Source organism: Solanum dulcamara, chromosome 11 (genome assembly GCF_947179165.1).
Source record: "Solanum dulcamara chromosome 11, daSolDulc1.2, whole genome shotgun sequence".
Taxonomy (NCBI): domain Eukaryota; kingdom Viridiplantae; phylum Streptophyta; class Magnoliopsida; order Solanales; family Solanaceae; genus Solanum; species Solanum dulcamara.
This window is the reverse complement of record NC_077247.1, coordinates 55,881,593-56,024,444: the sequence shown is the minus strand read 5'-3', so window position 1 is coordinate 56,024,444 and position 142,852 is coordinate 55,881,593. Positions and strand designations below refer to the sequence as shown.

At 33.0% G+C, this 142,852-nt stretch overlaps 12 protein-coding genes and 1 long non-coding RNA gene across 42 annotated transcripts; 11 read left to right on the top strand and 2 right to left on the bottom strand.

The window, feature by feature from the left end:
- Positions 1-1,019: 1,019 nt before the first annotated feature.
- On the bottom strand, positions 1,020-4,124 carry LOC129874761 (E3 ubiquitin-protein ligase WAV3-like). 2 transcript variants are annotated; one of them, XM_055950109.1, is made up of 2 exons: positions 3,278-4,124; positions 1,020-3,144 (listed from the first exon to the last, which is right to left on the bottom strand). In XM_055950109.1, exons 1-2 carry the CDS (start codon positions 3,626-3,628, stop codon positions 1,336-1,338), a joined length of 2,160 nt encoding a protein of 719 aa, XP_055806084.1. In that variant the 5' UTR covers positions 3,629-4,124; the 3' UTR covers positions 1,020-1,335. The 2 variants fall into 2 exon arrangements, with proteins under 2 accessions (XP_055806084.1, XP_055806085.1); XM_055950110.1 differs by having other exon boundaries at positions 1,020-3,141.
- Positions 4,125-30,904: 26,780 nt separating this feature from the next.
- On the top strand, positions 30,905-32,340 carry LOC129873642 (uncharacterized protein At5g65660-like). Its single transcript, XM_055948770.1, has 2 exons — positions 30,905-31,308; positions 31,911-32,340. Exons 1-2 carry the CDS (start codon positions 31,081-31,083, stop codon positions 32,142-32,144), a joined length of 462 nt encoding a protein of 153 aa, XP_055804745.1. The 5' UTR covers positions 30,905-31,080; the 3' UTR covers positions 32,145-32,340.
- Positions 32,341-40,064: 7,724 nt separating this feature from the next.
- LOC129873688 (transcription factor bHLH93-like) lies at positions 40,065-41,917 on the bottom strand. 2 transcript variants are annotated; one of them, XM_055948826.1, is made up of 4 exons: positions 41,339-41,917; positions 41,098-41,262; positions 40,630-40,797; positions 40,065-40,261 (listed from the first exon to the last, which is right to left on the bottom strand). In XM_055948826.1, the coding sequence occupies exons 1-4, from the start codon at positions 41,894-41,896 to the stop codon at positions 40,175-40,177; spliced, it is 978 nt and encodes a 325-aa protein (XP_055804801.1). In that variant the 5' UTR covers positions 41,897-41,917; the 3' UTR covers positions 40,065-40,174. The 2 variants fall into 2 exon arrangements, with proteins under 2 accessions (XP_055804801.1, XP_055804802.1); XM_055948827.1 differs by having other exon boundaries at positions 41,098-41,259.
- Positions 41,918-52,689: 10,772 nt separating this feature from the next.
- Positions 52,690-53,865, top strand: LOC129872735 (uncharacterized). Its single transcript, XM_055947652.1, has 4 exons — positions 52,690-52,988; positions 53,215-53,262; positions 53,638-53,695; positions 53,791-53,865. Exons 1-4 carry the CDS (start codon positions 52,840-52,842, stop codon positions 53,863-53,865), a joined length of 330 nt encoding a protein of 109 aa, XP_055803627.1. The 5' UTR covers positions 52,690-52,839.
- A 721-nt stretch (positions 53,866-54,586) lies between these two features.
- Positions 54,587-54,904, top strand: LOC129872734 (NADH-ubiquinone oxidoreductase chain 1). The gene has a single exon (XM_055947651.1). It carries the CDS (start codon positions 54,587-54,589, stop codon positions 54,902-54,904), a length of 318 nt encoding a protein of 105 aa, XP_055803626.1.
- A 5,589-nt stretch (positions 54,905-60,493) lies between these two features.
- Positions 60,494-61,403, top strand: LOC129872047 (uncharacterized). Its single transcript, XM_055946895.1, has 2 exons — positions 60,494-60,842; positions 60,920-61,403. The coding sequence occupies exons 1-2, from the start codon at positions 60,534-60,536 to the stop codon at positions 61,094-61,096; spliced, it is 486 nt and encodes a 161-aa protein (XP_055802870.1). The 5' UTR covers positions 60,494-60,533; the 3' UTR covers positions 61,097-61,403.
- Positions 61,404-62,462: 1,059 nt separating this feature from the next.
- On the top strand, positions 62,463-74,348 carry LOC129872052 (uncharacterized). The gene is made up of 21 exons (XR_008762403.1): positions 62,463-62,727; positions 64,506-64,610; positions 64,700-64,828; positions 64,924-65,018; positions 66,426-66,601; positions 66,729-66,803; positions 66,962-67,009; positions 67,870-67,945; positions 68,035-68,228; positions 68,544-68,578; positions 68,702-68,776; positions 68,855-68,961; positions 69,121-69,169; positions 70,381-70,466; positions 70,965-71,118; positions 71,208-71,265; positions 71,506-71,610; positions 71,685-72,273; positions 73,035-73,812; positions 73,978-74,039; positions 74,147-74,348. It is a non-coding gene; the product is annotated as an uncharacterized LOC129872052 (long non-coding RNA).
- A 3,404-nt stretch (positions 74,349-77,752) lies between these two features.
- On the top strand, positions 77,753-80,955 carry LOC129872050 (DNA mismatch repair protein MLH3-like). Of its 11 annotated transcripts, none has more exons than XR_008762398.1 (10): positions 77,753-78,026; positions 78,574-78,676; positions 79,427-79,478; positions 79,586-79,633; positions 79,758-79,795; positions 80,084-80,219; positions 80,322-80,379; positions 80,472-80,560; positions 80,647-80,721; positions 80,797-80,955. XR_008762398.1 is itself a non-coding variant. In XM_055946898.1 (7 exons), coding segments are annotated over exons 1-5 (336 nt in total). In that variant the 5' UTR covers positions 77,753-78,232; the 3' UTR covers positions 80,215-80,219; positions 80,322-80,379; positions 80,797-80,955. The 11 variants fall into 11 exon arrangements, 4 of the variants coding, with proteins under 4 accessions (XP_055802873.1, XP_055802875.1, XP_055802874.1 ...); XR_008762402.1 differs by having other exon boundaries at positions 79,586-79,651; XR_008762397.1 differs by lacking the exon at positions 79,758-79,795.
- A 1-nt stretch (position 80,956) lies between these two features.
- On the top strand, positions 80,957-92,779 carry LOC129872048 (uncharacterized). Of its 9 annotated transcripts, XM_055946896.1 has the most exons (14): positions 80,962-81,372; positions 82,295-82,594; positions 82,684-82,812; positions 82,908-83,012; positions 83,913-84,071; positions 84,159-84,230; positions 85,031-85,099; positions 86,898-86,986; positions 87,169-87,246; positions 91,364-91,447; positions 92,167-92,218; positions 92,395-92,452; positions 92,570-92,649; positions 92,725-92,779. In XM_055946896.1, exons 7-13 carry the CDS (start codon positions 85,031-85,033, stop codon positions 92,596-92,598), a joined length of 459 nt encoding a protein of 152 aa, XP_055802871.1. In that variant the 5' UTR covers positions 80,962-81,372; positions 82,295-82,594; positions 82,684-82,812; positions 82,908-83,012; positions 83,913-84,071; positions 84,159-84,230; the 3' UTR covers positions 92,599-92,649; positions 92,725-92,779. The 9 variants fall into 9 exon arrangements, 1 of the variants encoding a protein (XP_055802871.1); XR_008762380.1 differs by lacking the exons at positions 84,159-84,230; positions 86,898-86,986; positions 91,364-91,447; ... (2 more) ...; positions 92,570-92,649; positions 92,725-92,779 and adding exons at positions 83,442-83,629; positions 87,321-88,750; positions 88,843-89,324 and having other exon boundaries at positions 80,957-81,372; positions 83,913-84,093; XR_008762383.1 differs by lacking the exons at positions 84,159-84,230; positions 86,898-86,986; positions 92,167-92,218; ... (1 more) ...; positions 92,570-92,649; positions 92,725-92,779 and adding exons at positions 87,321-88,750; positions 88,843-88,968 and having other exon boundaries at positions 80,958-81,372; positions 83,913-84,093; positions 91,364-91,450.
- A 38-nt stretch (positions 92,780-92,817) lies between these two features.
- Positions 92,818-104,428, top strand: LOC129872049 (DNA mismatch repair protein MLH3-like). Of its 10 annotated transcripts, XM_055946897.1 has the most exons (12): positions 92,818-92,919; positions 93,120-93,171; positions 93,734-93,800; positions 94,102-94,582; positions 94,672-94,736; positions 94,836-94,930; positions 95,199-95,546; positions 96,278-96,322; positions 96,392-96,445; positions 96,619-96,637; positions 97,669-97,823; positions 97,913-98,308. In XM_055946897.1, the coding sequence occupies exons 7-12, from the start codon at positions 95,496-95,498 to the stop codon at positions 97,991-97,993; spliced, it is 405 nt and encodes a 134-aa protein (XP_055802872.1). In that variant the 5' UTR covers positions 92,818-92,919; positions 93,120-93,171; positions 93,734-93,800; positions 94,102-94,582; positions 94,672-94,736; positions 94,836-94,930; positions 95,199-95,495; the 3' UTR covers positions 97,994-98,308. The 10 variants fall into 10 exon arrangements, 1 of the variants encoding a protein (XP_055802872.1); XR_008762393.1 differs by lacking the exons at positions 97,669-97,823; positions 97,913-98,308 and adding an exon at positions 104,413-104,428 and having other exon boundaries at positions 96,288-96,445; XR_008762394.1 differs by lacking the exon at positions 97,913-98,308 and having other exon boundaries at positions 96,288-96,445; positions 97,669-97,678.
- Positions 104,429-105,630: 1,202 nt separating this feature from the next.
- Positions 105,631-118,941, top strand: LOC129872051 (probable beta-D-xylosidase 6). The gene is made up of 20 exons (XM_055946902.1): positions 105,631-106,645; positions 106,972-107,038; positions 107,147-107,861; positions 108,178-108,268; positions 108,576-108,730; positions 108,820-108,878; positions 108,972-109,059; positions 109,304-109,456; positions 111,234-111,338; positions 111,428-111,556; positions 111,652-111,746; positions 113,154-113,329; positions 113,457-113,531; positions 113,690-113,737; positions 115,836-116,002; positions 116,095-116,192; positions 116,271-116,618; positions 117,223-117,558; positions 117,781-117,861; positions 118,040-118,941. The coding sequence occupies exons 13-20, from the start codon at positions 113,460-113,462 to the stop codon at positions 118,630-118,632; spliced, it is 1,743 nt and encodes a 580-aa protein (XP_055802877.1). The 5' UTR covers positions 105,631-106,645; positions 106,972-107,038; positions 107,147-107,861; positions 108,178-108,268; positions 108,576-108,730; positions 108,820-108,878; positions 108,972-109,059; positions 109,304-109,456; positions 111,234-111,338; positions 111,428-111,556; positions 111,652-111,746; positions 113,154-113,329; positions 113,457-113,459; the 3' UTR covers positions 118,633-118,941.
- An 8,910-nt stretch (positions 118,942-127,851) lies between these two features.
- LOC129872046 (probable beta-D-xylosidase 6) lies at positions 127,852-133,634 on the top strand. The gene is made up of 6 exons (XM_055946894.1): positions 127,852-128,689; positions 130,655-130,821; positions 130,915-131,012; positions 131,094-131,441; positions 131,929-132,345; positions 132,524-133,634. Exons 1-6 carry the CDS (start codon positions 127,931-127,933, stop codon positions 133,114-133,116), a joined length of 2,382 nt encoding a protein of 793 aa, XP_055802869.1. The 5' UTR covers positions 127,852-127,930; the 3' UTR covers positions 133,117-133,634.
- Positions 133,635-138,224: 4,590 nt separating this feature from the next.
- Positions 138,225-139,674, top strand: LOC129874765 (uncharacterized). The gene is made up of 2 exons (XM_055950115.1): positions 138,225-139,208; positions 139,520-139,674. Exon 1 carries the CDS (start codon positions 138,380-138,382, stop codon positions 139,190-139,192), a length of 813 nt encoding a protein of 270 aa, XP_055806090.1. The 5' UTR covers positions 138,225-138,379; the 3' UTR covers positions 139,193-139,208; positions 139,520-139,674.
- The last annotated feature ends 3,178 nt before the right edge of the window (positions 139,675-142,852 follow it).

Below are 142,852 nucleotides of genomic sequence, written 5' to 3'. Positions count from 1 at the left end.
AGATCACTTTTTTCTTGCTAATTTTCTCGGGATTTTCAAGAACAGAAGATTTATCTGGAAACTAAATGGAGTTGATGATGATTATGTGTGGTCCATCACTCTAACCATGTGATTAAGCCTCCCCACATTTGCCTTTTCCTATTGGGATTAGAGAGTGCATATTAAAATAACCCCTCCCCCCCCCAACCCACCTCTGTTGTGTCAGTATCTTTCAAATATTTTTTTTTTGAATCAATTGATAATGACTCTAAAATAGAGATGTATATCATGTCAAGTGATTTCCTATTTGGCAACAATGTAGAATTCTCTTGTCTCGTTCCACTTCTCCCAAATTATGATCAATTATACTAGTTGATAAATTTACAGTACTCCTTTCATTTTTATTTATGTGACATAGTTTTTATAGACTCAAATTTATAATTTCAAACTTGACATAATATTTGTGAGGCGACCTATCTTTAACGTTGAAGTATTTTTTAAATATAAGATTATATCATTCTTTGGATAATAATTTGCAGTTGGCATTATGTGTGAGGGGGAAATTGTATTTATTTGGTGCATTAAATTAGGCCTGGATTTTTGTGCAATGATTCATCAGAGGTGACCCCAAGATCATTAGAGAATCGTTGTGATTTGGGTATTCTGTAGAATTATTTGATGAGGAACCAGGCTCGTGCTGTGTACTTCAATCAATACATATTGTCCTTCAGCAGAACTAAAGTACAACAACAGTTGTTTTGCATTTAACGTATACTAGTAAAATTATATTGAATTTAATATATAACACCTACCTTTCCAGTCTCTATTCTTGACTAATTCCATCAGCTATTTTGTTTCATTCATCTAAAAATAAATTAAATATTCCATGTAGAATTGAAGTGCATAGGATTGTTTTTCCTGCACAGTAAGCAATAAACAAACATATCCTGCATTAATTAACCTTTTGAATTTCCAAAACCAATAAACATTATGAGAAGCAAACAAAAGAAAGAGAGAGAATTACTGACAACAAATTGAATAAAGATTATTCTGTTCATTTCCATTTAAACATCATTAAAATCTCTACATTAAGAAAGGATTATAAAAAAAGTTTTGGGAGATAATAAAAGACAAAAGCACATTAGCTCATCTAAACCCCACCCCCTCGCACTGCCTTAATCAATCAATCACCCAATGTGGGGTACCCACTTTACCCTTTCACTAACTGTTGTTTTCCTCTGCAGAAAGCGCCGAGCCGTCGGGTACCCCCTTCCTCGTTTTTTTAGTATTTTCTTTTTTCATATGGATAAGCACTATATTTTTACTAATCTATTTCTACAATAGAAAAATAAAAAACTAAAATCTTGCATCTTCGAAGCCGTGTAAATCACTGACTCTATTCAACGATTTTCTCATGATAGCCACTTTAGCTAGCCTTTCAGCGGCTCTCCAAGCCGATGTAGGTGTAAGCGGCTCAGCTTTATCCTCTTCTCTTTGTTGTACGTTTATTCTGCGTCTGTGTGGCTGCTGAGACTGAACCTGAGCTTGATTTTGCCTTCTGTAATGAACCTCAGACAGCTCGGTTTCCAAGCCATGAACGAATTCACCAGCTGAGCTAGAATTTGATTGAACTAATAAAGCACGAGCAGATGACAACATGTGGTGCGCGCCGGTTAAGTCGTTTCGTTCAATCATTCGCTTAGACTCAGCCATGGCTCGAGTGGAAATGAAAAGATCTCTGAGCCGTTGGATATTAGGGGTTGATGATCGAAAGGCGTGGGGTCTTGGGACCAAAAGAGCTTGTTCTTTACAGTATACGAGCTCTTGAGTTGATGGGTCTTTGTAAGAGCATCGAACGGACAATACATGGTGGGTCCCAATTGCTGATGTGGGAACTTTTAGTTCCACCAACAATTCCCTTTCTTCCTCGGCGTAGAAATCGCCGAGACGAAGTGAACCGGAACCGAGAGCAGCCGGACGGTTTGTATAGGAATAAACCGCCGCTACTTCTGCCGGCGCCGAACCGGAGACGAATCCTAGTTGAAATCGGAGATCCTGAACGACGACGTTTAATATGCCTCCAATGAATTTTGTGAATACTTCGTCGTTGGATTGGTTCAGTCCGATGGAATGTACCGGAATCTCCAAGTTGTTGAAGCGCGTGCAGGTGGAAACGATGGAAGATTGATGCCGTTGATTGGTGGAGATGGTGGTGGTGGAACGATCATTTGGACTGTCTGATAAGAGCATGATGGTAGCGACGGGGTTACGCTCTCTGCGATCTTCTAGAACCTTCGCAGCCTTTTTGAGAGCGTCGCTTGCACTAGTTCCTGTTCCATCTAGAGCAATAATGGCATCTACAATGCGACGTGCCGATCGTTTTCCGCTTGTTGTCATTCTCCTTAGTGGTAAAAGCCGTTTGGAGGTTGTGGAGAAGGCCACAATTGAAAGCCGATCGGATGACGATAGCGATGATATAACTAACCTCATGGCACGTTTCATCATTTGGATATTCTGAGTTTTCATTTTTCCGCTAACATCAAGCACCATAACAAGATCAATAGGTGCTCTTCGAGCTGTCCTTGCCAACGCCGGTGGAGCTTTCAGTTTCAATATTATTACATACGTTTCATAACTCCGGCCAACAGATACAACGGCAGCTTCAGGCAATAACCTCGCCTCGAGGTTGGTAAAATTTACCAAACTCTCCTTCACCGGCTTCACGTTTGCGTCGACAAAAAATCCTTGAAATTCTTCCACTACATTATCATTCTCTTCATCGTACTCATCGGATTCCGGTATCGGATTGAACCGAGCACCAGATGTAGGAGACATCAGTGGCTCATCATCATTATACACTTTCAAAATAGGCCTTCCCTGAAAGTTGCTTTCATTTGTAAATTTGACATCTCCTTTTGCTTTGGGTGATGGAGATACTTCTCTAATTGTTTTCTCTTCAACTTTTACTGGCTTGTGAGTATCCTGTATCGACAATAGAGGCAGCTCCTTCCATTCAAAATGGCAAACAGGACATACAAGGGCTGTTTGTTTCCTTAACAAAGCTGCGATACATGGGAAATGAAAACTGTGAGAGCACTCAGCCGTGAAAATGGCAGTTCCTTGCCCAGTCTTCACCGCCTGTAAGCATGTGCCGCACTTTGTCTGCTAAACATGAAAAAGAGCAAGTTAGGAAAAAAATACTGTAATAATTTTTTGCATACATAATTGTATTCCACTGTACAGAATTGTGTATGATGACAGAACAGATCAGTGAACAGTATTAATCAGTTATTGTTACCTTAGGAAAGCGTAAGCTGGATTTGAGAAGCGAAAAAGTAGAAGGTGAACGTGGGGAAGATGGCGTAGAGCGGTTGAAAAACCGGGGGCTGTTTTTGGTTTTACATTGAAGCTTTGGACTTCCAGGGGCTGACGCCGCCTGAACAGTAGCGGTTGGTGGCGGAGCAGCAGTGGTCCGGCAACGGAGTATTGAACTTGAAACTGGCGGAGACTGAAAGCGTGGAGTTGAAGGGTTAGAGAAAAACCCAAATTTGGAACTGAGCCTGGGACTGGGAGTTGGGTTTGTGTTCTCTTTAGTATCTCGATCTCTGGGGATCGATGTACAAAAAGCTCTTCGCCATCCCAAAACCATTGTGAGTGCTCTGATTCTTGTCTTCTTTTTCTTTTTCTGCTTTTTGTTGTTTTCGCTGTTGTGATGATGATGGTAATGGAGAAACAAAAAAGAAGAGAGTTGGGTCTATTAAATGGGATTTGGTATTAATAAACCAAACGGAGGAAAAAACATAATAAAGGAGAAGACAAAAACAAATAAACTTATGTTTGCTCCCTTTCTTTGAATATAAATCCTTTCTTGTTCCTTTTTGCTGTGTAGATGCAACGTTGCTTTCTCTTTCCTTTTCTCTCTTTTTGTTAATCAGTAAACACAAAAAAGATCACTGCAAATGCTACCAAGAATACTTTAATGTGAAACTGAAATCCCAGTGAGTCTCTTTTATTGGATTGCAGAAGCTTTTTCCGAGGTGGGAATATCTTTTAAAAAAATAATAGGGGGACCAAGTTTTTTTTTTTTTTACCAAGGTGGGATTTTACCGGCAAATGGAGGTTTTGCCTGAATGTGGGTTTTGGCAAGTCAACGTATTGGCTTTTACACTTATCTGCTGACTATTTCTATTTTTCTCGATTAAATAGGGACTGAAACCATCACTGCCATGAAATCTCTCTCTCCTTACTATTAGCCAACTTGCATATTTTTAATTCTTTCTATTATTAGCTTTATTTTTCCTACCTTTTCCCCTACAATCTTTTTTACTCTTTAACCCACGTGACTTGTTTGAGTACATTTACAACCTCCTTTTCATGTTACTACTCTATTATTAACTAGCATAATAATTAAATACTCCATCTGTCTCAAAGACTTGGGTATGAACTTTGGAATGCGATGGTGACAATATTACATAGTATTTTTCAAATTATTTGAAGTATAATACTAATAAGAATCATAGCTAAAACATGTTAAAACATAATCATATATAATAATAATAATAATAATGTAGACGGAGTGAATGCACATTGTACCACGGCCATCCGTAATTATTTTCTCTAGACCATGTAACTTTAGAGGTAGACGGAGTAATGGCCATAAGCCCATAAAAATAATTTACGGTACATCAATAAAGATGAAATAGTGGAATTTCCATTGTAATTATTCTTCATATATATTCTAGATAGATGTTTGAGTTCTCAATAGTTACTAGTTATACTACTAATAAATTACTTAAAGGTAATCACTCTGGTGCTTGTTGTTCCGTTAATATTTAGTTCCTGTAATTCATATTAAGCGGATTATTTAGATATTTATTATAGTTCAAAATAAGCGAATTGTCAAGATCTTTTTCATAATTCAAAATAAGTGAATTGTTTAAAGTTCAAGATAATTGTTATGGCATTTTTCATATTTATCCTTCATTTAATGAAGATCTTAAACTAGTTTGCAAAATAATACAAAAGGCAGTAGTGGAAAATGATCTTTAATTTATGTCCTTAAATATTTTTCTTATGCGGTGTTATACTCCAATAATTTACTTAATATGAACTAGAGGAAATATTTAGGTATAATTGGATTAGGATATCAGATCATTTCGTCATTTAAAATCTAGCTACTCTATTAGTCCACAAAATTAAATACAAATACATGGCTGATGGCTCTATGGGTGGTTTGGAAGCGTTTTTTTGCTTTGCTTTGAGAAATGAGATTATTTTTTTGACAACCTTGAGAAATGGAGATTTGCCCTACAATTTTTTCAGGTCTCATCTGAAGGTGATTTGCACAAATAGGATCTCTTTCAAGCCACCGTTTGAATTGTCCTTGTTTTTTAAAAAATATATGAATAAATTTGCCACTATACTAAAATCGCCATAAACTAACGTTCCCCGGGTTGTCTTGTCGTAAATAATTGCAAGAAATTAACCCCCAATCTCGACGTGTCTAATTGTTCACCATATAAATTGTTAGATTGTATTCATAAATCTTAACGATCACGAAAAATTGATAACAAGATCCTAATAAATCATTTCTTGTGGGTCCTCATAAGCTTGTTGTGCAAAATTTTAGCAACACGTTTTGTTTCATTTATTCATGTTGTTCTAAAATGATCTCAAATTTGATATCCAACATTCTAATACTAGTTCTAGTCTAGAAAATTTTCAGTTGATAATTCAACTCAAAGCATTTTATCCTTTTCAACAATCAAGCTAGTTAAAATCCAACAATAGTGTTCGTCAAGTTTCTTCAATCAAATTAATTCAAACATAACCACAAATAAACAAAAATGAATTTAAGGGGTGAACACGTTTTGGTGAAAAACATATCCAGACCAAAAATTGAGCCAAACCAATTAAAGAAACCAATATCTTTTTTTAGGTTTGTTGTGGATTTATTTTAAATATAAAGAGCGATAATATTTAGTAAACAAATTATGGTAAAATTATAAATAAATTTATAAAATACTACACAATATTATGATAAAAGTTTACTCATTAAAAGAAAATATATCAATTCCATATTTTATTTGTGTCAAATTAAAATTAAAAAAATATATATATTGAGTGTGTGATAGCTAATATTCTATAGGTATGACAAAGGAAGGATAGGTAAGAAGGGATTTAGAGGGTGAGGCCTATAAGAAAATGTTCTTATTTTAAATATTAAATTATTCAAAAGTGTGAAATTCTTCAAAGAATGTAGTTGTCCATGCATATATATATATATTTTCAACATTTTGCATGTACTTTTTTTGTCTTCGTTAATGGCATGTTGTACTGAATATAGTATGGTTTAAATAAAGCTTAAATCTGTTTTAAAAATGCTTATTTTTACAAAAAAAAATAAGGATCTATAGAAAATAATTTTCTATCTCACTTAAAATAGAAGAATCAGATAGACCTACCCGCTATCATTTCTATATTTCACTTATGTGGTTGTACTGATTTAATCTAGCCATCTCAATTTATGTGTCTATTAAAATTTTGAGAGTCAATCAACTTTTTATTTGATTAACTTTTCTATAAATGTTTCAAAATATTAGAAAATATTAGTTATTGTGATACTTTTAACCTAATTTTTAAATATATAAATTTTATTTCAAAAAATATATATTCTAATTGATGATAAATCTTAAAATTTTAACCACATTACATAAATAAATTGAGATGGAAAAAACAAGTATTTTTTAATATTTTTTTTGGTGTTTGTTATATATATATATATAGGGAGGGAAGATGCTTCCCAAAATGTAAAAAGAATGAGGGATAGTGTGATTGATGGATTTGACGATTAAGCAATAAGCAGTGGCTAGCTAGCCACAGTATATATACAGTATTTTGGACCATATATATGTCAGTGACAGTACTTCTCTTACTGCAATCACGTGTTCTTCTTCCGTCCCACTGTCCTCTTCTCCCGTCCTTTCCAAAGTTTCATTTTTTAACACCGTTAGCTCCGATGGACGGTCGGTTTGTCCATCAATTTCCCTTCACATGCATGGAAAATTGCACCATCACTATGGCCACTGGCCACCCAACACACCGGCCACCACCGCATAAATAAATAAAATCAACTTCTAATTATTTTTATGCTCAATTTAATCCCCCCATTGAAGAATATTTGCATTCCAGTGTTGGAGTTTTCAAAGTAAATGAGAACCCAGCGTTGTTATTTTAAAAAATATATTTTCGGTCCATAATAGGTGAATTATTGGTTATAACATACTCCTCTGTCCATGTTTTACAGTTGGAATTAAATACTAGTTTACAAATCATTTTTTCAAAGACTCAATATCAATTAATAGAAATAGTCTAGTGAAATATCTACTATATCAATAGTAATTTCTTAATGAGTGTCAAATTGATAGGAACCAGCCTAGGAAGGCAAGAATAAAACAGAAAATCAAAACACAACAACAACAACCCAGTAAAATCTCACAACGTGGAGTCTGGAGAGGGTAAAGTGTACGCAGACCTTACTCCTACCAAAGTAGGACGGCTATTTTCGAGAGACCCTCGGCTCAAAAGAAGCATAAAAAGAGGTCAGATAAGGCTAAGAAGTTCAAAGCGATACAGGAAAGCAAATAACGAATAACACAAATAATGAAAGCGACACAGATAAAGTAGAGTAATCAAATCACAGAAAGTATTAGAGAGATAATAACAGAAGTCAGAGCACAAAAAATTATAGTGCGCTAATGCGCCTACTAATATGGAAGAATAACGAGACTATGTACTAGTCTTCTACCCTAATATGGGTCCTCCACACCCTCCTATCTAAGGTCATGTCCTCGTTAAGCTGTAACTGTGTCATGTCATGTCTAATCACCTCTCCCTAATATTTCTTCGGCCTACCCCTACCTCTTCTAAAACCATTCATGGCATCTGTGTCTCTCCTGGGGCATCTGTGTCTCTCCTCTTCACATGCTCAAACCATCTCAGTTGTATTTCCCGCATTTTGTCTTCCACCGAGGCCACTCCTACCTTGTCCCAAATAGCCTTATTTCTAATCCTGTCACTCCTGGTAGATATCTATACAAGAAAATAAAAATGCATAGATAGAAACAAAATAGGAAATTGAAAGCAATTAAAGGGTATATTAAACCCTAAAACCTCAATTGTATTAATCCTAAGAAGCACCTAACTCTTACGAAGATTCGAGGAAATTCAATTCACCTTGTAACTCACGTCTCTAAGCAATGTTCAACCCAAGCTTGTAACAATCTCGCAACACACTTTCAAGAGTTTCATCATATCAATATTCAAAACAATCTCTCTAAGAATAAAGATTAAGCTAGCTATTTATAGTGTTTGGCTAGGTATTACAAAAATGAATTAAAAGTGACCCAAAAGCTTTACGAAAATGACCAAATCTGGCCGATGCTCAAGTGACGCCCATGTTGACGGGCCGTCACCCCTTTGACGTCCAAGTTGACGGTCGTCACGCCTAGACAGTGAAAAACTTGCCTTCTCCTCCACCTCTAATCCTTTGTGTGGTCTCAAAATGGGCTCAAAGACGTTCAACACGACCATCTTCACAAATATGCTTTGAAGAACTTGTAGCCCTCGCACGTGGCTCTGTGTAAATCAATTAGAGGCGACTTGGATCGCATCATACTCCTTCTCTTGAAAAGGATTTGTCCTCGAATCCAAGCCTAGCAAAATCATAAGAAAAAGAAGCAACAACAACATCTTCGGGGCATGAGGGTTAGCTTTAGAAACAACAACTTTATCACCATGCCAAGGTGGTACACACTTAACATATATCCAAACATCAAACGTTTGAAGCATGAGGTTTGTAACCCCACAATAAAAAAGATACTTGGCTACTAAAAATATTCTGACATAGGGGAAAATCATAAAAATCACATTGGAAAGTAAGACACCATAGCTAAGTACAAGGTAATAAACAATATTCACCCAAGTTAAGACTTCACCCAACGTACTAGCTAATTTTAGGAATGGAATTACTCTTAATCCACCACTGGGGTTAAATACCCATGTAATGCTCACACAAATTGACAAAAACATCTTCTTTAAGCAAATATGATCAAATAGTAACATCAAGTAAGAATCATATGAAAAGAAACAAATGATACTACTATACTCATCACTATTTAGGCCAACACCAGGGTCAAATGGAAAGGAATAACATAGCATCAAATCAAGGAGACTCTCATTTGCCATATTGATACTACTATTAATATGAAATATACTCCCCAAACAAACATTAGTATCATCATATGCAAATAGATAGTAGAGAAAGCTGTCTCGCAAAACAACTTCATACAAGGTGTTCACATAGGTATAGTTACTATTAGACTCAAAATTATTAGTCATACCATAAACAATTGGAACACACCAAGAAGAAGAGGTAATGAAAAAATAAATACCACCTTCCTTCTCATCATAATCCTTTCCCATAAGAGTACTCTCATCTTCTAAGAAGAGATTTCTTGGGAGGAAAGTCTTCACACCATAATGGGTTACTATAAAAAGTATAGCTCTCACGAACTACACTATTATCATGATTCACACCACTAGAAACCTCACTAGGAGTGATCTCATCATTTTAAAACAAGATATTATACTTGAAAAGAGAATAATCAATCATCATGGGAGAATTAAAACATGTAAGTTCAGTTTCAAAAAGACACATATTATTTTCTGAAGTATTTTCAAGCACATGATCTCTATCAGTAAAACAAATTATAGGATCTTCAACCAAAGATATGCTCAAAGAGTCACTCCTATCCAAATGATCAACATTATCACCAAATTGGGATTCATTAATCACATCACAAGATTTATCAAAGTAAACCAAACTCACAAGCAAGTTGATCAACACAACCACAAAGTGTTAATAAGCTATCATTCAAAGCACGAGTTTGAACACTAGGTGGACACAAATCAATCTTACTAGAAGAATCAATCCGATAATAAATAGGATCAACTAGTGTATCCACACCTTCAACATGTATATCAGTACTTGGTAAAAAGTCATTGGGCTCACATAAAGACAAACTATCACTCATACTTTGTTCATTTGTAATTGTAAAAGTGTTAAGTTTAGCTATTATACCTTGACGTTCACAAGAAAGATCTTCTTTACCTTGGAAGGGCAATCCCTTAGGAATGTTGGAACACCCCTAAGGCTCATTCATCACGCCTTCGATGGTAGGTTCTTTGTTGGGAACTTGTGTCCCTTCATTCATCATGCTTGTACCTACACAAGAATACTTACAAAGAAAAGGATGAGCAAGAAGATTCGATTGAGATTATAGCAACCTCCTCACTTCACTCCACTCAACCTCTCCTTTTTCAACTCTTAGGTTGCCACCTTGCTCTCCCTCACTTTTGTCAATCTTTTATCTATCATATTTCACCTTGGGAAGAGGAAATAGATGTGTTCCCCATTGATTCATAACATGGTTGGACCATATTTCGTCATTTGGAACCCTGTGTTTGTTAAACCACTTTGCTCCCAAACATAAGTCACAAAAGGCCGTCACCCCTTTGATTCCCAAGTTGACGATCGTCACGCCTAGGTAGCGAACAATTTACCTTCTTTTCCATCGCTAATCCAACCATCATATTGTGGAACGCTTTGTGTGGTTTCAAAATGGGCTCAAAGACGTCTAACACAGCCATCTTCACAAATATGCTTTGAAGAACTTGTAGCCCTTGCACGTGGCTCTTTGTAGAGGGGACTTGGGTTTGAGTTGCATCACAAATAGTGACAAAAAAATAATAAACGGAATGAGTATGAAAGTGTCCCTTGACAAAGAAACTACTCCCAACAGTAGTATAATAATATTCCAAGTACTCCCTCCTTTTAAACAAATAATAATAAATTATTAATATTTTTTCTAATACTACATATCCTTATCATTAAATAACTATAAATATTAGTTCTCAAATTTAAATTTCCAAACATAAGTCATAAGATTAATTAGTAAAATATTTTTTTTAATAAATATTTTTTTTAAAAAAGTATCAAATCAACATGAATTAAGATAAAATAAAAATAAAACGAAGAGAATAGTTGCTTTTCTGTGAAGCCTTTTAAAGTAAAAATTAAGGATTGAGGTGAGGGAGTAATTAGTGTCGAATAATTTACCTCAGTTATTTTTTCTTTCTAATTTTACTGCAAGGTTGACTAGGTGTATGTGCATGGGTTAATGGGAGTAGGGAATATAAACGCAGTTATACCATTTTCTCCCGGTTAAATTATGTCCCTCCCTGACTTCCTTCATAGCAGTAACTCTTTCGTGAATTCAGTGCTATGTTACCGGTTACCGGGATAACCCTCCCACATCGTCTGTTTTCCTTTAAAGAAGAATGGTTGTCGATGTGGCACGTGATTCGCTCCTTGTGGAAAGGCTAGTTAGTGCATTGGGAGATGTGGTTAGGGGCGAAGATGGGACACTAAATGCGCGTCAGACCCATCGTCGTGACTACCAATGTCATAAGGCCAAACTCGCCATACTATTATTTCTCTTTCATCTTTTTTTTTTTTTTAAAAAGGCTCAAATATAAAGATTCATTCTATTCGTTAAAAATTTGAATCTCCCATTATTTTTTAACTTCTTTTTTTTTTTTTTACGCGAAGGGACCCTACACGAGGCTCCCACCTCTCGTGCACAGTCAGGGGTTGAACAGCACCCCCAAGCCTTATCATACATAAAATATAAATACAAGGAGGGGGACATAACCTTACCTCCGAACTTAAGGTGGTTCATAAGTCTGCAAACCTACTAAGGTCGGCTAACTCATCCCCGATACTAGAAAGTGCTTCCTAAATACTAGAAAAGCAGTAAACCTATGAGAGGACTCCTCTCGATACAATGCGACTAGAAAAAACCATAAATGAGGGAGACTCTCCCCTTCTATGTGAATACAAGAAGATACCTACACTAGTCCTATTCAAATAATCTACATTTTATACATAGCTAAATAAAGAAGATCAAGTATACGAAGCTACATCTTTGTTTTTCCCAATTTCGTCATACCGATTTTGTCCAAGTTAGGAACATTAGAGATAAGAAATGTTCAAGGAGGTTGTTTGATCCTTTTTAATCTTCTTCTCCTGAAGCTTGCCATTCCTATCTTGTCTAGCTTTATGTAGCCCTTGGTTTCTTGTGGAAGTTGTTGAAGGTTGTAGAACTGTTGTGTATTATCAAGTGTATGGCTATACTTAGATAATGTATCAACTGGAAAATTTGCTTCTCGAAAAACATGTTTGCATTGAAAGAATTCTAGCAGTTGGACCAGTTGTTGGCGAAATCATCCATTCAATTTTTAATATTTTTCAATTAGAGTTTTAAATCAAATGTAATCTTTTTACTCCTTCTTTTTCAAGAACACATGAAAAACACCAAATTTTTAACTTCTTCAATTTTTTCACGAAATCATCTCAAATTTCAATATTAGTATCCCTCCGAATTAGATATCAAAATCCAATATCTTTTGAGCTTGAATTTAACCTAACCTAACAAGACACATTTAAAATTTCTTCAAAATTTAAAACTTTAACCTTTTTAATAATAAAATTTTCTCTACAATTTTAAATTACCTGTATGACATATTTAGGTTTTTTTTCTTTCTTTTATAACAATAAAATAATAAAACAATAGGTCTTCATCTCGTTGCGTTTGACGGGAAGAAAATTGTAGTAGTGATGGAATTTACGTACATGCTATATTACTGACTGTGGAAAAACGACAATAACGATTGAAAAGGCACGAGACGTTCAATTTATATAATATAGTAGTTATATAAAATTGGTATTGCATGGTTTATTGTCTGATATTATTTGTCAAATAATAAATACTACTCAATATTTTTTTATTAAGTCTAATTGCCTACTTTATGATTTTTTTTTAATTATACATAGTTTTCACAAAGTAACCTTTGAATTGATAGGTAGATATAACATTAGTAATACAAAAAAATTATTTTGGAAACCAAATATTTTTATGTTATACAGAATCGTATGCTGAAATTATTTTTTATGCAACAAATTAAATTGTTCTTTAGAGTGTGGTGCGAGGTGCAGCTTCTTTAGTCGATCAAAACACCAGTTGATTGAGCTCTTTTATTTTCTGCAGTTTTTGATATTTCAAGTGCAAGGAAATATATGATTATCTTCTTTTAGATATAGACTTGGGATCGTTTGGTAGCTGGTTTAAGCCATACCCAATATATGAATAATTTTGTTAATTAAGTTTAAAAAGACAAATATATTATAAATTGAGACATGTGAATCTTCGAGTAGTCACACAGTGTGGATTCATCTAAAATTCATAAATCTATAATCATATAATACGCGTAGAAATGCATCAATATTTATCTTTTGAAATTATATATTGCATGTGGAACTGTAGCCATCTCTTCACTTACATATACTTTGTGCTTTTGGGATTAAGCTGTTTCTTTTTGACACGGTAAACATACTCCAAGGAGATGCGCAACTGTAAGTTACTTCATTTCTTTAATTTTAGACATATTGCACCATGTGGAAGTTACTTTACCAAAATTAATTGAACAAACATGAAGCAACTTTCATTTTCAATGGCCAATTTTATATTCAAGATTCAAATTCGAAAAATCTCTGATTAAAATGAAGAGATTCTAACCATTCTATCACAATTTATATTTCCAAAAGGATAAGAAAAGAGCAACTAGCGTAAAAAGAAGAAATAGGTATAAACTATCTAAATTTGATCTATGTCCAAAATAATACTAGTAGTAAAATTGAAAAGCCTACAAAGAATATGCCTAAGCTTTTTCTTATTTTTCCATTAGAGAAATGCACATTCTAATAATAACAAAATCGACAAAGGAAGATGGGAGTGTAGAATCCTAGGAAAACAAACTATTTGTAAATCTTTATTAGTAACAAATTGCAGCGCTCCCCTCAACATATATTTGTTAAATCAGACAAACACATGGAGCTGCCTTTGACCATACTCCATTGATGAACAAGTTGAAAAAGTATTCTTGATCCAAAAATAAATAATATAATCCCCTCCTCTTCCTTAGAATCTCTTTCTTAATTGATGAGTCTATTGTATACTAATAAAATTAAATAGTGGTGAGTAATGTGACCTAACCCATTTTCTGTTGACTTAACCCCTAATTGAAAATTATAGACTGGTTTAGAATAAGATCAAGACATTACTTTATTTTATTCACTCTAAGAATATCCAAATGCACCTATTCTGGACACAAGGAAATTAAAATAAAGAGCATCTGATGATAGATAATTAATTTGACGATTTTTAATTATTTTGAGTATTTTCTAAAACGGCTTTATTTCTTTCTCCCCCCAATTATATCATGATAAAAAGTGCAAAGACAGATAGGATAAATCACTTTTGCTGGAGTCATGTATATTCATTCCATATATCAATTATTAGTGAAACTTTATGATACATACAAACAGAAAATCAGAGCATGTTATTGGTTGGGACATTTTTTATATAAAAAAAAACAAGACCGATATTTTCAACTCCAAAAAGATCTTTTGCTTCATAATTTAATGAAAATTTAAACTTTAGCTTCTCTCTACTCTTCGAATCATGAATTAAACCATCGAAATTTGAACCTTGTACAATTTAACGTAACGTCAATACCTACTATGAAAATGTTAATAAAGTAATCTAAATACGTACACATGACTTTGGTGTTTCTTCTGATTCGATTCAAAACTTGAAGTACTAGATATGTTTGGCTGAAAGTAGTAATAGAAATAGAAGATTAAGGGAAGAAGAGACATTATAATGGTAGTATTTGACATGTAAAATTATTAGGTCCTGAAAGGCAGAAACAAAATTATGGCTTACTTTTTTCCTGATAATAAAAAGAGACCAATTAATTCTCAACATTCATTTCATCCACCAGCGCCTATTTATTGGAAGCGCACAAAATTATATTGGAGGCGCCGATTATCAACACTTTAATCCACATCATTTATTGTAATTTTCCTTTGGGGACCTCTTAGCTTAAGTGCGTTAATTAATTAAATTAAAATTCAGACTCTTTAGAGCACTTTTAATCATTTGTAGCAAATACAAGAATACCTTTTTGGTTCGTGTCACTTCTTTTACCTTTTTTTTTCTTCTTAATATAAACAAAAAGAATTAGAAAAAGGAACAAACCATTGAGGGGGGGTCTCATTTTTTTGGGTGCAAATGTGACATGACATGCCCTTAATTCTGTGGAGAATTATAAAACAAGAGACATCCCACTCTCACCATTAATATGAATGTGCTCCCAAAAGTTCATTACATCTTGAAATGGAGATATATTACTATTTTTTTTGGTAGATATTTGATATTTTTATTGAAATTTGATTAAATTTATATTAGTGTCAAAAAATTTCATATCAAAAAATAAAATGCTCCCTTAAAAAAAATTACATCCAACGAGACTCTAGCTTGAAACTTCTGATTAAGTACTACTTCTATTACTGTATATTTCAATATTTTTACCTAATTATGGAGTTTGTTGGTGGGATAGTAGCAGTTAATGAGTTGATGACATGTGCCCCAATAATGACAACATTTCAACAACCACCCAACTAGGAAGACTCCCATTTTCATCACATTCTAGGATTATTATTGGCCTTCTCTTTAATTTTTTAAAAAATAATTATGGAGTACTTGCCATCCATCTTGCCTTCCTTATCCATGCGACTCCTCACCTTCCCCTAATGACCTAATGGTAGTACGAAACATATACTTTATTATCATAAACTTAGCAAATTATCACGACTACCACCCACCATTGGTACAACAAATTAACATGCACTACGAGAAAAATGTAAACAAAAATGAGCTTTATACAATGCCAAAAGGAACAATAGTGATGAAATTAGCAAGGAGCTAGGAACTACTTTTATTATATAAATTAGAAATTACTTTTGATTGCCAAGTCTATGACCATACATAGATTACTACTCTTAGGAGTTTTTGTAACACAACCCTTTTTGTTTACTTAATTATGTATAAATTATTTATATATATAACGGAAATGAAATTTCAATAGAAATACAGGATTTGATAAATTATCGGATTATGTTAAACTCGTAATTAAATATAACAGTGGTTCCGTCCTGATTTTGGCTAGTACTCGTTCAATAGGAAACTTTTCTATGCATGTTAGTTATTAGGCATAACACATAAATATGGTTTTTAACTTGATTTCAACTGATATCTATGCCCTCCCACTTTGGTGTACATAAATAGACACTTAAATTTGTATAAAATTGAACAAGTAGACACACATGTCTTCTGTGGCATAATACACGTAGGACGCCATGTAGGACACAAAATTGTCATATAGCATACTACGTAAGACAAATATATCTATTTGTTCAATTTTATACAAGTTTGGGTGCCTATTTGTGCACACCCAAAGTTAGAGAGAGTAGATGTCAATTGAGGCCAAATTAAAAGGCATATTTATGTATTATGCCTAGTTATTACTAATAATATTAACATCTTTCGTACTATAAAAAGAAGAAAAAGAGAAATTAGCTAGGAACTAAGGTTCTGGGGTCGTTATTTCTAATTTGCGCAATTGACTACTAGTCTTACACTACGGGAATTAAAGGGAGCCTAATTCTTGTATCAAGGAAAGTAAATTACTTGCTAATTAAGCACTTAGCTCTCGTATGGTGTATATTTTGCAATTGAAATTTAAAATTTGAAAATTTTGAGTTTTTGAACTGAAAAAAAAAGTTGAATTTTTGTGTATGAAAGTGAAATTTCTTCCAAGAACCAGTGGAACTTGAATTTTTTTTAAGACAACTTCTACATTTTTTTAATCCAAAATCTACATATAGCTAAACATATAGTTGAAAGTAAAATTTTAAAATTCACTAATTCAAAATCTATGACCAAAACTAGCTTTAACGGGTGATTTTGCATATTTATGGTTGATCAGATCTTGAGGATATTCATGAAACATTTTAAAGATATATTCATGAACATTTAGACCAAGTCTTATGGTCTCTTTCAAGCCTTCCTGTATTTCTTTTCAGAATGACTTCCACATTGCATATCTAGTTGTCATGCAAACACTCTAGCTATAATAATCATTTTGATACATTAATTTGAAAACTTGATGAATGAATATTTTTGAGACATGTAGGTACTCAAAAGGACCACTTTCCTGATGCATATTTACCCTACAACTCTAACTAATCTCTTAATGGTTTGTCTTGTATTAATGTTAAAATCAAGAGAAGACAAATTGAGGATGTGTCAAATGTCGCACGCAGTGAGAACTTCCTTGGATAAGAATGTGTAGTTAAATGTGGTGGAAGAAGAAATGTGTGGTGAACAGGAGTAATAATTCAGACTTCCAGAAACAGAAGTGGATCCAAAATTTTAAATATATATTTTCCAACGATCTCAATGAACTTGTTTTGTTATTGGGTTTCTAATAAATAAATTGTGTCTAAGTTTAAGTGATTTTTATATATTTTCATGAAATTCTGAATATAAATACAAAATTTATTCAAACGTTACTAAGTTCCCCAAAACCGGCCGCCCGATCTTTCACTAATGAGAGGAAAATGAAAGCGTTGAAAGGCATTGGTTGATTAGGATCAAGTTCAACAATCGGTATTGAAGCATGAAATGTGGCAGCATAGGGTGCATACATGATGCAATCTTGGCATTAATTTCTTGTCATAGTACTGACTGTAAATCCAGTGTGGGGATTGTTCTACAGTATTATTTAATTCCAATTATGAGGGTATACTGCTGTAATTTGTACCCATAAAATAACAATTATGAAGGGTATACTAGTACTAGATGAAGAGTCACATGAATGTCTCCAAATAAAATATCAGCAATTGGAGAAAATCTGCCCCCCCCCCCCCCCCCCTTTTTTTTTTCGTTTTAAAGATAGTCTTTTAAATTATACTAGGATTTACATTTATTTGTACCGGAATCTTTACACGAAATTAATATAGATGCATGATATTCTTAATTAACAATGATTCATTAATATATACTTCCATCTCAAAAAAATCACTTAATAATGATAAATTGATATAGTTTAGTATAAACTCTCTATGCATACAAATTTTTATCTTTATAAAGATAACACTACATGCGGTAGTTTTTATGTGTTAGATAGTTTGTTCCTAATCTATCTGTTCTGAAAATATCTAAAACAAACAGAGAAGGAATTTTTACCAAAAAGTTTCCAAATTACTTGCAAACTAGCCTCTTCTCATCTGAAGCCCATACTACGAATGTCTAATACTATTTGTATTTTGGTACGATCATATAGCTGATTCTAATCTTGAGTGTGATACCCTTGCATAAATTGGGACGGGAGGGAATAATAGTTTTGCCTCAGCCAAACATCACAAACTTATAATACTGGGAAAAAAAAGGAACTTAGAAATGGATAATTTGAATAAGTCCTCCTACTAATTAATTTCATCAAATAAAAGTCAGCCGACTAGACGCAGCACTAAGCTAAGATTTTCCTATTGCATTTCCAAATTAAATGGTTCAAATGACATTTTGATATTCAATTGTCAATGATTGAGCAGAAGAAAATCAGATATTCTGTAGATTCACAAGATTTGGGATAATTTTCTTTATAACTTAGGTATAGTTGGTAATGATTAGGCAGTGCACTAATTTGATAATGATTAATTAGCCGCAATAACTTTTAGTCTCTGTTTAATGAGAGATGAAAACAGAGTGCATATCCCAGGAGAGGGATTTCATTTCTTGCCAAAATACCATTAGTAGAAGCCAACTTTGCAAGAGTAATTAAGTCAAAAGGCACCATTATCAAGTATTTCTTAGCACATCCATAAATGATATTGTGCACTTTGGTTACTTTGCCCATTGAGTGGGAGGTGTAAGTGTGTAACATAACCATCAAAAACAGCTGGCAAAAGAATGAAACATCACTAATGTTGTAAATATGCTAGTCATGAAGTTGACGGAAGCACCAAATAATCTTAAGACTTTTTTAAACTCCAAGATCTTGGATTCATTTTTCGTTTAAGTAAGGTGACTTGGTGCCTTTCAATATGTAATATGACCCTTTTTTTTTTTTTGGTTGTTGTTGATAATCAGGATATTTAGATCAATTTGCATTGTGTGTAGCTCCATTAGTGCTACAGTGTATCTATAGCTTTCTTTAGCATACATATTGAATAACTCTGTCTATCAAAACTTGAATAGATGGAACATGTTTTGACAATTTCAGTATTAAAAAGATTCTTCATATGTTATTTTTGTTGGACATCAACCTATTGCAATCCTCCTAATTTTTTTGGACTTATATTTTGTGAAATTCACATAGGTGGGATTTTGGTCATGGCTAGTTTGGCTGATTAACAAACAAGAATTCAAGTAGAAAAAAAAGCAATGACAAAATTAGAAAAGAAAATAAAGTATCCCAATCCAAATAATCTTAATTATTGATCAAGACATCCAAACGGTAAGTGGTCAAGTCAAATCGCTTTCTAAAATGGGCTCCCTCCAGTTGGTTCCAAACTTGTTTAAATTTCCTAGTGCTCCCAGAATCTTCTTTTCCTAATTTAAGATTAAAAGCAGAGTGTACGGTAATGGAGAAATCATCCAACTTATATAGAAGATTCAGCCAGTTTAATTTGAAGTATATTGATTTACCGTGTTTACCAGATAAATTAAGGTGAGAATATGTATTAATTAACGATTAACTATTGTTTTGTAATTACGTACACAAATTATATTCTCACTAGGTTGGTACAACTAGTGGTGGTGAGAAAAAGTTTTCTAATTTAGAGGAATACAAACAATTTTAGTTGTAAAAGATGCACCGGGGAATCAGGAATATGTGGTAATTAAAGATTATTGATCTTAAGTTTTTCTTAGTTGCGCCATCATGCAGTAGATAATTGATTATTGATGTTTTAAAAACAAACCACTTGTCATTTTGAAATTAGTGGCAATTATTGACGAAGATGGTTTATTTGGAAATTTGATTATAAAATATATATTTTTCCACACAACTTAACATAATATACTACGACCACGAGTATTTATATTTATTTTTCCAAAAAATATGTCGCTGTATAGAACAATATCTTTAAGCATAAAATAGGAAGACGTCAAACTAGACCCATCAATCGTTGCTAAAAATCAAATTGAAGTATAACGATAAGATTAAAATATTATACATTAGTTATCATATACCAGAGGACTTTTTGAATAATACATTATATCCGCATGAAACACGCCTAGAAAACACCCTTAACCTTATCTAGCAAACAAGATTCCTTATTAAGGAGAAAATTTGATGGCTTAAATACAACAAACATAAGATGATACACCTATAACTATTATCAGAGTTCTTCGCTGGTCCCAATTGGGTACAAAATCGTTTTGTTAGGAAGTAATTTATCTTTCAATATGGACTTTTCGATCCAAATTTGAATGTAATTGGGCTACAATATAAGTATCAAACACGGAGTGAAAAACAAAAACAAAAAACAAAAAAAACTTCATGCATTGAAGCCAATCAATCCTATTTAAGTACGCTTAAACAGAAGATTTAAACATTAGAATGTTTTATACATTGAAGTTTCAATGGTTTAAGTATATCATTGGTTGCTCGTTGAACTTACGCAAACAGTTCAAAATGGACAAGTCTAATATTGAAGCCAAAGGGCACATGTATATACAATTCTTCAATAGGATTGACATGTTTTTAATTAAATATTTATTTGGCAAATGATGCCTAAAAGAAATGGCATTCACTAGCCATCTGCTTAAGTCTCTCGATTTTTTTCTTTCATTTCATCTATGTCTATCTTCACAATCTGTAACTCTCCTTTTTATTTCATATCTTTAAATCACTGTAACTAAAAATGATATTCTATGAAAATATATTTCATAGTTTTTCATATAGTTCCGTTGATTAATATGATAATGAATATCAATTTCAGCTCAAAGATAGACCCATAGACCTAATGATATACATGGTATGGTATGTATACTAGCATATGTATCTCAAATAAATGGGTTTTAGACACATTGATGCAAAAAGATTCGGGAGAAGATTTAAGAAATTTTAAGAAGAGAGGGATTTGAAAATATAAAATTATTTTAAAGGAAGAGTTTTTCGGTTATGAGATGCAAATTTTATAGCCCAAAACATGTGTAATGGTTATCGGGTGCCAATTTTTAAACTTGAATTATTTTGTGCCATTTAATGACCTCACTTATCATAAGGTGCCAAATTTTCAAGGAAAAATTAGCTAAATACACATCTTATTTTATCATAATTTTCAAAATTTTCAACTATTTAAAAAAAATTCAAAAATTCCATCTCGGATACATAACTCCTCACTCTCCTCCCCTCTCAGATACATCCTTCCCCTATGAATCCGGATGTCCTATCCCCTCTTTGATATATCTCTATCCCTTCTTTGATACATCCCTCCCATACATCTCTCTCCTATATTTTCGAATGTCTGTTGATGTATTTGAAAGTCCAATTACCTATCTAAAATCCATACATTTTAAGAATTTTTGAAATTTTAAAATAAATAGAGAAATAATGTAATTATGAGAGAGAGAGCCCAAATCTCTTTCCGTTTTCAAAGGCCTGAAAAATGTCGAGGTCCGTATTCGGCATTTTCCTGGATTAGTTCAGAAATTTGACGGGCCGGAGTCTATTTAGACCCATTTGATCAGCCTGAGAATATGGCAGATTAGCCTTGGGCAAATTTGGTTCGCATTCTTTCGGCTATTGGGAAAATAGAGCTGCTAGTTCACTAAGAGAAAACTTTCAAAAATAGCAATTATTTGAAAGATAATTAGGCACCTTAGCTCAAGTGTACCTAATTACATTTCATAGCTATAGTTTCAATTGTTATGTCAATTTTCGTTTGTAAATTTTGCTGCATTATACAAATTGGGCTTTCCTGTTTGTATATCTCGCTGCATTATACAAATTGAATTTTCAGAGAGAATGTATATACAAATACAAATTTGCTTTAGAGATTTGTATATGAATCCCTAAATTCACTTTGCATATAAATACAAATCTTTAGAGAATAGTATATATGCCTCCACGGATTTGTATATGAGCTCCGGAATATACAAATATCAAAGAAAATATAAATTTGCTTTAGAGATTTATCTATTTGTTTCTAGATTTGCATATGTGCCCCCCGATTTATATAATAACAGATTTCATTGAACTGTAGCCAATTTGCATAATTTTTTGAAACTATAGCTATATTAAATAATATACTAATAATATTTGTCAATTCACGTAATTTCCTATTCACTAAAACTAATTGATTATTGGGAAAACTACACAAATTGGACCTATTAGACAAAATATTTACCCACATTGGATTCAATCCAAATTATTTACGCGACTGCATCCTTCTTCAATTTGCTGAACCACTGCTTCTTCATCCTTGATACCATCGAAGTATGTATATATTCTGATGGCATCTATATACTTTGATGGTAGCAGTAATTGGATGGTCTTTTCACTGAAACATTACATGTTATATGTATACTCTAATGGTATCAAGGAGTAACTGAGTAGTGTCTTCACTATAACACTGTTTCTTCCTCTTTGATACCATCAGAATATATATATATATATATATATATATTCTGATGGTATCAAGCAGTAAACACGAATTAATAATTAAAAATAGGGGGTATGAAAGTAACGGGATAGTCACTTATAAATAATTTCCTTTTTTGGGAATACACATGTTATTTCCCCTTGATTATTGTTAATTTGTACTTTGTAATTTTGTAATATGTAAATTTGTAATCCATTTAGGCTCCAAGGTATTCCATTAGTATTAAAAAATTAAGAGATTTATCATTTAAAGGGAAACAGACTATTCAACAATTTTCTATTTTATTTGTTGGAAATTATTTTTACTATTATTGTTTATATAGATTTTTAGTGTATAAAAAGGTGATGCGTAAAATTAGGTTTGTTTCTTACTTAAATTCAATCCAATCCATCTATTTTAACATTTCCTAATTAACAGTGATAATCGCATTGAGTATTGCTTAAGTGTTTACCATCTTTAGCGACACAGAGAGAAAGTTGCTTACATTCTGTATAATTTAATCGAGGACATTATTACAATAGACCTTATTACTATTTAAAAAAACGATCATGGTGAATACTTAACCTCTATCAACAAGGTATGGTATAAAAATCAAACAAGATTCTTTGACCATTAATCAGTTCTTGAAAAGACTTGGTTTTTGTAAAATTGATTTCATTTTCACAAGTAATTAATATCTATCTCGGGTTTAGTATTGAGAGGAGAGAAATATCTACTCGATTTTTTCTGCTGTCCCATCTTGTCTAGTGTCTAGAAAAATATGTGCAAAAGTAAATACAAACTTCTCTTTTTGTTTCCTTCAGCTGGAGTCCAGACACTGACTACCTTTTCGTTTGCATGCACTATCACCGGTAGAAAATTGACACGCACAATATAATATGTAGCTAATTACATTATTATTTTTTTACTATTTTTCAAATTATAAAAATTTCTTAAAATTAAAAAATTTCGGATACATCAGCAACAGGCATGCGGATATATAAGGGAGATATATATCAAAAAAATGATATAAATATATCCGAAAGAAGAGAGATGTATCCGACATGGGATAGATATGTGTCAACTAGAGGGGAACGATGTATTCCAGAGTGGATTTTTGTAATTTTTTTAAATGGTAAAATATTTTAAAAATTCTGATAAAATAAGATGTATATTTAGTTAGTTTTTTCATAATATAATATGCCTAATTAAATATCCTGAGGTTCAATTTTTGGGATTTAATTTATTTATGTTGTGCTATATATTGTGTTTAAAATTTTAATCAGATAACGAAACTTAAGTGCGGTTCATACAAATCTTTATAATAATTTTAAGTTTGAAGTAGAACAGTTTCTTCTCATTGCCCAGCATTCTGCTCATCTCTCCTGTACTTTTTTTTGTCTTTTCAAAGTGGGAAAGATAGAACAGTTTACTATTGTCTCAGCACTGAATTGAAATTAGAGTCTAATTTTTATAATTACAATATTTAGGTATATGTCCTTAATTTTACTAAGGACTTTTTTGTCTTGTACTATTGGGCCCGTCACATCTAATAATAGTGTGAAAAGAACGTAAGAGTCGCCTTGAAAAGTAAAGCAGTTTCTCTTTATGTCTGCACTTTATATGGTATCATTCATTATTCCCCTCATACAAATCCCAACTTGTCCTCCGATTTGATTAAATAATTCTATCCTTAAATATGTGTCACGATAGGCCACTTCTAGTCTTCTATAATGTCTCTATTACACACAAAGGTGAGGCGGAGCTATGAATATAAATTTATAGGTTTTTAATTATAATTTTTATATTTATTACCTTTAGATCATTCACAAAATTTAAGCTTAAATTATTGAATATTATTATATTAATAATTGATGATAGACATAAAGATGATAGACAGGTTTAGAAAGCGGTCCTTAATATTAGGAAAAATTACTTTATTGAGTGCTTTTAAAAAATTAATTACTGATTTTAATGATATTTTTTATTTATTATCATTTATAGCAATACATAACAATATAATGATAAATATACACTTGTATTAAAAGTGAATTATGCATATAATATAAATGTATTATAAGTATTTTAAAATATATATTATCTTTGTATAGTAAGAAACTGACATAATGTATTATAAGTTTATTAAAGTATGTGATAAATGTATTATCAATCTATAAAACTTGTATTATATGTGTTTTATAAATAGTTTTCCGCAATATATATTAAAACTGTATTATAAGTGTTCAGTAAAAAAAAATATTGCTATAAATAATAAATATTTTCTTAATATTGTATATTTACGTAAGTTTCCTTAATATTATCCTATAATTATAGAATCTTGCCTTTTTAACTCTCCTTTTCTTCTATACTGTCACTTCAAACACTAAAAGTTGGCAAAACCTCTACAACTCTTGTTCCATCTGATTTTGAGAAAGTTTAAATTGAACTATCGTAAAATAGTTCCATGAGTTCATAAGTTGGATAAGGACAAATACTTGTAGGGATTATGATGGATTTGAAATATTATTAATCAAGCTAAATTGACTTTAATTTTCTTAACAAAAAGCTAAAACTTAGAATAAAATAAAGTTCCGCTTGATATTTATGTCGCTTGAGAAAGCCCTTCGAAGGGATACATAAAAACAAAGAGAAAAGAGAGAAAATTTGATCTTAGCCAGAAAAAGAAAAAGGATAATCTATACTCCCTTCAGTTCATTTTTTAATTGTCGTACTTACTAGAAATAGTTAATCCAAAATAATGATTTTCTCCATTTTAATTTTTGTGATGTTGTTTGATCGAATTCAAAATTTAAAAAAAATAAGAAAAGAATTTTAATAAATAAAATTATAATTAATTACACGTTTCTACTTTTATTTTAGGGTAGGCAGAGACATACGTCTCTTATTTATTTCTTTTTCCGGTTTCGTTTTGGGAATTTGGACTTTACGGTTTTGTCGTATTCTAATGTTTCAAAACTAGTTAAATACGTACGTGAATTGTCACGTACAGTTGTAAAGTTATGATAGCTGTAACGCCTGTAACTTGTAAGATAAAAAATTCCATTTTAGCTAGATACACTTTTATTAGGGTGGGCATAATTCGGACAAAATTGTAATCCAAATTAATTTTTGAGCTTTTTGTATTTTTTGATTTAGATTTTCGGATTAGATATTAAATTGGATTTAGATTTTTAAAATTTTTGATTTTCGAATTTGCTACTTTGAATCTGATTCAAAAGTATAAATTGAGATGCATTTACTATCGGTGTTTTTTATTGCCATTTGAGGAATTTATGGCAGTGACATTATGGAAACATATGCCAAAAGCATCAAAAGCTTCAAGCAGCGGATATGTAATTGATCATATATATATATTTATATCATGGTATGCAAGCAACTTTAATAGGTTGAAAACTTGACATGGATAAGACAAGGAATATGACTGATCAGAAAAATTCCTAACGTTTTACTCAACCTTTCTTGATTCAGTTGATTGTTTAATTCCATGAGTTGCGGCGGCGTATGTAACGGAGTTAAAATGCTCATTTTCAATGGTACCACTAGCATCAGCCAAAGCATATAGCTAGGACAATAGAGTAGATGATCAGTTGTGGACCTGTTATGCAAGTGCCATATGAATTCAGACTTTTGTATTACTGGATAATATAGTATAAAAGTCGAATCCAGCCAATACTCTTAGAACCGACTTTTGATTGTCAATTAATGTATATAGCAACAGAATTAGATTTTTCACTAAATGATCCGATAGAAAAATCAACTTAATAAATATAATTTTCATCAAAAGGATGTCAATTTAGACTTCTTAAATAAGATTGGATCCACCACTGACGGCAAATATCTTACTTTAGTTTATGAGTTTCTTTTTCCTTTTAGACATCGAACATTGAAATTAGAAAATACGTAGAACTTTTGTCACAGACGTTTCAAACTTGAATTCCTTAGTCTACCATATTCAAAGTTTTTCTCTCTCTTATGAATTGTGGAAACTTCACTGTTTCGTCTCGTGGAATACGTTTGTTAGTTAAGGATATCAGTGAGGTAATATGACAACACTGTTAGCTAGGCCACACTAGCTTAAATAAACACCTCATGCTAATTACTTATACGATGACTTTGATAAGTGTGCTAAATTATATTTAGTACTAATTTGGAGACAGCGGTACGTATCCTTATCTCATATAGCGGTTTGAGATAAGAACAGAAGAATTGGATATATATATGTAGGGAAAGCCGTGCACTTCTAAGAACGAACTCAAAGGGTCACACAACTCTTCCACCGGTGAGTACATACGAAAAGAATATTTTATTACTGATCTCTACTCTTTTACTTGTATGCTAACAAAATACTAGATTTCTTCATGACAAATGTAGTTGAATCCACCACTCAAAAATACACCTTAATTCTCTTTTTTTTTACGTTTCATATTTAGAGTCCGTTTGGATAGGCTTAAAAAAGTAATTTTTATGTATAAAGTGCTTTTAGAATTTTGAAGTACTGAAAGTTATTTTTATAAATAAGCAGTTGAGTGTTTGGATAAAAGTGCTTATGATGTGAATTTTAGGGTTAAAAGAATAAAAAAAGGTAGTTTGAGAATTTAGTTAAAATATAAAGGATATAAAAGTAATTTCCATGGTCAAAGAAAATGACTTTAAGCACTTTGGAAAAAAAGTTAGAAATCCTAACTTTTCAATTCTGACTGACTTTAAGAACTTTATGGCTTAAAGTCAGCATTAGGCAAACACGTCCAAAAGCTAAAAAGGGGCTTTAAGTTGGTTTTGACCAACTTAAAGCCAAACCAAACGGGCTCTTAAACTATTGAAGTGAAGTTTCATACTTAAACTATTATTTATTAATTTAAAAAACACACTCTCTCTTTTATTCTACTCTCATCATGGTATGTGTATTACACTCTTTCTTTTATTTAAAAAATTTATCAAATCACACTCCACATGGACAAAACATTCCATCTTAACAAGAATTAAATAAGTTATTAGAATTAATTAAAATTAAAGATTAAAGTATTGTTATCTCCTGTCCAAAAAAAATTATAAAATAAAATATAAAATATTTTTCTTACCCCACTCCACCACTTTCTCTCACCATACCTCCTTCCATTTTTAGTTTATTTTTATTTATTAAATTTCTTTTATAAAAGTTTTAAAAAAATTCTTACTTCATCTCCCCCTTCCAAATAATAATTTAAATATTTTTTTTAAAAAAACCCGCCCCACCTAACCCTTCACTTTCAATTTTTTTCTTATTTTGTGTTAGATATATACATATAATTTTAGGAAAGTAGCTTTTACTTGCGATAAGACTTTTCTTAAAATAAACTTTTATGTTATATTAGGTACGCAAGTAGAAAAAAATATTGTCCTAAAAATATATGTTCATTTCTAACACAACTGAGAAAAAAAAATATTAAAAAAAAATATAAATTAAGAGAGGAGGGTAAGATGAGGTGGGTATAATTTATTTATTTTTAAATAAAAATAATAACATTTTTTAGGAAGAAGTGAGGAAGGGGTCGAAGTATTTTAAAAAAGAAATTTTAAAAAAAAAAAAATAGACGAGGATTGTGGGGGAAGGTGGTGAAGTGTGTGAACAAAATATTTTAAATTTAATTTTTTTAAATAATTTCTTTTTAAAAAAAAGTAATTTCTTTTATAGAAAAATAATTTAAAATTGTATTTTGGGATATTTATTTTTTTAAAAATAATTATATATATATATATATATATATATATATATATCTTGAGATATTTTTTTCATCATGTTAATATGATAAAAATTGAAATTTATAATATTTTTATATAAATTTTAAATATTAAATTATTATTTAAATTTATCTAATTCAATTTAACTTTAAAAATCAGGTGTATTAACTTTCAAAGCGGAACAAGATTACTGTGTATAGTGGATTTAAGAGACTTGAAAGCAGTAAAAACGCATACCTTATCAAGGTGATAAGACGGGAAAGACGAACAGTTCATGTCTTATGATGTTTCTAGGAAGCCGCCCATGTGAATAGATCTTTGGAAAATTATTGGAGGACTAGAAAGCAAATTTATAATTTAAATTCTAAGCAATAGCAACAAATAGAGAAAATGACAAAAGTAAAAAGATGAGAAAAATATGAGTTAGATTTTCTAGTAAAGGGCAGTTCGTTGCACTAAAACTTTTCTTATGTGCAGGGTCTGGGGAAGAGTCTGACCATAAAGACCTATTGTACGCAGCCTTTCCTTGCATTTCTGCCAGAATCTGTTTTCAAGGCTTGAACCCGTGACCTCCTGGTCACATGACAATAACTTTATCAGTTAGATTTTCTAATATCTATAGATAAAAATAAATAGTGTGAAACGTCTATATATCTCCTCTAAAACTATTTTTCCTCTCCTAGGCTGATTGAGTAGCAACATGGGCACAGGAAGAACGAAACTTAAGAAAAGGCGTTATATAGTTTAAGAATATATTTGGATAGACTTATTTTAACTATTTTTCAATTTAAAATAGTTATTAATTTTTTTTTATGGTATTTGGGTAAAATAAAAAAGTGTTTTTGAAAACTCATTTTTAGTCAAAACAGCTTAAAAAAAACTTAAAGTGAAAAGTTGAGATTTCTAACTTAAAAAATACAGCTTGAAAAAAGTTTATTCAAATAGACTCTAAGTTCATATCATGTTAAATACTAAATTTAAGGAGTAAGAAAGAGGTAGATTATACGCTACTCAACGCATGGCAAGATCTAGGAGGACAGGAAAATGTTCACTTGAATCCTTTTGACAAAATAGGAACATATATAGAGATTGACTTAATGGTTTAAAAATTCATAATTCACCCAAACATTACAAATTTAAATCTTAATTATTATATTTTTGTTTTTCAATCCTTCTTAAAGAAAATTCCGAATCCTCCTATATTATCTCAAGTTTACGTCAATAAAATGATTCGGAGTCTCCGAATGCGGAACCGGCAATGGATCGAAAAGGACATTACAGAATTCCATTTGTCTGTTGCCAGCTCAGTGGCATTTCCCATTTTCCTGTTTCCACACTGCAGACTTAAAAGTTTGTTCAACTCACTTTCTAAAGTTTTCTTGGCGCAATTTTTTGTGGAGTTTCGTCTTGTTGTCACTCTTTAATCGAATTTTATGAAATTAGACGAAAGCTTGGCATATGTTTTGTTATACCGAACATAATTTTTGCTTTAACATGTGTACTGAGAAGTATATCAAAACATTGAGTAATCAGCAACCATGCCTGAAGCAGAGTTTTAATACCTTTTACCTCAAATTGTAAATGGCATGTGTAGCACAAGTGCTCCACCACAAAAATCGAAACAAATAGATTGGATCAGTGGTGGAATCAGAATTTTTAGTAAGGAGATTTAAAATTTAAAAAAGTAAATTAATGAATTAATCAAAGAAATTTGATATGTATTAAATATAACAAAAAATTATTTTAATTATATATAAATATATAATTTTTCGTCCAATAAATTCGAATGACATAAGATGGCTCTGTTCTTTGATTAGGTGTTTGACCATGACTTCAATTGCAAAATTAAAGTCATTATTTTCATAATTGAAGTTTTGGCCATCATTACTTGCAAATATTGGACTTTAGTACTACTTTTTCTTGATAATGCGTTGGAACTTTTTTATTTGAAGACGCTTAATTATAAACTATTCATAAATAAATAAGAGCCCGTTTGGATGAGTTTAAAAAAATTAATTTTTATGTATGAACTGTTTTTAGAATTTTAAAGTGCTGAAAGTTATTTTTATAAATAAGCAGTTGAGTGTTTGGATAAAAGTGCTTAAATGAGAAAAATTAAGTGAATTTTAGAGTTAAAAAAATAAAAATGGTAGTTTGGGAATTTAGTTAAAATATAAGGGATATAAAAGTAATTTCCATGGTAAAAAAAAATGACTTTAAGCACTTAGAAAAAAAAAGTTAGGAATCCTAACTTTTCATTTTTGACTGACTTTAAGAACTTTCTGGCTTAAAGTTAGTATTAGGCAAATACTTCCAAAAACTGAAAAGGGGCTTTAAGTTGATTTTGACCAATTTAAAGCCAATTCAAACGGCGTAATCTTTTACTTATGAGGAAAAAATCACTTCAAAAGGGACCCAGCACTTGCTCCGTACATTAGCCGGGACAGCGGACGTACCTTTATTGTGTACACATCTTTAGGCTTCTCAAATTTATAAATTCTTGCCTACTCTGCCTCACAACTCCTTTCAGTTCTCTCTATTTCCATTTCCATTTCTTTCTCAAATTAACCACAACTTATATTTTATTTTTAGCATCAGTTCCATTTTTTCCCCTCGAAACTAAAGTTGCTTCTTGAACTGTATGTTGGAAGGAGAACATTCGAAACATTATCGATAAAGAAAGAAGAATGGAGAATCAAAATTATCCACCGCCCCATTCGGACGCGTCGCGGCCTTCACTTGGTTTCCCTCTGGGAACTGCGCTTCTATTGCTAATAATTTTCAGCTTGAGTGGCATCTTTTCTTGCTGCTACCATTGGGACAAGCTTCGCTCTCTCCGTCGATCCTTCGCCGACGGTACAGATCTCGAAGCCGGCGGAGACCCTTCATCTTTGAAATCTAAACGAGCATACATGGTAAGATTTCAATATTTCCCCCTCTTCAATTTTTATAACTACACAACATAAATCAATTACTAACACTGGAAACTGTTGAAACAAATTAGTTGGATCCGCTATATGAATCAGTTCTATTTGAATTTATTGTTTCGGTAATGGATATATGTAACTTTTTTTCCGGAATTTTATTTCAAGAAATTATTTGGATAGGGAATTGTTTTAAATTTCAAAGAGTTATTTTCCCAATTTTCATTTTAATTCACTCATAAAAATTCGAAAACAATTTCAATTTGCATTAAGCGTATTTATTTACAAATTCAACCTAAGTATAAATGACTTTCCTTTTTTTTTTTTGTGGTTAATTTCACAATTTTTATGTGGAAACGCCCACTAAAATTGCCCTCAAAAGGAAGTTTCATACAAAATACATAAGGAAATATGGAATAGTGAGCTTATTTGAAGTAAATTTCACTTGATTGTTCTATTGCAATACTCTTTTTTCCTCTGGCTTGGAGTTAAGTGCTGGCAGAATTCATGTAGTAGCTATACACAATAAAGCCTAAATAGTATTTGTTATGTCATGGGCTATTGCTGATTATTTTGGTTGCTGTGTTTTATAGAATTGTAAGCAAAACCAAATCTCAGACATGCCAGCAGTGTTAATGCCTGGAGATCAAGTACCCAAGTTCATAGCATTGCCATGTCCATGTCAGCCTCTCCGACCAGACAAGGTACTTGCAGAGGTGAAGCAGCAGCCGTCGTCTCCTATAAAGCCACCTCCTCATATGCCAGTGCCAGTGCCAGTGTCAGTGGATGTACCTTTCAGTCAAATTCGTACTACTTTTTACTTGTAAATATCAATGAAATAAGAGTAATTTTCCAGTACATTTTTACTCTCGAGGCCGGGATGTCGTATATGAAATCTTTTAACGGTAATTTGTAGTAAACAGTGATGTGCTCGAACATAGTTTCATATTTGTATCTCAAAAGAAAGGTAAAAATATTCTTTAAAGGTACGAAACCTTTTGAAAAAATTATATGACTTTGATTCAACATGTGTTATATCACACCATGTTATGTTTGACTTTTTATTGTTACAGCTCAATAACTAATATCGACGCACATAAGAATGACAAGTGATGATATGGGTCCAATTTAATGCCTTTTGCCTGTAAAGAGTTGATTTAGTACCCTTTACCCGAGGCTTTGTAGATTTATACACAAAATTGAAGCTAATGAACTTTTGATCATGACCATAAATATTAGAATAATGTGAGTGTGACACAATAAATCTCTTGATTAGTTTATGAATCTCGGGGATGGATATATGTATATATATACATATACATATATATATATATGAAGAATAGTCAGAGGAAGAGATTGTTGGGTATAGAACAGTATCTTTAAACTATTTTAGTTCAATAAATTATTTACTTATTAAGAAGGTAAGAAATGAAAAAAGAGAAATGGAGAAACGTAGGGAACTAGCCAGGATGAATACTCGAAACAAAACAAATAAATTCAGGAAATGTCAGCTCTATCAACTCTTACATTATTTAAACAAAATCATAACCCTCCATTCCTTTTTAATTGTCACACTTTTTTTTTGAGAATATTAATATTTTAATATGTATTTTTAATCATATTAATTTCAAAAATTACAATTTATAGTATTTTTCACATAGTTTTTGAATAGATAAATTTTTATATTAAAACATCAAATTAATGTAATCTAATTTAATTTTAAATTTTTAATCAAATTAACTCTTGAAAAATGTAACTGTACAAAGAAAAGGAATGGAGGGAGTAACTCATACGAACGAAAAAGAAAAAAAAAAGATACTACATATGCACCTGAGATAATTCAATCTTCGCTGTAATACATTAGATCAAGATTTGGTACTAATGAAATTAATTTTTTGTATTGATAATGCATGTATAATTTTTTTGCATCATTTAATTAATATGATATACAATAATAGTAACTCTTATGAGCAAGTAAGATTTGTTACGTGAAATATAGAGTAATAATAATATGCTACTAATCATAATATGATTTTCTAAAACTACATATATAGTTTAGTTCTCTTAATTTAATACATATAGCATTCCTCTACATTATTGTCATAGTTTAATTGTTTGCTTTAAGATAATCAACTTGCATTACTATTTCAATACTTGCGGTTATGTTGTAAATAATTGCTACACTATTGCTATAGTTGAATCGATTGCTTTAAAATAATCAACTTACATTACTGTACTTGGGATTATTTTTAAAACAACTTTGATATAGCAAAAAAGTTACACTATCAATAAATATATATTATATTGTTAATTAAATTTACTCCATCAAAGAGTGAAAGCGACAACTACCAAATAAAGTTTTCATTTGTATTGACCAAAATGAGAAATCTCCAACCCCATAATTCCACTTTTACCACTCAAAGATTTCCTCTTCTAGCAGATTCGTACTGTCTTTATCATACCATTTATGCGAGATCTACGTAGTAATAAAAGATCGAACTTCGAACTTCGAACTTCTATTGGAGTAAAATTTGAACTTCAAGAATATGAAAATTTTAATTCATAATGAGTGACAGTGAAATTTGAACTTCGAACCTCGATCTTGTTTGATATCATATTAGAGTATGTTACTATCTCATTTAAAAAACTTAAAGTATCATAGAGAACACACATTTTTTTAATTAATTAATTATATCTTTAACAAATGACACATACTAAGGGTTATCAATTATCATGTCAAAAAATAACTGGCAAATGATCCATCCCAATCCCGGTCTCATCCAATCGATTCCCCCCTTCACAACCATTACACTTCAATATGATAGTAAAGTCATAATGTTCATATATTTTTCAATTACTCATCAATTGATTGAGCAATAGTAACAATCGACTAATGGACTGTGTGATCATTAACGCAAATATAGTAAACCGCACAAAAGAAGATGACTAGGAGCAAAAGTAGAAAGTAAAGGGAGATTAATAAGACAGGTGGAGTGTGTATTAACCACTTTTTTTTTAACCCTGACCTAATTTTTCTGTAGAATGAAAGTGGCCCTTTTGTTGTAATTTAGTTCCACCTTCCCCCACCACTTAACCATGTGCTTCCGTCATTCGTAATGATTTTGCACTTGTTTTTCTCGTCTCTTTTCTTTCACTACACTTTCGTTTTTTTCAACCTCTCACTATCAAGACCGAACTTGCTGCTCATTCTCTTATTTGACCTTTTTTGTTGGATAAATTTTTTTTATTAGCTAGTTTTTAGAATTAATTATATTTAATATTAATTTGTTTAATAATATTAAGTTTAGATTTATCCATATTCTTGATTTATCGGATAAATTCATAAATAATTACTTTTCAGATTTATAAGTGATGAAACTATTAAGTGTTAGGGTTTAGACCTGATTTTTCTATAATATTTGAGTTTTACTTTTCTTAAAAAAGGTCAAGTATTATCATAATTGCTTTTATTTATGTTTCCATATCTGGTTATTATTTTGAGGAAAAGTTTGGATCTTTATAGATTGAAGATCATTCTTCTCCTATGAAAAAAAATACAATATCATCCACAATATAGTCATTAAACAATTTCTTTTTAGGGAGAGATTTATTCTCAACTGTTTTAATATTTTCATTTATATTAATTTTTTCTTCATATGTTGGCATATTGGCCAAACTATACAAAAATATTATACTTTTTATTATAGTGTTATATGTTGTCTGATTTATCGCCAATATAATTTATAGTTATAAGCTTTCGCATGACGCTCTGAATTTTTTGAATGCAACATTAAGAACTCCTTGAGAATGGCTATTTTCAAAAAAAAACTGAAAAATAGCTAATTGTGGCTATATCTACTAATTTAACCCATACAAAACCTTTTATGTCGTTCACACTCCAAATTGATATTCAATCTGCATTTCATGGGAAAGTGTTATAGTACCGACTCTTGTCCTTAATTATATTGAAATGATCTTTGAGGAACTCTCAGTCGTAACTAGGTTTTGTACTTGAGATAGGCCTAAGCTCATTTTCTTAATTATTTTTTTTTTTACCTTTTCCAAGCTATGTACGAAGAATGAAACAAATTGTCAATATAGTCCACTGCCATAGTGCTTTCCAACTCAGCTCAAATATGCAGCTGCAGTTTCCTTTATCAAGTTGAGAAAAGATTTAGTTGGCATTCGTTGAAAAAATACCATCAAGTTGAAATATGTGAGTATCTCATGTGCAAGCTTAATTATTTTTTTTTATCGCTAAACACGTCAAAATTCCTTCTATAACTTAATATCAAAAGAGGCCGAAGTCCCACAATCATTCAATGATATTAAATAATAACCTGCAACTAACTTTTACGTAACATAATTGTATCAATACTTTTTATATCATTAGTGCATAAAATATAAACCACTACAACAATGTTAAAGGAAAAGAGAACACTGTAGGATTTGAAAATGTACGGATGTTAAGTAGAGCAGTTTGCCCTAGGGCACGTTGTCTGCTACAATCCCTTCTGGAAAATGACATTTCATGGGGCAGATACTAGTGCCAGACTGCCAGCGTTAGTGACAATATCAATAATGTTTAAATCACTTAAACATTATGATATTAAGTATGTCATCATATTTATGTGATTATAAAATTTTCAAAACTTGTGATCAGTGATTGATACGGAGTTCTATCTATAGATTCACGGATTTCTGAAAGTTTTAATTTATACCTTGTATAGGTATTGCAAATTTCATTAAATATTGCCAAATATTTTAATATAAAGTCGGTTACTATTGTATATTAATTAATTTGATATTCCTATTAAAACTTATAAACTTTAAATATTAAATTCGCTATGATTTGTGATTATTAAACATATCTTCATATTAACGCCTAACATATTATTGGAGAAAGCACGACACCTGAGCCTCGTATTATAATTTCCGGTATCATGCCTAGATCTAACACAATAGATTGTAGCCAAATGATATACTAGATTTACGTACGTACGATGAACTTGGGCGTCACCGTTGGTACAAATTATCCACGAAAATTAATTAGTGGAAGTCCTCGTAAATTGGTTCGGTACCTGTCATAAAACATGCATAATTAATTGGATAATGTTTCTTTGTACTTTTTTTTTTCACTTTGACTTATTATATTTGGACTCAACACTTCATTAAAAAATAATAATTGATATAATTATTTTATCACAGTATATCTATTAATTGATGTTTAATATTAATTTTTGAAAATGATTTCATAACATGTAATTAATACTAAGGTTCAATATGTAAAAGAATTGTGTTTTCTTAATTTACTTTAGATGAAGAGTAAAAATAAAAATTTATTTTTAGAATAATGAATAAGTAAAAGTGAATGGATAGTATTCATCGTTCACTCTCGACCTTGCTTTTGTTAAATGTTGTTCCTGTGACTCACTGCAATTTGTATCAATTTAAACCATGGAATTCTTTTTTACCTTCTTTCTGATTCTACATTAATTTAATTAAATTAAAGTTGCTTCTAATAGTGGAGCAAGATTCTAATTAGTGGGCTTAAAGCCAATCATGAAATTAGGCAGATAAACATGACAACATGCAATTTATTTATTTATTTTGATTATAGCTATACCACAGGCTCCTTTATAGTAGACGCCCACATTAGTGGGTTTTATCGATTTGTCACGCAGTCCCCATTGTTTTTAACTCGCAATAGTATTATAATAGTTCTATGATCTCCTTCAATATGAGTAGTACAACGAGAAGATATCCTTTGATCCTCGTCGTATATGCATGATAGTTCCCTTGTAAGATGGTCACTTGGGAATTTTTTGCAGAAGTCAAAAAAAGGGGATGCCTAATGCAGAAGTCAAAAAAAAGGGGCTGCCTAATGCAGAAGTCAAAAAGGGAGGCACAACTACCTTATCAAATTGTCAAAAGCCACGGCTATAGGCAGCTGTTTTGTGTTGAAACATGATAACGCGTAAAAAAATTTCACGCGTTTTCTTCTCCTATAAATAGAGGGCCTTCTGCCCTCATTTAAATCATCCTGAAATTCCAGAAAGAGAGAGTAAGAATACAAAGAGAGTTATACACCAAGATAAATATTGTAGTCTTGAGTGTCCTCCTTAGTAGTTGTTCCTTTTACAATAGAGAAGTGTTAATTGTTGTTTTCTCCTTGTATTTGAGAGCTGTGTACTCCATATTTTTATAGTGAGATCCTTCTACCCCGTGGTTTTTCCCTTCTATCATTTAGAGGGGTTTCCACGTAAAATTCTCGTGTTCAATTTATTTTCATTATTTTCATCATATCAAACTTTAGTTGTGGTGCTTTCTCCCCCCAACACTCTTTACTCTCGGTATTTCTAGAGAAGTTTCAGATCACTATTGGTGAAGAACATATTTAAAATTGAACTGATTTGAGTCAAGTATGTAGCTAGCTCAATTTTCTTTTTCACCCATCAAGTCCAAATTAGTACATGAAAAGTTTTGTCAAAATTATTTTCTATGTTATAATAGGTAGTTATAATTTATTTTTTTTAAATGATGTACGATATGAATTTTGTTTGATAATTAAAAAAGAAAAAATTGCACAAAATAGATTCAATAGTAAGTCTTTTTATCATATTGGAACAACTTAAACTATTCACCCTTTATAAACTCATGACCCAAAATATTTATCCTCTTACTCCACTTTCTTCCTTTTAATTTCGCGCATGACGTCAAATCATTGATATGCAATAATCCTCTTTGATATTCCATTGGTATATTGATACCACATCGATATCATATAAGATTTAGTTTAATTATCTATGATAATTTGTCGATATAGTGATACCTTATCGGTATCATATATGATGGAGTTGTTTTTAAGAGATAAGAATAAAATAAATAAGGGAAAATTATTAAAATCACAATCTTATTTATTATTAAACTCTAAATTAGTAAATATATTTTTTGTGATAATTTGTCGGTATAGTGATATTGATATCGGTATCATATAAGACTGAGTTTAATCCTCTGTGATACTTCGTCACTATATGGATACCCTATCGATATCATGTAGGGTCATTTTAAAATTAAAAATGGAATATTAAAGTAATGAAGCATTTAACGGTAAATATTTTCCCTTTTTGAGATATAAATATTTTTTTCCCATAAAAAAATTAGTATAAGATAACAAATAAATAAATTAAAACTTGATATAAGGTGAACAAGTTGGGTTATGCCAATTATTTTGAAATCATTTAGACTCAACCCGTCTCAGGTCCAAATAGCTATTGCCTATTGAGTAAGTTTGGACAATTAACACACTCATTAATTCGGAGGAACTTTTATAAAGCATACTAGTATATTTTTCTAATAATTATATATTTTGTACGAGTTGCTTTTAGATATATTTTATTTGCCTCTAGATATATTATATTTGCCTTTAGATTATAAGAACTAAGTTATCACTCCATGTAAGAAATAACTTGTGGGTTATGAACTCTATAAAGCATAACATTCTGAAATTGAACTTATGCCTCTATCGTCATAAGTTCTGTGGGACTAAGTAATACATTATAAAGCAAAATGTGTCAAGAAGTGCTGAAAAACTTGCTTTGCTAATCACCATCAATGGCAAAATGTGTCAAGAACATCTGAGAAACTTGCTTTGGTATCACTGTCACAAGTACACAACAATGACTCATAATCTGAAAGATGCCATTCATTGATATACTGATTTAAATATTATTTTTCTCCATATAAACAAATATATAATATACGTTCAAGCGTAATGTATAACGTAGTGCATCACACGGGTACATATACTAGTCAAACTAACGGCCCTAAGACATCTTTAAGAATGACCCTATATTACTTTGTGATTTGGATGATAGTAAACTTCTTTATTGGGCCCAGAAATGGAATTGTATGCATGAGCTGTTGGAGGCCCAAATTGTCAACGGATTTTGAACTCATCCATTTCATGCTACCAGTAGCTGCTTTGGTAACATGAATCCCCACGACGTAGTATTGTTTTATAACCAAAACATTTTTATTTAATTTTTTTAAAAAAAGATCCCCAAAATTATCGCAACTATTATGTTTCTACAAAACTTTTTCTCTCTTCCCATGCCATGAGAACACGAAAGTTAACATATAGGCCTTAATATTCCTTTAAAAAATACTACTAAACAACACATAGTTAATTTTTACTTAATATAAGGTCAAGCAAAAAGAATCTTAAATAAGATCGAGAAAGCATTTAAGGCACATCCACTATGACATATCAAATGGGCTTATCCAGACCTAATTGGGCCCATGCAAGTTCGACTCGTAACAGAAAATGTAGATCCGTTTCGGTAACTGGACGCAAGACCCAATTGGAGCGGGCCATTTTATTTCCGACACTTCTTATATATTTACTACTTGTTAAAGTGTAGATCATAATTAAATAAGAATCTACCCCCCCCCCCCCCAAAAAAAAAATAAAAAAAAATAAAAATAAATAATAACAAATCAAATCAGAAAAGCTCAAATTATATCGCATTTCAACTCAGAGAATCTAAGAGTTTACAAATTGACTTCTTTTTTTTAGTGAATCTGCTGGGCGGGGTTTCTAGAACGAATCTTTTATTAAAAAATAAAAAAGGAAAACGTCAAAAATAAGCGTACAAGCAAGGGACCTCAGCTCCACCTTCTTAATTTTTATGAGGTAAGGATATTGTGGAGTAGAATAAACTAATTAATTAATAAAGAGAACTCAATTGGAGAAAGATCATTAACATTTATTTAATCGATATATACTCATTGAACAAGAGACCAAATCTCTTAACACATTCTTTGAGCTTAGTGTCCAAATGATCATTCTCGACAACTATAGACATCTTCCTCCATAACCTGCAGTTTTGAACAGAGCTTGCTTCACGTCTTCAGAACTCAAAATTGTTCGATGCTCCATTGCCTATCAAAATAAATAATGAAACAAACCGATCATTTAGTAAGTATTTGACTAAAAATTGAAAAAATAAGTATATGAAGTTGAACTAGAAACATAAATATATATGGAAGCAAGTTGTATAGAATAAACAGCAATTTAATTAATTAGGATTCTATTCGATGTAAAGTGGGATTCTCCCAACACCAAAATGTCTTTCTAACGAGCTGGAGGAAATTCATCGCAGGTACAACAATTAATTAATAGGACAAATGATTGTTTTACCTATTTAAAATAAGTGATCAAAATAAACTAAGTTAATAACCAAAAATATGTTATCCGACTTAGGATTTTGACGAAAAAGAGCTAGGTTAAAAGTAGAAATGTAGAGATACCTCAGAACAAGAAGCTCTCATTGAGAAGTCACTGAAACAGCTGACAACACATTGTTGTACCTCAAGCCCTAATGCTTCCATTGTGTGTACTGTCGATAACAGTAAACCTGGCTTCGTTGCGCAATAGATATCTATGTTCGTCTCCTCATTTCTCCTTTCAACATCAAACTGCAAAAATAGGCCAGATCTTTACACGAATAGTCTGAAAGATTTGCTGTTTATTTTTTCTAGCCGATGCATAAAAATCTTCTAGCTATTTTCAGTTTAATCAGGGGAGTTAATTACCCTCACCACAAACGGACAAATATATAGGACAAAGATCATTAGAAACAGTCTTAATTTACATATATTATTCTAAATAATAATAATGTACAAATTATTCCTATCTCCAGAAAGAAATCAAACAATCATTATATTATTTGAGGTACATGATTTTATATAGGATTAATTAATAAGTAAAAATTGTACCTTTGGAGGATTTCTGACAAGTGCTTGATCAGGCTTTAGCTCCTTGAAATTTCCCAGGAATTTTATGTCTTCCATTTCATTTTCTTGACGCAACCTGTTGATTTTATCTAAGAGCTCCTTCATGTAATCAATCGTATCTCCAAGTATGGATGTTCTATCCATCTGCTAATTAAATCAATTCAAATAGCTAATAATATATTATAATTGTAATTTAATAAAGAGAAAATAATTAATTAATCACCTTGCTTATTTTGGGTACAACAGATCTAAGCATAGAAAGTCGGTCATTGAGTCTTTTCCTTCTCCTCCTTTCTGCCATTAGATTCTTAGAAGGCTGCCCCTCTACCTTCTTCACTTTATAATTACTCTTCTTTTCTCCCACAATTCTTGAAGTGGCTTCTTCCATTTTCACCACTTTGTTAATATTGTAGCAACTAATTAATGACTCTTCATAATGCCCATGAAAATCATTACAAAAATGACCAATTTCTCCTTCCACTACTTCAATATTATTAGTATTATTATAAGCAGGAAAAGAATCAATTAGTTGAGATGGGGCAGTGAAAGACTGTAGAAAAGGGTAGGAAGATTCTTGGAAATTAGGACATGGAAAGTAATTGGATTGTGAAGGAGACATCATGAGGCCCAAAAGGGAAGAATTTGAGGCTATAAATTCTGGATTTTCTTGATATAAAGTAGGTGATTCAATGTTCCATGCATTTCCAAAACTGTTGTTCCAATTTTCTATACTTGGACCAACTATTAATTCCTCCAAAAAATCCTCTTCACTGACCTCCATTTTTTCTCTCTCTAAAGCATCAAAAAGTGAATAGGGAGAGGCGGCGTATAGCTAAAAAGAATGTAGATATAGACAAATCAAACTATACTCTTGTTTTTTCAATTAAAATAAATGTTTTGGTAAATATTTACCTTCATCGACTTAAGTTTACAACAAATCAATAAAATTAATTTTTATATATTACTTAATTATGTTTTAATAATAAATATGTATTCAAAAGACACATGCATATCATACCTTCATTGTTTTAATATCCATATCTGATGTAGGTGTACTTTTACCTGAATATATTACTTTCTTAATTTTATTTTTAAATCTAGAAAAATAATTTTTTAATAGACTAAAAAGAGAAAAAATATCATATAGAAGTTATACAAATGAAATATTCTTATTAGTACGTTTACGTATTTTTTAAGTTAATCTAACCTGGAACATATATACGATCATAATTAAATCTCAACTTTTTCTTTCGGGACAAATAACAACATAATTAATTTTATAAATGAGGTCAGGAAAATAAAATAAAATATACACAAATTTTGTTTTTATACAGTACAAAAGTTATTTTTCATAGACAACTTTTATCTAATTTTCCTGTGTAATGTATAGGAAAGGCTTTTTCTTTTTCCTTCGGTATTCATATTACTCTCTTCATATAAAATAAATGATCTATTTTTTTTATTTGTTTCAAAAAGAAGAGTATAAGATTAAATAATATTTTGATATATTTAATATAATTTTAATTTAAAATTATTAAATTAAAAAATTATTTTATTTTCTTAAATTTCGTGTACATATTAGATTACGGAGTATTTTGTATCTCGTTTTGTGAAGAGTGTTCCCTATGGTAGAGGTTTAGTATATTAAGGTCATTTTCACATAAATCCGTAATGAGACAGTATGACATATTTTAATCCCAATGTTTGACCCATCAGTCTCTGTCTGAATCGAAAAGGATACCTTCGAGCCTCTCGTCTGCCAACTTCCTTTGCTTATTTTTGCTTCTATCTTCTATGCTTATTACAATAAAAATAAAATAACTTTTTCCATGATAAGACTATTGCCTTTTTCTTTTTCTAATTATATTTATGGAAAGGATATATTTCACGTGATGATGCAAGCAACACTTTTTTCTAGCACCAACATATATAACATGCATAGGCTAAATGAGTTATTCATAACTTTCCTGCAACAAACAAATTTTTGTCTATCTTAAAGAGATTTATTATGGGTTGTAAGCGGTAAAATTTCATGTTTGTTTCATTTGAAATAGATAACATATTTTACATAGTTAAATTATTCATTATCTATATAATTATAAATATTTAAGAATACTTATAAGGGTTTTTAGAAATTTAATCGAAAGTATTTAACAGAGATACTTTATTATGTATTTATATGTATGCTCAATTAGAATAGATCGTATTTGAGTGTGTAAATGAAATTCACATACAAATTGAATTTGAAGAGTTGTTATGTAATCTGCCTCTTGTTTTTTCTTGTGACAGAGAGTTTGCCCTTTACTAAATTTAGGTCTGGGCTTTGAGTAACCTATTTTCTAGATGGATAAGTATTTCATATGTGTGAGAATGATAATTTCACTTGCAGCTAGCAAGAGTAAAAGCAGTGTCAATACACTGATCATATTGTTCACATTATTTTTATCACAACAAACAGCTTGGTCTTATAATCAAATTGAATTGTTAGCGCTCAAGAAATCAGATCAACATGTCAAACTATTTATTTCAGAACTCATAAAGTTTAAATCTTAGCTTTGAGAGAAGTTGTTCATTTTACCAACCAAGCCTAATGTGAGAATTAATCCAAGCATTATTTCATGAGATACAGTTTTTGGATAATGATTACACAATATAAATTATTCATTTTATTTTATTTTATGTGGAACCGTTTAACTTGATACGATGTTTAAAAAAAATAAAAAAAATTGAAATTCGTGATTCAAAACATTAATTCTTAGATACTTATATGGTGTAAATCATTTTATAAAGGATTGAAGAGAAATTTTAAAGTTATATTATTTATAATTATAATAAAATGATATTTTTTTAAAAAAATTAACTAAAAATAAAAAAATGTCACATAAAATGGGATGGAGGGAGTAATATTTAATTTCTTTATTAATGCATAGTAATTACTTCTTTTTTCACTGGTCATTTACTGGCTATAGAAAGCATATGGGAATTAAATCCCTCTGTCAATCCACAGCAATATGCCTAACAACTGTCAAAACCGTCGTTTAGTCCTAATCTAATAGATACCTTCCGTAATGACTGAGCTAAAACCTGGCTTTTTGTAAGAAAAAATTATTTTGGACCAATCCGATATCCCAAATTTATTTGTTTAAGAGAGTAATTTTTTTAAAAAAAATCTTATAATTTTGAAGTAAAAATGTGTAGAATGTAATAAAATATTCTTTTTAGTCTTAATAATATTAAACGTGCATATGCCGTTAAAGAGTTAATAAAAAAACAAAAAAAAATTAAAATATAATTACAATGAAAATTAAGATAAATATATTAAAAAGACGACACTAGCAAGTATACGGCTTTATTTTATTACTTGTAGCAAGAATTTGGTGAGCTTGAAGGTAAATATAGCGCCGATAGCCTTTTAAAGTTGAGACATGGCATGTTACTTACTCATGGCTCTCTTCTTCTTTTATGTGATTTTTCTATTTATAGAGAAGGAAATGTTTATCCGAATAACGTTTGCCGACCAAAAAAAAATTCCCCCTAATTTGATTAAATGAAAGTAATAGCATAGCATATATTAGGTTTGACAATTGGGCGGGTTGGGTCAAGTTTGAGCGGGTCGGGTCAGGTTTGGGCGGGTCATAATGAGTTAAGACAATAATTGGGTCAAAATCCAATCAAATTCAAATTAGTTTGGGTCAAAACTGATTGGGTCAAAATGGATTAGGTAATGAGTTATAAAATGGGTCAAGACCAATCCAACCCAATTTTTACTAAGTTTAATTATTTTATTTATTCTTTTAAACTATTTTAGTACCTAATAAAATTATTTTTTTTCTTTCTTATGACTATATATAACATATCAAATTGAAAAAAAAAAGTTTTTTTAAAATATTTTAACAAGATCTCACATGAGCCAATTCGGATTACATATCAACCCAATTTTTAATGGGTTGAAATAAATTGAGGTAATGAATGAACGGATCAATAATCAACTCAAATTTAAACGAATTAAGTTGGATTGAATGGATTGGGTTTGATTTTGCCACCTCTAACATATACTATAAGACGAGACACCATGACAATGGACCTCTAAATATTTTTGTGGCAATAAATTTTGCCTCTAAATGTCTCTTATGTTATAGTAAAACATGTTGTTGCTATGTATTCTTCGAATGTGCATCGAATAAACTTGATCGTATATAATAACTTACAAATCACACGAGAGATGTGAAGATTATTGGTGAGAAATATCTATCCAAACCACTCACCCAACCGACTCAGCCAACGTGGATAATGCTTGCTAGTTGTTGCCATGCACTTTTTTCATATGTTCTCTTTTTCTTTGTTTCACCTTCTTCTCATTATTCCTTTTTTGATTGACAAAAGGTATCTACATTTGTCCTTGGAATACATAACAATTTTTTTTTGTGTAATAATTCAATATGTAGAGTAGGTATACAAGTACGTACGTAGCTTGGAATATTATACATACGATCGCAGATCTGTATTTTGTTGTTGATGCAATTGGAAGATATAGAATTCATGTTAGTAATCGAACATGCATGTGGGGGGGATCGATGCTGTATTGCAGTGATGACGATGATGAGAATATTTCCATTTTCATGATAATTGAGAATAATTTACAAAACACGTTTGCGTACGTTGTGTCTTTTGCTTGTCTTATTAATATAATATGTACCGGCCTGACGTTTAATTTCCCCAAAAGTGTTAGACATGAGTACCATTAGTTTTTCTCTATTATTGTTTGAAAACAAACCTGAAGATTCGATAGTACTAATTACAGGAATAAAGAATAAATTAGAACTCACTGGCAAGAAATTATTTTACCCTGTGTTTCTTAAAATAGAGAAATTATTTAATGTACCATTTCCCAACTGAGTATATTTTCTACCAAAACGTTGAGTTGTCTGATTGCCATGATCACTTATTGTTGTACAATATTCCCTTAGTGCTGAACGAAGTCATCAACCTTTTGACCTATGCTTTGGAGGTGTATACATACATATATATATAAACAACATGGTATATATATGATACGTTCTAAATACTGTAAGTAGGAAAAATTAAATTTAGATGATGCAGTATATCTTCACAACTCACATGGCATGATCCATTGCAATGTAGTACTTACTTCGTTTTAATTTATTATTTTTCTTTTTAATCCTTTTTTAAAAAAAAAAACATTTTTCTTTTTTGACAACTTTTCACCTCACATGTTGAAGGCCAGAAGATTAATGAACATTTTCATATATTGTACGTATCTTAAATTTCAGACCACAAGAATCAAAAGTCTTCTTTACATTTTAAGTTTTGTTTCAAGTCAAAATAGGACATGAATGAAGTCCGATTTTTTTTTTGCTGTCCCCTTCAGGAACATCTGATTAAAAATGCTTATGGTATTTTCTGTTCTTTGTGCATTAACTTGAGGGTCTACACATGGAATGCTAGTGAGACTTAATGGGTTTATAACGTGTTTATGAGATGTTAGTCTTTAAAACTTAATTATGTAAACGAAATAAGAACATTCAATGAAAAACTATAGTTTCAAATGTATGAAATTCTTTGGTCTTAGTCTGCCTAGAGGTGTTGTCCTATAGTTGATATTGTACGACCTTTTCTCAAATACACATGGACAGAATCATTGTTAAATAAGGATAACCAATAATTGGACTGTTGTCTAATATTTTTATACTAAATAATTTATGACTTAACTAGATTAATGTACACATTATTCTCACACATTCGTCTAATTAAAGGAGTGTCTAGTTCCCCGCGCTTTGTGTTGACATTAATAAATATGACTCGAGAAATATACATTACGGTCCTCTGCCTAATAATAATTGTCACTATTTGTCTCTGAGTCAAAATAATAAATTATTTTAATTTTAAAATTTTATTATTCAAACAATTAAGTACTATAAGTTGTAATTTCTTTTATATCAATATGATGAAAAAATTTATCCTGAAATATTGGTTAAAATTTAAGTGCACACGGAAAAAAAACATGACAACTATTTTAGGAGGAAGAGAGTATCAAATTCTCCTATGACAATTGTATATACGAAGATCGTCCTTGCAGGAAGGAAAACAATAGCCCAATTAAACTAATTGAGGAGGACAACTTTTCGAGAAACTAAAGTGATATATAATTTACTTTAACTCAAGATTTTATGTCTGAATTTGAAAGGGGGCAAGTGGATAGTCTTGCTTCAGGAAAGTTACAAATAAGATGGGGACTCTTTAATATATATATGTATATTCCAAAAGTTTTTTTAGAAGTATATTACAGAACAGAACCTCTAATCGAACAAATTTTCCCCAAAAATTAGGAAGATAACATATTAATTATTGTGCAATTTGTAGAGACCATGATTAATTAATCACTTGTGTGAATTCAAAGATCTATTTCATTCTTCGTAGAATTTAATTCTAGGAGCAGCCTACCAGTAATTAAGGGACTATTGTGGACAATGTAGTAAGTATATATATATATATATATATATATATATATATATATATATATATATCATTATTTATTGCAGCATTTTGGACACTTGATGATCCCTGATGTATTCATGAATCACCTTGAGCATATTGTAGTTGAAGTCTGAATTTAGACTTTTTCTTTTAGGAATAGAATAAAATCGTGAAGATGACATAATATGTATGTATCATGTACCCAACAAAATCACTCAATGAATTACAGGTTAAGTCCCATTTCATGTAACACTCAAAATGTATGTAACCTGAAAGCAACATGAGAGTTTGTAAGTTTAGGAAAGGGATAATACATCAAAGAAGCCCCAAACTTGGCAGCATAACTTATTTTACTATTTTAACTATACGGGTGTTTAAATATCCCTTTTAACAATTTCAAGTAAATTAAATACCAACCTAAAGGGTGACGTGGAAAAGAGAGTGACTGCACTCTCCTTAAAGCGAGGGAAGACATTTTAAAAAAAAATTATAAAATCATACACATGACATTTTTTTATAGGTCAATATATTATTAATATTTTAAATATTATTTTCTTGATATATTAACTTTTATTAAAATATGTAAATTTTCTTATTGGCCATAATTTATTTATTTTTTAATTCTTCCCCAATATAACTTTTTCTCCATAGAAGCATCATTTTTTCCTCCATCTTCATCTTCAACTCTACCATATCAATATCGAAATATCAATTACATGTTGCTTTGAATTTTCAATTTCTCAAATTCCCCATTGATGAACATCTTAGTGAATTAATGGTGATTTATTTTTAGAGAAAGAAAGCTCCATTCTTATTTGCTTATCTCATTTTGAGGGAAAAGAAAGAAAGGAAGAGGATAAGGAAAAAAAAGGGGAGAAAAGAAAGAGAAAGAAGAAGAACAACGAAGGAAATGGTGAAAAAAGAAGAAGAAAGAAGTGGGGTGGGGGGGGGGGAGGGGAATAAAAATAGGTCATTTTTATAGTTTGATTTTAATATATATATATATATATATATATATTTTAATTAATTAGGATAAATTAATTTAAGATGTGTTAAAGAATAAATAAAATTAGTGGCGTGGTGCTGACTTGGCAGTGATATAGTGCTTACATGACGATGATGTGGCAGGTGAGAGTGGTTTTATGATCTCAAGGTGATATTTAATTTATTTCAAAATTGTTAACAAATCAAATAAATATTTTTGTAGTTAAAGTACTAAAGTAAGTTATGGTGTCAATTTTGGGGGGTTTGATGTATTATCCCTTTAGAAAAATCAATAAAACTATGTTGTTACATCCAATATGTATTTAGCACTCATTTTTGAAAACTTGATTTTCTTTTGTCCTAATTTCGACATTCTTATTGCTTTAAATATGCAATTAATACCTCCAAAATCTAATCATCGTATCTTTTCATGGGCTATTAGTTACTGATTTTACAAAAACTTTGTGCATGTTTACAATGCACTCATTAATTAGATTAATAAAAGATAAACGGTTCACGTGGAATGTACCAAATAAAAGTAAAGAAAAGGTTGGGCAAATCAATATCGACGTCATGTGTTGCATTCCACAAAATTAATATGGAAGGCGAAATCATAATCATCACTTGTTAAACAAGGAAAAAATCGAGCTCTTAAAATCTTGCAAATTAAACAAAGAAAAATTAGGCTTCCCAAACTGATTTTGCAACTTTGAACTTGGACAAAGTGGGGTACAACATTAAGCATTGTCACTCATAATTAAGAGTTATGGGCTGAATGGAGTAGTTAGGCCCATTTAAAATAAAAGATGGGCCAGTTGGGATTATTACTGTTATGATTTTAGCCCCACTCTATCTAGAGCGTAACTCAAAATTTCAATTTTTTATCGATTCAAACTTGATGAACGATTCATGGAGTTTAAATTTTTCACTTAGTGAAAATTTTATTATAGTTTCAAATGGTAAAAATTTTCTTTGGAGCTTTTTTATGTATTTTAACAGTGCGTATCTTTGTCAAAATTTTACTACTTCCATATTAAAAAATTACTAAATACTAAATAGTTTTGAAACGCCAACTAAAACTTACATAACACTTCAAAAATTACCATTTTGCCATTTCTTTCCGAAAGATTGGACTATCAATCTCAAATAACTTTATGTTGGTATTTTCAAGATCATGTAATTTATAAGGCGATAAACAATTTTTTTGGGATAATTATTAATCAACAACTCTATAAAAATGGTAACTAACTTGTTATTATGGTGGATCAATCACAGTAATTATATACTCTCTCTGTCCATGTATACTTTATTCATGTTTGATTTAACACACCCTTTTAAAAATAATAAATAAAATAATAATTGTATTATATTATTCTTAATTATTATACGTCATCTCATTCATTAGAAATAAATCAAAAGTAATTAATACATAATAACAAAAATAAAATAAAAAATTATTTCTTCTTTTTTTTTTCCAGAAAACTAAAATTGAACATTTATTTTTAATACGATGAATAAATAAAAACAAAAGAAGAGAGTAAAGTATTTATTTTATCTGTTTATATCGTTTAAATAAATCCGTCTCAACTTAGGTTCCTATTTTCGTCCAATTCAGATGATTAGCTTGTCAACGGAGATACACAAAAGCTCGTGTAAGGCATTGAAATTTGCATAATTCGTACTCTTGGTCCGTTTTATATTAGATGAATACTTTCTAGTTTACACAGTAATTAAGAAATTATTAATATATTGCTTAACTTTACTATTTTGCTCTTTATTCATATACTCTCCGTCTTATTTACTTGTCAAATATTTTCTAATTTGATTTTATTTTTTATTTGTTAATTTTAACAAATCAAGAATTTTTTTTTCTTCCTATTATACCCTCAATTTATTAACATTGAGTTAATGTTTTTGAAAAATATAATGAGTAAATATGTTTAAACCTCTATCAATTAATAGGGGTAAAATGGTAAACTCACTATATCAATCATTGTTTTCTTAATAGATGTGTTAAGTCAAAATTTGACGAGTAAAAAGGAACGGAGGGAGTATTAATTAGCCTCTTGAAAAAAGAAATTTTGGATCTTCAAAATTTGTTTAAACTTCCAAAGGCCATATTAATTGTATGAGTAAAATGGAAAAAAAAATTAATTTTATCGTTATTTAGTAAGTGATCAAATAATATAAGAAAAATATTTGCCCATCTAATATGGGACAGAGGGAGTTATTTTTTTTAATGTTTTTTCATCTGGTGATCAGAGTGTGTATTGGAACATCGACTAAATCCGAATCGGTTATTGTAAGATATATTTAAGGATAACACTCCTAACAGAATTTTTGCCATATCCAGAGGGTCAGCTCAATGCATAAAAATATTAGGCATATGCCTTAGGCCCCCAATTTTAAAGGGCCTTAAATTCTTACCAAGAACAAATTATGTGTATATTTTTATAGATAAAAATACATTTTTTATATATATGTATATTATTTTATTTTTCTTAACCCCATTCAAATAGAAGAAATCAAGAAAACGTTGTTTTGCTTTCTTGTATTTTTTTTTTAACTCTTTTTGTATTTTCTTTCTTCAAATCTTTGATAAGTTAGAGTAATATTCTGTCAAAAATATGGATCAATAGTCAAAAAGTTTTGAACAAAGTGTATTATCTATTTTATTTTTTCGTAAATTTTCAAGTACTATAACAAACACATTAAAGTGGGGTATACCAAGTTATCAACTTTTTGAATCATATTTTATGGTTCTAGCACTTATCGTTATTTAAAATTTGTCAACTTATACTTATAGAATTACGTTAAGAATTCGTATAATAATTGCCTCAGTAAAAGAATGTTTTTCAACGTTAAATTGATAAAATTAGAAAAATAATTTTAAATAAATAAATATAAAATTGAATTATTTAAATTTTAAGCCTCTAATTAAAATTTCACTTCAGATCTCACATTATATTGAGCCACCCTAATCCAAATTCAAAATCGAGATCTCAAATTCCTTATAATTAAGGAAAACAGAGTAACTAATCATAAAGAATTAGAGTCAACGAAATATTGACACTGCACCCATTACCTTAACGGGTTAGTGCCAATTAATGATTGACAATCCATAACGCCCATATTATAAATAAAGACTTGACCCATAACACTTTATTTAAATGATTGTTACGTATTATTTTATAATATATTATATTATATTATTTTAATGAATATAATATTTTTGTATTATTTTTATTGTTATATAATGTCACATATACATGATTAAAATTTACAAGAAAAATAGAATATCGGGTATAATTACAATAAAAAGATTGAGTAAAAGATGAAATATAATTATTAAATAATACTTAAAGACAAAATGAGAAAAAAATATTAAGATAATGACGTGAATACACCACATCGACCGTTATATAAAATGAATCTTTTCAACATTATCTAATAATAAAATTAAATAATATGATATAATAAAATTTAAATAACAATCAAAATAAATATTATATTTCAACTAACCATGCAATATAATAAGAGGATAACAACCATCAAAACAAGGTGTAAAAGACTACAGAAACGACTCAAACTTCTCTACAATTCTTGAATAATGAATCATAGAGTCTTGAATAATCAACCATAGAGTCTTGTTGCAATCATGACCAAAAATATCCATTTCTTTTTTCTGTTCGTCTTCCTAAACATTCATGAATTTAGTGTTCATCTAACCAAATCAAATCCACTTTCCCAATTCCCATGTCAGCCACCTCATCACAAATATACTTTCTGCAACAAAAAATTGCCAATCTCCACTAGAGTTCACTCCTTAATCTCCTCACTCACCATTGATGAGAAGATTGTACACCTCTCTGATAATACAACTTCAATACCAAGACTTGGTTTACCAGCATATCAATGGTGGTCAGAATCTCTTCATGGTAATGGACATGGGAGCAATTTCAATGGCACCATTAAAGCTTCTACAGATTTTCCCTAAGCTATTCTTACAACAGCAGCTTTCAATAGAACTTTGTGGCTTCGATTGCATCGGCTATTGCAGTTGAGGCAAGGGCTATGTATAATACGGGTCAATCTGGGCACCTTCTATTAATATTTTTAGGGATCCCAGATGGGGAAGAGGTCAAGAAACTCCAGGGGAAGATCCAATGGTGGTTTCTGCTTATGCTACTGAGTATGTAACGGGATTTCAAGAGCTGAATTCAAAGGCGGATAAAGAAATTAGGAATGGACATGGGTTTGGGAATACCAGGAGGGTTCATAAAGAAGATGATGATGATGGTGATAGGCTTATGTTATCGGCTTGTTGTAAGCATTTCACTGCATATGACGTGGAGAATTGGGGTGATGTTACCAGATACAACTTCAATGCTGTGGTAAATTTCTTCGACTTTCCTACTTAAATCCTAATTTCTCAGTTGTTGCTCTACTAGATTTTGCTTATTGTATTATTGCCTGGAATCTTGCTGCACTTGAGTTTGGATAGATGACAATGGTAAGTAGTAGTTTCTTTGACATTGATCTAATGCTTTTTGATGTGCAGAAAGTTTTGCTCAATTTATTATTTTACTTCATCATCTGAAGTTGTACTTTCTTTTGAAGGATCTGGTGTTTCACGAGATGGACTGGTGCTGATGGGAGAAATATATGGTAATCTTTTTGCAAAATGTTCTACTGACATCATCTTTTCTGTTGTATTGATGCTGTTGTACATAATTTCTTTTGCTTGACAACTGTGATGTTCATAACTTGGAATGATTGTTGTAGTCTATAGGATTTCATGCATTACTCAACTGATACGCTGTTTGATGGTTTGTGTTCATTAGTATATTTTTACAATTGTTCTTTCATTTACGGTTTTGTGGTTTTAATTGTAATTGGGCAAATTTTATGGCTGTACACAACACAAAATATTGATGCTTACCTGTTGGTTTTGCTTTTATTGTAATATGTGTACATCGATTTCCCGGTGCTTCATCTACAATAAAATACTAACTTGGTCTTTGTGTTTGCCATTGTTTATAGGACGGCAAGTGTTTGTAACTTGGAGTTGATGATTGTTGTTAAGATGTCGGTACAACAGGTAATTCTGTGTAAGCCTATCTGATGACTGTTGTTTGCTAATAAGGAAATATTTTTCTTGTTGCTTTCATTGTTCATGATGTATTCTCTAACCAGTTCGAAGGAAGAAAATGCACTCCAAGTACTTTCAGTTTGAATGTAAGTGATGTATTTTATAGCCAACCAGTTTGAATGCAAGTGATGGTTCATTCAAGCTCTCAGGATACATTTCAAATCTTGATGTGTACAATGTGAAAGTATACAGGCCCAAATTGATGGGTAAGAGATGTGACAAGTTATCTTTCCTTTCCCTAACAACCATTTTCCTTCCAAATAATTGATATTGAAAGGTCCTTCAATATTTCTAAAGCACGGTACATCTGTACAGATTCAACAAATAAATGTATGTACTTAAATGTAACACTAGCTTTTGGTGGCAGCAACACACACATTTGTATTCATGTAAAGCCAGAGTAACTCCGTGCATATAGATAATTTGATTGTAACATCAACAAATGATTAAATTTATATGTCCCACTCTCTAACCCTCTTCATTTTTTATTCATTACATAATTTTAGGGGATTTCTCGAGTAGGAACTAGTAAAAATACAAGGTATTTCAACGATCTTGGATAACAAGCTGAATTCAAGTTATTAGATACTTTTCCTCTCTTATGGTTTAAATTCTCTTATTGGATACAAAAATAAAGTAAACTCGGTTCTTGACTTTCATGTTGATTGATTTTTTGTCAAAGTCATACCAAGTATAATGGTGGCGTGTTCTAATTTTTCATATTTAAAAAAAAAAAACCAAAAATTAATCGAAGCATACCAACAACGAAGAAAAATTGAGATAATGAAACGGTTTTGAAATGTCTAGTTTTGATTATAAAAAAATAGAATAGAAAAAAAAATGTACATAGCTGTTCCAGCTGAAATACTTGGAATAATTCTACCACTTCTACTAGGAGTAGCCTTTTTAGTGCTAGCTGAACGTAAAGTAATGGCTTTTGTGCAACGTCGAAAGGGTCCTGATGTAGTGGGATCGTTTGGATTGTTACAACCTCTAGCAGATGGTTTGAAATTGATTCTAAAAGAACCTATTTCACCAAGTAGTGCTAATTTCTCCCTTTTTAGAATGGCTCCAGTGGCTACATTTATGTTAAGTCTGGTCGCTCGGGCCGTTGTACCTTTTGATTATGGTATGGTATTGTCAGATCCGAACATATGAAATAAATTTTATAGAATAACCGTTCGAAACCATTGACATTCCTAATATTGATGGCCTGAGCACTCAATAGATTGGAATGGCCTCATTTTTCCTTATCAGCTTTAGGAAAACTCTGAATATAGGTCTAGATTATTTGTATTAGACATATCTAATTTGTAGGTGCTAAGTTCAAAAGTCATTGAGAAAAGAATCTAAATCATGTGTAGGTTTTTAAAATATCACTTAATGAAAAAAGAAATAATCGAACAATGACAATTAGGAAATGTCTGCTTTCGTGATTGAACGTTTGTTAAAATGGATGTCTTCCAAAAAAATTGTTAGATTATAAATATTTAAGGTAAATAAAGCAATATTAAATATTTTGAAAGTTTTTAATGATATTATAGTCGTTAGAAGTACATGTATAGTTCAACTACGAATTTGAAATATACTTACTTTGGGCTAAATTAAATATTTAATTTTTAAAAAATCTATTTAATATGTATAAAATATTAATTTATAATCTCATAACTTGGGATTAAGATTTTTAAAAATAAAATCGATGATTTTTATAACCGTAATGAATAATTTGGTAGATATTTTATTTTGTAATAATCGAAAAATATCGAATCCTATCAAATAATATGTCAAAAAGATATCTTATATGTCAAGTTTAAAAATAATAAAATTAAGTAAACTATTGGATACATAAATAGATATCATAATTAAGTAAAAGAGGAAAACTCTAAATAGAGGTCTAGATTATTTGTATTAGACATACTTAATTTGTAGATGCTAAGTTCAAAAGTCAATGGGAAAACAATCTAAATCATATGTAGGTTTCTAAACAACTGTTTAATGAAAAAGGAAGTAATCGAACAATGACAACTTTCATTATTGAACATTTAGTTAAAAAAGACGTCTTGAAAAAAACTGTAAAATTATAAATATTTAAGTTAAATAAAATAATATTAATATATTAAAAGTTTTTAAAATGAGATTACAATTCAACCACAAATTTAAAATACACTTATTTTGAACTAAATTAAATATTTAAATAATATAAAATTTACATAAATTAAATAATTTAAGTTATATACGATAATAACAAATTTGAGGGGCAGACTCTTCTTATTAACCAGTGTTTGTTTTTCCGCGTGTATTAACAAGTTTTTTAATCCTTTTCCGCGTGTATTTTTAACTATAAAAGAGACACCACCTGCGCATGTTCGAACTCACCACCCCCATCATATTTTCCCCTGCTTTCAAATTACGGAAGCCCGCTTATCATATACGCTACCGGCTCATCTTAGATTACTCCACCAGATTGCTGCTGTTAACTGTTCCGGTGAAGATGTCCGATCAATTTTCCCGTCGATCTATCTATTGGTATTCTACTGCTCTTCCCATTATCTTGATATTCTTCCATCCATGACAATTCAAGAACCTGTTGGCTTTTTGAAGTGGCGCATCTTAGATTACTCCTCCGGATTATCTGTCCCATCAAAACCCTAAACCCTAAATACTACTGCTCTTCCCATTATCTTGGTTTTCTTCCATCCATTAAAAAAGAAAGACGGAAAATTCGAGAACTCATTATTGTCAAATTCTCTTGGAATTCTTGCATGCATTCTTATAAAGAAAAAAACCAAGAACTTGTTGGCATGCATTCTCTTTAAGAAAAATTCAAGAACTTGTTGGTTTTTTGAAGAAATTGTAGTTTTTAAGAATTTCTTGTCATGGAACATATCAAGGAAATTCAAGAAGTCCTTAAAAATAAATAAATTATGTTGTCATTCTCTAAGTCTATGTTAAGGATGTTCAAGAATTTGTTTTTACTTTTTTAGGGAAATGGGGAGCATTAAGGGAATACCTGAGGCTATTTGGACAAGGGGTTATCTTGTCGAGGAGTTGATTTTTAACAGCCTCGAAGCTGGTGCCAACAAGGTATACTAATTTACCCTTTCAAAGTTTCAATACTCTTTATGACTTTACTAGGTGTTGAATGGAAACGCCCTCACTGGCTATTTTCCTTTACATGGTCTAGACTTTTTGACTTTGATTGTATCTTAAAAATGGAACATTGTGCCATGTAAGAGAATGGGAAATTATGGTTCATCCTTTCTTATTTTGTTAATGTTTTGAGGATCAGTAAAGATGGGCTGCTGAGAACATCATAGTTAAGTGACTAACGATGGTAAGTCGTGTTTTCATGCTGTTTTAATCGTTTAGACTAATTGCACCTGCAAATTTTTGTGTTGCTTGCACAAAAGGTAGAGACCGGTGAGGCTCTTGAATAAATTCTTATGTTCCTTTGTTTGCTACTTCTGATGACGTGGGCATATGCCTTCTAATGACATCAGCATATGCCATCATCTTTTCTATTGTATTGATGCTGCTGTACATAATTTATTATGCCCGACAACTATGATGTTCATAACTTGGAATGATTGTTATTGTCTATAGGACTGCATGCATTACCTCAACTGATAGGCTGTTTCACAGTTTGTGTTCATTAATATCTTTTTAAGATATTAACTGGTAAAGTTGCTGCCATGTGACCAGGAGGTCACGGGTTCAAGCCTTGGAAACAGCCTCTGGCAGAAATGCAAGGTAAGGCTGCGTACAATAGACCCTTGTGGTCGGGCCCTTCCCCGGACCCTGCGCATAGCGGGAGCTTAAGTGCACCGGGCTGCCCTTTTAATATCTTTTTAAGATGTTCTTGTTTTTATTATTTTGTGGTTTACTTGTAATTGAGAAAATTGGTATGGCTGTACACAACACAAAATATTGATACTTACATTTCGGTTTTGCTTTTATTGTTAGATGTTCATGCACATCTCAATTCTGGTGCTTCATTTGCAATATATTTATATGTATCCCCCTCCACCTCTCTTTTTTGGTGCTTCATCTTCTGTTGTGCTTCCTTTTTGTCTGGCCATTTTAACTATGGTTTTGTATGCTTGCTTTACACCAGCGACATCAAAATACAGTCATTCAGATGATATGTATGCTTTCCTAGCAAGCTTTGGCCTTAAAGGAAAGGCTCTGAGCTCTATTTCTAACGTTTCTTTTTGGAAATTCCAAAACTCATGGGAGGCCAAATGGATATCGTAAGGTTTTGAAGGTAAAGTTCTTTTGAGTTTTAGTTGGTAGTATCCATTAGGATAGGTATAGAACTACTAACCTGGTCGTTGTTCTTGACACTGTTTATAGGCTGGCAAATGTTTGTACCTTTACTGTATAGAAGATGTTGGTACAACAGGTAATTCTGTATAAGCATACCTGATATATGAGTTGACTGCTGTTTGCTAAGAAGGAAATTTGTTGGGATTTTTCTTTTTGCAGTCAGTTTTTCGTCATGTATTTTACAACCAACCTTTTTCGAAGGAAGCAAATGCATTCCAAGCATTATTATCTTGCAGAACAGTTTTTACATTATTATCACAACATAAGTATTCCCTGCATGACTAACTTTAATCAAATAATGTCTTACTCTTTTGTATTGCAATTTTGTGATATTACTGAAGAGAAAGAGAGTGATATAGGGTGCTTTATCTTTTGTTCCATCACTTTGTGACCGTCTGGTAGAGTATATTCTTATGTAGAAACTGAGGCCCATGTCAAAATAAATGTGCGTCCCTTTTTACATAGTCAAGGATTATGATCTTTTGTTTGATTCTAGCATTTATCTTCGTTGAGCATTACACTCATTGTCATGTTCTACAGCATGCTGTAGATGAGCGAATTCGTTTGGAAGAACAGCGTGAGAAGGTAATGTCTGTCTAAAAACTCATTGACGTGTCGTCTCAATGTAGAGTTTCTAACTTAAGTGAATTATCAGGTCATATCTGGACAAAAGAGGAGAACAACCTATCTTGATTCCAAGCAAGAATTGGTACGTTTATGGTCATCTAATGAGAAATATATTTGCCTTGTGCTTCTTGTCTTGTGGGGAAGACTTGAAACTCTTTATAATAGGTAACATTGATTTTTGAGTCTTTGACCATACTATGCTGGCCAAATTCAAAACTGGGGTTGGAACTTGGATCTGCAACATTCATTCTCAAGCTTCAAAATCATTTACTTGGTAAGTTACGGATCTTTGTTTAGATTTTCATCACAACCAGTCTATGGAACTTGGTAAAATTGCCATTTACCTGAAATTCTATTCCACTAAATTTTGCAACATTCATTGAAGTTGAACCTAACTCTAGCATGAAGTTATATGTTTTGGTTAAAGCGGGAACATAAATCTGATTCACAAGCAGCCAACTTCTGTCACACTTGTTGCGGTAACATTCTCTAATACTTGTCTCTGTCATATTATACATTCAAAAAGGTGAGTACATGTAAACCATTTTCAAATCAGTCTTATAAGGGTAAGGTAATATAGTACTAATTGTAGTTGGTAATACAGGATTATGAAGTGACATCAACTAATAGGAAATAAGAATTGAGATTAGGAATTATTGGGAATAAGGCTACACTGTATAGTAAATACACAAGGGCCGGGAGAGATTGCTCGCCTACATTCTTGAACCTTTTATTACACTTTAGAGCTTATTCTCTTTAGCGATCATGTTCCTCCCTCTGAAGGATATATGTCTTCCTTAGTCTGGAAAATAAAGCATGACAAACACTTCTTCTCAGTCTAGTTATTCCATTCTGAGGTGTCAATACCGCAGTTTATATCAGCTCTGTGCTCCATCTTGTTGAAAGCAAGAAGGATTTTTGAGGGTTTAAGGCTTTCAAGTGTCATTTGTGCACATTGTCTCTTAAGGTCCATTTTATTTTTAATTGGGTTGATTATAGCGAGTGAATTTGAATTGTTACTTCTAAGGGAATTTTTTTTGTTCTAATACCATCAATTACAAGACAATGCTAGAGGTTCTCTCCTTTTGAATTTTGAGGCCTGGAAAATCGAATAGCTTCCAACTTATTTCAGAAAACTATTCATGATATCATTCATGTTTATGAAATACTCCACTAGCTAACAAGATTCTTTTGCATGTGTTTCATAAGAAAATGGTTGTTTTCTTAATACTACAGGATCTGTGTATTTTGGGCGTTAATCTAACTTATGTGGATCTGTTAGAATTTCTTCAACAGGTTAGTCCATTGACACTAACTAGCTCTCATATTCATTCCTTCATTTAATTAGCCCTAATCTTTCTTATGTGGAATCTTGTTTATGTTCTTGCTTAAATGTCGTGTCATGTTCTCTGAATAATGTGTTTGAATTGAAACCCACTTAACTGACTCCCCTGTTTTAACGTTATCACCACAAAGGAAAAAAAAGGGTAGGTGGGGAGTGGTGTGGTTTTTGTTTGTCTATTAGAACATGTCACTTGTTCATTTTGTTCCATGTTTAATGTGCAATCAAATTGCCAGAAATGATGTGCAGCATTGTATTCCCTTTGTTGGCTCCCTTGATACTTATTGTCTTAATCTGATAAAGTTATTTTGTTGTGTTTTTCTAGAATATCTTATGGTGACTGGTTGGTTCTTTATTGTTACTTGTAGGATTGGCCCGTCCTTCTCTTTATTGAGGATACTTCGCGAATCTCTGGATTGGAAGTAACTTTGTCGGTGAGAGCAATTGAACTCAACATTTTTATGCAACATCACTTATGTTTCATTGTATTTGATGTTGTATGTACATGTGGCTTTGTCCACTTCACATTCCATTCCCTGTAGGATGATTTCCTGGATAAAAAATTCAGTGCTTCAGCTAGCTTCAGTTGTAAATCACACTGCCTGTTTAGGTTCAGGATGGGAGGATGAGTCTATTGTAGCTGGCAGATCAATGGAGGATTCCTCATTTAGGGAGTCTCTTGAACGTGATGACAGTTCAAATGTGATGCATGAGAGAAGGAAACCATTTATGCGGAGCACAGAAGCCTTATACGTGATGGATCATCTTTTGCTAGTGATGAAGATATTAAGTTTGAAAAAAGTTACTACAGAACTAAACAAAATCGCCTTGAAGATGATTATGATTTTGAATTTGAAGTAGCTGATGATGTCAACCAGGTCTTAAATCAAAGGTCTCCTAGAGGCAAGGCCAAGGAAATATATTTTGAGAACTTCTCCTGGTGCAAAACTCAGAGCAAGGCATTGCGGAGTCATAATTTTACAGGAGATTCAGAAAAATCTTCATTATCCAAGGACATTCTGGATGAAGACGATCATCTTATGGATTTCAATTAACAGACTGAAAATCATGGTTCTGGCATGCTATCTTTTAGTCCAGGACTGTCTCCTCTGCCACCAGATCCTTTGCTCGGGACCAGTTTTCAAGAATTTAATCCTATAAAAATGAACTTTGAGCAGCCTCGACTCCAGGCGAATGTATAATTGACCACCTGTCCCTATAGAGACGTCAAAAAACTCACTTTAACATCTAACAACTCGTAAGGCTCAAGTATCAATCTTTTCAACTTCTACCTCGACTTTTTAGTGTATAGTTTGTAAACTTGAGTAATAATTTTAAAATAAGATCTGTTTTCATTTCCTTCATCCAGAGAAATAGAAACTTTGTGCGTGTCAGCTGAAAGGCATGTCTGCTACTTGTTGATTTCCTTCACTTATCTATTTATGATCTAAAATTTGATCCTTTCCTCTTCGGACTCAATTCTTGTCTATCGTCACGTGTATGCTAGTATCCTGTCATGCATGCATGTTGTGTTAGACATATGTTTGACCAAGTTCATCTCAAATTTCTTTTAGGACCCTTGCATATTGTGCTGGGACATTCGGAAGACTGCTGACATTGTTTACAAGGTTGGTTCTCTCTACTGATTGGACACTCAGGGAACTGGTACGTTGGAATGATTGGCTCGATAGTTCTGTTTCTGTTCAGTAAAGAAGCTAATGAGATGCATTCCTCTTCCAAAAAAATTGCATTTTACAAGTTGGATACGTCTCACTCTCCTGCTAGAAACGTAATAATTCTTTAGCAGTTTCCTTGTCCTATAAAATAACACTATGTATGTTCATATGATGTTTTTTCCTGGAGGGGAACTTTCATAATTGAAGTGGTCTATTTTGTTTAATGGCGGAATCACTTGTTTCACCGAAAAAAGAAAGAAAAGGAACTATGATTTTATATGCTTGCTTTACACCAGCGGCATCAAAATACAGCCGTTCAGATGATATGTATGCTTTCCCAGCAAGCTTTAGCTTTAAAGGAGAGGCTTTGAGCTCTATGTCTGACGTTTCTTTATTGGAAATTGTTACCAAAACTCACGGGAGGCCAAATGGATATCGTAAGGTTTTGAAGGTAAAGTTCTTTTGAGATTCAGTTGATAGTATCCATTAGGATAGGTATAAAACTACTGACTTGGTCTTTGTTCTTCCCATTATTTACAGGACGACAAGTGGTTGTACCTTCGAATTTGATGATTGTAGACAAGATGTTGGTACAACAGGTAATTCTATATTAGCCTACCTGATCCATGAGTTGACTTCACTTCTAAAGTTGTACTCTGATCTCATTGTTCTTTTGGCTTTGCATATATAATCTTGAGGTCCAAAGAGAGTTTTCATTCTTCAAAAGCGCCTCTGCTAAGAATTGCCCTTGCGCATCCCAGTGTCTCCTTCAAAATTGTTTATATCGAAATGTCTGTATTTGATAACTTAAGGATATTTCCTGTCTGGTTTCTTAGATTTTGTTCATTTGCATGCAGTGAGGATGACCTGCTTTGCACACGTGCTTCTCCTTCTCCCTGCCTTTGTTGTCCAGTGGGTTTGGGATTCAGCTGAGTTCCCTTAACAAATTGAATGCAAGCATTGGTGCATTCAAGCTTTCAGGATACATCTCAGGTCCTGATGCTGTGAAGGTATACAGGTCCAGATTGATGGATAAAGAGATGTGATAAGTCCAAAATACTCTCTCCCATTGATCATCGGAGAACAATGCAAAACAACATTTCTAGCTTCTTTTGGTTGCAAAACCAAACAGACCAATGTTAGCAAGGACATGTCATACATACTTGTTTTACTGATTGTATTGTTGTATTTCTCATTACAATGTGTTTTCTGCTTCTAAGGCTGACAACTCTTCATGTTTGAACTTAGACTCCTGGTTTTTGCTTCTGCTTCCCTTTAAATGGATTTTGCAGTCTTTTTTTTTCTTTCAAATTTACATCAATTTTCATAAATCTAGATATTTGCTACATCAATCTTCTTGGAGCCTTGCTATCTTTAGGAGATTGTGACATCCAGCTGTATTTTGATTTTTGAGTGGGATCAGGGTAGTGGGGTGGCTCATATTCTCAGAAATTTCAAACTTGTAGGTCAATCTGGGCCATCTAATTCACAATAAAATTTTCTGTTATTCAGAAAAAATTGAGCCCTACCAAAAAGTTTAGTTTGATCTTCATTCTTCATCTGTGGAGGTTTGACAAACAACTTTGACCAATTAAATATGCTAACGCTGTTGATCTTTGGCATTATTCTAGAGACTCAAGAGCTTTCGAGGATACTTTTTTATGTATCCTTTGTTTCGAAAGGTGTCAACATACCCCCTTCAGGTTAGAGTCACCGAGTTAGTATATTTTCTCTTCTTTGAAGAAAATAAAGAGAGAAATATATATTAATGACTTGGATCTTAGAGGAAGTAACTTCATTTGAGCATTTAACACTACTCTAATGTTCTAACAGTTTTAATAAATACTAAATCATTAACTAGAATGAGGGGATTAAGGAAAAGCTAGAATAGGCTCCGAGGAAGTGACAATCTTATTTTTCTTTGATGAATGGAGGAAATGGGAGCACATGTAACCAGAGGTCTGCATTTGGTTCCTCTTAGTTTTTGGCTGCAGACCATGGACTAGATGAAACTTGAGAACTGTTGCACTTTTAGGATTACCGAATTTTGTTTCAACTGATTACATCGTCTGATTCTATAGACATTTTGCTATGTACTGGATAGGAAGCTATTGACTTCAATGCCATGTTATTTGTTAAAAGTGTTGGTCATCTCCTGCTCAGAATTTCTACTTTGTGTACCATAAGTAGGTTAAGCGAGGAGTGATTTGACTTATCGCCTCAAAAAGAAAAAAAAAGATGGGGTGTGTGGGTGTGTGTGGTTCTTCTCTTTATTGAGGATACTGTCACAAATCTTTGGACTGAAAGTAACTTTGCCTGTGAGAGCAATTGAGATATCAACATTTTTATGTAACATCACTTAGGATTCATTTTGTTTAATGTTATTTGTACATGTGGCTTTGTCCACTCCACATTCCCTTCCCTGTAGGCACAGTTCCCTACCTACCTCCCTAAAAGAAGGGGGGGGGGGGAGGAAACAAATTGTGGAAGGTTTCGTTAGTGGAAGAGAGTTACTTATGCATTAGATGGTGGAAAGCATTTCAGTGCTATGACATCATGTAGTTTTATCGCTTTCTTTTCTCTTAAGAATGTAGTTGTTGAAGTTTCCTCCTCATCTATTTCTATCCCATTCCCTGCTTCTCTTTTCATATACACCTGTGAATTATGAGATCAAGAAAAAGAGGGACTGGAGAGTGCACTGTTAGGAGAGAGATTCGATCTTTGCATAATCTTCTGTGTGGAAGTGCTTCTGAAAAGCACGATCCTGAGTCCACATTCCTCTTTTCAGATTGAAAGTTCAATTCAGTCAAATTGATGGATCCATTGCTCATTGCACTGTTGGTGTACACTGGAAATCCAGAAGCTATGTGCGACCCCTTTCATAAAATGCCAGGTAATTTTTCCTTGATTGCTTGTTGGTGTTAATAATCAACGATGTCAGAAAATATGTGCTACTAATTAATGTTCTTTTCCACCGTGCAGAAACTAGAGCTGTAAGGAGACTGCAGCATTCTGCAAAAGCTATCTGCTCAGAGCTTCCACGGCAGTAGTCCCATCAGTGTGATCAATCTTCCACCCAAAGTTGTGGTGACGGTGTATTCTCTGATGAAGGTAATATTATCAAATTTCTTGGGAGAATTAGTTCTCTTTTGGATATTATCTCAAATATGTTAGTAACTTACACAACCTGATGTTTCTCTCTTCAGGCCAAGTGTGGAAATGGAACTTCTTAACATCTAGAATAGCAAATTACAAACTCAAGGGGAGTGCACAAGTACACGCAATGGGGAGTCAAAAGAAGGTTAACCAATCCTGCCATTTGTTCCTGACCTAAATAAGAGCTTAATTTCGCTAGTGCACATGTTTCAGTTAATTAGCTTTATTTCTTAAACCCACTTTTCAAGGCTTTCTTAGACTGCATTCTTATTAATTATGAAGGCATTAGAGACTACAAAGTCTCTTGCTAAGTCTCCTAGGCCACATAATCTTTTTCTAATTCCATCTTGCTTATGTTCTGATCTTGTAATAGAATTGTCATGCCTTACATCTTTTATTCAAATTTTGAGAATTTGCACCAACAAAACTCAAAATTTCTTAGATTCTGTGAGAAAATGGAGGGTCTTCCGCCTAGAGATTGCAGTTGAGTAGCTTAGCTACATCTCAGATGTTTTTGTGACTTCTCTATTTTGTTAAGATGATGGACTTTTTTACCTTTTCTAATATGAGATGGAGAGCGATATTGGAACAGAGAATCTTAAGAATCAGGATACTATACTCAATGTCACTTCTGGCGTCTTGCATTTTGTTGGTGATTCATTGGTTCCTGATACCATTGATAAAAACTGCGTGGAGGGTTCCAAAGTTCAACATAAGAAGTTTATTCCGATTGTGGCGAACACAACATTTGCTATATTGATCAGGTCTATTCTGGCCTTTGCATAGTCAATTATGGCCATTCTTGATTTCTCATGAATTTCCTTATAATGCATTTGCTTTAAAAGATTATTTCTCTTAGGGATCGTTTGATTGGACTCATTAGCAAATATAAATTTCAGCATAAACTTCCGCATAAATAATATAATATTTGCTGGTTGTGTAAGTAAAAGTAATATCTACATAACTATGTATCACTCCGTTATCCGCATAAGAAGAAATAAGCTCGACATCACTAATGCTGCATTTGGTTGGCGGTATTTAACTGTTCATTATTAATATCCTCATGACTTATGCGAGAATCTACGTATTATTTTTTGTGGGTTAGAATATGGAGTAAGAAAAACGTGTCAACAATGCAAGGACATGAGTATTTACAGGCAAAAATTACCTTTTATGTAGATAGTCCTTGCATAGCATCACTCATTTGTTATTCACCACTAGAATCCCAACGTTATTATTTACCAAATAACAGTTTTTACATCATTATCACCGTATAAACATTCCCTGCATGACTCTACTTTAACCAAATAATGTCTTACTCTTTTGTATTGCAATTATGTGATATTACTGAAGAAAAGGAGAGTGATATAGGGTGCTTTATCTTTTGTTTCATCACTTTGTGACCGTCTGGTAGAGTATATTCTTATGTAGAAACTGAGGCCCATGTCAAAATAAATGTGCGTCCCTTTTTATATAGTCAAGGATTATGATCTTTGGTTTGATTCTAGCATTTTTGTGCGTTGACCATTACACTCATTGTCATGTTCTACAGCATGCTGCAGATGAGAGAATTAATTTCAAAGAACTGCGTGAGAAGGTCATGGTTGTCTAAAAATTCATTGATGTGTCATTTCAACTTGGAGTCTATAACTTAGTGAATTATCAGGTCCTATCTGGAGTTCTGGACAAAAGAGGAGAACAACCTATCTTGATTCCAAGCAAGAGTTGGTACGTTTATGGTCATCTAATGTGAAATAGAGTTTATCTTTGCCTTATGTTGTTTGGCTGGTGGGGAAGTCTTGAAAATCTTTGTAATAGGTAACATTGATTTGAGTCTTTGACCATGCTTTTGCAGGTCATGCTTGAACCAAATTCAGAACTGGGGTTAAATCTGCAACATCCATTCTCAAGCTTCAGGATCATTTACCAGGTAAGTTACGATCTTTGTTTAGATTTTCATCACACAACCAGTCTATGGAACTTGATAAAATTGCCATTTACCAGAAATTCCATTGCAGTAAATTATGCAACATTCATTAAAGTTAAACCTAATTCTGAGCGTGAAGTTTTATGTTTTGGTTAAAATAGGAACTTAATCTGATTCACAAGCATCCAACATCTGTCACACTTCTTGCGGTAACATTCTCAACTTGTCTCTGTCATATTACACATCAAAAAGTTAAGTACATATAAACCATTTGAAAATCAGTCTTTTAGAAGGGAAAAGTATTGTAGTTGTTAATTCAGGATTAGTTGCTCACCGACATTCTCAAACCTTTTACTACATTTTTTAGCTTATTCTCTTCAACATTCATATTCCTCCCTCTGAAGGATATATGTCCGTCTAAATGTGGAAATCAAAGCATGACAAGCCCTTCTTCTCAGGCTACTTATTCCATTCTGAGGTATCAATAGCACAATTTACATCATTCTGTGCTCCATCTTGTTGAAAGCAAGAATGATTTTTGAGGGTTTAAGCCTTTCAAGTGTCATTTGTGCGCATTGTCTCTTAAGAGGTCCATTTTATGTTTTAATTGGGTTTATTTTAGCAAGTGAATTATGAATTGTAACTTCTAAGGGAAGAGCTTTTTTTGTTCTAATACCATCTGTAACAAGACAATGATATAAAGGTTCTCTCTTTTTTATTTATAAGGCCTTGAAGCTTGAATAACTTCCAAGTTAATTTGGAAAACTATTCATGACATCATTCATGTTTTAGGAAATAAGAAAGTAAACCATTCCTGCCATTTGTTCCTAACCTGAATAAGAGGTGGCTTTTCCCAGTACATGTTTCAGTTAATCAGCTTCATTTCTTTCACCCTGTTTTCAAGATTATCTTAGACTACATTCTTATAAATTATGAAAGCATTAGAGCTTACAATGTTCCTTTTTAAGTCTCCTAGGCCACACAGTCTCTTTCAAATTCCATTTTGCTTATGTTTTGATCTTGTAATAAAATTGTCATGCCTCCTGACATTTTTTGATCAAATTTTCAGAATTTGCATCGACAAAACTCAGTTTCTTATATTCTGGGCTAAAATGGAGGGACTTCTGTCCAAAGATTACAATTGAGTACCTTAGCTTTAGCTTCGATGTTTTTGGGACTTCTTCTCTATTTTGTTAAGACGATGAACTTTTACCTTTTCCAATATGAGATGCAGAGCGGTACTGGAACACAGAATCATAAGCATCGGGATACTTCACTCAATGTCACTTCTGGTGTCTTGCATTTTGTTGGTGCTTCCATTGGTTCCTGATACCATAGATTAAAACTGACTGGAGAGTGCCAAAGTTCTCCAACAGATTGATATGAAGTTTATTCCGATTGTGGCGAACACAACACCTGCTATGATTGGTGAGGACTATTCTGGCCTCTGCATAGTCCATTATGGCCATTCTTGGTTTCTCATTAATTCCTTATAATGCATTTATTTTAAACACTTGTTTCTCTTACGGATGGTTTGGTTGGACGCATTAGCAAATATAAATCAACATAAACTTCCGCATAAATAGTATAATATTTGTTGGCCGCGTAAAAAAAGTAATTTCCTCATAACTATGTAGCACTTAGTTATTTGCATTATATAGTCAAGGATTATGATCTTTTGTTTGATTCTAGCATTTATATTCATTGGACATTACGCTAATTTTAGTGATCTACATGCTGCAGATGAGCGAATTTGTTTTGAAGAACTGCGTGAGAAGGTAATGATTGTCTAAAAACTCATTGACGTGTTATTTCAACTTGGAGTCTGTAACAACAACAACAATATATAACCCAATGAAATCCCACAAGTACTTGGAGTATTTAACTTATTGAATTATCAGGTCCTATCTGGACAAACGAGGACAACAACCCATCTTGATTCCGAGCAAGAATTGCTACATTGATTTTGCTAATAGGTAGCATTGAATTTGAGTCACGTGGGGCTCTTTATAATAGGTAACGTTGATTTTGAGTCTTTGACTATGCTTTTGCAGGTCATGCCTGAAATTGGTTACCAATTACTACACAACTATGCTCACCAAATTCAAAACTAGGGTTGGATTTGCAACATTCATTCACAAGTTTCAAGATCATTTACAAGGTAGTAGGGTACTATCTTTGTTTAGATTTTCATTACACAACCAATCTGTGGAACTTAATAAAATTGCCATCTACCAGAATCCATTGCACTAAATTTCGCAACATTCATTAAAGTTGAACCTAACTCTGAGCATGAAGTTATGTGTTTTGGTTAAAGCAGGAACTTCAATCTGATTCACAAGCAACCAACATCTGTCACGCTTCTTGCGGTAATATTCTCTAATACTTGTCTCTGTCATATTATTCATTCAAATGGTTAAGTACATGCAAACCATTTGTAAATCAGTCTTAGTATTATAGTATTGATTATAGTTGTTAATATAGGATTTAGGAAGTCACGTTAACTATTAGGAAATATGAATTTGGGATTAGGAATTATTGGGAATAAAGCTATGCTGAGTAGTATAAATACACAAGCACTGGGAGAGATTGCTCACCTACATTCTCAAGCCTTTTACTGCACTTTATAGCTTATTCTCTTCAACATTAATATTCCTCCATCTGAAGGATATATGCCTGTCTAAATGTGGAAAACAAGGCATGACAAGCCCTTCTTCTCAGGCTAGGTATTCCATTCTTAGGTATCAATAGCATAGTTTATTTCAATTCTGTGCTCCATCTTGTTGAAAGCAAGAAGGATTTTTGAGGGTTTAAGCCTTTCAAGTGTCATTTGTGTGCATTGCCTCTTAAGAGGTCCATTTTATGTTTTAATAGGGTTTATTATAGGAAGTGAATTATGAATTGGAACTTCTAAGGGAAGAGAGTTTTTGTTCTAATACCATCTATAACAAATAATGCTATAGAGGTTCTCTCTTTTTGATTTAGAAGGCCTTGAAGCTTGAATAGCTTCCAACTTAATTTGGAAAACTATTCATGACATCATTCATGTTTTAGAAAATACTCCATTGGCTAACAAGATTCTCTTGCACGTGTTTCATAAGAAAATGATTGTTTTCTTGATAATACAAGTTTCGTGTATTTTGTGCGTTAATCTCTAACTGATGTGGATCTGTTAGAATTTATTCAACATGTTAGTCCATTGACACTTAACTAGCTCTCATATATTACTCCTCCATTTAACTCTTAATCTTACTCATGGAATCTTGCTTAAATGCCGTGTCATGTTCTCTGATGGATCATCAATAAATTAGTACCCCCATCAGTGAATCAGATCCTGAATAACAAGGCTTGCAAGAGTAAGTTCATATAATTTATGAATTTGGAACTACTTGGATGCTCTCTCTCCTCCATCACTGATGTCTTTGTTTTTATTTGTGTTGGAACAATAACTCTGATATGGATAGAGTGGAACAGATACAGTGGAATTTGGATCAATATATCAGGTCAACTAGTATTGGGAGTGAAGCATGATTGATGGATTGATTCATGATGTTGCCATTCTATTTATTTATTTTCATAGGTGCAATTATGTTTGGAGATGCATTGTTGCCTTCAGAATGTTCTCTCATTATTGAGGAGTTGAAGCAGACTTCTTTGTGTTTTCAAGTGAGTGGAAAATTGCATTTCAAGAAATATATGTCTACATCCGTGATGAACATTCATTGAAAAAGACGGCATGCAAAAATTGTAAAATTACAAATATTTTGAAGTATTAAAATGAGATTATGGTCATTAGAGACAGAAAATGTTGATGCTTACATTTTCTTTTTACTTTTATTGTAAGATGTCCATGTACATCGCATTCCTGGTGCTTCATTTGCAATAAAAAAACTTTATTTACCTGTAAAGCGTCCCTAAAAAAGGGGAGGGGATATATATATATAGAGAGAGAAATGAAATATATTTGTATTTGATCACTACTGTATGTAGAGATGTCTTGATTATTTATTCTAGCTGAAGTTGGGTTGGAACATACATATTGGTGCTTAGGTACTTTAAGCCCAGCTTATGGAGAAATATATGTGACTGTTTCTTTCATCTTCTGTCGTGCTTCCTTTTTTCCCACCATTTTAACTATGGTTTCTTATGCTTCCTTTACTCCAGCGACATCAAAATACAGCCATTCAGACGATATGCATGCTTTCCCAGCAAGCTTTGGCTTAAAGGAGAGGCTCTAAGCTATATTTCTAATGTTTCTTTGTTGGAAATTGTTAGTAAAACTCATTGGAGGCCAAATGAATATCGTACGGTTTTGAAGGTAAAGTTCTTTTGAGATTCAGTTGGTAGTATCCATTAGGATAGGTATAAAACTATTAACTTGGTCATTGTTCTTGCCATTGTTTACAGGACGACAAGTGTTTATACCTTGGAATTGATGATTGTAGACAAGATGTTGGTACAACAGGTAATTCCGTATAAGCCTACCTGATACATGAGTTGACTGTTGTTTGCTAATAAGGAAATTTGTTGGGATTTTTCTTTTTTGCATTCATTGTTCGTGATGTATTTTTCAACCAACCAGTTCGAAGGAAGCAAATGCATTCCTAGTACTTCTAGTTTTCTCACAATTCAAACAAATGAAAAATATTGATTTACGTACTTCTAAATTTGTACTCTGTCCTGTTTGATCTTTTGGTTTGCATAGGTAATATGGAAGCCCAAAGAGGGTCTCGCAATCTCTGAAAGAATATCTGCTAGGAATCGCCCATATGCATCCCAGTGTCTCCTTCAAAATTGTTTATATTGAAAGGTCCGTCTCTGTTATACCAGCTAACTTAGTATATTTCCTTTTTGGTTTCTTAGATTTTGTTCATTTGCATGCAGTGAGGATGACCTACTTTGCACACGTGTGTGCTTCTCCTTCCCCATTGCCGCTATTGTCCAATGGGTTTGGGATCCATCTGGGTTCCCTTAATAAATTGAATGCAATCGATGGTTCATTCAAGCTCTCCTGATACATCTCAGGTTGTGATGTTTACACAGTGAACCGATACAGGCCCAAATTGATGGATAAGAGATGTGATAAGTTATCTTTTCTATACTTTGTTTCTTAAAAACCACTGTTTAATTTGCAGGCCCTTCAATAGATGTGTATCCATTTGTTTTAGTATATTTTCCTGAACAAAGAAAACGAAAACCTAATATTCGGTTAGCATTTACTATATCGAATGCTTGTTTTTTACGGTGTTTTTGTTTTCCTTAACCTTCATAATGCCAACATCAATTCAAGATTTGCTTCCAAAGGACTAGTACATAAATTACTTAATAACATAACGATGAGTTTTGACAGTCTTTTGACATTGACCAGTGAAGTAGATCTCAGATATATCCACTGTTTTTGTTGAACCTAAACTGCCCAAGATCTTCACATGATTTGGCTTTGGAGCCTTCAATGACCTCTGTGGAATTTAAGGTGAGACTTTTTGTTGGCATTTATTTTTTAATTATTTTGGGGTTGGGAAATGAGTGTGTGTCTTAGGATTTACTTTTGTAGAATTGAGTTTGTGTTAGGGCTTGTCTCGTGAGAATTGGTTTGGGTTATTTTCTGAAAATATAATTCACATCTCTTATTTAATGGGTGAGGGACTAACTTTTTACTAACACCTAGCATAATCTAATATTGGACACCAGTCGAGCACAATGTGGGGAAGCCACCTTAGTTTGCTTATAGTGAAATCATTAGAAACTGAATATCACTGGAAGATTTGGCTAGAGAAGTTCCAGTAGATGGAAGCTTACCAGGAAAGTGAATGTTGCTATCAGAAAAATGTCCAGAAAGAGGTGCAAGTACAGGAATAATCACCGATAAGAGGCTCATCTTGGGGGGAACGCTCCTCAGAAAGAGGTGCGACACGATCAGACATTCATCTAAAAATAGTCACGACTCTGTCAGAAAGTTCTAGGAAAGAGGCAAGACTGTATTAGAATGGTTGTCGGAGAGAGGCATGACATCACTGGAACTATCATTGGAAAGAGGTCTTAAGAGGTCAAATTGTGGAAGGTTGGTTAGTGGAATAGAGAAGTTATTTATGCATCAGATGGTGCATAGCATTTCACTATTATGCCATTGCGTAGTTGTATCACTTTTCTCTTGAGCTACTTTTGGAAAACGTTGATAAGAATATAGTTGTTGAAGTATCCTCCTCATCTATTGCTATCCCATTCTCTTTTCAGATATACCTGTGAATTACGAGATCTGGAAAATGAGGTACAGGGCCCAGAGCACTTGAACTTCCTTCCCTGCAGTCAAAAAAACTAAGTGGAGAATGCACTGTCAGGAGAGAGACTCGTTCTTCACAGAATATTCTGTGGGGAAGTGTTTCTAAAAAGCATGATGCCGAGTCCAGATTCCTCTGTCAGATCGAAAGTTCAAGTCGATAAATTGATGGTTCTCTTGCTCATGGCACAGTCAGTGTCAACTGGAAATCCAGAAATTTTGCAACCCCTTTCATCTAATGTTGTGCCTACAGAGGATGATTTCCTGGATAACAAATTCAGTGCTTCAGCTAGCTTCAGGTATAAATTAGACTGCCTGTTAGGTTCAGGATGGGAGGATGAGTCTATTGTAGCTGGCAGATCAACAGAGGATGCCTCATTTAGGGAGGCTCTTGAACTTGATGACAGTTCAAATGTGATGCATGAGAGAAGGAAACTATTTATGCGGAGCACAGAAGCCTGATACATGATGGATCATCTTTTCCTAGTGATGAAGATATTAAGTTTGAAAAAAGTAACTACAGAAATAAACGAAATCGCCTTGAAGATGATTATAGTTTTGAAGTAGCTGATGATGTTAACCAGGTCTAAAATCAAAGGTCTCCTAGAGGCAAGGGCAAGGAAATATATTTTCAGAACTTCTCCTGGTGCAAAACTCAGAGCAAGGCATTGCGGAGTCAAAAATTTGACAGGGCATAAGCTTCATATGAAAATTTATACACCTTTACTCCTCTTAGTATGATACTCCATTCTAGTATCATAAGTGTTTTTTTTTTCAAATGAATATTCTTATATTGCAACTCTATTTCTTTTTTCCATGAGATTTACTTCCTTATAGGACTGTACTTTTTACTTTCGTTATTTTTATCAGTAGTGTAGTCCTAGTTTGAACTTGAACCAGTTTCCACCAGGTATATGTTTCTATAGGCAGTGGGACCTGCTATGTTAAGGTGGATGACAATGGTAAGTATTAGTTTCTTTGACATTGATCTAATGCATTTTCATGTGCAGAAAGTTTTGCTCAATTTATTATTTTACTTCATCATCTGAAGTTGTACTTTCTTTTGAAGGATTTGGTGGATCTAGTGCTTCACGAGATGGATTGGTGCTGATGGGAGAAATATATGGTAATCTTTTTGCAAAATGTTGTACTGGCATCTTCTTTTCTGTTGTATTGATGCTACTGTACATAATTTCTTTTGCCTGACAATTGTGATGTTCATAACTTGGAATGATTGTTGTAGTCTATAGGAATTTTCATGCATTACTCAACTGATACGTTTGATGGTTTGTGTTCATTAATATCTTTTTACAAATGCATAATACATAAATAGGACCTCAAACTTGGCTTCAAATTTTAAGTTGGACCTTGAACTTTCATAGTGCACAAGTACGCACTTTAACTATTCACGCTCAAACAAAAAAACACTCGACACTTGCAGCCTAAATGCGTGTAAGGCAAATGCTGTGACGTGGATTTATTAGTCATTCAATGGCTGCCAACTAATTTACACGTAAATTTTAAAATTTAAAAATAAAATAGCCAACTAATTCACCTTTTCACTCTCTATTTTCTCAAAATCGCAAACCCTAGCTATAATTTCTTTGCATATCAAAGGAAAATGTGTTCAAGATTTGTGCTTTCAGTTGATATTCTTGGATGTTTGCCTTTTCTTCTTCATCAAGTTAGTCCAGGTGTGATTAATTATTTTTTTTTGAAAGTTTATTATTGTATAATTAAGAGTATTTTTGATATTTTTTTGAATATAAAAAGATATTATTTTACCTGACTGATTAAAAATAATAGATTGTCGCATAAAATGAATTAGAGGAGAGTGTAATAGTTGAAACTAAAAAAGAAATAAAAGATTGTCACATGCTGATAGATTTCATAATTAACTTACAAGGGAGAAAGCCCCATCTAAGAATAAATATAATATATAATTTTTTGGATAAATATAATACATAATTTTTGGGTACATATAAGGAAAAATTAGTGAATTACTCAAAATTATCAACTTATTTTATTTAGTGGAAATGACAGTTTAAAGAAATTATTAATAACAGCTATATTATATTTTTATAGCAATTTAAAAGTATCCCAATTTAATTCCTAATTTTTCTCAACTTGTTATACACGCGTTTTAAAAAAAATATAATTAATTAATTATAAAGTCATCCATGTTTTCCTCTTCTCTTTCTTAATGGTCGCCTTTATTTTCCCAGTCCCTCTTCTTTCTCTAATTGTTTTTATTCCCGCTTATCTCTCTTCCTTCTTCTCTATTTTTTTTTTCAAAATTTCCAAAATCTCTCCCCAAAAGAATCTCACTAATTAAGGTAACAAAATATTCATCATATATCTTGGTAGATTTTTATTTTGTATTTATCTGTGATTCTTTGGTATTCATATTTTATATATAATATTAGAATGTATTCAATCCAGTGTATGCCATTTAGTTAGCTATAGTAATTTGTGTCTTTTAAATCTGTATTTTTTTAATAGTAATTATATCCTTTGATTATATTTATAGTGTAATAAAAAATAATATCTTTTATCTACCATTTATTTTGTATTTATCATTTAGTATTGTTTATTTTTCATGCAACTTGCATTTCAATGCATTTTTGTATCCTTTCTGAATTTTTATAGACAAGTAAATTTGTATTCTATTCTACTAGATTTGTATTTCATTCCATTTTTGTTTTCTTTTTGAATATTTTATAGGCAAGTAGATCTGTATTTCAATCTACCTGATTTGTATTTTTTATTGATTTTTGTATCTTTTCTGAATATTTATAGGCTAGTAGATTTATATTCCATTCAACTTGATTTGTATCTCATTTCATTTTTTGTATTTTTTCTGATCCAATTTTTTTTATCATCAGACCATCTTTTTATTTTTTGTATCGTTTCTCAAGTTATATTCATTTTTATAAGCATGCTTATTGTGTTTTTCAAAATGTATTTCTATTTAATTTGTATAAAAGTAATGTCGCAATATCTGTCAAGCATAACAAGTCGATACAAGCCAATGGTGCATTGCTATCATCGATCTTATACTTCAGCTTCATACAATTGTATCTCAAATCAACAACAATTTGTTTAGCATCTTCTTCCATTAAATCTCTAACTGTTGCATACTTTTTCACCATAATATCCTCTATTTTATAATCAACATAGCAATTATCTTCATTCCATCTCCCTGAATGCATGATAAGAAGACTAACGCTTCCCATATCTAATTATTTAACAAAAAAAAATTCAATCAGACACAAACACATTGTATTCCAAAATCATTAATATACAAATATTCAAAACCATTCAACTATTTAGTCATATTCAAAAATCAGATAAGCAAACTAATTCTATTCAACAAAAAGAAGTTTTCAAATAAAAAGTACCTCAACGATATTGTATTTCCAAACAAAGAGGATACAATCAATTTATACCCCAAAATCATTAATATATAAATACTCAATACGATTCAATAATCGAATTGTATCCCTATTATACACTGCACATTTGATTAGTATCCATAAGTTAAATTATTTTTACTGTCATCAAATTTATATTCAAATTAGGATACAAAATTTGTATCTAAAAAAAAATCAAGTTTTAAGGTGCATACCAAAATGTATCCATATTACATTATATTCCAAAATTTATATAACTCAATCAGTTTGTATTTCAAAATCAATCAAAATACCAATTTATAACAAAAACACAGAAAATGTAATTTGTTTCCAATTTGTATTTTATTCACCACTGATTTGTACTCAAAACCATACAAAAACCAAAATTATCTGGCAAATAAAATTTCAAATAAAATTCGAAAATACTCTTCGATATGACCATAAAAAATCTTTCGATATCATACATTCACAACAAATTGAATTCGAAACAAAATTGACTTTGAAAAAAAATTGATTTCAAAATACCGAAATATTATTACAACGATACGAACAGTCCGGATCGATCTCCTTTTTGTTGCCACAAATTTTAACAAACGAATTGCATTTATAAAAGAATTGAAGATCGTTAATGGAGAATGAGGAAGAAGATTGAAGCTTTTTAATGAGGAAGAGAGAAAATTGATAATTTAATTCACCAATTTGAATCTCCTAATGAGTAACGTAATTAGCACTTACCATATTTGAAAGATACTCTCCTATAAATTTCTCCAATCTGTTTTTTAACTACTTGTATTCTATAAAGTAAAAAATATAAAAAATACAAAAAGTCTCAATAGCAAGTTAAATTATTGCCATTTTCAATAAATATTAAAATATAGCTAGAGAGTTCTATTAAATACTAAAATATTGATGTTTTGAAAATTTCCTCTAAATATAATACATAACTTTTTTTGTGAAATTTATTTTAGGAGATTATAAGATGTTGATTAGAGGTGTTAATGATTTTAAAAAAATGACTTAATTGACCGATTTGAATAGTAACAAATCAATTTTTTGATTTTTAAAAATAAAACAATGATTTTTATATAAATTTGTAATCATACGAGTAATTAAATAGATTTTTTATTTTTTAAAAAATAATTGAAAAAACATTGAACCATACCAAATAATGTCTAGAGATTTTTTGTCAAATTCATACCAATTATACATGGCAGCGTTCATTATAAGAACAAAGAAAACACTCTAAAAACAAATACATCTAGTGTTCTTATCTTATATACTACTTTATTGGCTTGTTTTCTTGAATACAGCTAATATTCAATAATTATATGACCATATATAATCATGGCGTGTATATATATTAACACCACCTGCGCAGTTAGAACTCACCACCACCATCATATTTTCCCCTGCTTTCCCCCGCTTATCATATACGCTACCGGCGCAATCACCAGATTGCTGTGTTAACTGTTCCGGTGACGATGTCCGATCAAAACCCTAAACCCTAAATCAATTTTCCCGTCGATCTATCTATTGGTATTCTACTGCTTTTCCCATTATCTTGATATTCTTCCATCCATGAAAGGGAAAAAGGAAAATTGAAGAACTTGTTGGCTTTTTGAAGTACATTAGTATTCTCAAATGCAGTGTATGTTAAGGATGTTCAAGAATTTGTTTTCCCGAACTTCATATGCTACCGGCGCATCTTAGATTACTCCACCGGATTAACTGTCCCATTGACGATGTCCGATCAAAACCCTAAATACTACTGCTCTTCCCATTATCTTGGTTTTCTTCCTTCCATTAAAAAAGAAAGACAGAAAATTCGACAACTCATTATTGTCAAATTCTCTTGGAATTCTTGTGTAAGAATAAAACCAAGAACTTGTTGGCATGCATGCATTCTCTTTAAGAAAAATTCAAGAACTTGTTGGATTTTTGAGGAAATTGTAGTTTTTAAGAATTTATATATTGTCATGGAACATATCAAGGAAATTCAAGAAGTCCTTAAAAAGAAGTAAATTATGTTGTCATTCTCGCAGCCTATCTTAAGGATGTTCAAGAATTTGTTTTACTTTTTTAGGGAAATGGGGAGCATTAAGCGAATACCTGAGGCTATTTGGACAAGGGGTTATCTTGTTGTTGAGGAGTTGGTTTTCAACAGCCTCGAAGCTGGTGCCAACAAGGTATACTAATTTACCCTTTCAAAGTTTCAATACTCTTTATGACTTTACTAGGTGTTGAATAGAAAGATGTGGAGTCCTTCTTGAAGGCCCCACTTGCATAACTCTAAAAAAAATTAAGTAGTTTAATTATAAGAAGTTGTGATTTGTACTATCTTGAATGAAGACACTCAATTGGACAGACTTTCGTAAACGCCCTCACCGGCCATTTTCCTTTACATGGTCTAGACTTTTTGACTTTGATTGTATCTTAAAAATGGAAAATTGTGCCATGTAAGAGAATGGGAAATTTTGGTTCATCCTTTCTGATTTTGTTAATGTTTTGAGGATCAGTAAAGATGGGCTGCTGAGAACATCATAGTTAAGTGACTAACGATGGCAAGTCGTGTTTTCATGCGGTTTTAATCGTTTAGACTAATTGCGCCTGCAAATTTTTGTGTTGCTTGCACAAAAGGCAGAGACCAGTGAGGCTCTTGAATAAATTCTTATGTTCCTTTGTTTGCTACTTCTGATGACGTGGGCATATGCCTTACATGAAGATTGATACTATTTTTTTTCTCCTCTTAGTATGATGCTCCATTCTAGTATCATAATTTTTTTTCCAAATGAATATTCTTATATCACAACAGTTATTTCTTTTTTCCATGAGATTTACTTCCTTGTAGGACTGTTCTTTTTGTGTTAGCTATTCTTATAAGTTGTGTACTCCTAGGTTGAACATTAACCCAGTTTCCACTTTCCATTTTCCACCAGGTATCTGTTGCTATAGGCATTGGGACCTGCTATGTTAAGGTGGTTGACAGTGGTAAGTATTAGTATCTTTTACATTGATCTAATGCATTTTGATGCGCAGAAAGTTCTGCTCAAATTATTATTTACTTCATCACCTGAATTCGGTACTTTCTTTTGAAGGATCTAGTGTCTCACGAGATAGACTGGTGCTGATGGGAGAAAGATATGGTAATCTTATTGCAAAATGTTGGACTGACATCATCTTTTCTATTGTATTGATGCTGCCGTACATAATTTATTATGCCCGACAATTATGATGTTCATAACTTGGAATGATTGTTATTGTCTATAGGATTGCATGCATTACCTCAACTGATAGGCTGTTTGACGGTTTGTGTTCATTAATATCTTTTTACAGATGTTCTTGTTTTTATTATTTTGTGGTTTACTTGTAATTGAGAAAGCTGGTATGGCTGTACACAGCACAAAATATTGATGCTTACATTTTGTTTATGCTTTTATTGTAATATGTTCATGCACATCTCAATTCTGGTGCTTCATTTGCAATATATTTACATGTATCCCCCTCCCCTCTCTTTTTTGGTGCTTCATCTTCTGTTGTGCTTCCTTTTTGTCTGGTCATTTTAACTATGGTTTTGTATGCTTGCTTTACACCAGCGACATCAAAATACAGCCATTCAGATGATATGCATGCTTTCCTAGCAAGCTTTGGATTTAAAGGAGGGGCTCTGAGCTTTATTTCTGACGTTTCTTTTTGGAAATTCCAAAACTCATGGGAGGCCAAATAGATATCGTAAGGTTTTGAAGGCAAAGTTCTTTGAGTTTTAGTTGGTAGTATCCATTAGGATAGGTATAGAACTACTAACCTGGTCTCTGTTCTTGCCACTGTTTACAGGATGGCAAGTGTTTGTACCTAGGAATTGATGACTGTATAGAAGATGTTGGTACAACAGGTAATTCAAAATAAGCATACCTGATACATGAGTTGACTGAGTTGACTGTTGTTTGCTAATAAGGAAATTTGTTGGTATTTTTCTTTTTGCAGTCAGTTTTTCGTCATGTATTTTACAACCAACCTTTTTCGAAGGAAGCAAATGCATTCCAAGCATTTCTAGTTTTCTCAAAATCAAACAAGTAAAAAAATATTGATTTACATCCTTTACTTTTAAAGCTGTACTCTGATCTGATTGCTCTTTTGGTTTGCATATATAATCTTGAAGTCCAAAGAGAGTTTTCTTTTAAGAGTTGCCCTTGCGCATCCCAGTGTCTCATTCAAAACTGTTTATATTGAAAGGGTATGTCTTTGATACACTAGCTAACTTAAGGATATTTCCTGTCTGGTTTCTTAGATTTTGTTTATTTGCATGCAGTGAGAACGTCGAACTTTGCGCACGTGCTTCTCCTTCTCCTTGCCATTATTGACCAGTGGGTTTGGGATTCATCCGAGTTCCCTTAACAAATTGAATAAAAACATTGGTGCATTCATGCTTTAAGGATACATCTCAGGTCCTGATGTTTACATAGTGAAGGTATACTGGCCCAAATTGATGGATAAAGAGATGTGATGTCATCTTTTTTTCCCCTAACAACCACTGTTTAATGTGCAGGTCCTTCAGTATTTCTGTATCCACTTATTTCAGTATGTTTTCCTGGCAAAAGAAACAGAAAACTAATCTTTGGTTAACATTTACTATATCGGATGCTTGTTTTTTACGGTGTTTTTGTTTTCTTTGACCCTTCGTAATGCAAATATCAGTTCAAGATTTGTTTCCAATGGACCACTACATAAATTACTTAATAACATAGCGATGAGTTTTGACAGTGCTTCTGACATTGAGCAGCGAAGTAGATCTCAGATATATCCGCTGTTTTTGTTGAACCTAAACTGCCCAAGATCTTTATATGATTTGACTTTGGAGCCTTCAAAGACCTCTGTGGAATTTAAGGTGTGATTTTTTGTTGGCATTTATGATTTAATTTTTTTGGGGGGTTGGGAAACGAATGTTTGGTTTTACTTTTGTATAATTGAGTTTGTGTTAGGTTTTGTTTTGTGATAATTGGTTTGGGTTGTTCTCTGTAAAAATATATTTCAAAACACCTGATCATTTTTTTTGAGGAAGTGACAAATATTTCTTTGATGAGTGGAGAAGGTGGGAGCACATGTAACCCAGAGGGCTGCGTCTGGTTCCTCTTAGTTTTTGACTGCAGACCATGGACTAGATCAAACTTGAGAACTGTTGCACTTAGGATTACTGAATTTTGTTTCAACTGATTACATTGTCTGATTCTGCAGACATTTTGCTATGAACTGGATAGGAAGCTATTGACTTCAATGCCATGTTATTTGTTAAAAGTGCTGGTCATCACCTGCTCAGAATTTCTACTTTGTGTACCATATGTAGGTTATGAGAGGAGTGGTTTGACTTATTGCCACAAAAAAAGGAAAAAAAAAGGTGGTGTGGGTGTGTGGTTTTTCTCTTTATTGAGGATACTGTCGTGAATCTCTGGATTGAAAGTTACTCTGCTGGTGAGAGCAATTGAGATATCAACATTTTTCTGCAACATCACTTAGGATTCATTTTCTTTGATGTTATTTGTACATGTGGTTTTGTCCACTTCACATTCCCTTCCCTGTAGGCTGTAGTTTCCCCACCTACCTCCTTAAAAGAAGGGGTGGGGGTGGGGGGGAGGAAACAGATTGTGGAGGGTTTCGCTAGTGGAATAGAGTTACTTATGCATTAGATGGTGCAAAGCATTTCAGTGCTATGACATCATGTAGTTTTTTCTCTTTCTTTTCTCTTAAGAATATAATTGTTGAAGTTTCCTCTCCTCATATATTGATATCCCATTCCCTGCTCCTCTTTTCAGATGTACCTTTGAATTATGAGATCAAGAAAAAGAGGTGCAGGGCCCAGAGTTGCAAAGCTACGCTTGAGCGTCCTTCCCCGCAGCCAAAGAAACTGAATGGAGAGTGCACTGTCCGGAGAGACATTCGATCTTCGCAGAATATTCTGTGGGGAAGTGCTTCTGAAAAGCACGATTCTGAGTCCAGATTCCTCTTGTCAGAAAGTTCACACTGGTCAATTGATATGGATCTCTTGCTCATTGCACAGTTGGTGTAAACTGGAAATCCAAAAGCTCTGTGCAACCCCTTCCATCCAATGCCAGGTAATTTGTCCTTGAGTGCTTGTTTGTGTTAATAATCAACGATGTCAGAAAATATGTGCAACTAATTAATGTTCTTTTCCACCATGCAGATACTAGAGCTGTAAGGAGACTGCAACATTATGCAAAAGCTATCTACTCAGAGCTTCCGCAGCAGTCGTCCATCAGTGTGATCAATCTTCCACCCAAAGTTTTGGTGACGGTGTATTCTCTGATGAAAGGTAATGTTATCAAATTTCTTGGGAGGGTTAGGTCTGTTTCTGATATTATCTCAAATATGTTAGTAACTTACACAACCTGATGTTTCTCTCTTTAGGCCAAGTGTGAAAATGAAACTTGTTAACATCTGGAATAGCAAATTACAAACTCAAAGGGGAGTGCTGGGAGTGCACAAGTACACGCGATGGGGAGTCAAAAGAAGGTAAACCATTCCTGCCATTTGTTCCTGGCCTGAATAAGAGGTGAATTTTTCTAGTGCATGTTTCAGTTAATTAGCTTTATTTCTTTCACCCACTTTTCAAGGATTTTCTTAGACTGCATTCTTATTATCATGAAAGCATTAGAGACTACAATGTCTCTTTCTAAGTCTCCTAGGCCACAGTCTTTTTCTAATTCCATCTTGCTTATGTTCTGATCTCTTAATAGAATTGTCATGCCCTGCAATTTTTATTCAAAATTTAAGAATTTGCACCAACAAAAACTCAAAATTTCTTAGATTCTGCGATAAAATGAAGGGACTTCCGTCCAGAGATTACAGTTGAGTACCTTAGCTATATCTCTGATGTTTTTGTGACTTCTTCTCTATTTTGTTAAGATGATGGACTTTTACCTTTTCTAATATGAGATGCAGAGCGATACTGGAACAGAGTATCTTAAGATTCAGGATATTATTTTCAATATCACTTCTGGCGTCTTGCATTTTGTTGGTGATTCATTAGTTCCTGATACCATTAGTAAAAACTGCCTGGAGGGTGCCAAAGCTCTCCAACAGGTTGACAAGAAGTTTATTCCTATTGTGTGAGCACTATAATTGATTAGGTAGGTCTTTTCTGGCGTTTGCATAATTCATTATGGCCATTCATGGTTTCTCATGAATTTCCTTATAATGCATTTACTTTTAACGTTTGTTTCTCTTAGGGATCGTTTGGTTGGACTCATTAGCAAATATAAATCTCAACATAAACTTCCACATAAATAGTATAACATTTGTTGGCCGCGTAAGAAAAAGTTATATCTGCATAACTATGTGGCACTTAGTTATCCGCATAAGAAAAAATAAGCTCGACATAACTAATGCAACATTTTGTTCATTTGCATGCAGTGAGGATGACCTGCTTTGAACACGTGCTTCTCCTTCTCTGTTGCTGCTATTGTCCAGTGGGTTTGGGATTCATCTGAATTCCTTTAACAATTTGAATGCAAGCGATGGTTCATTCAAGCTCTCAGATACATCTCAGGTCCTGATGTTTACACAGTGAAGGTATACAGGCCCAAATTGATGGGTAAGAGATGTGATAAGTTATCTATTCTACTCTTTGTTTCCCTCATAACCATTTTTTTTTTGCAGGTCCTTCAATAGTTCTGTATTCACTTTTTCAGTATATTTTCTTGAACAAAGAAAACTGAAAACTAATCTTTGGTTAGCATTTACTATATCAAATGCTTGGTTTTTACAGTGTTTTTGTTTTCCTTGACCTTCGTAATGCAAATATCAATTCAAAATTTGTTTCCAAAGGACCAATACATGAATTACTTAATAATATAGCGATGACTTCTGAAATTGAGAAGTGAAGTAGATCTCATATATATCCATTGTTTTTGTTGAATCTAAATTGCCCAAAATCTTTATTTGATTTGACTTTGGAGCCTTCAAAGACCTATGGAATTTAAGGTGAGATTTATTGTTGGCATTTATTATTTAATTGTTTTGGGGTTGTGAAATGATTGTGAGTCTTTGGATTTATTTTTGTAGAATTGATTTTGTGTTAGGGCTTGTTTTGTGAGAATTGGCTTGGGTTGTTTTCTTTAAAAAATATCTCTAAACACCTAATTGGTTTTTGAAACTTTAATGTGGATGAAATAAATAGGTTAAAACTGGCTAAACGTCATTATATATTACTAATCGTATAGGATTTCAAAGTATTAAAAAGGAACCCCTGACAGGCAAGGCCCATGCGTCACAACTGTTCCTATAGAACAAAATAATCTCCCATTTTTTATGGGAGAACAATACAAAACCACGTTTTTAGCCTCCTTTGGTTGCAAAACCAAACTGGCCAATGTTATCAAGGATAGGTCATGCATATTTGTTTTACTGATTGGATTGTTGTATTTCTTCATTACAATGTGTTGCTGCTTCTAAGGCTGACAATTTGTCCAGTCTTCCTGATTTAGTCTTCTGATTTCTGCGTACCCAATCATTCCTGATCGAATAAGAAGATGGGGAGTCAAGAGAAGTACACACGGTGGGAGTCAAAAGAAGTACACGCGATGGGGAGTCAAAAGAAGGTAAACTAAGCCTGCCATTTGTACCTCACCTGAATGACATCTGAATGTTTGTAGTGCAAGTTTCAGTTGATTAATTTCATTTCCTTCACCTACTTTTCAAGACTATCTTAGATTGTTTTCTTATTAATCATGAAAGCATTAGAGATTACAATGTCTCTAAGTGTCCTAGGCCACATAGTCTCTTTCAAATTCCATCGTGCTCATGTTCTGATCTTGTAATAGAATTGTCATGCCTGACATTTTTTATTCAAATCTTCATAATTTGCTCCAACAAAAACTCAAAGTTTCTTAGATTCTGAAACAAAATGGAGGGACTCATGTCTAGAGATTACAATTTAGTACCTTAGCTATATCTTGAATGTTTCTGCGACTTTTTTTGTTTGTTTAAGATGGTGGAATTTTTTCTTTTCCAATATGAGATGCAAGCTGTACTGGAACAGAGAATCTTAAGAATCAGGGTACTATACTCAATGTCACTTCTGGCGTGTCTTGCATATTGTTGGTGATTCATTGGTTTCTGATACCATCTAAGTTGCTCGGACTCGGGTGCGGGTGTCCGAGACCGATGTGAATCCGAGAGTCGGATTCAGCAAAACCTAAATTTTAAGATTCGAGGATACGAATTCGAGTATGGATATTGGTGCGGGGATTTGGCTAAAAATATTCAATATTATCAAAATATAGTTATAAAGATAAAGATATTCTTCCCCTTAGAAAAGAAAAAGAAAGTCATTGAAGACCTTCCACCAATTATCCTTACAGATCATTGCTACTGTTTACAAAAAGTCGGAACACAACACTTGAATATTTAACATCTCTCTATTTGACTTGAAACATGAAGCAACGAATATTGACCAAGAGGATAAGTATCTTGGTCAAAGCATCTGATGTGGGTTGACTGAATCCCACACGCATCCCGCACCCGCACCCACACTGGTGCGGCAACAAAAATGAAGAGTCCGCGCAACTTAGGATACCATCGATAAAAATAAAAATTGCCTGGAGGATGCCAAAGTTCTCCAACAGGTTGATAAGAAGTTCTTTTACTATTGTGGCGAGCACTGTAATTGATTAGGTCTATTCTGGCGTTTGCATAGTCCATTATGGCCATTATTGGTTTCTGATGGATTTCCTTATAATGCATTTACTTTAAACGATTGTTTCTCTTAGGGATCGTTTGGTTGGACTCATTAGCAAATATAAATCTCAGCATAAACTTCCGCATAAATAGTATTACATTTGTTGGCCGCGTAAGAGAAAGTTATATCCGCATAACTATGTGGCACTTAGTTATCCGCATAAGAAAAGCTAAGCTCGACATAACTAATGCAACATTTGGTTGGCGGAATTTAACTGTTCATTGTTCATATCCTTATGACTTATGCAAGTATTATTTTATGCGGGATAGGTTATGGAATAAAAATACATTTGTCAACAATGCATGGATATGAGTATCTACAGGCAAAAATTCCTTTTAAGGTAGACAGTCCCTGCATAGCATTACTCATTTATTATTCACCGCGTAATAATCCCCACATTATTTTTTACCACGTAACAGTTTTTACATTATTATAACCTCATAAATAACACTTTAACAAATAATGTTTACTCTCTTGTATTGCAATTTTGTGATATTACTGAAAGAAGAAGAGTTATATGGGTGCTTTATCTTTTGCTTCATCACTTTTTGACCGTCTGGTGGAGTATATTCTTGTGTAGAAACTTAGGTTCATGTCAACATAAATGTGCATCCCTTTTTACATAGTCAATAATTATGATCTTTTATTTTTTATTCTAGCATTTATCTTCGTTGAACATTACAGTCATTTTCATGTTCTACAGCATGCTGCAGATGAGTGAATTCATTCTGAAGAACTACATGAGAAGGTAATGATCGTCTTAAAATTCATTGAAGTGTCATTCCAACTTGGGTTCTGTAACTTATTGAATTATCAGGTCCTATCTGGAAAAATGCGGACAACAACCTATTATGATTCTGAGCAAGAATTGGTATGTTTATTTTGATAGTAGGTAACATTGATTTTGAGTCTTTGACCATGCTTTTGCAGGTCATGCCTGAAATTGGTTACCACTAACTGGGTTTGGATCTGCAACTATCATTCTCAAGCTTCAAGATCATTTACCAGGTAACTTACGATTTTTGTTTAGATTTTCATCACACACCCAGTCTATGGAACTTGATAAAATTGCCTTTTACCAGGATTTTTGTTGCACTACTTTTGCAACATTCATTAAACCTCCTAACTCTAAGCATGAAGTTGTATGTTTTGGTTAAAGCAAGAACGTAAATCTGATTCACAAACAGCCAACATCTGTCACACTTCTTGCGGGTAGCATTCTCTACTTGTCTCTGTCATATTATAGATTCAAAAAGTTAAGTTCATGTAAACCATTTGCAAATCAGTCTTAGAAGGGAAAGGTAACAACTAGTATTCTATTCCAAAAAACCAAACCTGCCACAACATGTTACAGGTTTACTAATTACAGATATAGGAGAGTATCAGGAAGATCTTCAACCCTAAAAGAAAAAATTACAAGGTGCCTAAAGCATTCATTACTGATTCTAGATCTTCCATATACCCCTGTTTACACCAAAAATGAAACAAAACTAAACAATTCATCTTCATCTTCTGGATGTTGTTACTCTTGTTCTGAAAGCATCTGAGATTCCTCTCTTTCCACACAGACCACTAAACATTCATAGCTTATTATCTTCAACATTCATATTCCTCCCTCTGAAGGATATATGCCCATCTAAATGTGGAAAACAAAGCATGACTAGAACTTCTTCGCAGGCTAGTTATTCCATTCTGAGGTATCAATAACAGTTCATATCAGTTCTGTGTTCCATTTTGTTAAAAACAAGAATTATTTTTGAGGGTTTAAGGTTTTCAAGTGTCATTTGTGCGCATTGTCTCTTAAGGTCCATTTTATGTTTTAATTGGGTTGATTATAGCAAGTGAATTATGATTTGTAACTTATAACTTATAAGGGAAGAGCTTTTTTGTTCTAAGACCTTGAAGCTTGAATAGCTTCCAACTTAATTTGGAAACTATTCATCACATCATTCATGTTTTAGGAAATACTCCACTAGCTAACAAGATTCTCTTGCACTTGTTTCACGAGAAAATAATTGTTTTCTTAATAATACGGGTTTCATGTATGTTGTGCGTTAATCCACTTGATGTGGTTCTGTTAGAATTTCTTCAACAGGTCAGTCCATCGACACTAACTAGCTCTCTCATATTTTACTCCTTTATTTAACTCTAATTTTTGTCATGGAATCTTGCTTATGTTCTTGCTTACATGCCGTGTCATGTTCTCTGAATAATGTATTTGCAACCCTCAACTTATTGGTACAGATGGATCTTCAATACTACCCCCATCAGTGAATTCTGAGCTACCTTGATGCCCCCCACATAAGAAAAAGAGAAAGAACAGGGAATTTGAATCAAAAGCGATTTAAGACACTTTTCTTTACTCCTGATGTCTTTGTTTTCATTTGTGTTTGAACTATAACTTCAATGTGGATAGAGTTGCCTTCAGAATGTTGTCTCATTATTGAAGAGTTGAAGCAGACTTCATTGTGTTTCAAGTGAGGAAATATTTGTGTTGGAACTGCATTTGATGGTATGTTTAAAAGAGGAATTCCATATTATGAATGACTGCAATATCTTTTCATTTGTCCCTCTTTTGCCAACTTGGGTGCTCTGCATGAGCAGATTGCTAAGTTAGGTTCGTGCAGTAGTTCCTCCGAGGCATGGCATGTATTACATCGGTATGAAATCAACCTAGAACGTGCAGCGAAGCAACTAAGATCAGCCGTGTTCTAGTGTCTAAAAGCTCTTGTGAGTAAACCTAATTTGGTTCTTCTTGCTACCTACTAATTTTTTTCTGAAGATATCCCGTCAAGCGATCATCACATTGAAGGATAATTTGGATATGGAGCTCAGTACATCTATATAGATTCAACAAATAAATGTTTGTACTAAATGTAACATTAGCTTTTAGTGGCAGCAGCACTCTTCTTTGAACACACACGCACACATAGATACACGCACATGAAAAATAGGAAAAGGGAATGGATTGTTTCCATGTATAGTCAGAGTAGCTCACTTTTTATAAAGTGTAAAGAAATACTACGATAACGGATTAGGTAGTTTGATTGTAACATTATTCATTTGTTGAGATGGTTAAATTTGTATGTCCCACTCTCTAATCCTCTCTTTTTTGATCCATTATGTAACAATAGTCATTTTTTGGATTAAATTATTGATGGCTAATACATTTTTAAATTAAACTACTAATTGAGTCTATTTTTGTTTAATTTTGCATAGTTTGAGGATATTTTTGATCATTTTGTGAATATAAAAAGTTATTATTTTATTTGATTGATTTGAAATTTAAGATTGTTAGAGGAGAGTAATAAAAATTGTCACATGAATTGAGAGAAGAATGAATTGAGAGAAGAGTGCAACAATAAACAATCATGAAACTAAAAAGGAAAAGAAATTCCCAGTTTGATTTCATTTCATGCGCCAAATACCCACATATGATATATTTAAATTAGGCATAATACATAAATATGTTTTTTAATTTGGCCTTATTTCACATTTATCCCCTCCAATTTTGGATATACACAAGTAGCCATTTAAACTTGTTTAAAATCAACAAGTAGTGGCAAAATACACGCAGGTGCTACGTAGGACATAAAATTGTCATGTAGGATGCCATATATGACGAATGCGTTTATTTGTTCAAGTTTTGGATAGTTAAAGTGCCTACTTGCGCATTAGTAAAATTAGAGGTCATAGTTGTTAGGTGAAGCCAAGTTAAGGGTCATATTTATGTGTTGTGCCCTTAAAATATACATTACTTTATTATTTTGGTAATAAGTTTCATAATTAGCTAACAGGATGAAAGAATCATCTAGGATCAAATATAATACTAATTATTTTTTTTTGTGAAATTTATTTCAGTAGATTGTATGATATTGATGACCTAAGCACCCAATAGGTTGGATGACTTCATTGGTAGGAAAGATCAAAATTATATAGGAAAACAATCTACGCTAAGGTCTCTAAGCAGTCACTTAGTGAAAAAGAAAGTGATCGAACAATGACAATTAGGAAGTGTGTGCTTTCGTGATTGAATGTTAGTTGAAACGGACGTCATACAAAAGTTGTAAGATTATTAATATTCAAGTTAAATAAATAGTATTAAATATTTTAGAAGTTTAAAATGAGATTATGGTTGTTTTAGATAGATATATAGATCAATTGCGAATTCAAAATTGAGTTAACTTGAGCTAAATTCTATATTTAATTTTTAAGAAAGCTATTTAATATGTATAAAATATTAATTAATAATCTCATAACTTAGTATTAAAATTTTGAACCTTAATCTGAATCAACCTATAAAAATTGCACAAGTTAAATAATTTGAGTTATATACGATGATATTAAATTTCATTTGACTCCTCTTATTTTGAAAAAATAAATAAGTACTACAATTAAAAAAAAAAGGTTTAAAAATAATATACTTTTTATTAACGAGCTTTTCTCTCCGCGTGTATTAACTATTCTTTTCCGCGTATATTAACTAGTTCGAAAACTATAAAACAGACACCACCTGCACATTTTAGAACTCGCCACCATCATATTACGGACGCCCGCTTATCATATACGCTACCGCCGCATCTTAGAGTACGCCACCGGATTGCTGATCTTAACTGCCCGGTGACCATGTCCGATGAAAACTCTAAACCCTGCTTAAGTCTTCCGCTGATCTGTCTGCATTTTTCCGGAAAGAACTTGTTGGCTCTTTGAAGTTACATATATTGGTATTCTTCCCTAAATCAATTTTCCCGGCGATCAAGTAATGCTACTGTTCTTCCCATCCATATTCAAGAACGCGTTGAAGTTACATGGGTATTCTTGGAACTCGTTGAACCCTAAATCAGATTATCTTGGAACTCGTTGAACCCTAAATCAGATTATCTTGGAATTCGAGACCTTGATATTGTCAGATTAACTTGGAATCCTTGCATGCATTCTTTTTAAGAAAAAAAACAATCAACAACTTGTAGTTATTCTTAAAATTCATATTTTAAAGAAATCAAAGAAATTGTAGTTTTCAAGAATAAATTGGCATTGCACATATCAAGAAATCTTTTAAAGAAAATTATGTTGTTATTCTCGCAGTGTGTTAAGGATGTTCCAGAATTTGTTTTTACTTTTTTAGGGAGATGGGGGTCAATTCGGTGAGAGTATCACAAGGGTTGTTGGTGCGTTGGTTTTCAACAGCCTCAATGCTGATGCCACCAAGGTACTCATTTACCCTTTCAATGTTTCAATACTTTTTATGATTTTACTAGGTAATGAATGGAAATTTGTGGAGTTGTTCTTGAAGGCCCCACTCGCACAACTCTAAAAAAATTAAGCATTGTGATTTGTAGTATTTTGAATGAAGACACTCAATTGGACAGACTTTCGTAAAACGCCTTCACTGGCCATTTCCCTTTACATGGTCTAGACTTTATTGTTTCTTAAAAATGGAAAACTGTGCCATGTAAGAGAATGGGGAATTATATGGTTCATCTTTTCTGATTTTGTTAATGTTTTCATTTGAGGATCACTAGTAGAGGTGGGCTGCTGAAAACATCATAGTTAAGTGACTAACGATGGCAAGTCGTGCTTTCATGCAGTTTTAATCGTTTAGACTGATTGCTCCGGCGAATTTGTGTGTTGCTTGCAGAAAAGGCAGTGACCGGCGAGGCTCTTCAGTGAATTCTTATGTTCCTTTGTTTGCTACTTCTGGTGACGAGGGCATATGATTTATATGAAAATTGATACTATTTTTTCTCCTCTTAGTATGATGCTCCATTCTAGTAGCATTATTATTTTTTTCCAAATTAATATTCTTATATCACAACTCTATTTCTTTTCTCCGTGAGATTTATTTCCTTATAGGACTCTTCTTTTTATGTTTGTTATTCTTATAAGTAGTGTACTCCTAGTTTGAACTTAATCCAGTTTCTCCACCAGGTATCTGTTGCTATATGCATTGGAACCTGCTATGTTAAGGTGGATGACAATGGTAAGTTTAGTTTCTTTGACATTGATCTAATGCATTTTGATGATTGTAGACAAGATGTTGGTACAACCGGTAATTCTTTATAAGCCTCTGTATAAGCCTACTTGATACAGGAGTTGATACAGGAGTTGACTGTTGTTTGCTAGTAAGGAAATTTCTTGGGATTTTTCTTTTTGCAGTCATTGTTCGTGGTGTATTTTACAACCAACCAGTTCGAAGGAGGCAAATGCACTCCAAGTACTTCTAGTTTTCTCACACTTCAAACAAATGAAAAATACTGATTTACATACTTTACTTCTAAAGCTGTACTCTGACCTGATTGATCTTTTGGTTTGCATATATGATCTGTGGAAGCCCAGAAGAGACTGTCTTGCATTCTCTGAAAGAGTCTCTGCTCTTGTACATCCTCTCCTTCAAATTATTGATATTGAAAGGTCCGTCTTTGTTACACCAGCTAACTTAAGGATATTTTCTGTCTGGTTTCTTAAAATTTGTTCGTCTGCGTGCAGTGAGGATGACCTCTGTTGCACACATGCTTCTCCTTCTCCATTGCCACTATTGTCCAGTGAGTTTGGGATTCATTTGAGTTCCCTTAACAACTTGAATGCAAGTGATGGTTCATTCAAGCTCTCAGGATACATTTCAGGTCCTGATGTTTACACAGTGAAAGGTATACAGGACCAAATTGATGGATAAGAGATGTGGTAAGTTATTTTTCTACACTTTGTTTCCCTTACAGCCACTGGTTAATTTGCAGGTCCTTCAATATTTCGGTATATTTTCCTGACGAAAGAAAACGGAAAACTAATCTTTGGTTAACATTTGCTGTATCGGATTTTGTTTTTCTACAGTGTTTTTGTTTTCCTTTACCCTCCTAGTTTGCACTTAACCCAGTTTCCACCAGGTGTCTGTTGCTATAGGGATTGGAACTTGCTATGTTAAGGTGGATGACAATGGTAAGTTTAGTTTCTTTGACATTGATCTAATGCATTTTGATGTGCAGAAAGTTCTGCTCAATTTATTATTTTACTTCATCACCTGAAGTTGTACTTTCTTTTAAAGGGTTTGGTGTCTCACGAGATGGACTAGTGCTGATGAGAACTGTTGCACTTTTTAGGATTACTGAATTTTCTTTCAACTGATTACATAGTCTAATTATGTAGACATTTTTCTATGCACTGGAAAGGAACTTATTGACTTCAATGCTATGCTATTTGTTAGAAATGCTTCTCTTCACCAGCTCAGAGTTTCCACTTTGTTTGACTTATCACCCCAAAGAAAAATAAAAAAAAAGGTGGGTGGGGTGTAGTGTGGTTCTTTTTTTTTCTATTAGAACATGTTACTTGTTCATTTTTGTTCCATGTTTAATGTGCAATCAAATTGCCAGAAATGATGTGCAGTATTATATCCCTTTGTTGGCTCCATTGATACTGATTGTCTTAATCTGATAAAGTTATTTTGTTGTGTTTTTCTAGAATATCTTATGGTGACTGGTTGGTTCTTTAATGTTACTTGTAGGATTGGCCCGTCCTTCTCTTTATTGAGGATACTGTCGCGAATCTCTGGACTGGAAGTAACTCTGTCGGTGAGAGCAATTGTATTCAACATTTTTATGCAACATCACTTAGGATTGTGGCTTTGTCCACTTCACATTCCCTTCCCCGTAGGCTGTAGCCACCCACCTGCCTCCCTAAAAGAAGGGGGGGGGGGGAGGGAGGGAAACAAATTGTGGACGGTTGGTTAGTGGAAGAGAGAGTTACTTATGCATCAGATGGTGCAAAGCATTTCACTGTTATGCCATCGTATAGTTAATCACTTTCTTTTCTCTTAAGCTACTTTTAGAAAACCTAGATAGAATAATGTTTCATCTAATATTTTACCTACAGAGGATGATTTCCTGTTAAACATGAAGCTGTTGTCACGTATAAGGAAACATGGAACATAATGTCTTGGTACCTGCCATAAATAATTTGGAAAAAGAGGACTGCAAAGTTTGATCTCAATTTTTATGCTCTTTCTAGAGAGGATATGGCCAGTGTAGGGGGATTTGTGTTCAGGTCCTTCTGAATTCTACTATGATGGAGATGATTTGACACATATGCATTCTCATGGTGAAGAGAATATTAAGAATTATTTGATACCACGAGCTATGCTCTCCTCTAGGGTGGATGGGGACTCACATAAATGGATTGACACTAGAAATTGAGGTAAAACAGATGAGCTTATACGGAAAAAGATGAGTAGAAGAAGTCATTGCTCCTCCATTATACCAAGGCAAGAAGAAGTTCTTTGCCACGAGTGAGTCTTCAAGCAAGGCAGCAGGAAATAGCAATATTAAGACTCTTCATGATCTGCCACTCATGCCAGGTATTTTGTCCTTGAGTGCTTGTTTGTGTTAATAATCAGTGATGACAGAAAATGTGTGCAACTAATTAATGATCTTGTCCATCGTGCAGTCTTACCATCAAGGTGATCAATCTTTTATCCCAAGTTGTGGTGATGGTGTATTCTCCGATGAAAGGTTATGTTATCAAATTTCTCGAGAATGTTAGGTCTCTTTCTGTTATTATGTCAATCAAATATGTAATTAACTCACATGACCTGATGTTTCTTGCTTCAGGCAAAGTGTGAAGATGAAACTTGATAACATCTGGAATAACAAATTACAAACTCAAGGGGAGTGCTCTAGGACACGTGATGGGGAGTGAAAAGAAGGTAAACCATTCCTGCCATTTGTTCCTAACCTGAATAAGAGTTGAATTTTCCTAGTGCATGTTTCAGTTAATTAGCTTCATTTCTTTCACCCACTTTTCAAGATTATCTTACACTGCATTCTTATAAATCATGAAAGCATTAGAGATTACAATGTCTCTTTCTAAGTCTCCTAGGCCACATAGTCTCTTTCAAATTCCATTTTGCTTATGTTTTGATCTTGTAACAAGATTTTCATGCCTCCTGACAATTTTTTAATCAAAATTTTCAGAATTTGCACCGTCAAAAACTCAAAATTTCTTATATTCTGGGAGAAAATGGAGGGACTTCTGTCCAGAGATTACAATTGAGTACCTTAGCTATATCCCCGTTGTTTTTGGGACTTCTTCTCTATTTTGTTGAGACGATGAACTTTTACCTTTTCCAATATGAGATGTAGAGTGGTACTGGAACAGAGAATCTTAAGAATGTCACTTCTGGTGCCTTGCATTTTGTTGGTGATTCATTGGTTCCTGATACCATAGATTAAAACTGGCGGGAGAGTGCCAAAGTTCTCCAACAGGTTGATATGAAGTTTATTCCGATTGTGGCGAACACAACACTTGCTATAATTGATCAGGTCTATTCTGGCATTTGCATAGTCCATTATGGCCATTCTTGGTTTCTCATGAATTTCCTTATAATGCATTTACTTTAAACGATTGTTTCTCTTATGGATCATTTGGTTGGACTCATTAGCAAATATAAATCTCAGCATAAACTTCCGCATAAATAGCATAACATTTGTTGGTGCATACCAAAAAGTAATATCCGCATAACTATGTAGCACTTAGTTATCCGCTTAAGAAAAAACAAGCTTGACATAACTAATGCAGCATTTGGTTGGTGGTATTTAACTGTTCATTATTAATACCCTCGTGACTTATGCAAGAATCTATGTATTACTTTATGCGGGATAGATTAAGGAATAAAAACATATTTGTCAAAAATACATGGATATGAGTATTTACAAGCAAAAATTCCATTTAATGTAGATAGTCCCTGCATAGCATAACTCATTTATTATTCACTGCATTAGGATCCCTACATTATTATTTACCCCATAACAGGTTTTACATTATTATCACCACATTAACATGGGCATGACTAACTTTAACCAAATAATGTCTTACTCTTTATCTTTTGTTCCATTACTTTGTGACTATCTAGTGGAGTATATTCTTATGTAGAAACTGAGGCCCATGTCAAAATAAATGTGCGTCCCTTTTTACATAGTCAAGGATTATGATCTTTTGTTTGATTCTAGCATTTATCTTCGTTGATCATTACACTCATTGTCATGTTCTACAGCATGCTGCAGATGAGCGAATTCGTTTAGAAGAACTGCGTGAGAAGGTAATGGTTGTCTAAAACCTCATTGATGTGTCGTTTCAACGTGGAGTTTGTAGCTTAGTGAATTATCAGGTTCTATCTGGACAAAAGAGGACAATAACCTGTCTTGATTCCGAGCAAGAATTGGTACGTTTATGGTCATCTAATGTGAAATAGATTTGCCTTGTGCTGCTTGGTTTGTGGGGAAGAGTTGAAACTCTTTATAATAGGAAACATTGATTTTTGAGTCTTTGACCATACTATGCTGACCAAATTCAAAACTGGGGTTGGAACTTGGATCTGCAACATTCATTCTCAAGCTTCAAAATCATTTACCTGGTAAGTTACGGATCTTTGTTTAGATTTTCATCACAACCAGAGTATGGAACTTGGTAAAATTGCCATTTACCTGAAATTCTATTCCACTAAATTTTGCAACATTCATTGAAGTTGAACCTAACTCTAGCATGAAGTTATATGTTTTGGTTAAAGCGGGAACATAAATCTGATTCACAAGCAGCCAACTTCTGTCACACTTGTTGCGGTAACATTCTCTAATACTTGTCTCTGTCATATTATACATTCAAAAAGGTAAGTACATGTAAACCATTTTCAAATCAGTCTTATAAGGGTAAGGTAATATAGTACTAATTGTAGTTGGTAATACAGGATTATGAAGTGACATCAACTAATAGGAAATAAGAATTGAGATTAGGAATTATTGGGAATAAGGCTACACTGTATAGTAAATACACAAGGGCTGGGAGAGATTGCTCGCCTACATTCTTGAACCTTTTATTACACTTTAGAGCTTATTCTCTTTAGCGATCATGTTCCTCCCTCTGAAGGATATATGTCTTCCTTAGTCTGGAAAATAAAGCATGACAAGCACTTCTTCTCAGTCTAGTTATTCCATTCTGAGGTGTCAATACCGCAGTTTATATCAGCTCTGTGCTCCATCTTGTTGAAAGCAAGAAGGATTTTTGAGGGTTTAAGGCTTTCAAGTGTCATTTGTGCACATTGTCTCTTAAGGTCCATTTTATTTTTAATTGGGTTGATTATAGCGAGTGAATTTGAATTGTTACTTCTAAGGGAATTTTTTTTGTTCTAATACCATCAATTACAATGGATGGATGGATGGAATATATTTGTTTTTGATCACTACTGTTTGCAGCGGTGTCTTGATTATTTATTCTAGCTGAAGTTGAGTTGGAACATACACATCGGTGCTTAGTTACTTTAAGCCCAACTTATGGATACAGTATATCAGCTTATGGAGACAGTATATATGTCTGTTTCTTTCATCTTCTGTCGTGCTTCCTTTCTTCTGGCCATTTTAACTTTGGTTTGCTATGCTTCCTTTACTGCAGCGACATCAAAATACCGCCATTCAGACGATATGCATGCTTTCCCAGCAAGCTTTGGCTTCAAAGGAGAGGCTCTGAGCTATATTTCTGACGTTTCTTTGTTGGAAAGTGTTACGAAAACTCACTGGAGGCCAAATGAGCATCGTAAGGTTTTGAAGGTAACGTTCTTTTGAGATTCAGTTGGTAGTATCCATTAGGATAGGTATAAAACTACTAACTTGGTCGTTGTTCTTGCCAATGTTTACAGGACAGCAAGTGTTTGTACCTTGGAATTGATGATTGTAGACAAGATGTTGGTACAACAGTAATTCTGTATGAGCCTACCTGACACATGAGTTGACTGTTGTTTGCTAATAAGGAAATTTGTTGGGATTTTTCTTTTTTGAATTCATTGTTCGTGAAGTATTTTACAATCAATCTGTTCGAAGGAAGCAAATGCATACCAAGTACTTCTAGTTTTCTCACAATTCAAACAAATGAAAAATATTGATCTATGTACTTTACTTCTAAATCTGTACTCTGTCCTGTTTGATCTTTTGGTTTGCATATATAATCTGGAAGCCCAAAGAGGCTCTCGCATTCTCTGAAAGAATCTCTGCTAAGAATCGCCCTAGTGCATCCCAGTGTCTCCTTCAAAATTGTTGATATTGAAAGGTCCGTCTCTGTTATACCAGCTAACTTAGTATATTTCCTTTCTGGTTTCTTAGATTTTGTACACTTTTGCATGCAGTGAGGATGACCTGATTTGCATACGTGCTTCTCCTTCCCTATTGTCGTTATTATCCAGCGGGTTTGGGATCCATTTGAGTTCCCTTAATAAATTGAATGCAATTGATGGTTCATTCAAGCTCTCCTGATACATTTTAGGTCATGATGTTTACACAGTGAAGGTATACAGGCCCATATTGATGGATAAGTGATGTGATAAGTTATCTTTTCTACACTTTGTTTCCCTAAATACCACTGTTTTATTTCCAGGTCCTTCAATAGATCTGTATCTATTTATTTCAATATATTTTTCCGAACAAAGAAAATGGAAACCTAATCTTTGGTTAGCATTTACTATATCAGATGCTTTTTTTACGGTGTTTTTATTTTCCTTGACTTTCATAATGCCTATATCAATTCAAGATTTGCTTCCAAAGGACCAGCACATAAATTCCTTAATAACATAACGATGAGTTTTGACAGTCTTCTGACATTGACCAGCGAAGTAGATCTCAAATATATCCGTTGTTTTTGTTTGCCCAAGATCTTCATATGATTTGGCTTTGGATCCTTCAATGACCTCTGTGGAATTTAAGGTGAGACTTTTTGTTGGCATTTATTTTTTAATTGTTTTAGGGTTGGAAAACGAGTGTGTCTTTGGATTTACTTTTGTAGAATTGAGTTTGTGTTAGGGCTTGTCTCGTGAGAATTGGTTTGGGTTATTTTCTGAAAATATAATTCACATCTCTTATTTAATGGGTAAGGGACTAACTTTTTATTAACACCCAGCATAATCTAATATTGGACACCAGTCGAGCACAATGTGGGGAAGCCACCTTAGTTTGCTTATAGTGAAATCATAAGAAACTGAATATCACTGGAAGATCTGGCTAGAGAAGTTCCAGTAGATGGAAGTTTACCAGGAAAGTGAATGTTGCTGTTAGAAAAATGACCAGAAAGAGGTGCAAGTACATGAATAATCACCGATAAGAGGCTCGATGTTATGGGAACGCTCCTCAGAAAGAGGTGCGACACGATCAGACATTCATCTGAAAATAGTCACGACTCTGTCAGAAAGTTATAGGAAAGAGGCAAGACTATATTAGAATGGTTGTTGGAGAGAGGCATGACATTGCTGGAACTATCATAGGAAGGAGGTCTTCTTGACTAGTTGCCAAAAAGAGGCATGTTCACTCCGGAAAGACCACTGGAGAGAGATAAGATACTGAAGAGAGAAGGACCGATTGTAAATGGTGCCGGTCTTTGGCTAAGGCTGCCTGCCAGCCGGTCTAACCTGTATGAGATACAATCGACATCTTAGAGGACCTAGCTTCATTTGAACACTAACGTTCTAACACTTTTAATAAATACTAGAAATTATTGATTAGAATAGGGAATTAAGGAAAAGTTAGAATAGGCTCTGAGGAAGTGACACAATTTTCTTATTTTTCTTTGATGAGTGGAGGAAGTGGGAGCACATGTAATCAAATGTTCTTTTATTTACGGTTTTGTGGTTTTAATTGTAATTGGGCAAATTTTATGGTTGTACACAACACAAAATATTGATGCTTACCTGTTGGTTTTGTTTTTATTGTAATATGTGTACATCGATTTCCCGGTGCTTCATCTACAATAAAATACTAACTTGGTCTTTGTGTTTGCCATTGTTTATAGGACGGCAAGTGTTTGTAACTTGGAGTTGATGATTGTTGTTAAGATGTCGGTACAACAGGTAATTCTGTGTAAGCCTATCTGATGACTGTTGTTTGCTAATAAGGAAATATTTTTCTTGTTGCTTTCATTGTTCATGATGTATTTTCTAACTAGTTCGAAGGAAGAAAATGCACTCCAAGTACTTTCAGTTTGAATGTAAGTGATGTATTTTATATCCAACCAGTTTGAATGCAAGTGATGGTTCATTCAAGCTCTCAGGATACATTTCAGATCTTGATGTGTACAATGTGAAAGTATACAGGCCCAAATTGATGGGTAAGAGATGTGACAAGTTATCTTTCCTTTCCCTAACAACCATTTTCCTTCCAAATAATTGATATTGAAAGGTCCTTCAATATTTCTAAAGCACGGTACATCTGTACAAATTCAACAAATAAATGTATGTACTTAAATGTAACACTAGCTTTTGGTGGCAGCAACACACACATTTGTATTCATGTAAAGCCAGAGTAACTCCGTGCATATAGATAATTTGATTGTAACATCAACAAATGATTAAATTTATATGTCCCACTCTCTAACCCTCTTCATTTTTTATTCATTACATAATTTAGGGGATGTCTTGATCAAATTATTAATTGAAGATATTTTTGACATTTTCTTGAATATAAAAAGATACTAGTTTACATGATCGAAAGTGACCAAGCAAGCAGATGATGATGGTTCAGCCGGTAAGGATGAGAAATAAAAGATTGTCGCATGAAATGAACTGAGAGGAGAGGACAGTGTAACAGTTGAAACTAAAAAGGAAATAAAAGATTGTCACATGCTGATACATTTCAGAATTAACTGACGGGATAAAGACCCCTCTAGGAATAAATATAATACATAATTTTTTTGTGAAATTTATTTTAGGAGATTATAGGATGTTGATTAAAGGTGTCAATGATTTTAACAAAATTGACTTAATTGATCGATCTGAATTGTACCAAATCAATTTTTAGATTTTTTAAAATAAAATCAACGGTTTGATATAAAAATGAGTAATTGAGTGGGTATTTTACTTTTAAAAAATTAATCGAAAAAATATCGAATCATACCGAATAATATATGTAAAATATATTATTTTTTTATATATCAAGTTTAAAAATAATAGATTTTTTGTTTTTGCTTTAGATCCAAGATAAATGAAAGTGACTACAAGAGACAATATAATTAACACTAGAACTTCGTATACTACTCCGTGTGAAACCAAATTAGTTCTAACTTCGCAATTCTCGAGTAGGAACTAGTAAAAATACAAGGTATTTCAACGATCTTGGATAACAAGCTGAATTCAAGTTATTAGATACTTTTCCTCTCTTATGGTTTAAATTCTCTTATTGGATACAAAAATAAAGTAAATTCGGTTCTTGACTTTCATGTTGATTGTTTTTTTGTCAAAGTCATACCAAGTATAATGGTGGCGTGTTCTAATTTTTCATATTTAAAAAAAAAAACCAAAAATTAATCGAAGCATACCAACAACGAAGAAAAATCGAGATAATGAAACGGTTTTGAAATGTCTAGTTTTGATTATAAAAAAATAATAAGAAATAAATTTTATAGAATAACCGTTCGAAACCATTGACATTCCTAATATTGATGGCCTGAGCACTCAATAGATTGGAATGGCCTCATTTTTCCTTATCAGCTTTAGGAAAACTCTGAATATAGGTCTAGATTATTTGTATTAGACATATCTAATTTGTAGGTGCTAAGTTCAAAAGTCATTGAGAAAAGAATCTAAATCATGTGTAGGTTTTTAAAATATCACTTAATGAAAAAAGAAATAATCGAACAATGACAATTAGGAAATGTCTGCTTTCGTGATTGAACGTTTGTTAAAATGGATGTCTTCCAAAAAAATTGTTAGATTATAAATATTTAAGGTAAATAAAGCAATATTAAATATTTTGAAAGTTTTTAATGATATTATAGTCGTTAGAAGTACATGTATAGTTCAACTACGAATTTGAAATATACTTACTTTGGGCTAAATTAAATATTTAATTTTTAAAAAATCTATTTAATATGTATAAAATATTAATTTATAATCTCATAACTTGGGATTAAGATTTTTAAAAATAAAATCGATGATTTTTATAACCGTAATGAATAATTTGGTAGATATTTTATTTTGTAATAATCGAAAAATATCGAATCCTATCAAATAATATGTCAAAAAGATATCTTATATGTCAAGTTTAAAAATAATAAAATTAAGTAAACTATTGGATACATAAATAGATATCATAATTAAGTAAAAGAGGAAAACTCTAAATAGAGGTCTAGATTATTTGTATTAGACATACTTAATTTGTAGATGCTAAGTTCAAAAGTCAATGGGAAAACAATCTAAATCATATGTAGGTTTCTAAACAACTGTTTAATGAAAAAGGAAGTAATCGAACAATGACAACTTTCATTATTGAACATTTAGTTAAAAAAGACGTCTTGAAAAAAACTGTAAAATTATAAATATTTAAGTTAAATAAAATAATATTAATATATTAAAAGTTTTTAAAATGAGATTACAATTCAACCACAAATTTAAAATACACTTATTTTGAACTAAATTAAATATTTAAATAATATAAAATTTACATAAATTAAATAATTTAAGTTATATACGATAATAACAAATTTGAGGGGCAGACTCTTCTTATTAACCAGTGTTTGTTTTTCCGCGTGTATTAACAAGTTTTTTAATCCTTTTCCGCGTGTATTTTTAACTATAAAAGAGACACCACCTGCGCATGTTCGAACTCACCACCCCCATCATATTTTCCCCTGCTTTCAAATTACGGAAGCCCGCTTATCATATACGCTACCGGCTCATCTTAGATTACTCCACCAGATTGCTGCTGTTAACTGTTCCGGTGAAGATGTCCGATCAATTTTCCCGTCGATCTATCTATTGGTATTCTACTGCTCTTCCCATTATCTTGATATTCTTCCATCCATGACAATTCAAGAACCTGTTGGCTTTTTGAAGTGGCGCATCTTAGATTACTCCTCCGGATTATCTGTCCCATCAAAACCCTAAACCCTAAATACTACTGCTCTTCCCATTATCTTGGTTTTCTTCCATCCATTAAAAAAGAAAGACGGAAAATTCGAGAACTCATTATTGTCAAATTCTCTTGGAATTCTTGCATGCATTCTTATAAAGAAAAAAACCAAGAACTTGTTGGCATGCATTCTCTTTAAGAAAAATTCAAGAACTTGTTGGTTTTTTGAAGAAATTGTAGTTTTTAAGAATTTCTTGTCATGGAACATATCAAGGAAATTCAAGAAGTCCTTAAAAATAAATAAATTATGTTGTCATTCTCTAAGTCTATGTTAAGGATGTTCAAGAATTTGTTTTTACTTTTTTAGGGAAATGGGGAGCATTAAGGGAATACCTGAGGCTATTTGGACAAGGGGTTATCTTGTCGAGGAGTTGATTTTTAACAGCCTCGAAGCTGGTGCCAACAAGGTATACTAATTTACCCTTTCAAAGTTTCAATACTCTTTATGACTTTACTAGGTGTTGAATGGAAACGCCCTCACTGGCTATTTTCCTTTACATGGTCTAGACTTTTTGACTTTGATTGTATCTTAAAAATGGAACATTGTGCCATGTAAGAGAATGGGAAATTATGGTTCATCCTTTCTTATTTTGTTAATGTTTTGAGGATCAGTAAAGATGGGCTGCTGAGAACATCATAGTTAAGTGACTAACGATGGTAAGTCGTGTTTTCATGCTGTTTTAATCGTTTAGACTAATTGCACCTGCAAATTTTTGTGTTGCTTGCACAAAAGGTAGAGACCGGTGAGGCTCTTGAATAAATTCTTATGTTCCTTTGTTTGCTACTTCTGATGACGTGGGCATATGCCTTCTAATGACATCAGCATATGCCATCATCTTTTCTATTGTATTGATGCTGCTGTACATAATTTATTATGCCCGACAACTATGATGTTCATAACTTGGAATGATTGTTATTGTCTATAGGACTGCATGCATTACCTCAACTGATAGGCTGTTTCACGGTTTGTGTTCATTAATATCTTTTTAAGATGTTCTTGTTTTTATTATTTTGTGGTTTACTTGTAATTGAGAAAATTGGTATGGCTGTACACAACACAAAATATTGATACTTACATTTCGATTTTGCTTTTATTGTTAGATGTTCATGCACATCTCAATTCTGGTGCTTCATTTGCAATATATTTATATGTATCCCCCTCCACCTCTCTTTTTTGGTGCTTCATCTTCTGTTGTGCTTCCTTTTTGTCTGGCCATTTTAACTATGGTTTTGTATGCTTGCTTTACACCAGCGACATCAAAATACAGTCATTCAGATGATATACATGCTTTCCTAGCAAGCTTTGGCTTTAAAGGAAAGGCTCTGAGCTCTATTTCTAACGTTTCTTTTTGGAAATTCCAAAACTCATGGGAGGCCAAATGGATATCGTAAGGTTTTGAAGGTAAAGTTCTTTTGAGTTTTAGTTGGTAGTATCCATTAGGATAGGTATAGAACTACTAACCTGGTCGTTGTTCTTGACACTGTTTATAGGATGGCAAATGTTTGTACCTTTACTGTATAGAAGATGTTGGTACAACAGGTAATTCTGTATAAGCATACCTGATATATGAGTTGACTGTTGTTTGCTAAGAAGGAAATTTGTTGGGATTTTTCTTTTTGCAGTCAGTTTTTCGTCATGTATTTTACAACCAACCTTTTTCGAAGGAAGCAAATGCATTCCAAGCATTTTTAGTTTTCTCAAAGTCAAACATGTAAAAAATATTGATTTACTTACTTTACTTCTAAAGCTGTACTCTGATCCGATTGTTCTTTTGGTTTGCATATATAATCTTGCAGAACAGTTTTTACATTATTATCACAACATAAGTATTCCCTGCATGACTAACTTTAATCAAATAATGTCTTACTCTTTTGTATTGCAATTTTGTGATATTACTGAAGAGAAAGAGAGTGATATAGGGTGCTTTATCTTTTGTTCCATCACTTTGTGACCGTCTGGTGGAGTATATTCTTATGTAGAAACTGAGGCCCATGTCAAAATAAATGTGCGTCCCTTTTTACATAGTCAAGGATTATGATCTTTTGTTTGATTCTAGCATTTATCTTCGTTGAGCATTACACTCATTGTCATGTTCTGCAGCATAGATGAGCGAATTCGTTTGGAAGAACGGCGTGAGAAGGTAATGGCTATCTAAAAACTCATTGATGTGTCGTCTCAATGTAGAGTTTCTAACTTAAGTGAATTATCAGGTCCTATCTGGACAAAAGAGGACAACAACCTTTCTTGATTCCAAGCAAGAATTGGTACGTTTATGGTCATCTAATGAGAAATAGATTTGCCTTGTGCTTCTTGTCTTGTGGGGAAGACTTGAAACTCTTTATAATAGGTAACATTGATTTTTGAGTCTTTGACCATACTATGCCGACCAAATTCAAAACTGGGGTTGGAACTTGGATCTGCAACATTCATTCTCAAGCTTCAAAATCATTTACCTGGTAAGTTACGGATCTTTGTTTAGATTTTCATTTTCATCACAACCAGAGTATGGAACTTGGTAAAATTGCCATTTACCTGAAATTCTATTCCACTAAATTTTGCAACATTCATTGAAGTTGAACCTAACTCTAGCATGAAGTTATATGTTTTGGTTAAAGCGGGAACATAAATCTGATTCACAAGCAGCCAACTTCTGTCACACTTGTTGCGGTAACATTCTCTAATACTTGTCTCTGTCATATTATACATTCAAAAAGGTAAGTACATGTAAACCATTTTCAAATCAGTCTTATAAGGGTAAGGTAATATAGTACTAATTGTAGTTGGTAATACAGGATTATGAAGTGACATCAACTAATAGGAAATAAGAATTGAGATTAGGAATTATTGGGAATAAGGCTACACTGTATAGTAAATACACAAGGGCTGGGAGAGATTGCTCGCCTACATTCTTGAACCTTTTATTACACTTTAGAGCTTATTCTCTTTAGCGATCATGTTCCTCCCTCTGAAGGATATATGTCTTCCTTAGTCTGGAAAATAAAGCATGACAAGCACTTCTTCTCAGTCTAGTTATTCCATTCTGAGGTGTCAATACCGCAGTTTATATCAGCTCTGTGCTCCATCTTGTTGAAAGCAAGAAGGATTTTTGAGGGTTTAAGGCTTTCAAGTGTCATTTGTGCACATTGTCTCTTAAGGTCCATTTTATTTTTAATTGGGTTGATTATAGCGAGTGAATTTGAATTGTTACTTCTAAGGGAATTTTTTTTGTTCTAATACCATCAATTACAAGACAATGCTAGAGGTTCTCTCCTTTTGAATTTTGAGGCCTGGAAAATCGAATAGCTTCCAACTTATTTCAGAAAACTATTCATGATATCATTCATGTTTATGAAATACTCCACTAGCTAACAAGATTCTTTTGCATGTGTTTCATAAGAAAATGGTTGTTTTCTTAATACTATAGGATCTGTGTATTTTGGGCGTTAATCTAACTGATGTGGATCTGTTAGAATTTCTTCAACAGGTTAGTCCATTGACACTAACTAGCTCTCGTATTCATTCCTTCATTTAATTAGCCCTAATCTTTCTTATGTGGAATCTTGTTTATGTTCTTGCTTAAATGTCGTGTCATGTTCTCTGAATAATGTGTTTGAATTGAAACCCACTTAACTGACTCCCCTGTTTTAACGTTATCACCACAAAGGAAAAAAAAGGGTAGGTGGGGAGTGGTGTGGTTTTTGTTTGTCTATTAGAACATGTCACTTATTGTCTTAATCTGATAAAGTTATTTTGTTGTGTTTTTCTAGAATATCTTATGGTGACTGGTTGGTTCTTTAATGTTACTTGTAGGATTGGCCCGTCCTTCTCTTTATTGAGGATACTGTCGCGAATCTCTGGACTGGAAGTAACTTTGTCGGTGAGAGCTATTGAACTCAACATTTTTATGCAACATCACTTATGTTTCATTGTATTTGATGTTGTATGTACATGTGGCTTTGTCCACTTCACATTCCATTCCCTGTAGGATGATTTCCTGGATAAAAAATTCAGTGCTTCAGCTAGCTTCAGTTGTAAATCACACTGCCTGTTAGGTTCAGGATGGGAGGATGAGTCTATTGTAGCTGGCAGATCAATGGAGGATGCCTCATTTAGGGAGTCTCTTGAACGTGATGACAGTTCAAATGTGATGCATGAGTGAAGGAAACCATTTATGCGGAGCACAGAAGCCTTATACGTGATGGATCATCTTTTGCTAGTGATGAAGATATTAAGTTTGAAAAAAGTTACTACAGAACTAAACAAAATCGCCTTGAAGATGATTATGATTTTGAATTTGAAGTAGCTGATGATGTCAACCAGGTCTTAAATCAAAGGTCTCCTAGAGGCAAGGCCAAGGAAATATATTTTGAGAACTTCTCCTGGTGCAAAACTCAGAGCAAGGCATTGCGGAGTCATAATTTTACAGGAGATTCAGAAAAATCTTCATTATCCAAGGACATTCTGGATGAAGACGATCATCTTATGGATTTCAATTAACAGACTGAAAATCATGGTTCTGGCATGCTATCTTTTAGTCCAGGACTGTCTCCTCTGCCACCAGATCCTTTGCTCGGGACCAGTTTTCAAGAATTTAATCCTATAAAAATGAACTTTGAGCAGCCTCGACTCCAGGCGAATGTATAATTGACCACCTGTCCCTATAGAGACGTCAAAACACTCACTTTAACATCTAACAACTCGTAAGGCTCAAGTATCAATCTTTTCAACTTCTACCTCGACTTTTTAGTGTATAGTTTGTAAACTTGAGTAATAATTTTAAAATAAGATCTGTTTTCATTTCCTTCATCCAGAGAAATAGAAACTTTGTGCGTGTCAGCTGAAAGGCATGTCTGCTACTTGTTGATTTCCTTCACTTATCTATTTATGATCTAAAATTTGATCCTTTCCTCTTCGGACTCAATTCTTGTCAATCGTCACGTGTATGCTAGTATCCTGTCATGCATGCATGTTGTGTTAGACATATGTTTGACCAAGTTCATCTCAAATTTCTTTTAGGACCCTTGCATATTGTGCTGGGACATTCGGAAGACTGCTGACATTGTTTACAAGGTTGGTTCTCTCTACTGATTGGACACTCAGGGAACTGGTACGTTGGAATGATTGGCTCGATAGTTCTGTTTCTGTTCAGTAAAGAAGCTAATGAGATGCATTCCTCTTCCAAAAAAATTGCATTTTACAAGTTAGATACGTCTCACTCTCCTGCTAGAAACGTAATAATTCTTTAGCAGTTTCCTTGCCCTATAAAATAACACTATGTATGTTCATATGATGTTTTTTCCTGGAGGGGAACTTTCATAATTGAAGTGGTCTATTTTGTTTAATGGCGGAATCACTTGTTTCACCGAAAAAAGAAAGAAAAGGAACTATGATTTTATATGCTTGCTTTACACCAGCGGCATCAAAATACAGCCGTTCAGATGATATGTATGCTTTCCCAGCAAGCTTTGGCTTTAAAGGAGAGGCTTTGAGCTCTATGTCTGACGTTTCTTTATTGGAAATTGTTACCAAAACTCACGGGAGGCCAAATGGATATCGTAAGGTTTTGAAGGTAAAGTTCTTTTGAGATTCAGTTGATAGTATCCATTAGGATAGGTATAAAACTACTGACTTGGTCTTTGTTCTTCCCATTATTTACAGGACAACAAGTGGTTGTACCTTTGAATTTGATGATTGTAGACAAGATGTTGGTACAATAGGTAATTCTATATTAGCCTACCTGATACATGAGTTGACTTGACTTGACTGTTGTTTGCTAATAAGGGAATTTGTTGGGATTTTTCTTTTTGAAGTCATTGTTCGTGATGTATTTTGCAACCAACCAGTTTGAAGGAAGCAAATGCACTCCAAGTACTTCTAGTTTTCTCTAATGTCAAACAAGTAAAAAATATTGATTTACATACTTCACTTCTAAAGTTGTACTCTGATCTCATTGTTCTTTTGGCTTTGCATATATAATCTTGAAGTCCAAAGAGAGTTTTCATTCTTCAAAAGCACCTCTGCTAAGAATCGCCCTTGCGCATCCCAGTGTCTCCTTCAAAATTGTTTATATCGAAACGTCTGTATTTGATAACTTAAGGATATTTCCTGTCTGATTTCTTAGATTTTGTTCATTTGCATGCAGTGAGGATGACCTGCTTTGCACACGTGCTTCTCCTTCTCCCTGCCTTTGTTGTCCAGTGGGTTTGGGATTCAGCTGAGTTCCCTTAACAAATTGAATGCAAGCATTGGTGCATTCAAGCTTTCAGGATACATCTCAGGTCCTGATGCTGTGAAGGTATACAGGTCCAGATTGATGGATAAAGAGATGTGATAAGTCCAAAATACTCTCTCCCATTGATCATCGGAGAACAATGCAAAACAACATTTCTAGCTTCTTTTGGTTGCAAAACCAAACAGACCAATGTTAGCAAGGACATGTCATACATACTTGTTTTACTGATTGTATTGTTGTATTTCTCATTACAATGTGTTTTCTGCTTCTAAGGCTGACAACTCTTCATGTTTGAACTTAGACTCCTGGTTTTTGCTTCTGCTTCCCTTTAAATGGATTTTGCAGTCTTTTTTTTTCTTTCAAATTTACATCAATTTTCATAAATCTAGATATTTGCTACATCAATCTTCTTGGAGCCTTGCTATCTTTAGGAGATTGTGACATCCAGCTGTATTTTGATTTTTGAGTGGGATCAGGGTAGTGGGGTGGCTCATATTCTCAGAAATTTCAAACTTGTAGGTCAATCTGGGCCATCTAATTCACAATAAAATTTTCTGTTATTCAGAAAAAATTGAGCCCTACCAAAAAGTTTAGTTTGATCTTCATTCTTCATCTGTGGAGGTTTGACAAACAACTTTGACCAATTAAATATGCTAACGCTGTTGATCTTTGGCATTATTCTAGAGACTCAAGAGCTTTCGAGGATACTTTTTTATGTATCCTTTGTTTCGAAAGGTGTCAACATACCCCCTTCAGGTTAGAGTCACCGAGTTAGTATATTTTCTCTTCTTTGAAGAAAATAAAGAGAGAAATATATATTAATGACTTGGATCTTAGAGGAAGTAACTTCATTTGAGCATTTAACACTACTCTAATGTTCTAACAGTTTTAATAAATACTAAATCATTAACTAGAATGAGGGGATTAAGGAAAAGCTAGAATAGGCTCCGAGGAAGTGACAATCTTATTTTTCTTTGATGAATGGAGGAAATGGGAGCACATGTAACCAGAGGTCTGCATTTGGTTCCTCTTAGTTTTCGGCTGCAGACCATGGACTAGATGAAACTTGAGAACTGTTGCACTTTTAGGATTACCGAATTTTGTTTCAACTGATTACATCGTCTGATTCTATAGACATTTTGCTATGTACTGGATAGGAAGCTATTGACTTCAATGCCATGTTATTTGTTAAAAGTGTTGGTCATCTCCTGCTCAGAATTTCTACTTTGTGTACCATAAGTAGGTTAAGCGAGGAGTGATTTGACTTATCGCCTCAAAAAGAAAAAAAAAGATGGGGTGTGTGGGTGTGTGTGGTTCTTCTCTTTATTGAGGATACTGTCACAAATCTTTGGACTGAAAGTAACTTTGCCTGTGAGAGCAATTGAGATATCAACATTTTTATGTAACATCACTTAGGATTCATTTTGTTTAATGTTATTTGTACATGTGGCTTTGTCCACTCCACATTCCCTTCCCTGTAGGCACAGTTCCCTACCTACCTCCCTAAAAGAAGGGGGGGGGGGAGGAAACAAATTGTGGAAGGTTTCGTTAGTGGAAGAGAGTTACTTATGCATTAGATGGTGGAAAGCATTTCAGTGCTATGACATCATGTAGTTTTATCGCTTTCTTTTCTCTTAAGAATGTAGTTGTTGAAGTTTCCTCCTCATCTATTTCTATCCCATTCCCTGCTTCTCTTTTCATATACACCTGTGAATTATGAGATCAAGAAAAAGAGGGACTGGAGAGTGCACTGTTAGGAGAGAGATTCGATCTTTGCATAATCTTCTGTGTGGAAGTGCTTCTGAAAAGCACGATCCTGAGTCCACATTCCTCTTTTCAGATTGAAAGTTCAATTCGGTCAAATTGATGGATCCATTGCTCATTGCACTGTTGGTGTACACTGGAAATCCAGAAGCTATGTGCGACCCCTTTCATAAAATGCCAGGTAATTTTTCCTTGATTGCTTGTTGGTGTTAATAATCAACGATGTCAGAAAATATGTGCTACTAATTAATGTTCTTTTCCACCGTGCAGAAACTAGAGCTGTAAGGAGACTGCAGCATTCTGCAAAAGCTATCTGCTCAGAGCTTCCACGGCAGTAGTCCCATCAGTGTGATCAATCTTCCACCCAAAGTTGTGGTGACGGTGTATTCTCTGATGAAGGTAATATTATCAAATTTCTTGGGAGAATTAGTTCTCTTTTGGATATTATCTCAAATATGTTAGTAACTTACACAACCTGATGTTTCTCTCTTCAGGCCAAGTGTGGAAATGGAACTTCTTAACATCTAGAATAGCAAATTACAAACTCAAGGGGAGTGCACAAGTACACGCAATGGGGAGTCAAAAGAAGGTTAACCAATCCTGCCATTTGTTCCTGACCTAAATAAGAGCTTAATTTCGCTAGTGCACATGTTTCAGTTAATTAGCTTTATTTCTTAAACCCACTTTTCAAGGCTTTCTTAGACTGCATTCTTATTAATTATGAAGGCATTAGAGACTACAAAGTCTCTTGCTAAGTCTCCTAGGCCACATAATCTTTTTCTAATTCCATCTTGCTTATGTTCTGATCTTGTAATAGAATTGTCATGCCTTACATCTTTTATTCAAATTTTGAGAATTTGCACCAACAAAACTCAAAATTTCTTAGATTCTGTGAGAAAATGGAGGGTCTTCCGCCTAGAGATTGCAGTTGAGTAGCTTAGCTACATCTCAGATGTTTTTGTGACTTCTCTATTTTGTTAAGATGATGGACTTTTTTACCTTTTCTAATATGAGATGGAGAGCGATATTGGAACAGAGAATCTTAAGAATCAGGATACTATACTCAATGTCACTTCTGGCGTCTTGCATTTTGTTGGTGATTCATTGGTTCCTGATACCATTGATAAAAACTGCGTGGAGGGTTCCAAAGTTCAACATAAGAAGTTTATTCCGATTGTGGCGAACACAACATTTGCTATATTGATCAGGTCTATTCTGGCCTTTGCATAGTCAATTATGGCCATTCTTGATTTCTCATGAATTTCCTTATAATGCATTTGCTTTAAAAGATTATTTCTCTTAGGGATCGTTTGATTGGACTCATTAGCAAATATAAATTTCAGCATAAACTTCCGCATAAATAATATAATATTTGCTGGTTGTGTAAGTAAAAGTAATATCTACATAACTATGTATCACTCCGTTATCCGCATAAGAAGAAATAAGCTCGACATCACTAATGCTGCATTTGGTTGGCGGTATTTAACTGTTCATTATTAATATCCTCATGACTTATGCGAGAATCTACGTATTATTTTTTGTGGGTTAGAATATGGAGTAAGAAAAACGTGTCAACAATGCAAGGACATGAGTATTTACAGGCAAAAATTACCTTTTATGTAGATAGTCCTTGCATAGCATCACTCATTTGTTATTCACCACTAGAATCCCAACGTTATTATTTACCAAATAACAGTTTTTACATCATTATCACCGTATAAACATTCCCTGCATGACTCTACTTTAACCAAATAATGTCTTACTCTTTTGTATTGCAATTATGTGATATTACTGAAGAAAAGGAGAGTGATATAGGGTGCTTTATCTTTTGTTTCATCACTTTGTGACCGTCTGGTAGAGTATATTCTTATGTAGAAACTGAGGCCCATGTCAAAATAAATGTGCGTCCCTTTTTATATAGTCAAGGATTATGATCTTTGGTTTGATTCTAGCATTTTTGTGCGTTGACCATTACACTCATTGTCATGTTCTACAGCATGCTGCAGATGAGAGAATTAATTTCAAAGAACTGCGTGAGAAGGTCATGGTTGTCTAAAAATTCATTGATGTGTCATTTCAACTTGGAGTCTATAACTTAGTGAATTATCAGGTCCTATCTGGAGTTCTGGACAAAAGAGGAGAACAACCTATCTTGATTCCAAGCAAGAGTTGGTACGTTTATGGTCATCTAATGTGAAATAGAGTTTATCTTTGCCTTATGTTGTTTGGCTGGTGGGGAAGTCTTGAAAATCTTTGTAATAGGTAACATTGATTTGAGTCTTTGACCATGCTTTTGCAGGTCATGCCTGAACCAAATTCAGAACTGGGGTTAAATCTGCAACATCCATTCTCAAGCTTCAGGATCATTTACCAGGTAAGTTACGATCTTTGTTTAGATTTTCATCACACAACCAGTCTATGGAACTTGATAAAATTGCCATTTACCAGAAATTCCATTGCAGTAAATTATGCAACATTCATTAAAGTTAAACCTAATTCTGAGCGTGAAGTTTTATGTTTTGGTTAAAATAGGAACTTAATCTGATTCACAAGCATCCAACATCTGTCACACTTCTTGCGGTAACATTCTCAACTTGTCTCTGTCATATTACACATCAAAAAGTTAAGTACATATAAACCATTTGAAAATCAGTCTTTTAGAAGGGAAAAGTATTGTAGTTGTTAATTCAGGATTAGTTGCTCACCGACATTCTCAAACCTTTTACTACATTTTTTAGCTTATTCTCTTCAACATTCATATTCCTCCCTCTGAAGGATATATGTCCGTCTAAATGTGGAAATCAAAGCATGACAAGCCCTTCTTCTCAGGCTACTTATTCCATTCTGAGGTATCAATAGCACAGTTTACATCATTCTGTGCTCCATCTTGTTGAAAGCAAGAATGATTTTTGAGGGTTTAAGCCTTTCAAGTGTCATTTGTGCGCATTGTCTCTTAAGAGGTCCATTTTATGTTTTAATTGGGTTTATTTTAGCAAGTGAATTATGAATTGTAACTTCTAAGGGAAGAGCTTTTTTGTTCTAATACCATCTGTAACAAGACAATAATATTAGAGGTTCTCTCTTTTTGATTTATAAGGCCTTGAAGCTTAACTTCCAACTTAATTTGGAAAACTATTCATGACATCCATGTTTTAGGAAATAAGAAGGTAAACCATTCCTGCCATTTGTTCCTAACCTGAATAAGAGGTGGCTTTTCCCAGTACATGTTTCAGTTAATCAGCTTCATTTCTTTCACCCTGTTTCAAGATTATCTTAGACTACATTCTTATAAATTATGAAAGCATTAGAGCTTACAATGTTCCTTTCTAAGTCTCCTAGGCCACATAGTCTCTTTCAAATTCCATTTTGCTTATGTTTTGATCTTGTAATAAAATTGTCATGCCTCCCGACATTTTTTGATCAAATTTTCAGAATTTGCATCGACAAAACTCAGTTTCTTATATTCTGGGCTAAAATGGAGGGACTTCTGTCCAAAGATTACAATTGAGTACCTTAGCTTTATCTTCGATGTTTTTGGGACTTCTTCTCTATTTTGTTAAGACGATGAACTTTTACCTTTTCCAATATGAGATGCAGAGCGGTACTGGAACACAGAATCATAAGCATCGGGATACTTCACTCGATGTCACTTCTGGTGTCTTGCATTTTGTTGGTGATTCCATTGGTTCCTGATACCATAGATTAAAACTGACTGGAGAGTGCCAAAGTTCTCCAACAGATTGATATGAAGTTTATTCCGATTGTGGCGAACACAACACCTGCTATGATTGGTGAGGACTATTTTGGCCTCTGCATAGTCCATTATGGCCATTCTTGGTTTCTCATTAATTCCTTATAATGCATTTATTTTAAACACTTATTTCTCTTACGGATGGTTTGGTTGGACGCATTAGCAAATATAAATCAACATAAACTTCCGCATAAATAGTATAATATTTGTTTGCCGCGTAAAAAAAGTAATTTCCGCATAACTATGTAGCACTTAGTTATTTGCATTATATAGTCAAGGATTATGATCTTTTGTTTGATTCTAGCATTTATCTTCATTGGACATTATGCTAATTTTAGTGATCTACAACATGCTGCAGATGAGCGAATTTGTTTTGAAGAACTGCGTGAGAAGGTAATGATTGTCTAAAAACTCATTGACGTGTTATTTCAACTTGGAGTCTGTAATCAACCTCTCTACCCCCATGAGGTAGTGGTAAGGTCTGTGTACATACTCATTAGGCCAATGCTTGATCTCAATTTGCTTCTATTTAGCTGGGAAGACAATATAGAATCTTTGTTTTTCTCTTGTTTCTTATTGTTCAATTTACAAGACAAATGCTTGCACATTTGATCAGCCAGAGGCAGAGAGTAATATACCATAGGGTTATGTCACTTGTTTTTGTTACCATTTCTGGTTCTGAATTCTCTTTACATATCACCTCTCTTTATTGGAGAATAATGGATGCTGGTATACACGTCTGTGCATATCACTTAACCACCTACAACTTGAGCTGTGGCTGGCCTCAAAATATCTGTGTTTTGTCGGAACCAGATTAAGTTGCTCAAGTAATGGTGAATACAAACACCAAGGAATTCCATGTACACTATGGAATTGTGAAAAATTCATAATTTCTAGTGTTAATTTCCTTATCACTTTACATATTAGGTGACCAAGCAGGATATGGAGGATACGTTTCAGCCACCTTTTCGTAGTTGTATCCAACAAGGTAAGGCCAGTTGCTTGATGTGTAGCTGCAATAGTGTGAATGGAGTACCCACATGTGCAGATGAGGAGCTCTTAGATAAAGTCCGAACTGACTGGGGGTTTGATGGGTAATATTCGTTCTTGTTTTCTACTTGAGAGGCTTTTTTCAAATGAGATTTACATCAAATGCATGCGTAATTGTTGAATGATTTAATTTCAGATACATCACCTCTGATTGTGATTCTGTGGCTACTATATATGAATACCAAAATTACACCAAAACTCCAGAAGAGGCAGTTGCTGTTGCTCTTAAAGCAGGTTTTCTGGCAGGCTCATCAAATTTGTTATTCTATGTTCTATCCTGTTTTTCCAAATCTAATTCAACTTTCTTGGCAGGAACAAATATAAACTGTGGAAAATACATGCTGCGGCACATGAAATCTGCATTCCAGCAGGGGAATGTGCTTGAAGAAGACCTAGACAGAGCACTGCAATACTTGTTTTCTATTCAATTTCGGCTTGGTCTTTTTGATGGAAACCCTGCAAAGGGACAGTTTGCAAAATTTGGACCTCAAGATGTCTGCACTTCTAATAACTTGAATTTGGCCCTTGATGCAGCGAGGCAGGGTATTGTGCTTCTTAAAAATGATCAGAAGTTCTTGCCATTGGACAAGAGAAGTATTTCTACATTAGCTATAGTCGGTCCTATGGCAAATGTGAGCAGTCCGGGTGGTACTTACACAGGTTAGAAAATCCAAAATCCTTTAGTATGGCATGCTTTGTTCTCTCCTCCATCACTAAAATAATCCAATGTCACATCCAAAATATAGAAATATATTTTGTTTCTTTATGCAAATTCCAAGAGAAATATATTTTGTTTTCATTGCAAACATGGTAAATGCTCGAAGTGGATGCATATAATTTTGAGGTTGATGCTAAATATAGATCTGGAAAAGGATTTGTGGTTACTTAGGAATAGATTATTCCATAAACTGAAATATTAATGGATTCTGATCAGGAACCATTCTATATCACCAAATGAGTTTTTCATTCTCATAGTTACTCTGGACAATTCCCTGTTGACTTAATATTTTGCTTGTATCACCGATCAAACAACCTCTACCTCCATGGGGTAGTGGTAAGGTCTGCGTACACTCTACCCTCCCAAAACCCACTTCGTGGGATTTCACTGGGTATGTTGTTATAGTTGTTGTTATATCACCGATCACTGTTTATGACCTAATAACAGCCCACAAGAAAAAAAATGCGATTCTTCCTTGATTGCAGAGGGAACATTTTGAACCAGTGGATTGTTTAGCTTAATTTATTGTCCTTTGTTATCTTACAGGATTTCCATGCAAATTAAAGAGCATACATGAGAGGTTTCACCGTCATATAAATAGAACACTTCATGCAGCTGGTTGCCTGGACGTAGGATGCAATTCCACTGCTGGTTTCCCGGATGCTATTTCTATTGCTAAAGAAGCTGATTATGTAATTGTTGTGGCTGGGTTGGATTTGTCCCAGGAAAGAGAGGGTCATGGCCGGTATAGTCTTCTCTTACCAGGTTACCAAACAAACTTAGTTACCACTCTTGCAGCTGTAAGTAAGAAACCAATCATTTTGGTTCTAACTGGTAGTGGACCTGTTGATGTATCCTTTGCTGAGAAAGACCCAAGAATTAGTACTATACTTTTTTGAGGCGCGCATACACAAAGGGAATTCCTCTCTTCTTATTATTCTCCGAAAACATACCTAGGTTTTGGCAGGCATTACTGGTAATTGCTAAGGTGCTTTCTGAAGTCTTAACCATTGGCTAGCGCTCATCTCCAGCTCTGTTTCCAACCTTTCATTTCATATATCATTCCCGTGTGCAATACCTCTTATTTAATCTTGCTATACGTAGCTAGTATCTTATGGGTTGCTTACCCTGGAGAGACTGGTGGCAAAGCACTTTCCGAGATAGTTTTTGGATATCAAAACCCAGGTTAGTATAGATGTCATATATTGGAAGTTGATAGCAATTAGTTTCATATGTTAATGAGTTTTAGTCCCCAATGAAGCATAGCCTAGTTTAGAAAAGGAAAGAGTATAAAAGGGGAAACTTATTGCTATTTGTCTCTGTTTTTGCAAAATGAGAACAAGCTGTGATAAATAAAATGCAGGTGGAAAATTGCCCATCACTTGGTACCTTGAGTCATTCACCAAAGTGCCAATGACTGACATGAATATGAGATCTAATCCTGCGAATGGTTATCCGGGAAGAACCTATTGGTTTTACACTGGAGATCCGCTATATGGATTTGGGCATGGATTGAGCTATACAAGCTTCTCTTCGCAGCTATTATCTGCACCAAACAGATTGAGTTTATCACTTGCTAAATCTAATTGGAAAAGGAGTATACTTGCCCAAGAACGCAGTAGGCTTGGTTACATTCCTGTTGACGAAGTGCCAAGTTGTAGTTTGTCTAAATTCTTCATTCATATCGATGTCGCGAACGATGGGGACATGGATGGAAGCCATGTTCTGCTGTTATTCTCACGTGTGCCTCAGAATATTCAAGGTGCTCCACAAAAACAACTGGTGGGATTTGATCGTGTGCATGTCCCAGCATGTAAATCTGTTCAAACAAGTCTGTTGGTAGATCCTTGCGAGTTTCTTAGCTTTGCAAATGACCAAGGCAACAGAATACTGGCACTTGGTGAACATACTCTCATTTTAGATGATATTGAGCATATTGTATCCATTGAAATGTGATAAGATCCATCATAGTTATGAGGAAGTCAAATGGCATCTGGGTTGAAGGTTTTTCTTGCCTGAAATGTTCATAGAATAAGAATACTGTTGTGAGTTGTGACCTGATTCTCAGATTTTTCTCCATTCAGTGCCAGAGCATGAAGTTGAGGAATTATAGGATTTCAAGCTAAGGTGATGTTATGCAAGGATCAGTACATATGGAGTATTTTAATGATTAGTACATATGGAAGCTATAAAGGTCGTCAATACCTTCAATATACAGCGATGTCTTCACATGAAACAATAGCACGAATGTTCCTTTTATTTTTCTTTTCTTGTTTATGACTTCTTCTATTTTACCCCTACCTAGGAGCTATCCCACCTTTTCGTTCACTTGGTGACTCAAACCCACAACCTTAACATTGGAGGTGGAGGGTGCTTACCAGTTGAGCAACCCCTCGTCTCTTGTTTTATGACTTGTGAGAGAAAAGGGTTCTTTCTGGTTGTGGTTTTGTCTGTGTTGTAGTTTCCCTTTCTTAATTTTTCTGGTGTTTGTGCTTCTATGTGGTTGGGCAAAAAAGGGATGATTTGCATGTGAGAAATAGAACAAACGAAAAAAGTAACCTTTTTGCTAGCTTCACATGCAATTGTAGCTTCAGGATTCTTTCTTTCTTGTTTACAATCAAGTTGAACCAAAAAGAAAGTGACACATAACTGCAACTGTCCTATTATTTGAACTTTGATGAACTACTCTACCCAACTGTCCCCATAAGCTCAGCAGGGACACTTGTGCACAAGTTAAATAAAAATCCGGACGAACCACCATAAGCCCGCCGAGTACACAGAATAGCTACAACTACCAAGGCTAGAAACCAAGAATCTGCGAGGTCAGGAACCGAAGAACTGTATCGTTTTCAAACTCAAAATCTCCAAGAGTCAACGAACAAGGGGTGCCTTAGGGGTCAAGGCCGGTACTGGGCCCAAATGCTCGCTCGAATGTCCAACGTGGCCAAGGTTGGGACTGGGTAGCCGGATGCTCGCCATAATACATCGGTGTGATCGAGGCCGAGATTGGGTACCCAGATGCTCTTTTTAACGCATTGGTATGATCGAGGCCAGGATTGGATACCCGGATGCTCGTCGTACTAGCAAGCCGGCAGAGGCCGGGGCTGGGTACCCGGATGCTCCCGATAATTCAGAACGGAGGCCGGGACTGGATACCCGGAGGCTCACAGATAATTTATCCCATGGTGCCAGTATTCTTCTTCCCTACTAGACTACAACAATATCGAGAATCTCCTCCCCAATGTTTCAATTGATATGCCGTCAAAACTTGAGCCGGAGCCGAAGCCAAATGGTTACGACTAGCCTAGGTCAACTACCAGACACTAGCGCACTACACCATTCTACAAAGATCTAAGTCTGCGGAGCGACGCTGGGCAACTAAAGCAGGGTTACAACCTATATTAAGGCCAACATATTCCACAATATCAACAACATGCTCATTCAACTCTCCTGACAATATCGACGAATAACGACAAGATATACATACTTCCAGATACCCAAAAAACCTGATAACAAGTCTAAAGCATGATTTCTAACACCTAAAATATACCATTAAGCTACCCAACCCAAATTTCAACTATTTCAACATGTTTTCACACATTCTAGGAAAACTGTAGCCTACCTGTGGGCTGAATACGCGAGCTCCAAATCACACTGTCAGAACCTTTTCCTTCCGAGTGGTTTCGGAACGCTGCCACGCTGTCAAAAATAGAAGCACAACATCGATACGGTCTTTTAGATACTAATTTCATAATTTTTGGAGACGGACCACTTTCGGCTCTAAAATGGGGAATGTGGGATCCGCGTCCGAAATTCTGAATTTGAGCCCAAAAATAGGTTTTAAACATCACCCAAGCTCATAAATCAACACTATAACACAATTCAGAGTGGAAAACTACACGGGACGAGCATGTAACCAAAAGTCACAAAATTCGAACGAAAAAATGAAAATGACAGCTTCTTGATCAGCGAATTCTGAAAAAACTAGACCTTCCCAATCTAAAAAAATTACACCGTGTCGTTGCTTGCGAAACCCCCCACAATCTAGCCTCAAAAATCACTAAAAATGGAGTTCAAATGATGAAGATACAATCTTTCAAAATTCCACACAATTTCAATTCGAAAATGGCCAAAACAGTAGCTAGATTCGTAAATTTATCTCACACAAAGCCTCCCCATAATATTCTGAGTTTACCAACGAATTCTCCACGAAATCTCTTGAACTTAGACCCTTGAATCGTCAAAATTGGGTTTATATAGACCAAAAAATAAATTCTCAACATTCTTCGAAAATTAATTTTGAAAAAGGACATTGCAGCAACTAGAATCAATATTTTACCTCAATCGAAACCCTCCCTTCAAGATTCTAAGCCGGCCAACGGATTTCTCACGAAAATCTCTTGAAGATAGACTCTTGAATCACTAGATTTGGACTTGAAAAGCTCAAGAAATGAGGATTCAAAGTTGAGAAAAAAATCTGCACTTTTGCACCAGATTTTTCTGGTTTTAGCATTATTTAAAGTCTCTGAACGGACCCTCTAAATTCATTCGGAATCCGATAAAAATAAATCAGATATGCTACCCCAATAAATTCGACGTTCCGAACTCAATGGAGCATTCAAAATTATCATACGAACTCATTTTAATAAAAAAGTGAATCCCACATCCAAGTGTCATTTTAAGCCAAATTCCACAACGGGCCTCGAAATTAGACCGGAAGGCTTGAAAAGCGAACGGAGGGTCGTTCTAGACCAAACTCAATATTCTGGAATTAATCGTGATGTCAGAATTTTATTCGAGCGTGTTTTCCAAGAATGTTGATCAAAGTCAATTATAGTCTAACTTTCAAAGTTAAAAAAAGCCAAATGGCCCCAAACTCGTATTGATTGTCTCGATACTTGTGTCAACCACACTTCTTGCATAATTTGGTTATTTCGAAGCTGATGGAACCATCAGAATTTGAATTCGAGGTCTCTTTGACTCGAAGCTCGAAAAGTCGCAACTAAACCAATTTAGGCCTTCAAAATACCAAAACGGGCTCGGGACTTCTAAAAATTCAACCAATAGTTCTTATAGAACAAAAACTTTCCCCCAAATCCAACGGAGTCGAAATTCAATTTCGAATATCGAAACTCCAAAGGTTGACCAAAATCAAACCTTGGCCTAAAATTCCTCAAATTGTCAACTCAAGACCTCAAATCTTGGTTACAAATCCAAAACTGATTCCATAAACTCTCCTAGAACAATTTCGACATTCCAGAGCTGCTAGAATCGACGGAATTTCGTTTCGAGACCTGTAGCTCCGGTTGGCCTCAAATACCACTTTTGAACACTTAAAGCTTATAAAAACTCAAAATTTTCAAAGACTTAATTTTTCATAGGATTTTTTAAAAAACCAACACCCGGTACCAATCAAAAATAACTCGGGACAACTAAAGAGAGGGGTAAAATGTTTATTTTATAAAATTTCAAAAATGACCTTCAGGGTCATTACACGTACTCTCATGAATTTGAATTGTAGTAACATCGTGTCAATAAAAATGTTACTTTTAGTCTAGTGATCAAGAAGATAATGATTCAAGACTTCAAGTAGCTGATTTCATGAATTTGAATTCTAGTGTCATCTTTGTTTTTTCATTTACAAGAAAAGTGGAAAATCGAAATTCACCAGTAACTAATAAAAATTTAGGTAGACAATCAACTGAATTATTAAGATCTTATATCCTAAATTTAATGACCTGAACGACCATATTTGAGGATTTCCTGCTCCACTTTTGGCTATGTAAAATTGGAAGGAAAAAAAAGGAAATGAAATCGTCATCTTTTCCTTGTAGACCTGTTGAACGAATCGTGAGATTCTAAGTCAATTTGAGTCGAAGATCAAATCTCACAAATTTCACATATCAGACAAATATATATTACATCAGATAGTCCAATATTTTCAAACTTTCCTGTTCCATTCAAAGATCACGGGGAGGTTTTTTTTTTCTTTTTCTGAACAGAGGAACAACTTAAATGATAACAGAAAAAGACTAATTTATTGTCCAATAACATTCACACTATCAACTTACTCGCCGTTTACATTAGATTACATGAAATTAATTTTGAATTACATTAAGATTGAATATTTTTACTTTTAATATAATGAACAATATAATGAACAAGTAAAAATATAGGAAGAAAATTGCCAGACATTCTCTTCAATTTGTATCTGAATTATCTAATGTGACAGTTTAAAGTACCCAACAACTCAAACAATAGTATTCATATGTTTAAGCTTTAATGATCTCTAGATTACTGCTTTCCAGTTGTCGTCAATAGTGCTACTCACTCATTAAATATAAGATTTTCATTAACAAAAAAGGACTAACATGAATGTGACAGGATGTAAGAATTTTAATTTTTTGTATTCAAGTTTAGGTAAAATCTTAATTGATATTCATACAAATTTATATCAACTTATCATAATTAAGTAATTTAATAAAATAAAATATTTATTAATTAAGTTAGTTTAAATAAGAAAAGTCAAGCTATTGATATAGTATAAACACCGATACTTATAACTTTGGATAATGAAAAAAAGAGAAAAAAACGAAATGTAAATGCACCTTTTTAGACTAAGAATATTCTGTTTGCGTTGAAAAAGAATGCAGTTATATTATTTTTTTTGTAGTAAAAGACTTTAGTCTAATTCACTGATGGCAGAATTTGTCGAAGTGGGTTCCATTACTTTTAGGACATGTTTGGAAAACCACAGTGTAATTGAGATTTAATGTAATTGATGTAATTATATTTTTTTGACGTATTTGATAGATTAAGTAATTATTTGATAAGAGAAGAATTTGTATAATTTAGCTGAAAGTATCTAGTAGAAATACTTTATTATGTGTTTATATGTTCAATTAAAATAGATCGTATTTGAGCATGTAAATGAAATTCACATACAAATTAAATTTGAAGAGTTATGTACTCTGCCTCTTGTTTTTTCTTGTGACAACGAGTTTGCCCTATACTAAATTTAGGTGCTCTGGGGTTTGAGTAATCTATCTTTAAGAGAGATATTCATATGTTGAGAATGATAATTTCACTTGCAGTTAGCAAGAAAAAAGGCAGTGTCAATACACTGATCATATTGTTTACATTATTTTTATTACAACAAACAATTAGGTCTTATAATCAAATTGAATTGTTAGCGCTCAAGAAATCAAATCAACATGTCAAACTGTTTGTGCGAGAATCCATAAAATTGAAATCTTAGCTTCTGCTGAGCATTATTTCATAAGATACAGTTTTTGGATGATCACACACTATAAATTACTCCTTTCGTTTTATTTTATGTGGCACCGTTTGATTTGACATAATGTTTAAGAAAAATAATTTTTTTTTGAAGTTTGTGGTCTAAAACATTAATCCTTAGATATTTATATTGTGTAAATCATTTCACCGAGGATAAAAGAGAAATTTTAAAGTTATGTTATTTCTAATTATAATATAGTGATATATTTTTAAAATATACTAAAAAAAAGTGCCACGTAAAGTAAAATGGGAAGTAGAGAGTAATATTTAATTTCTTCATCAATGCATAGTAATTACTACTTTTTTTACTGGTCGTTTACTGGCTATAGAAAGCATAAAGGAATTAAATCCCTCTGTCAATCCACAGCAATATGCCTAACAACTGTAAAAACCGTCGTTTAGTCCTAATCTAATAGATACCTTCCGTAATGACTGAGCTAAAACCTGGCTTTTTGTAAGAAAAAAATTGTTTTGGACCAATCCGATATCCCAAATTTATTTGTTTAAGTCTTTAAGACCGTAAAAAAAAACTTTTAAATTTTCTAATGTTAAATTAAAGATGGGTAGAATATAGTAAAATATTATTTAATTTTATGATATTAAACATGCACATGGAGTTTAAAGAGTTAACAAAAAATAATACAATAATATTTTTTAAAATATAACTAAAAAGAAAAATAAGACAAATATATTAAAACGACTGGACTAGCAAGTATACGGTTTTATTTTATTACTAGTAGCAAGAATTTGGTGAGCTTGAAGGTAAATATAGCGCCGATTGCCTTTTAAGGTTGAGACATGGCATGTTACTTACTCATGGCTCTCTTCTTCTTTTATGTGATTTCTCTATTTATAGAGAAGGAAGTGCTTATCTGAATAACGTTCAGTTGTTTGATTGCCATGATCACTTATTGTTGTACAATATTCCCTTACTGTTGAACGAAGTCATCAACCTTTTGACGTATGCTCTGGGGGTATATATATACATAATACATATAAACAACATAGCTGCGTACTAAATACTGTAAGTAGGAACAATTAAATTTAGATGATGCAGTATATCTTCAAAACTCATATGGCATGATCCATTGCAATGTAGTAATTCCTTTGTTTTAATTTGTTTATTCTTTTTTCTTTTTGTAATCCGTTTTAAAAAAATATTATTATTATTTTTGGCAATTTTTTAATTTCAATTTTTCACCTGATATGTTGAAGGTCACAAGATTAATGGACATTTTCACGCATTCTACATATCTTTAATTTCAGACCACAAGATTCAAATGTTTTCTTTATATTTTTGTTCCCTTCAGGAACATCTGATAAAAAATGCTTATGGTATTTTCTGTTAACTTGAGGGTCTACACATGGAATACTAATAAGACTTAATGGGTTAATAACGTGTTTTATGGGATGTTAGTTTTTAGAACTTAATTATGTAAACGAAATAAGAACATTCAATGAAAAACTATAGTTTCAAATGTATAAAATTCTTTGGCCTTAGTCTGCTTAGAGGTGTTGTCCTATATATAGTTGATATTGTATGATTTTTTCTCAAATACACATGGACGGAATTAATGTTAATTAAGGTTAACCAATAATTGGACTGTTGTCTAATATTTTTATACTAAATTATTTATGACTTAATTAGATTAATGTATACATTATTCTCACACATTCGTCTAATTAAGGGAGTGGCTAGTTCCCCACGCTTAAAGTGTTCACATTGATAAATATGACTCGAGGAATATACATTACAATCCTCTTGCCCAATAATAATTGTCACTCTTTGCTTCTTAGTCAAAATAATAAATTATTTTAATTTTAAAAGTTCAACATTCAAAAACTATGTGAAAAATACTATAAATTGTAATTTCTCTTATATTAATATGGTGAAAAAATTCATTATGAAATATTGATCAAAATTCAAGTACAGTCAAAAAAATAAATTGACAATTATTTTCGAACGAGGAGAGTATCAAATTGTCTTATGGCAACCGTATATACGAAGATCGTCTTTGCAGTAAGGAAAACAATAGCCCAATTAAATCAATTAAGAGGACAACTTTTCGAGAATTTACTTTAACTCAAAATTTTATGTCTCATTTTGAGAGGGGGCACGTGGATAGTCTTGCTTTAGGAAAGTTACAAATATATATATTCCAAAAGTTATTAGGAGTATATTACCGAACAGCACCTCTAATCGAACAAATTTTCTCCCAAATTTAGGAAGATATACATTGATATTTTGCAGGACTATTAGAGTCCTATTTCAGTTAAGGTTTCTCGGAGGTTACTCTATTTTAAACTTTAATTTATGTCTATATAAAATGTATTATATTCCTTGAAAAGATATCTTGAAAATTTCATAAATTCATTAAATATTCATAGAGAAATTGAAATATGTCAAACTTTTCTTTATAATCAAATACTTCAAGAAGATTCACTAGTCCTTTCATGGAAATTAAATTCAAATCATCCTAGTTCAAGAAATACGTGTCGAGAAATACGTCACTAATGACCTTCAAATCATAAAAAAATTCAGAAAGAGGGATCAAAGGAACAAACAGATTGTACCACAATGTTTATCAATAAAATATTCGTATTTCATCATATTTTTTTGTGAAATATGTTGCAAGCAGATAGCATATTAATTATTGTGCAATTTGTAGAGACCATGATTAATTAATCACTTGTGTGAATTCAAAGATCTATTTCATTCTTCCTAGAATTTAATTCTAGGAGTAGCCTACCAGTAATTAAGGGACAATTGTGGACAATGTAGTAAGTAGTATCATATATATATTGTGGAAGTTGGGGGCTATTTAATACGAACAACCTCACATGTGAACACTGCAACTTGTGTGTGGAAAAAAAGGGACACCACATTTATTTTTAAAAATTGCAAGTTCATTAAAGGGAGAGTCGAAATTTCTAGTTTATGAAATTTAAATTATAATTACTTATTAAAATAATTTTAAACAAATTATTTATATGTATTAAGTAAATATTTTAAGACGAATATAGAATTTGAGTCTAAGCTACTAATTCTGTTGAATACATAATTTATAAAGATTTCAGAAGTAGGTAAATTAAAAAAAGTATGCATATTTTGTGTCAAAATTTTGGTTTAATATTACCAAAAAAAATAAATCAGAATATGAAAATGTCCGTTTATGGAGAAGTAAAAACAAATAATTCTTAAATGGTAATTTTATTGAAGAAATCTGAAAAATGTCACGATCTTATTCAATTATGAGCCATGTTCTAATATATCAAACTTATTCTCCTAGTCACGTGGTTGTAGATTAAAATCCCATCTTAAAATTATCCCAATTTTTAAAATATTTATCTTGAAGTTTGAATAATTTAATTATTTTAAAAAATAATTTTTTTTAAAAAAATTTACTTAATATAAAATAAAAAAAATATTAGCAAATAAAGAGTAACTAATCATAAAGAATAGAGTCAACGATATCTTGACATTCCACCCGTTACCTAACGGGTGACTGCATTACTCCAATTAATGATTGAAACCCCATAACGCCCATAGTATAATACTTTATTATTTCTAATTTCATCTATAAAATACTTCTTCTATTTTATATTAATTAAATTTCTAAGATAATAAACACATATTAAAAAAAATATTTAAGGAAAAATTTAAATTATATTTTTTTTTATTAATTTTTTATTTAATCAACATCATAAAAATAATAAAATATAAAATTATAAATATAAATAGTTCTTTATTAAAATATAACTTTGCGTGTAGTTTATTTCTAAAAAATTATAAAACTTTATTAATAAAAAAGATAATTTTTCTTTTGAACAATTCATTATTTTAAATAATAATAAAAAGTTATAAAAAATTGAGTTAATGCGAAAGAGAGGAAGTACTATCAAACGAACTTACCTCAAACAATTCTTGAAAAAACAATCGTAGAATCTTGTTCCAAGCATGACCAAAAATATCCATTTCTTTTTTCTGTTCATCTTCCTAAACATTCTTGAATTTAGTGTTCATTTAACCAAATCAAATCCACTTTCCCAATTCCCATGTCAGCCACCTCATCACAAATATACTTTCTGCAACAAAAAATTGCCAATCTCCACAAGAGTTCACTCCTTAATCTCCTTACTCACCATTGATGAGAAGATTTTACACCTCTCTGATAATACAACTTCAATACCTAGACTTGGTTTGCCAGCATATGAATGGTGGTCAGAATCTCTTCATGGTATTGGCACTAATGGACCTGGGATCAATTTCAATGGCCCCATTAAAGGTTCTACAAGTTTTCCCCAAGTTATTCTTACTGCAGCTGCTTTCAATAGAACTTTGTGGCATTCGATTGCATCGGCTATTGCAGTTGAGGCAAGGGCTATGTATAATACGGGTCAATCTGGGCTGACATTTTGGGCGCCTAATATTAATGTTTTTAGGGATCCCAGATGGGGTAGAGGTCAAGAAACGCCAGGGGAAGATCCAATGTTGGTTTCTGCTTATGCTATTGAGTATGTAACGGGATTTCAAGAGCTGAATTCAAAGGCGGATAAAGAAAGTAGGAATGGACATGGATTTGGCAATACCAGGAGGGTTCTTAAAGAAGATGATGATGATGGTGATAGGCTGATGTTATCCGCTTGTTGTAAGCATTTCACTGCATATGACTTGGAGAAATGGGGTAATGTTACCAGATACAACTTCAATGCTGTGGTAAATTTCTTCGACTTTTCTACTTAAATGCTAACTTCTCAGTTGTTGCTCTACTAGATTTTGCTTATTGTATTATTGCCTGGCACCTTGCTGCACTTGAGTTTGGAAACAACCTCTGGTTGGAAGATATCACTGCAGGAAGCATTTCAGAATCTTACTGCCTACGTGAATTATAGACAACAACCACAAATATATATCACATACAAGTATGCTGAAAATTAACTCAAGAAATAACTCTTGAAGCGCGAACAAATATCTTGAAGCAAGTCAGACTCCAATTCTACGGTCTTCTACAGTGATTCCAAATTAATTAACAATTGAACTCTCTCAATACTTGGGTGGACAAGTATCGTATAGAAAACTGATCGTCTTTCTAGGTTAGGAGAAACCCCTATTTATAGTGATTTCTTCCTAGTCCAAAAAGGAGAAGAAAAACCCACACTATTCTTGAAAAACAAGAAACCCACAGAATTAATTACTGAGGCTTGTTATTATGGAAATAATTCCAAAAATTAATTTGAATTATCCTTACCATAATAAATTACAAATCATTCCACTAAAAATTCATAATTACACTCCTCTATTTATATTTCAAAATTTCCCATTAAATACTTATGTAATTCCCCATGTTAAGATTACATATGCTAATCAATAAATTAAATTATTGACAAATTTAATTCAATGATTAATTTCCTTTAGAGCAATACTTAACTTGTTTCATGTGCCAGATTCACAAATCTACCGGTCGGGTTTGCACATGAAAACTTATAAGCTTCTCATAAAAAGGTGTATCATCAATCTCTATATTGAGAAATGAATTTCATCAACTAACTAACTATTTCACCATTATATATTATTATCATCCGATCTACCAGGCATATTGACCCGTCTCAGAATCTCACCTCTTAATAAATCAAAACGATAATTATTATATACAGATCATAATCGTTATATCAAGATTGAGAATATAAGTACATTTAATAGTTTAGAGAATATGTTTTTATTAGTCAGTCTAAAACATCTATCTCTACTCGGTTCCGTTCAATACATACAAAATGCACTAGCACGAGAAGTTGAAACTATACCATTCTCATAATCAAGATAAATTACATTTAATCTCGTGCTACAATCTTTCTAATGGTTTGTCCAAATTTCCATCTATGATTGTGAACTATAACTTTTAACTTATAAGAACCGATGATTTAATCGTCTGTATATAAGCTCAAACTCTATACACCAAATCATCTACTATAGAAGTTGACGACACATATAGGACAAAATGATCTATTTAATGTAACACTTTATTGAATTGAATAAATAAATGAACAATTGTTCAATAAATAATATTATATTTGAACGCATGGTTAATGGTATATCCTAACACCTCTCTACCCCCCTCTAGGTAGTAGTAAGGTCTATATACATTCTACTCTTTCAGAGGATTTCACTGGGTGTATTGTTGTTGTTGTTGTTGCCTGGCATATAGTAGCTTATTACATTGCATTGAAGCTTATACTCATTAGGCCAAAGCTTGATCTCAATTTGTTTCTATTTAGCTGGGAAGACAATATAGAATCTTCGGTTTTTTCTTGTTTCTTATTGTTCAAATTACACGAAAGATCCTTGCACATTTGATCAGCCAGAGGCGGAGAGTAATATAGCATAGGGTTGTGTCACTTGTTAGTTGTTACCTTTTCTGGTTCTGAATTCTGATATCTGAATTCTCTTTACATATCACCTCTCTTTATTGGAGAATAATGGATGCTGGTATACACATCAATGCATATCACTTAACCACCTACAATTTGAGCTGTGGCTGGCCTCAAAATATCTGTGTTTTGTCGGAATTAGATTAAGTTGCTCAAGTGATGGTGAATACAAACACCAAGGAATTCCATGTACACTATGGAATTGTGAAAAAATCATAAGTTCAAGTGTTAATTTCTTTATCACTTTACATATTAGGTGACCAAGCAGGATATGGAGGACACGTTTCAGGCACCTTTTCGTAGTTGTATCCAACAAGGTAAGGCCAGTTGCTTGATGTGCAGCTACAATAGTGTGAATGGAGTACCCGCATGTGCAGATAAGGAGCTTTTAGATAAAGTCCGAACTGACTGGGGGTTTGATGGGTAATATTTCATTCTTGTTTTCTACGTGAAAGGCATTTTTCAAATGAGATTTACATCAAACGCATGCGTAATTGTTGAATGATTTAATTTCAGATACATCACCTCTGATTGTGATTCTGTGGCTACTATATATGAATACCAAAATTTCACCAAAACTCCAGAAGAGGCAGTTGCTGTTGCTCTTAAAGCAGGTTTTCTGGCAGGCTCATCAAATTTGTTATTCTATGTTGTTCCATCCTGTTTTTCCAAATTTAACTTAACATTTTTGGCAGGAACAAATATAAACTGTGGAACATACATGCTGCGACACGTGAAATCTGCATTCCAGCAGGGGAATGTGCTTGAAGAAGACCTAGACAGAGCACTGCAATACTTGTTTTCTGTTCAATTCCGGCTTGGTCTTTTTGATGGAAACCCTGCAAAGGGACAGTTTGCAAAATTTGGACCTAAAGATGTCTGCACTTCTAATAACTTGAATTTGGCCCTTGATGCAGCGAGGCAGGGTATTGTGCTTCTTAAAAATGACCAGAAGTTCTTGCCATTGGACAAGAGAAGTATTTCTACATTAGCTATAATAGGTCCTATGGCAAATGTGAGCAGTCCGGGTGGTACTTACACAGGTTAGAAAATCCAAAATCCTTTAGTATGGCATGCTGTGTTCTCTCCTCCATCACTAAAATAATCCAATATCACATCCAAAATATAGAAATATATTTTGTTTCTTTATGCAAATTCCAAGAGAAATATATTTTGTTTTCATTGCCAACATGGTAAATGCTCTAAGTGGATGCATATAATTTTGAGGTTGATGCTAGATATAAATCTGGAAAAGGATTTGTGGTTACTTAGGAATAGATTATTCCATAAACTGAAATATTAATGTATTCTGCTCAGGAACCATTCTACATCACCAAGTGAGTTTCTCATTTTCATAGTTACTCTGGATAATTCCCTTTTGACTTAATATTTTGCTTATATCACTGATCACTGTTTATGACCTAATAACAGCTCACAGGAAAAAAAATGTGATTCATTGTTGATTGCAGAGAGAACACTTTGAACCGGTGGATTGTTTAGTGTAATTTAATATCCTTTGTTATCTTACAGGAGTGCCATGCAAATTAAAGAGCATACGTGAGGGGTTTCACAGTCATATAAATAGAACACTTCATGCAGCTGGTTGCCTGGACGTAGGATGCAATTCCACTGCTGGTTTCCCGGATGCTATTTCTATTGCTAAAGAAGCTGATTATGTAATTATTGTGGCTGGGTTGGATTTATCCCAGGAAACTGAGGATCGCGATCGGTATAGTCTTCTCTTACCAGGTTACCAAACAAATTTAGTTACCACTCTTGCAGCTGTAAGTAAGAAACCAATCATTTTGGTTCTAACTGGTGGTGGACCTGTTGATGTATCCTTTGCTGAGAAAGACCCAAGAATTGCTAGTATCTTATGGGTTGCTTACCCTGGAGAGACTGGTGGCAAAGCACTTTCCGAGATAGTTTTTGGATATCAAAACCCAGGTTAGTATAGATGTCGTATATTGGAAGTTGATAGCAATTAGTTTCATATGCTAATGAGTTTTAGTCCCCAATGAAGCATAGCCTAGTTTAGAAAAGGAAAGAGTACAAAAGGGGAAACTTATTGCCATTTGTCTCTGTTTTTGCAAAATGAGAACAAGCTGTGATAAATAAAATGCAGGTGGAAAATTGCCCATCACTTGGTACCTTGAGTCATTCACCAAAGTGGCAATGACTGACATGAATATGAGATCTGATCCTTCGAATGGTTATCCGGGAAGAACCTATCGGTTTTACACTGGAGATCCGCTATATGGATTTGGGCATGGATTGAGCTATACAAGCTTCTCTTCGCAGCTATTATCTGCACCAAACAGATTGAGTTTATCACTTGCTAAATCTAATTGGAAAAGGAGTATACTTGCCCAAGAACGCAGTAGGCTTGGTTACATTCCTGTTGACGAAGTGCCAAGTTGTAGTTTGTCTAATTTCTTCATTCATATCGATGTCGCGAACGATGGGGACATGGATGGAAGCCATGTTCTGCTGTTATTCTCACGTGTGCCTCAGAATATTCAAGGTGCTCCACAAAAACAACTGGTGGGATTTGATCGTGTGCATGTCCCAGCACGTAAATCTGTTCAAACAAGTCTGTTGGTAGATCCTTGCGAGTTTCTTAGCTTTGCAAATGACCAAGGCAACAGAATACTGGCACTTGGTGAACATACTCTCATTTTAGATGATATTGAGCATATTGTATCCATTGAAATGTGATAAGATCCATCATAGTTATGAGGAAGTCAAATGGCATCTGGGTTGAAGGTTTTTCTTGCCTGAAATGTTCATAGAATAAGAATACTGTTGTGAGTTGTGACCTGATTCTCAGATTCTTCTCCATTCAGTGCCAGAGCATGAAGTTGAGGAATTATAGGATTTCAAGCTAAGGTGATGTTATGCAAAGATCAGTACATATGGAGTATTTTAATGATTAGTACATATGGAAGCTATAAATGTCGCCAATACCTTCAATGTACAGCGATGTCTTCACATGAAACAATAGCACGAATGTTCCTTTTATTTTTCTTTTCTTGTTTATGACTTCTTCTATTTTACCCCTACCTAGGAGCTATCCCACCTTTTCGTTCACTTGGTGACTCAAACCTACAACCTTAACATTGGAGGTGGAGGGTGCTTACCAGTTGAGCAGCCCTTCGTCTCTTTGTTTTATGACTTGTGAGAGAAAAGGGTTCTTTCTGGTTGTGGTTGTCTGTGTTGTAGTTTCCCTTTCTTAATTTTTCTGGTGGTTGTGCTTCTATGTGGTGGGCCAAAAAAAGGATGATTTGCATGTGAAATAGAACAAACGAAAAAAGTAACCTTTTTGCTAGCTTCACATGCAATTGTAGCTTCAGGATTCTTCCTTTCTTGTTTACAATCAAGTTGAACCAAAAAGAAAGTGACACAACTGCAACTGTCCTATTATTTGAACTTTGATGAACTACTAAATTGCAGCAGCAGGTAAAATAAGAGTCACCACCTTTTTTGTTCCTGGGTACGTCCAGTCAGACTTGAAAGTTAATTTTTTGTTTAGATCATCACATAATCACTACTAAAAAAACTACAGACAAATTTTGTAACTAAATAACAAAATTCACCACTAATTTTATTTAGCGATTAATTAATAACAAATGTATGTTACCTATGAGCAAAGTAGGGACAGTAAAGGTAATCTGCACCGTTACATAGGATCGTCCTGATCATTTTTTAGTTTGAATTGTATTTGTTAATATATATTCGTCACGCTTGAATTTGTCTAATAGCTACAATTTCAATAGTGTCTCACGAGTTTGAATTTTATTGATACCTTATATTATTAATATTCATCACCTTTTTGTCTAATAGCCAAGAAGAAATACCCATACTCTCACGAGTTTGAGTTTTAGTTACATCTGTCAATAAAATAACGTTTTTATGTTATTTTTAGTCTAGCGATCAACAAGATCATAATGATTCAAGACTTCAAGTAGCTGATTTCATAAATTTGAATTCTAGTGTCAATCTTTTTTTTCTTTTCCAATTGCAAGAAAGGTGTAAAATCGAACCTCATAGATTACTAATTAAAATTTAGATAGCCAATCAATTGACCGATTAAGATCTTATCTCCTAATTAAGTGACCTGAACGACCATATTTGAGGATTTCTTGCTCCACTTTTGGCTATGTAAAATTGGAAGGAAAAAAAAGGGAATGGAATCGTCATCTTTTCCTTGTAGACCTGTTAAACGAATCGTAAGATTCTAAGTAGTCGAAGATCAAATCTCACAAATTTAACATAACAGACAAATATATATTATATTAGATAGTCCAATATTTTCAAACGTTCCTGCTCCATTCAAAGTTTCATATCCACTAATTCCCCAAATTTAAGGACTAAGATCACGGGGAGTTATTTTTTTTTATTTTTCTGAACAGAAGAACAACTTAAAATGATAGCAGAGAAAGACTAATTTATCGTCCTCTACTCTCTCCGAACGAATATTTATTTTTAATATAATGAATAAATAAAAGTACACTAAAATAATATTCCTGTTGGACATTATTTTTAAATCTATATTTGAAGTATCTAATGTAACAGTTTAAAGTACCCAACCACTCAAACAATAGTATTCATATGTTTAAACTTTAATGATCTCTAGATTACTGCTTTCCAGTTGTCGTCAATAGTACTACTCACTCATTAAATATAAGATTTTCATTAACAAAAAAAAGACTATCATGAATGTGACAGGATGTAAGAATTTTAACTTTTTCGATTCAAGTTTAGGTAAAATCTTAATTGATATTCATACCAAATTATATCAACTTAATTTAATAAAATAAAAATATATATTAATTAACTAAGTTTAAATTTTAACAAAGTCTTTGTTCAAATACATATAATCAATTATATATTAATATAAACACCAATACAGATAACTTTTTCTCTTGATAATGAAAAGAGGGGAAAAAATGGAATGTAAATGCACCTTTATTGACTAGCAATATTCTGTTTGTGTTGAAAAGGAATACAGTTATATTTTCCTTTTTGTAGTAAAAGACTTTACTCTAATTCACTGACGGCAGAATTAGAGGAAGTGGATTCCATTACTTTAATGTTTTTAAAGATTAGCTGGCGCTCTTTTTTTTCAAATCCTAAACCAATTAGCATTCGATAATTAAAAAGAATTTGTGCGAGTCAATTCTCTTCTCTTTTTTTTTTGTTTAAGTACTCCACCAGGTTCAAAATAGTTTGTCATATTTCATTTCTCTCTGCCTCCACCAGGAAATAATGATAAGGTCAGTGTAAATGTCACTTTTTCAAAACCTTATTTGATATGTTGGTGTTGTTTAATTTGACTGCTTCTTAAAATTGAATTAAATTAAATTAATTTGATTTTGATATTTTAAAATTAAACTTTAAATGTTTAAAAATTATATTGAAAATATTATAAGTTACAATTTTTTTTATAGCAGTATGATGAAAAAGTACATCTTATTTTGTCTTTCAAACAAATAATTGTACTCTCTACGTCCCATTTTATATGACATTATTTGATCTGACATGTTATTTAAAAAAAAAAGATTTTTAAAACTTTAGTTAAAATAATTTTTTTGTGACTAAATCATTTCATTAAAATTAAAAAAAAAAATTATTTTTAGTTATAGTAAAATGATATTTTTCTAACAAATTTTTTAAAAATATGACATATAAAATAAGACGGAAAGAATAAAAGATATTTTAGATTTTATTTTATGAAATATAGACTAGATTCAAAGACTAGTTGTAAGATGTTTAGGTGGAGCCTTGTCAACGCACGCCCATTTCCATCAACTGTCCATATCCTTTTGTTTTCTTATTTCAATTTTTCAATTTTGAATTTCATACATTAAACCTGTGATGTCGTTTGAATGTGGTCTACCTTTAATAATTCAAAATTAAACGCTTTTGAACTATAGTTTTAGAGAAAAATAGGTCACGTATGCTATTAGCTTTCCGACCAAGAAAACATTTATACTTATTTAAGGAAAAAAATCACTTTCCCTATCGATTGTGGTTTAGAAAATATTGGTGGAATATATTGACAATCCTTAAAGTGGTTAGTGTATGTTAATCAAACATTCAAATTATGATTTGTTTCACTTATCTATATGATAAAATATTTTTATTATATTCAAGTATTTGATAAAATTTTCAAGTTCTCAAATTCTAAAAAAAATTAGAACTTGAGAACTTGAAAAGTTTTAGAAATTTAAAAATAACCCTAAATTTTTATAATTTATAAAAACATCAATCATTTATTAATTCCAACTAATATTTATTTATCAATTTACTCCATTAATATGACCAATCAATACCATTAATCCCTCTTAAATAAAATTTATCCATAAAAATGTACACCAATCTTTTGTAATGAAACTTCTCTCAATGAGTCAACAACCCTATTTTTATTAAAGGAATGCGATATCATTTGCAAGACTACAGGGAAAGTGAAAGAGAGTTTAAGAATGGCAAAAAACTATTTAACTATAGACATGTCTCTTTGTGTAATGTAATTGAAAGAACATTTGGTGTGGAAAAAGTAGATTCAGAATACTATGACAAGGCATGAACAACTATGATTTAAACATACAGGTGAAAATAGTAGTTGTTTGTGCCGTATTCCATAATTTTTTGCGTGAAAATCAAGACAGTGATGGAATATTCACTGAATATGAAAATGATAGATATGACCGTTGATAAAAATGATGAACAATAGACTCAAAGTAACAATATTGCTTCGTCTTCTCGATCATCTGATCTAGAAATAAAAGCTTATCGAAAAGAGATTGTTTCTAGAATGTGGGAAGATTTTATAAAAGAATAGTTTGTTATTACCTCTTTCGAAAAAGAATAGTTTGAGTGACAAGATTGAAAAAAAAGAATGATTTATTTTTAAATAGATTAATGTATTGCTCTTACCTATATTGTTATTTTGTTGTTGTTGATTGTTATTAATTATGTTATAAGGTTTTTTTAACAGAATATGTTCATTATAAAATGATAACACAAATTTATTGATATTTATAATAAGTTTTAGAACTTACAAGTACAAAATATTTTTTTTTTGAAATTTCACCAAAAATTGTGGTCAAACACATGATGAAACTTCATCAAAATTTCTCCCAAAAATAACTTGTCAAGAAAATTTGAAAACTTGGGGCCAAGTGGCACCTTAGTGTATTTTGTCAACCAAATCTCATTAAAGAAAAGATCTTTAATTTTTACAAAATGGGGAAAAATTGAACGGAACATTTGCTAGAGTTTCAAAAACGAAAAATCATTAAAAAAATCGTAAATAAACGTCATCTAAAATTATCCCATTTGCTACGATAAACGACAAAACTTCATGTTCAATAGGTGATATAATAATACATGGAAAAAAATTATATTAGCAGATAAACCTTAAATTTGGAATTTGAAGAAGCAAAAGTAATAGTCCTCCTCATTCTTTATTATTTTCGTGTTGAATGAATATCAATCAAAGGGAACTGTCCACATCCTTCAAAAAGGAAAATAAATATTCACCATCTTCCCCAGGCGTACGTAGCATTATAATTATCGGTTCAAATGAATTCATAAATTAAAATATAAAACTTATTAAAATTATGATAAATAATATAAAAATTTTAAAAATATAATATTAATAATTATAAAATTTAAATTCAACTCAAAACAAAAGCTACCCCTTGAAAACTTGTCAAATTTACTAGAGTGGGCCATTACTCCGTGGGCCACTGACGCGCAAATCAGTTTCCGTGTGGACCCTCTTCGTAAGTTCATTAAAGATCAAACTCTCTAATTCCAAAATCCCGAACCACTATCACTCTACATGTATCGCCACACTAAACTCTCTCTTCCAAAACATTTTAAAAAATAAAATAAATTCTGGAAAAAAAAAACCCCAAAAACCAAACCCTCTGTCTTCTCCTTCATTCTCGCTTGAATTTTGGCGGCGGCGGCAATGGAGAATCAAAAGGTTAAGCTTATGTGTAGCTATGGCGGAAAAATTCAGCTTCGTCCTCACGACCATCAACTCTCCTACGTCGGCGGAGACACCAAAATTCTCACCGTTGATCGGAACGTCAAGTTTTCCGACGTAGCTGCGAAGGTGAATTGTCTCTGCAATTGCAACGCGGAGATTTGTATAAAGTACCAGTTGCCTGGCGAAGATCTCGATGCACTTGTTTCTCTTATCGATGATGACGATGTTGAGCAAATGATGGTTGAATACGATCGCATGCAGAAAGTTTCAACAAAACCGGCTAGGTTAAGGCTCTTCCTTTTTTACCCGATTCGTTTACCAGAATCGCCGTTGAATCCGGATTTTTTATTCGGTTTTGATAAGGATTACAACCCGAACCCGAGTTCAACGGCAACAGAGGATCTTCTGCAATTGCAATTCCCCGAAAATTCAGGATTGGATATGTCAAAAAATGAGGGAAGCGGCGTGATAGTTGAAGTTCCGAAAATAGTTTGTGGTGACAACAGTAGCAGCTTGTTGGTGAAGAGTTATTATTCACAAGGGTTACGTGAAAGGCACGTGAATGGTGGGGCCTATGGTAATGCGGTGCAGATGGTTTACGGGGTACCACTGATGACTGGTGGGTATCACACTGGGTTTGGGCAGTTAGGAGTAGTAGCTGCAGGTGGTGGTCAATACATGGACCAGCCTGTCTACAATTTTGTGCCTGCAACAACAGCAGCGATGGTCCCAGATCAGCACAAGATGATTGTGTCTACCACTGATACTCTCAGCCGTGAAATCAAAGGTTGATCAAAACGTAACAGAGGTCATCATATCATCTCTATCCTTTTTCTTCATTTTTCCTTTTGTGGGTCAATATTGGTGAATTCTAAGATGGTACATAGAGTAAATAGCGACGGGTTTCTGGTTTCAATTTTTTTTCCCATTGTCATTTACTAAGATGCTTACTCTTTTATATTTTTACTCGTTTTATGGAGTATATGTTTTGTTATTCTGTACATTTTCATCATTCTCTGGAGAACATTAGTAGTAGTGCAATTTGTGGGATTGGATAGCAATTTTTTCTCCTTAAAAAAAGCCTGAGGTTGTTTTCTTCTTTCTTTTTTGTTACTTTAGGGTGGTCCTATCAGTGGAGACAGCTACGATCTTTCATTACATTAATGGAGCCACTGCAAGCACTAGAACTTTTTCTTGTTCCTGCTTTTCCCTTTAATTAGTAAAGTTTGTTTACTCGTGAGTTACAAGCTGCATTATTTTTCTGTTACATATAATTAACTGAGTTACAGCTTACTAGAATTTCGGCATTTATGGCTGAATATGACGATTGAAATTATTGTAGATAATAACGTAGAAATTGTGGCAATATTTCACATTCTTCCTTACCCAAAGCTTGTTAACCAAACTAAACCAATCAATTAAAAAAAGAGATTGAAGTCATAAATAGTTACAAATATTATGTTAAGTATGCATTTAACTATGTGTAGAGTGGTGATGCAATCATCAGTCCTTATCTACTTCTAGGTAGGAACTTGGAATGAAACGCAACGATACCTACGGGCTATCGTATGCTACAAGTAAATTCTAAAGCTTATCTGTTTTTAAATTCAGAAGTGCATATGATCAATTTTTCCAGACTAGGTAACTATTCTTCTTTCATTGGTATAAACTAAGAGTTGTCCCTATGCAAATTTACGGCAGCCTAAAATGGATCAACCCATTAAAGTAGAGGGAATTTCGTAAAATACAGCTAGTATATGTGGTAGTTGCTAATTACTCAATGCAATAACAGTTTCAATAATTACCTATTTTGTCTGAGTTTGCTTGTATCCGATGCAATGCACCTGTTGAATGTATCTCGTTCAAAACTATCTATCTAGTTGCCTCTCCCTTTCTTTTCTCTCTCCTACTCAATATCTGTGTTTCCTAATGTGTATATGTTTCATAAAATTATGTATTTGAGTATCCAGATTCAAATATGCACTGATTACCTAGTGTATCTGTATTCATTATCAATTCCATGTAATGTATCCTATATCCATTTCATCCAGTGTAATTAATATTAAATATCTAGCGTATCCAATATCAATTTTATGTAATCCAGTATTAAATATGCATTTGTGTATAGATACAAATTGGCACTTATGTATCTTGTGTATTAATGATGTATCCTGCGTATCTGACCATAGATACATATATGCGTTTGATACATTCATCAAATATGTACTGAGGTTTCAAGTCCATATATGCATATATAGATACTTAGAAGAAAAAGATACACTAAATAAGTGAAACCAAGTAAACCTATACCAAAATTGGGTATCGAACAAAACCTGAGTGAAATGAGCAGATTGTGCACAAACGGTACCATCTAAGTGGGACATCTGGAAAGAGAGGGAGAGAGAGGAGAGCGATTGTAGACGGATGTTTGCTTGCTTATGTAATTTTTCCATTAGATTACTATCCTGAGTGCTTCAACTATTTGATATTGGCCATCTTTTTGCAAACTAGAGGCTGTCAATCTTTGAAAAGCCTTATCAATTTGTGTCCACTGACTGTCCTCTATGTTTTCAATAAGTATTGCGGTTAAGTCGTTCTCGTTTCACTTGAAATGTTGAAAATGTCAATGCATTTATTTGGCTAATAACATAAAAATTGGTTGACAAACTGTTTTTTTTTTTTAAATATTAAAATTACTTGTCTTTTATTATTTCAGGCACTCAAATAGAAAAGTATGTATATACTTCATTTACTCTTTACTGACGTGTCACTTAATTTCTAAAACCAAAAAAGGAAAAGAAAAAATAAATAATTTTGATATGAGATAAACATTAGGGTAAGTCTTTAACAAAGTTGGACTCTTATCTTTTTGATTTGGGAACTCGAAAACAGGTTTTGTCTCCCCCTTATTTTGTGGCTAATTGATAAATGCTGACCTAAGAATTCTTCTTTTTCTGTTCTTTTTTGCTGTCCTTTTTGCTTTTATGTCGACAAAAATTATCTCGTCATAGATTTTTGTTTAGTTTTTCGATTATTTATTTAGGCTACTATTGTAAATAAATGGAACAAAAAAAAGAAGAAGAAAAAGAAGAATATTGGATAACAGGGTGTGTAACTAGAACCTGACCATTTTGCAATTTATATTTGTGCTTTGTCACAAACAAAATATTCGATGTGTAATTCAGACTTTGGTTAGTCCATACAGGTAGAATTATCTTGGGAAAATGTTTCCATAATAAGGTTAATACAATTTACAAATTAAAGGATATTGATCGAAGAAGGACGAATACTCATAAAGTTAGACAAATGTAATTTTAGTGGAATGGACAAATATAAGGGAGATAATAATACTAATGTACTTTAAAGACGAATTAGTCTCATGGAATATTTAGCAATCTGACGAACAATCGGTGAGCGTGACTTTAATGTATCAGTGTAATCTTACAACTTACAAGTGAGGTGTGAGAATAAATTTAATCTCAATATCACTGTATAAGTATGCTACTTAATTATCCCATTAGAAAATAGAATCAGCAGTCTTCTTCTATTGCTTTGAAACATATATCTCTTTCTGATCAAGAAGGCAAGATGAATGAGCTTCCAAAGTACGTGGTTAAAGTAAGGTTTATGTAGATCTATTCAAAGTTTTAATGAAGTTCCACTCTTGATGGATCTTTACCGATTCATAGATTTCTGTTAGCTTTTGGGATGGATCTAAGTAACATATAACAGTACTTCTGCTTTCTTCAAAGTACTGTACACATCCCTTCAGTGCTCTGTTTCAAATCATATCTCATCTCGAACATTAATGGTTAAGTGATAAATAAAATTTTATATGAAAGACACATGTCATTGCTCATTTTATTAGGTCCGGCAAATATTTAACTTACAAAAAGAGTTTGAGCATCAAGAATGAGTTATGCAATTTTATAAAAATCTTACACCCAGAGAACCAACATTGCTCACTCATTTACCTCCCTGCTCCTTAACAGCTCTCAGAAAGGTTTATCTTTTCTCTTTCTGTTTTCGATGTCTATCGTGGTGTATAACATATTTTGTCCTCCACCATACCCAAACAGAAATGGATAAATTGGCAATAAGGTTACTGATTTACTCTTCATTTAGCTACTACTGCTTCAACTTCAATAATGTTTGAACCTCTATTAGCAAACTGAATGGGCATCCTCAAAAGACTTCATCAACAGCCCATACAATCACTTCAACTAAAGATAGCTGTCAAATGCATAATATATATGTATATATATAATTTATGCATATATAGTCGGTATATTATCTATGTATATCAATTAGAAAAAGTAAATACTGAATCATCCCAAAGAATTACGGCCTCCCTTATCTTGCACCCTCATCTTATGTTATGGCCCAATACAAGAGGATTCTTCTTAGCTTGGGTCATTTGCATTTTTGCCGCTTAAAACAAATATTTAAGGA

Bases quoted from the DNA above. Each gene is read 5' to 3' on its own strand.
- LOC129872048 (XM_055946896.1), top strand. From the start codon at position 85,031: ATGGGGAGTCAAGAGAAGTACACACGGTGGGAGTCAAAAGAAGTACAC. The intron at 87,247-91,363 runs GTAACTTACGAT...TTACTTTTTTAG, and splicing joins GCTTCAAGATCATTTACCAG to GGAGATGGGGGTCAATTCGG. The intron at 92,453-92,569 runs GTACTTCTAGTT...GATCTGTGGAAG, and splicing joins AGGAGGCAAATGCACTCCAA to CCCAGAAGAGACTGTCTTGC.
- LOC129872047 (XM_055946895.1), top strand. From the start codon at position 60,534: ATGTTGTATGTACATGTGGCTTTGTCCACTTCACATTCCATTCCCTGT. The intron at 60,843-60,919 runs GTTACTACAGAA...GATGTCAACCAG, and splicing joins AGATATTAAGTTTGAAAAAA to GTCTTAAATCAAAGGTCTCC.
- LOC129872734 (XM_055947651.1), top strand. From the start codon at position 54,587: ATGTACATAGCTGTTCCAGCTGAAATACTTGGAATAATTCTACCACTT.
- LOC129872050 (XM_055946898.1), top strand. The intron at 78,677-79,426 runs GTATACTAATTT...ATTTTCCACCAG, and splicing joins TCGAAGCTGGTGCCAACAAG to GTATCTGTTGCTATAGGCAT. The intron at 79,479-79,585 runs GTAAGTATTAGT...TTTCTTTTGAAG, and splicing joins TGTTAAGGTGGTTGACAGTG to GATCTAGTGTCTCACGAGAT.
- LOC129874765 (XM_055950115.1), top strand. From the start codon at position 138,380: ATGGAGAATCAAAAGGTTAAGCTTATGTGTAGCTATGGCGGAAAAATT.
- LOC129872735 (XM_055947652.1), top strand. From the start codon at position 52,840: ATGGACATGGGTTTGGGAATACCAGGAGGGTTCATAAAGAAGATGATG. The intron at 53,263-53,637 runs GTAATCTTTTTG...CATTGTTTATAG, and splicing joins GCTGATGGGAGAAATATATG to GACGGCAAGTGTTTGTAACT. The intron at 53,696-53,790 runs GTAATTCTGTGT...TTCTCTAACCAG, and splicing joins TTAAGATGTCGGTACAACAG to TTCGAAGGAAGAAAATGCAC.
- LOC129872049 (XM_055946897.1), top strand. From the start codon at position 95,496: ATGAAGTTTATTCCGATTGTGGCGAACACAACACTTGCTATAATTGAT. The intron at 96,323-96,391 runs GTAATGGTTGTC...GTGAATTATCAG, and splicing joins TAGAAGAACTGCGTGAGAAG to GTTCTATCTGGACAAAAGAG. The intron at 97,824-97,912 runs GTAACGTTCTTT...CAATGTTTACAG, and splicing joins AGCATCGTAAGGTTTTGAAG to GACAGCAAGTGTTTGTACCT.
- LOC129873642 (XM_055948770.1), top strand. From the start codon at position 31,081: ATGGAGAATCAAAATTATCCACCGCCCCATTCGGACGCGTCGCGGCCT. The intron at 31,309-31,910 runs GTAAGATTTCAA...TGTGTTTTATAG, and splicing joins AATCTAAACGAGCATACATG to AATTGTAAGCAAAACCAAAT.
- LOC129872051 (XM_055946902.1), top strand. From the start codon at position 113,460: ATGCCTGAACCAAATTCAGAACTGGGGTTAAATCTGCAACATCCATTC. The intron at 113,532-113,689 runs GTAAGTTACGAT...TGGTTAAAATAG, and splicing joins GCTTCAGGATCATTTACCAG to GAACTTAATCTGATTCACAA. The intron at 117,862-118,039 runs GTTAGTATAGAT...AATAAAATGCAG, and splicing joins TTTTGGATATCAAAACCCAG to GTGGAAAATTGCCCATCACT.
- LOC129872046 (XM_055946894.1), top strand. From the start codon at position 127,931: ATGACCAAAAATATCCATTTCTTTTTTCTGTTCATCTTCCTAAACATT. The intron at 131,442-131,928 runs GTTAGAAAATCC...GTTATCTTACAG, and splicing joins TCCGGGTGGTACTTACACAG to GAGTGCCATGCAAATTAAAG. The intron at 132,346-132,523 runs GTTAGTATAGAT...AATAAAATGCAG, and splicing joins TTTTGGATATCAAAACCCAG to GTGGAAAATTGCCCATCACT.
- LOC129873688 (XM_055948826.1), bottom strand. From the start codon at position 41,896: ATGGAGGTCAGTGAAGAGGATTTTTTGGAGGAATTAATAGTTGGTCCA. The intron at 41,263-41,338 runs GTGATTAATTAA...TGATTTAATTAG, and splicing joins TTGTACCCAAAATAAGCAAG to CAGATGGATAGAACATCCAT. The intron at 40,798-41,097 runs GTACAATTTTTA...CTATTTTTGCAG, and splicing joins TTGTCAGAAATCCTCCAAAG to TTTGATGTTGAAAGGAGAAA.
- LOC129874761 (XM_055950109.1), bottom strand. From the start codon at position 3,628: ATGGTTTTGGGATGGCGAAGAGCTTTTTGTACATCGATCCCCAGAGAT. The intron at 3,145-3,277 runs GTAACAATAACT...TTTCATGTTTAG, and splicing joins CCAGCTTACGCTTTCCTAAG to CAGACAAAGTGCGGCACATG.